Source organism: Chanodichthys erythropterus, chromosome 11, assembly GCF_024489055.1.
Source record: "Chanodichthys erythropterus isolate Z2021 chromosome 11, ASM2448905v1, whole genome shotgun sequence".
NCBI classification, from domain to species: Eukaryota; Metazoa; Chordata; class Actinopteri; order Cypriniformes; family Xenocyprididae; genus Chanodichthys; species Chanodichthys erythropterus.
In genome coordinates this window covers 37,387,224-37,531,402 of record NC_090231.1, presented here as the reverse complement: position 1 = coordinate 37,531,402, position 144,179 = coordinate 37,387,224, and the positions used below count along the sequence as shown (strand labels likewise).

At 36.3% G+C, this 144,179-nt stretch overlaps 6 protein-coding genes, 1 non-coding gene and 1 pseudogene across 7 annotated transcripts; 3 read left to right on the top strand and 5 right to left on the bottom strand.

Moving 5' to 3' along the window:
* Nucleotides 1-17,495: 17,495 nt before the first annotated feature.
* Nucleotides 17,496-18,266, top strand: LOC137030731 (lymphocyte antigen 75-like). The gene has a single exon (XM_067401168.1). It carries the CDS (start codon nt 17,496-17,498, stop codon nt 18,264-18,266), a length of 771 nt encoding a protein of 256 aa, XP_067257269.1.
* A 14,451-nt stretch (nt 18,267-32,717) lies between these two features.
* Nucleotides 32,718-38,943, top strand: LOC137030730 (G2/M phase-specific E3 ubiquitin-protein ligase-like; annotated as a pseudogene).
* Nucleotides 38,944-49,151: 10,208 nt separating this feature from the next.
* On the top strand, nt 49,152-49,934 carry LOC137030729 (lymphocyte antigen 75-like). Its single transcript, XM_067401167.1, has one exon. The coding sequence runs from the start codon at nt 49,152-49,154 to the stop codon at nt 49,932-49,934; it is 783 nt and encodes a 260-aa protein (XP_067257268.1).
* A 1,910-nt stretch (nt 49,935-51,844) lies between these two features.
* fcer1g (Fc epsilon receptor IgFc epsilon receptor Ig) lies at nt 51,845-57,224 on the bottom strand. Its single transcript, XM_067399687.1, has 5 exons — nt 57,041-57,224; nt 55,142-55,239; nt 54,897-54,935; nt 54,191-54,220; nt 51,845-52,765 (listed from the first exon to the last, which is right to left on the bottom strand). Exons 1-5 carry the CDS (start codon nt 57,105-57,107, stop codon nt 52,703-52,705), a joined length of 297 nt encoding a protein of 98 aa, XP_067255788.1. The 5' UTR covers nt 57,108-57,224; the 3' UTR covers nt 51,845-52,702.
* Nucleotides 57,225-57,533: 309 nt separating this feature from the next.
* ndufs2 (NADH:ubiquinone oxidoreductase core subunit S2) lies at nt 57,534-71,999 on the bottom strand. Its single transcript, XM_067399686.1, has 14 exons — nt 71,872-71,999; nt 70,152-70,255; nt 69,874-70,064; nt 67,456-67,576; nt 67,131-67,243; nt 65,547-65,621; nt 64,776-64,853; nt 64,519-64,604; nt 63,506-63,625; nt 62,990-63,119; nt 62,253-62,348; nt 60,811-60,894; nt 60,133-60,190; nt 57,534-57,704 (listed from the first exon to the last, which is right to left on the bottom strand). The coding sequence occupies exons 1-14, from the start codon at nt 71,970-71,972 to the stop codon at nt 57,667-57,669; spliced, it is 1,395 nt and encodes a 464-aa protein (XP_067255787.1). The 5' UTR covers nt 71,973-71,999; the 3' UTR covers nt 57,534-57,666.
* Nucleotides 72,000-73,087: 1,088 nt separating this feature from the next.
* Nucleotides 73,088-118,975, bottom strand: kirrel1a (kirre like nephrin family adhesion molecule 1a). The gene is made up of 15 exons (XM_067400922.1): nt 118,851-118,975; nt 97,890-98,039; nt 94,449-94,598; nt 94,107-94,264; nt 93,356-93,506; nt 91,873-91,978; nt 91,477-91,625; nt 91,015-91,142; nt 90,519-90,645; nt 83,737-83,837; nt 81,926-82,142; nt 80,920-81,027; nt 80,468-80,595; nt 78,241-78,318; nt 73,088-77,293 (listed from the first exon to the last, which is right to left on the bottom strand). The coding sequence occupies exons 1-15, from the start codon at nt 118,897-118,899 to the stop codon at nt 76,673-76,675; spliced, it is 2,421 nt and encodes an 806-aa protein (XP_067257023.1). The 5' UTR covers nt 118,900-118,975; the 3' UTR covers nt 73,088-76,672.
* A 4,648-nt stretch (nt 118,976-123,623) lies between these two features.
* Nucleotides 123,624-123,697, bottom strand: trnar-ucu (transfer RNA arginine (anticodon UCU)). The gene has a single exon. It is a non-coding gene; the product is annotated as a tRNA-Arg (tRNA).
* A 1,435-nt stretch (nt 123,698-125,132) lies between these two features.
* On the bottom strand, nt 125,133-138,031 carry il13ra1 (interleukin 13 receptor, alpha 1). The gene is made up of 10 exons (XM_067399685.1): nt 137,762-138,031; nt 137,395-137,525; nt 132,244-132,406; nt 131,047-131,146; nt 130,764-130,942; nt 129,558-129,691; nt 129,216-129,354; nt 126,879-126,978; nt 126,631-126,724; nt 125,133-126,313 (listed from the first exon to the last, which is right to left on the bottom strand). Exons 1-10 carry the CDS (start codon nt 137,838-137,840, stop codon nt 126,203-126,205), a joined length of 1,230 nt encoding a protein of 409 aa, XP_067255786.1. The 5' UTR covers nt 137,841-138,031; the 3' UTR covers nt 125,133-126,202.
* Nucleotides 138,032-144,179: the final 6,148 nt, after the last annotated feature.

Genomic DNA, 144,179 nt, shown 5'->3' with positions numbered 1-144,179 from the left:
GGCAGTCATTTTTGCTGAGGCGCTCAGGGAGAGATTGGGGGTTAGGTGCCTTGCTCAAGGACACCTCAGTTGTTGGTAATAAGAGTGGAAGAGAACGCTGTTCATTCACTCCCCCCACCTATCCTGCCGGTAAAGAGACTGTTTACTAGTCCGACTCTCTAACCGTTAAAGGGTTAGTTCACCCAAAAATTCTGTCATTAATTACCCACCCTCATGCCGTTCCACACCCGTAAGACCTTCGTTAATCTTCGGAACACAAATTAAGATATTTTTGTTGAAATCTGATGGCTCCGTGAGGCCTTTATATGGAGCAATGACATTTCCTTTCTCAAGATCTAGTAATGTACTAAAAACATATTTAAATCAGTTCATGTGAGTACAGTGGTTCAATATTAATATTATAAAGCAACGAGAATATTTTTGGTGCGCCAAAAATAAAAAATTCAAAACACTGCTTCAGGAAGCTTCAGAGCACAAATGAATCAGCGTGTCGAATCATGATTCAGATCGCGTGTCAAACTGCCAAACGGCTGAAATCACGTGACTTTGGCGCTCTGAACAGCTGATTCAACACACTGATTCATTTATGCTCCGATGCTTCCTGAAGCAGTGTTTTGAAATCGGCCATCACTATATAAGTCGTTATTTTTTTTTTTTTTTTGGGAGCACCAAAAATATTCTCGTCACTTTATAATATTAATATTGAACCACTGTACTCACATGAACCGATTTAAATATGTTTTTAGTACATTAATGGATCTTGAGAGAGGAAATGTCATTACTCCCTATGAAGGCCTCACGGAGCCATCGGATTTCAACTAAAATATCCTAATTTGTGTTCCGAAGATTAACAAAGGTCTTATGGGTGTGGAACGACATGAGGGTGATTTTGATTTTCATTTTTGGGTGAACTAACCCTTTAAGCCACAACAAACATTCTTAAAAGGGGGAACCGAAATTATATCTTATATCCAAAGTGACTTACGAATTAGGAAAAATAATTTATCAAAGGAGTCAACAATATTACCAATGGCGCAATCATTTTAATAGCAAACCATGCTAAAGGAAGTAAATCATAATGGGGTGATAAATGGAGAGATAAAGAAATGAAGAAAGCAGATCACTGTTTTTACATATTTGGAGGAATTTGTATTTCAGATGCAACCTTCAGTCCTATCTGAATTTATCTGAATTGCTTGTTAAAGGTGCTAAAGAGGATCTTTTCGTCGAATGAGAAACCAAAGACTGTTACTGAGTTTTTGAAATGAGCGCATGGGAAAGAACAACCCCCCCTCCTTCGAAGGAACACCTCCCAAAACTCGTGCACGAGTATTGGAACACGAGTGTTTACCACCGGCATTGCATTGCAAAACATTGCATGCAACATCGCAGCCGCGCTCTTCTCTCACAAGGAACGTCACGGCAGTGATTGACAAGCCAGAGGGCCAATCATCGCATAAACGGTTGGCTGATGTTTTTAAGGCCCTACCTCGTGCACAGATCATGTATATTAATATTATTACTTTCAGTGCACCTAATAAATAGTCTTTTATCAGTTAGTAAAGACAGTTTCAAGTAATATTGCAAAAATGTATAAAACAAAACATCCTCTTTAGCACCTTTAAATCATGTTTTTTTTAAAGATTTTACCATTATCTAATACTTAAAAGTGGAGAGTCTTACGTGTTCACACAAATAGGTACATTTTAGGCAAATCTACACAAAGACAAAAGTCTAACAACATGCTTGTTAAAAGATTAGTTCACTTTAAGATGAAAGCTTTACTCACCCTCAAGTCATAGGTGTATATGACTTTCTTCTTTCTGATGAACACAATCGGAGTTATATTGATAAATATCCTGACGCATCCAAGCTTTATAATGGCAGTGAACGGGAAACAATGAGTAAGAAGCTTAAGAAAGTGCATCCATCCACATCAATCCATCATAAAGGTGTACTCCACATGGCTCCGGGGGTAAATAAAGGCCTTCTAAAGCAAAGTGATGCGTTTGTGTAATTAAAATATCCATATTTAATAAATTATAAAGTAGCTTCCACCAGACCACCTTCTGTATTCAACTTATGTTTTTTTTCATAAGTTGAATACGGAAGGAGTAGGAAGGAATAGGATGAGAGGCATTACGCTTTCTTCGTAAGTTGAATATGGAAGTTGAATACGTAGCCATGTGGAGTACATTTATAATGGATGGATGCACTTTCTTGAGCTTCATACTCATTGCCTCCATTCACTGCCATTATAAAGCTCGGATGCTTCGGGATATTTATTAATATAACTCTGATTGTGTTCATCAGAAAGAAGAAAGTCATATACACCTAGGATGGCTTGAGGGTGAGTAAAGCTTGGGCTAATTTTCATTTGAAAGTGGTGATGGTGTAGATGAATAGTAAGCAAGGAAAGCTGAAGAAACAAATAAATACTGAATAAGTCCCATTCATTTGTTTTTTTCCCCCTCAGTTGGTTTTGCGACAAGATTGGAAAAGTTTATTTGCATATCTGATTTGCCTCTCAAATTTAAATCTCTTCCAGTTCTTCAATGTGGACAACCTTAAAGGGATAGTTCACCAAAAAAAAAAACTTTAGTCACCCACAAATCTCTACGAATTTCTTCTGTGAAACATAAAAGAAGATTATTTGAAAAATGTCTCTCTTTTTTATGACTAAACAATATCATATAGTCCATACAATGACAGTCCATTTTCTTAAATGTTTTTCAAACATAACTTTATTTATGCTCCACAAAAAAAGTAATACAGTTTTGAAATGACATGAAGGTAAGTAAAAAGGAAATCGATCCATCCTTAACAAAACATCAAAGACTTTTGAAAAAAAATTAAAAATTGGGGCTCTTTTCTGGACCGTTCACCTTCTCTTACTGCAAATTTCATAAATGTCAACATGTTGTTGTTGTTTTTGTTTTCTGGTTTTGTAAAAGAAAAAAGAAAAACAACAGTTGTAATGCTTTCTCATAGGGCTGTCAAACGATTAATCGCGATTAATCGCATACAAAATAAAAGTTTGAGTTTGCCTAATATATGTGTGAGTACCGTGTGTAATTATTATGTATATATAAATACACACAAATTTATGTATATATTTAAGAGAATTTTGTTATTTATGTACAAAATATTTGTATTTATATATAATACAAATTCTATAAAAATATAAATAAATACATGTACTTGTAAGTATTTCTCAAATATATACATGAATGTGTTTGTATTTATATATACATAATAATTACACACAGTACTTGCACATATATTAGGCAAACTCAAACTTTTATTTTGTATGCGATTAATCGCATTTAATCATTTGACAGCCCTAAAAATAAAACTATTTTTTGTCATGACAACTCCCTGAGTGTTTGGCATGATAATGACAATGCTAATGTCATATCCCACAGCTGGAGCTGGGGAAAGTGGAGGGTTTCTGAAAGCAAGCTGCAAACTGCTACAGCAAATGCTGACCAAGTATTTGAAGGTTTATATTGAGTTAAAGACTTATCAACCCACACCTTCTAGAGAGAACCTTGCATTAAAAAGTAATCAAGTAACTTATTGCACATTTCATATCATGCCATGTTATTAGTTTCTCTCACATTTATTTTATATTGGTTTTAAATAATATCTTATCTATTTTATGTTTACTGCTGTAATGCTTCAATGTCCCCCAGAGGATCAGTTCTGTCCTGCCTTGTCCGAAAAGTAGTTTGCTACTTTTGGTCTATAATATTTTTGAGAAATATTTGCATTAAGTTTGCATTTTCTTTTTCTTTTTTTCTAAATTTGCTTGGGGGAATGGCCTTTTCCTTTGCTGGTAGAAAGATTTGTTTATGCAATTTATTTAGGTATTTCATTGGTCTGCACCATAAAGGTGAAGTATCATTCCTATCATCTACTAAGTCTGGATTGGGAGATCATCTACGGATATGGAGACGTTTGTCACAGTACTCCTTTTTTTGAATCTCTTTGGACTGAACTCCAGTTACAGAAAACACATTTATGTGAAAGATAAAATGAATGGGAATGATGCACAAGAGTACTGCAGAAAAAACTATGATTACCTGTCCACTTTCACCAGTCAGGACCTACAAACCTTCTGTCAAAACTCAGAAATCAAAGAGGACTTTTTCTACTGTGGGCTTCAGAGAGATGTTCAAAACTCACAGTGGAAGTGGTCTGATGGTACACCAGCAACAATTAACGAATGGGATGTTAATCAAGAAATCAAAACGGGTGAAAACTGTGTTGCTGTAAGAAAATCCAATGCTAAACTGCATGATTTTGATTGCAATGAAAAATTGCCATTTTATTGTATGCTGGACTTGGAGCTGGTCCTGGAGAACAAGACATGGGAAGAGGCTCTGGATCACTGCACACAAAACAACACTGGCCTGGCTAGTCTAAGCGCAAGTACAATTATGGAACTGGCCGTGAATATGGCTACAGAAGCCCAGACAGTTAACATCTGGACTGGTCTACGCTTTCTGGTCGGCCACTGGTTCTGGGTAAATGGAGGTGATTTTGGATACAAGGCCTGGTCTGAGGAGGGGGAGCTTCAGTGCCCGGCCATGAATCAGCGCTGTGGATCTCTGGATAGAGACAGGAAGGTCTGGAACCCCCAAAACTGTCAGGAGAGACTCAATTTTTTCTGTTCTCATAGACGCAAGTAGATCAGTTGTGTCATTGTTGATGGTTAGGAGGCTAACATAATATTAGGAGGTTAATGTTAGGCATGACCACGCAACTGTGTAAAGACAATTAGCATAAGCATTGAGAGGGAAATGAAAAACTAAAACAATTATAATGAACCTTTCTACAGCATAAAATCATGTCCCCAAAAGAAAAAAAAATCCTTAAAACATGGCAAAACAATACAAATGTATTTTACTTTGAATAAAAAAAATGATTTGAATGATAAATGCTTCAAGAAACTCTGACGTCAGTCGAACCCGGGTGCGCACCAAAAGTGCTAATGTGAAAGCACCCTTACAATCACACACCCACCACAAGTGTAGCTTGCAAACTCAAAATACATCAGTGATATACCTCAGTTTAAATAGATTTGTGTGTGGTGGTGGTGGTGTGGGTTTCAGGGATGTTTAGATAACTATAAAAGAGTCAACGTTCACTTTTCTTAAAAATATTTAGCTATCAGATCTGTTTAAATGCTTTAGTTTGTTTTCACTATATAATATATTAAAACAAATGGAAGCATTTAAACTGATATAATACTGTATATCAGTTTAATTGCTTAAATATTATATTATAATGTAAGCCTAATAAAAAAATTGATCTCACAAGGGGATTGTTTGGGGCTCCTTGCCACGAAAAATCTTAACCTCCCTAAAATCTGGGAAATTCATAAGCAATAAACATGTAATTTTGATGGTTTAACACTGTCTGTTGCTAATAATTGACTGTACAAAAACACATTATGGATGTCCCAATCCATCATTGTAACTGCTCAATAATTATATTATTATAAAGAATTGAACTGTCCTGCAGGAGGACAGAAATTATTTTTTAATAGAATTTCTTGGTAAAGACTGGTACAGTTAATACAGCAATGTGAAAAATCTCAAGTAACCTAAAATGTGCTTAATTTAGTGACTGAACTGCTTGTTTTCAAACATATTATTTAATAAATCACTAAGTTACATCAAGGGTCGAATAAAATAGAAACGGCACATTAAAGTTAAATGTTAACTTTAATTTAGATTGCATGATAAAACCATTTTTTTGTGTGTGCGTTTACGTTCATTGTACAGGTCTGATATAAAGTATGTTTTTGCTCAGGTGGCTAAAATGTGCGCTCAACAGAGAAAAGTTTTGCTCAGTGAGAAAAAAAATTAGAGGGAACATTGATGTCGGTTTAACATGTTAAATTAGTTATGAAAAAATAACACGTTACAATTATTCAAAGGGTTAGTTTACCCAAAAATGAAAATAATGTCATTTATAGGAGATCCGAATCACTAATTTGAAACAAAAGATTCATAAAGCTCAGAAGCTTCATGAAGCAGTGTTCTGAGCCTTCGGATTTCATCAGCAATATCTTAATTTGTGTTCCGAAGATGAACGAAGGTCTTACGGGTGTAGAATGACATTATTTTCATTTTTGGGTGAACTAACCCTTTAATGCACCCGCCCTAGACTTGGCGTAGTTCATCTTACATTTCACATGAATAGCGCGAGTGCTAAGTTAAGAAGTTAATATCATGTTGTATTTTAGACATTTTTGCTCAATTATGCAAACTAAAATATTACCTGTAAAGCCACAGCAGGACTGTTGTGCATCGCCGAGCAGCACCCAGCAGAGTTTCGTTTCAGGTTTTGATCGAATCAGTGAACTAATGATTCAATGGCCATTCATAAAGAGCCATTTACTGGATTCTTCTCAATCCTCAATACTTCCTATGTACACCACCCCAACATACCATTGAAACTAGTCAAAAATAAGTTCTCTTATCTTGGGGTCTGTATCACTCGCCATCATAAACACCTTTTTAAACATAATTTTGGCATACTTCTTGAAAGATCTTTCTAAATGGTCCCCTTTAAAGATTTCTCTCATTGGGTGCATTAATTCCATTAAGATGGTGGTGCTCCTTCTGTTGTTTACCTTTATTTATTCCCCTGTCATTTTTAAATCCTTAGACTCTGTTATTTCTGCATTTATTTGGAATGGTAAGCACCCCCGCCTGCATAAAGCATACCTTCAGAGGTCTAGAAGCAATGGTGGTATGTCCTTACCTAACTTTAAGTTTTATGGTCCCACTTTATATTAAGTGGCCTTAACTACTATGTACTTATATTTAAATTAATCATTTGATACAATGCACTTAATGTGTACATACATGTTTTAACATTGTACTTATAATTTAAAAACACCTGCATGTAATTACATCTGTAATTAATTTCTGTAATTAAATTTATAATTACACTGTTGACCCATCCCTTACACCTTACCCCTACCCTTAAACCTACCCATACCACCAAAGCTTTCCCTAACCTTACCCGTATCCCACCTCAAAAGCAGCAAAAGTGTTTTGCAATTCAATATGAACCCAATAAGTACACTGTACTTATTTTTTTGATGTAAGTACATAGTAGTTAAGGCCACTTAATATAAAGTGGGACCAGTTTTACTACTGGGCAGCGAACATACGAAACATACTGTATTGGTTGGATTATCACCTATTGCCCAATAGACCATCCTGGGTGGACATGGAAATAAATGCCCACAAGCAAATTTCCCTTCCAGCACTTCTTGCAAATAAATTACAGTCCATCTCTTGTACTCCGGCTGATTGCCCAGTTGTAAAACACTCGTTGAGAATCTGGACTCAATTCAGGAAATCATTTGGTTTTCTGGATCCTTCTCTTCCTTAGCCCTGTTGCCAGTAATCACTTTTTTTCACCTTCAATGCTAGACGGATCATTTAAGAATTGGTCTGACAAGGGGATAAAATGTTTCAAGGATTTATTTATTGATAACTTATTTGCTTCCTTTGAACAGTTAGCATTACGTTTTGGTCTTACTAAGTCAGATTTCTTTAGAGTCTTGCAAATAAGGCATTATGTTAAGTCACTTGTATCAGACTTTCCAGTGATGCCTTCTGAAAATCCTTTGGATAATTTCCTCTCATGTAACATAGTAGCCAAGGGCTCAATTTCCATTATTTATAATTTAATGACCAATTTGGCATCTTCCTTTCTAAATAACATAAAGAGACCTTGGGAGGAAGACCTTGACAGACCACTTTCTGAAGAAACATGGAACTGTATTCTCAAACAGGTCCAGTCATCGTCAATGTGTGCTCGCCATTCACTTATACAGTTCAAAGTAGTACACAGGTTAAACTAGCTAAAATGTTTCCTGGTACTAGCCCCATATGCAAATGATGTAAATGTGATGAGGGATCATTAATTCACATGTTCTGGACATGCCCCAAATTAGAGCGTTTCTGGCAATCAATATTTCACACCCTTTCTGCGGTTCTTAAACACAGTTTTGAGCCAGAACCTCTGGTGGCATTATTTGGAGTAGCTCCAGAGGAGTTGTGGCTGTCAGGGTCTATGTGTAAAGTCCTTGCTTTCTCTTCCTTGTTAGCATGTAGAGCGATACTATTAAAGTGGAAAGATCCCTTCCCACCCACACATACTCAATGGATTAGTGATATGATGTCTTGTCTCTCCCTTGAAAAAATTAGGTATTCATTATACAATTTTTCAAGTTGTGGCACCCTTTTATTGACTATGTTGATAAGTCTGTTTAAATAATGCCCTGTTATTGCCTCCCCCTTTTTTTTTTTCTCCGAGTGTATGTGCATGTATCTCTTTTTATATATGGCTGGAGGTTGATGTATGTTGACTTATACATGTATGCTTGATTCTTCTATTTACAATTCCTATCTGAATTAATGGGCAGTATGGACGCTATGTTAGTTATTCGATGGTGAGGGTTGGGGGATTGTTATATGTGATTTATAATGTAAATATCAATAAAAAAAAACTTTGAAAGAGATAAGAGTACACACCAACCCTGACTGTTGATGTTTGGACTGGTCAGCGCTTTATCGCTGGTCACTGGTTCTAGTTAAAAAATGGAAAAGATCTCGGGGGTCTGCAGATGGACAGCTCCAGTGTGCTGCTTTGGAATAGAAAAAAACAAGGCATGTTTCTAGTTTTGAGCGAATCATTCAGGTGAATCAGTGATTCAATGGCCCATTTATAAAGAGAGCCATTTACTGGGTTTTTCTCAATTCTCCAATTGCACCACGAGGAAGCTTCCTGAGGAGTCATGAGTGAAGACACATCCTTCCCTTGCATGGGGTGGAGTGGAGCTAAGACATGAGGAAAGGAAATGAGGATGCAAAAATTACAAATGAGATGCACCCTCTTTTTACTTCAATGATTCAGCCATTTGAATGAACCAAATGAATTAATGACTCAACTTACTCATTTAGACATTTACTGCCACCTAGCAGTTTTAGTTTCTTATTTAGAGCATTGTTGGGGATAGTTTGGCCAAAAGTGAAAATTCTTTTTACATGTTTATTCACTCACTCTTATGTTATTTCAAACATGTATGACTTTCTTTATTTTGTGGAACATAAAAGAAGATATTTTGAAGATTTTTATTTTTTATTTATTTATTTATTTTTTTTTTTGATGTTTTGCTCCGCAAGTATGGGCTATCTAAATACCAATTCAGATGCAGCTTCTGAAAAAAAATGGCCATTGTAGCCTAAAAGTTTACGTGTAATACAGTGTATGTTGAATCCAATAAAACATTTCTAAATTCTAATTCTACTTTGTGATTTATGAGGATGCAAATTTGTATAATGACATGGGTATTACACTGGTAGGACATTTCATGAGTCCTCATATTTAAAATAGCTTTAAAAACATACATAACCAATGTTTTAATAAAAATGTAAAAATGTTTTCTGTGATGGATAGGTTTAGGGGTAGGGGCAGGGCCGCGTTATCCTAATGGGCAACATGGGCTGCAGCCCAGGGCCCCGAACACTTGGGGGGCCCGCGAGACAATCCTCTTTTGCGTTTTAAAACGCATCGTTGTCACACCCGAATCAAGAGTCACAGGCGCGCAGCGGACACGCACGCAGGAATACAACCAGGACAGTGTGCATAGCGTCTGGGTATGCACGTGCATATGGGTGGATTGGTGGCCCGCTATTACATGCTTAACACCAAGGTATACTTCGGGCGTTCGCATCGCGTAATTTTCGTCATCAGGAGGGTTCGCAGACGTCCGCGCTCCCCGTCCGCGTGCAGCCCAATTTTTGTGATGGCACGGACCGTGTGTGTACTGTACAACAGCCCATGCGAAAGTGAATTGAGTGCTTGAAAACAAAAGTCCACTAGATAGTGCGCAGTGCACACGCCGAACGCATCTTTCCGCAGCCAAATACTTTTAGCACGCGCGTCTGTGCGCGACACAGAAGCCGTGTGCATGTTCATAAAAATGAAGCATAATAGAAATAATGTTGTCAATAACTTGCTAAAGCTTATCTATGTTGTTACTACTAAAATCATTAGTAAATGGACAAAGAAAGGGTCCATACAATGTCTTAACGATGATCTATTGCATTTGACCGTCATTTTTAAGGTGGGTTTCTGAAACTTATGCATGCAGTAATGTTGGTACAGAATTTTAAACGAGTTGTATTGGTTTTCTGAAAAAAAAAAAAAAAAAACGGCCACATCTGCACATTTTAAGATATTGAACAAGTGAATAAATGTAACTCGTACACTCGTTGGGGTGGATACTTTTTATTCAACGAAATAAAATGCACATAAAACGTGATGAAAACATATTTAGAGAATAAACTAATAGTACATTTATTAGGTATAAAACGTGCATTAAAAAAGTCTGTGACAGAATAATTAACTAGAATAATCTTCGGACACATCGCATCTGAAATGATGCTATGACCATTCTGAAATTCCAAAGCCAGAGTCGAATCGGTCGAATTTAAACTTGGACTTGGTAAAAAGCCGTTTTTAAATTTAAATTTTATTTTTTACATTTTTAGATCAGCAATGCAAAGTCATAATGATGGAGGAGCGCATATGAGCCTGTTGTTTTTGTCAATCCATCCTAGAAATGTTTTTACCATTTTTGTCCGCATGTTTTAAATTGATATCTTATTCATATTAAAATCTTCATTCGCATAAGACGCGCGATTATGGATGTCGAGGGGGAGGGGGGCCCCCTTTGCGTTCGTTAGCCCAGGGCCCCGCGAAGGCTTAACGCGGCACTGGGTAGGGGTAGTGCAGGGGGGTAGAATGTACAGTATAAAAACCATTATGTCTATGGAATGTCCTCACTTTGATACCAAAACAAACCTGTGTGTGTGTGTAGAGGGAGCAGATGTTAACCTATGATTGATCATTTTGGGGAGGCTTTATATGGACTAATGCGGACTGTTTTTATACGCACCATAAAAGCAAGATGACAATATAAGTTATAACCGTAATTAAACTAAACTATACCTGTTCTATCTTCATGCAGCATATATTCTCTGGATCAAGCTAGCATTTATAGATTATCATCACAGAATATGCTAGTCAATGACTTTAAGATAGTTCACTCCACATCAGCTACATAAATTCATCAACTAAACATTCAGAAACATCCTGTTGCATTCTACATGTTGTCATCATTGTCCGACTCCGGTTTGAACATAAAAGACTGAACAGTTTCTGACATTTTCAGTGAGTCTGCATGAGGCACTGCTAACAAGAGCTCTTGAAACTCAGCCCTCTTCTTCAGAGCAGCTGCACATTTGCATTTAAAGGGACACACACAAAAATGGAGCGTTTTTGCTCACCCTCAGTGACAAATTTAACATGCTATAAAAAATTATCTGTGGGGTATTTTGAGATAAAACTCTGGAGACATCAGAGACTTATTAAAGCATTCTGTCAGTGTATATATAATGTTTGAAAGAACTAACACTGAACATTGTCACATTCTCAATGTCATTTAGAATAAACAAATCCAGTTTCTGCATGTGCAGAGGTAAAAGTGAATTTGTTTATTAATGGTGCTTGCCAAAGGCAAAGCTCCATTCTTATTCTTCTGCATACTTATTCTTCTTCTTCTTCTTCTTCTGGACACAATTTCTGCGCGCTACTCCTCCCGCAGTTTTTGTCATAGACCCATGAATGAGGTGTCAAATCGACCGGCTCATTGAGGACAGGTGTGCTATGACTTTTATAAGCGATCGAGTGTACGATGTTCATCCGGCGGGCGAAAAAGTAGCGAAAAAAATCCCATAGACTTTGCATTGGGACAAACTTTGATGAGTAATAGCTCCTAACGAGAATTTCATAGAAACATGTGGGTTACCACGTTTGAAGAGCCTGATAGGCTCTCTCAGACCATACCTCAAAATGGGGTGTAAGTTGTACTCCTGGGGCGCAAGAGCTGCCCAAAGTTGCCCCATAGACATACTATGGTGAAGCCGTGCCCATGAACCAGGAAGTACTGTGTTTTTCCTACTATGGGAAATTACATAGGGATTTTGTATTGAACATAACTCTGGATCACAATGTCTTAAAGACAAGGGGGTGGGCTCATTTTACTCAGGCAACCAATCAGTGTCTCAGGTTCATTGTGAAGCTATCAAGCCACGCCCTAGCAACCATATAGAGCACCATAGCAACAAGTTCCATAGACTTCCATTGAAAAAGATCAAATGAATATCTTTGGATAGGAGTGTCATAGAAACATGAGGGTGGGCTCATTTGACTCGGGGCAGCAAACGGCCAATCACGAATCACCTGAAACACTTCATAGCCACGCCCTAGCAACCATTTAGAGCACCCTAGCAACCCAAAGCAAAGAGGGATATCTTCAAATCTGAATATCATAGAGGCATGGGGGTTGGTTTATATCATTCATACTGGCAAGCAGCCTTTGGTTTATCATTACTGGCAGCTGCCAAGCCACTGCCTAGCAACCAAACAGAATACCCTAGCAACCGTTTTGCAAGATCTATATCTCTGCATCAGAGCATCATAGAGACATGGCGGTTGGCTCTTTTGACTCATGCTAATAACTGGACTTCCAACATGCTACACATGCTATCAGTGAATAGCTACATGCTAATAGTGATTAGCTTAGGGTTTAAACATGACACAAACTAGTAAAAATGTGTTAGCATAATGCTGGTAACATGCTAATTGTGTTAGCATCATGCTAGTAGCATGCTAATCATGTTAGCATCATGCTAGCAAACATGCTAATTATGTTAGCATCTTGTTAAAAACATGCTAACAACATGGTAATCATGCTAGCATCATGCTAGCATTATGCTAATCATGTTAGCATGTTGCTAGCATTATGCTAACATGATTAGCATCTTTCTAAAAACATGCTAGCAGCATGCTAAGGGTGTTAGCATTATGCTAGCAACATGCTAATCATGTTAGCATGTTGCTAGCATTATATTAACATGATTAGCATCTTTCTAAAAACATGTTAGCAGGATGCTAAGGGTGTTAGCATAATGCTTGCAACATGCTAATCATGTTAGCATCTTGCTAAAAACATCCTAGCAGTACGGTAATTATGTTAGCATAATGCTAATCAAGAGTGCCGAGTTTTGCCACTGCAAGCACCATTCACATTTTCTTCAGGAAATGTACATTCTAGTTTATTTTGTCCTTGTTAGTCTTTTTTGTTAGTTTGAAGGTTAACAAAATTTATTTGCATCATCTGATTTGCATCTGAGGCCCTTGTTTACCTGGACTCCATTTCCCATGATCCTCCTGTTTCATCACCTGCACTCACTTCCCTCGTCATCTCCCCATCATCACTCATCACCTGCACCTGGACTCTATTGTCAGCACTCCCTTTATATTGCACTCACTCCATTCACTCCTCGTCCGTTCTCTGTTTAGCGTAACCTGCCTGTGTTATTTGAAGTAAAGTGTCTATTATTGTGGAAATCCGTATCTGCCTCATCTCTCTACCAATACACGTAACAGAAGAACGGACCTTAAAACCGACTGGATTTCCACAAGAAAGATGGAGTTTTCTTTCACCTCCCGGGCTCCAGCTTCTCCCATGCCTCCATTTCCCAGCACGGCCGGCGAACGCCTCATCGGGCTTCTACAGGTTGGTCATTCGCTGGAGAGGTATGTGGAGGAGTTTGTTGAGCTGGCTTATCTGACTGACTGGCCCGAAGCTAATTTAATCTCCCTGTTTTTGGACGGTCTGGATGACAACACTCTCTGTTTCCATGAACCAGATTATCGTTTCTCCTTAAGCGAAACTATCAATCTTATTTTGTTTTTGAATAATTCCAATTTCTATGTGGATAAGGTTCAGGATGAGTGTTGGTCTCCAGTCCGTCCAGAAACACGGTCGGCCGGGCCTGTTAGTCAGCCTCCGTATTCCTCCGCATGCCCCTCCAGCGAACTTCCTGCCTGTTCAATGCTGGACCCACACTCCTCCACTGGGTCCCGCAAGCGGAGGAGGAGGAAGCAAACCGCTCAAGTCTCCATGGAGCCCTCTCCAGCCAGAGAATCAACCCCAGAGCCCTCTCTAGCCCTCTCCGAGCATGCCACTACAACCCTGTGCGAGTCGCCAGATGCAGTGTGGCTTATTGACTTTGTTACTGAGCCTTATTCTCCAGTCTCAGCCGCCAAGCCCGTATCTCCAGTCTCCGCCGCCTAGCAATCCGCTCCAGCCGCCGCCGCCGAGCCAGCTGCTCCTGCCGCCACCGAACACTTTATTATGATGAACTTTGCTTTAAAGGTCTCTAATTCAAGAACTGTTTACCCTCCCTGCCTCCCTCTCCCGCCTCCTCCCATGTGTCCCATTCTGGCTGTGCTTCGGTCGGCGGAGCCTTGGGTTTCGCCATCTCCCGCCAGTCCTTCACCGCCGCCTGGGCTCAACGGCTCTAAGCCTTCGGCCCCGGACCCGCCATGGCTGCCTTCGGCCCCGGACCCGCCATGGCTGCCTTCGGCCCCGGACCCGCCATGGCTGCCTTCGGCCCCGGACCCGCCATGGCTGCCTTCGGCCGCCAGATGCAGTGTGGCTTATTGACTTTGTTACTGAGCCTAATTCTCCAGTCTCAGCCGCCGAGCCCGTATCTCCAGTCTCCGCCGCCTAGCAATCCGCTCCAGCCGCCGCCGCCGAGCCAGCCGCTCCTGCCGAGCCAGCCGCTCCTGCCGCCACCGAACACTTTATTATGATGAACTTTGCTTTAAAGGTCTCTAATTCAAGAACTGTTTACCCTCCCTGCCTCCCTCTCCCGCCTCCTCGCCATGGCTGCCTTCAGCCCCTGACCCGCCATGGCTTTTGAGCCCGCCCTGGAGACCTCCACTCCAGTCTGCTCTTCCCCCTGCTCCGGCTTGAGGTCTCCAGGGCGCCCACCCCCCTCTGGTACTGTTACAGATCCCTTGTTCCCCTGGACTCCATTTCCCATGATCCTCCTGTTTCATCACCTGCACTCACTTCCCTCGTCATCTCCCCATCATCACTCATCACCTGCACCTGGACTCTATTGTCAGCACTCCCTTTATATTGCACTCACTCCCTTCACTCCTCGTCCGTTCTCTGTTTAGCTTTGTGTATGTTTGGTGTAACCTGACTGTGTTATTTGAAGTAAAGTGTCTATCATTGTGGAAATCCGTATCTGCCTCATCTCTCTACCAATACAAGTAACAATTAATAGACATGGTACTTCCTTTAAAATAAATCCCATCACAGCTACAATAACCACAATGAAATGAGCCTTCACAATAGATAATGCTTTACAATAAACTCTGTTAGAGAGCTACATATGGAAATTTATCTGTTCAGTAAAGTACTTTACTCACACCATCTCCATGTCGCTTTTTCAACATTTCAAATAAATAAAATCTAAGTTAGTTTTGATTCTTGTTTTGTTAGCTCTGTCACATTCTTTTTTTGCAAAAAACTATCCTCTGTTCAGCATTAAAAAAAAAAGAGTGATTCCCAAGAGGTTCGAGATTTGTCAAAGTAGCCGGAGCAACTTTTCTCTATTTACGGATGATGAGACACGCACAGTGACTTATGTATGCAACTTCCTGCAAAAAATCATCCTGACAGGTCTAAAAAATAAACATTTATAATAGGCTTAAATCATGGTAAGACAAAAACATGCTTTGTAAGAAGGATTGAAGTATTGGCTCATTATTTAAATTGTATCAGTTTTGAACAAATAAGTTAGTGTACCTTTAATTAAAACTATTTTTTCATGAATTGAAAAAAAGTCACTTGTTATTCTATGATTGAAATAAAGCTGAAATAAAATTATTCAAATAATAAAATCAATTCAATAATAATTAAAAAATAAATAAAAATACATTAAAGCTATCTAAAATAAGAAAAATAAAAGCAAACAAAATAACTTAAACTGAAAATATAAATATAAAAGCTTACACTGTAAAAAAGAATTGTTGGTTTAACTTAAAAAAGTAAGTTTCCTGGTTGCTTAAAATTTTGAGTTCATTGAGATTAGAAATTTAAGTTAATACAGTGAAGGCAATTGGTTTAATCAACAGAAACTCAAAATATTATGTAATCTGAACCACATGAATTATCTAAGTTGATTTGACAAAAGAAAAAAATGTTCTAATAACAAATCATGAAAATAACTTGTAACGTGTATTCATAATATTAATAGATGCTATAATAGTATTTAAAATGACACCGTTAATTAATATCTAACAGTGTCTTTTGAGAGAGATGATCACATGATGAATGCACGATGTACAGTACTGTACTGGTTATTGGCTGATAGAGATTTTTAATTTATCAGCATTGACAGATAATGCATATTCAATCCCTTTTTTATACATTTACTGTAAATTACACTAAACGGTCTTAAAGCTTTAGAAGCATTAATAATTTAATAACACTGTTAAAAGTAACATTTCGCAAACCTCAACATAAAAATCAATTTTTCATACTGTACATTATATATTTTAATGCACGTTATACTTAAAATATTGTACAAATCTCTACATTTGCTCATTGGGATGCATTTTACCTGTTTCTGAGGTCATTCTGAATTTGTTTACTTATTTACTCTTTCAGTTACTGTGAAAGTTAAACAATATTTATTTGCATCCTCTGATTTGCATCGCAGGTCATTTAAAAAAAAAAAAAAAAAAAAAACACTTTCAAAGGACACCACTTTAAAAGTGTCCTTGAAATATTACACAAAAGGTGAATCTGTATTTTTAAAAATCAAAAATAAAAAAAAAGTTACAAAAAAAATTTTAATTGAGGTAATCCAAAATCCAAAACTGAGATAAATCATGATGACGAGCCACCCCATCCACAGTCTCTTTAAAACATATATAAAAAAGACATTTTTAAAAAGACTATCAAAATTTTAAGCAAATTGATTATTATATTGTCACGATCAGGAACTACAGTGAGCCAGCACAGATAACAGGCTGTGGCAATTTAGAAGAAAAATTAATAAATTAATCCAACATAATGAGAAACTAAACTAGACCTGAAAAGCTTGGAGATTTTTTTGAGCATACAAAAACATTTCCATATTAGTTTAATATGTTATTTTGGATTGAGAAAAAGGTCATTTCCACATTTTCCACACATTTTAAGACATATTAAATTTGGGTTTGGAAGAATGGTCTTCATCAGATTTGTGATTAATTTCACATCAATTCACTTTATTTTCATTCAGAGCTTAAAAAATAAATAAATAAATAAATAAATAAATAAATATACTGTCTCCAGGGTTGGGGTGTCCAATACAAAGCAACTCAAAGGAATAAGGAGGAGTCTTACAAGTAGAGCTTAGCCTTTGATTGGTTAAGGTTGTCCTTGTCTTACTGGACTATATAAGAAATCTTCATAAATTCAGACCTGCAATCGTCTTTTTGGGCATTTCTGCTGATAGTAAAACACTGGATATATTGACAATATGGCAATGAAGGCTACATTCACTGTGTTTTTGTTTTTGAGTCTCTTTGGATTGAACACCAGCCTCTACAGAAAACACTACATTGTGAATGTGAATATGGAGTGGTCACATGCAAGGGAATACTGCAAAACAAACCATGATGACCTGTCCACGGTGAGCAATGAAGAACTGCAATCACTCTCTGATAATCCACAGATCTCCTATGATTATTACCTCATTGGTCTTAGTAGAGATCCCAACGACCCAGACCAGTGGATATGGACTGGAGGTGAGGATGCAACTAATGTCATGTGGGACACGGACGAACCAGAAACTGTGTATGAGAAATGTGGTGCTGTCAAAAAATCCACTGCTAAAGTTCATGATGCTAGTTGCTTTTGGCCTATACCATTTTATTGTATGGAGGTCTTTGAGCTGATCCTAGTGCAGCAAGAAAGCACATGGGAAGAGGCCCTGCAATACTGCAGACAAAACTACATTGATCTTGCCGGTCTAAGCTCAGGTGTGATTATGACAGAGGCGAAAAATAAGAGCACACCAGCCCTGACAGATGATGTTTGGATTAGTCTGCGCTTTATCGCTGGTCACTGGTTCTGGGTAAATGGAGAAGATCTCGACTATAAGGTCTGGTCTGGGGATGAAGAGCTCCAGTGTCCTGCCATGAATCAGCGCTGTGGAGTTTATGATGTAAAGCAGAAGAACTGGAAACCTGCAGACTGTGAGCAGAGACTCGACTTTCTCTGTGTCAAGAAACCATCAAATTATTTATTCGAATAATGATGACAACAAGCCTGGTGACTAAAGAGCCAAACAGTAAAGCCTATTTTAATAGTTGCCAGTTAACTGCAGTGCATTGTGGTGATAATAATGATAATGTCTAGTCTCTTTTGGGTGAAATGTCGTTAGCTGCATCCTACACTTGTTTTGTGCTTTTAAACTTTATATTTGTAATAATAAAATATGTCAACACATAGTTTTTTTGTTATACATACATTCAGACCTGCTGTAAGCTACTTTAAAAGACTTTGAAAGCACCATGATGATTCTGTCTTAATACTCGTTTTCACTTAAAGGTGCCGTATGTGACAATTTTGTCCGCTAGAGGCCTATTTAAAACAAAGGCGTAGCTTGATGATGGCAAGTTTGAGTGTGGAATCTTGGGACATGTGGTCTCCACCTCAACGGACTTGGGAAGAAAATATGTTAATGGATGCAATTATTAACGTTACTAAAGTATGAAGCAGAGCAGGACCGAGTGTTGTGGGAGCTGACCAAGGCCGCTGGAGCGATTGCACAATTTTTATTGTGAGGTTATGATGTAAAATTATGATAACTACACTGTAGCTGCTACAGTAACTAACACAATCTATCCAATACTGGATTTCGTAAGTGTCTGAAAAAGACAATTTTCACATGCCACCATTACATATTGCGTCATGCTATATTGCAATACAATACAGCAAATATAGTTTGACAGTAAATTATCAAATTAATTGATTATTGTTTAGTCAGATGATATGAAAACGATTACCATTTGTTCAACAAATATATACACTCGTGTACATTCAAACACAATAATTGGGCATACATAGCAAACGCGAGTTCAACGATTTGCGCGAGTAGATTACATACAAAGTCAATGCAAAGACGCGATCAGACGCGATGCCCCGTGTTTGGTGTGTATGCCCCATAATACTAATCGTGTTGATCGTTATAATGGCATACGTTTTCTGTAAAGATACGAATCAAAACAACTCACCTGTTGAGTAAAACACAAGCGAGATCGGCATCTCTTTCTAGGTGAAGTTTGTCACAAAGCTCTCTCCATCTAGAAAATGCAACACCGATATTGATCCTCGCTCTTTCTCTCCTCTTGTCCCAAACTCTTCTTGGGTCGTTTGGTTGGCCCGTACACTTACGTTTACAGAAGCTGTCCTTGTCGACAGAACCAGCGGCAGATGGTAAACAGTAATTATAGTTCCATAAATAAGTAACACAATCCACCATAAAACGTGCAAGAAGTAAATAAGGAACTGCTTGAAGCAAGCTAGTGGTTTGCTGGATGCTAGACACTACTTCCGCATTTGTCCACGGCACTGTTGTCATGTGGTTTCTACGTCAGTAAAGGCGGTAACAAAGGTAACTGACGTCATTGACAGGCGACTGCACTGCCCCGTGTCACCGTTTAAAATGGGAATTTTCTCACGATTTACAAGTAACGTTAGTTGAAAACATTAGAGATATTGTTAGTAATCAGCTGGACAAAATATATAACACTAGCCTAGTGGTTTTTGGATATTTTATTGAGAATATCTTACAAATTGTACCTTTAAAATCGAAAACTTTCAAACTAAAAACTTTCAAAATGAAAACTTTTAAAACTACTTTAAACTTTCTGGACCGGCTTTTTCAAGCCAACTTAAAGTTTGTCTCGATTAACTTTTTTATCTAGTTTATTTTGCTGTCATAAACCATTACGCAAGACTATTAAAGATGTTGTAATCTATATTTTATTCCACACAAACCTACTGAGTCAGTCAGTGTCTGTAAAAACCAAAGCTTAGCATCTGAACGTCATTTTGATCGCTTGAAAATGTCTGAAGGACTACGATGAAAGGGGTGTTGTAGTTCTAAGCCCGACAGAAAATTATAGACTAACCAAGATATGAGTAAATTAAACGCTTTACATATGCACTTGAAAGTTTTTCAGCAATCAAATTGTGCATCCATTATTCTCTGTAGTCATCCGATTTGTGATGTAATTACTCTTGTGTTTAAGAAAGTGGTTAGCAAAATGATCTGAATCAGTTCACTCGCATTGAATCAATTTGTTTCTGAATTAAAGGGATGTTCACTTAAAAATGAAAACTATCATCATTTATTCAACCTTATGTCATTTTCAGACGCATAACTTTCTTCTGTACACACTGAGCTGGGTAGTAACGGATTACATGTAATGTGGATTATGTAATCAGATTCCAAAAATCAAGTACTTGTAATAAGAGTAAACTACTTTTTAAAATACTCGTAATCAGACTACAGTTACTTTATGGATTACGTATTATTTACACAATCGCAGTGAGTTGTTCACAATTCATTGATTCTTATAATTTTTTTATTGTTTTAACGTTTATATTTTTTCATAATAAACTTGCCACTTAAATACGTTCGTGATTCTTTGATTTTATTCCACGATGAGATGAATATGTATGAAATATAGATGAAAGTTCAAGAAAGAAGTTCAAGAGAAGATAATCACAGGACAACCCTCTGCAGAAGAGGATATTCATGTTGAAAAGGATAACAACAAACAACAAAAACAACAACAAATAAGAAGAAAACTTACAAGAAATTAGAGTTTTGAACAGACTGTACTTCATATCTCTCTTAGATTTTTTGCTTAGAAGAACAGCACAAAGAATACAATTTGGACAAAAATGGAACTTTAAAGACTTTTTTTTCCACTTAAAATCAATGAAAGTCATATTTTTCCACTTTTTGGCTTATTTTTTCATTTTTATCTCTTTATATCCTCACTGAGAGAAATTAAACAAAAAATTGGCAGTTAATTGACCCTTCGCCGTAAGTTTGATTGACAAGTGATCTAACCAATCATAATGCCGAATCTGTCATTTGGTCCAACAAAGCAGTCAGGAGTTGGAAGATTAACCTCGGTGGACTTGAACTTGAAAAATGGTGTGTACTGACGTCTTTCCGCGTTTGAAACAACATTCCTTCTCATGTTCATTCATGTTTATTTGATGCTATAAATGAACTAGTAGTAAGAGATGATCGGTTCACGAGCTGCTTGAGCTGAGGCACTACAGAGATCTGTCACGACACATTAAAGAGCCACAAAACGTTTTTTATCGTTCAAATTTCTTTAAAAAAAATACACAATTTGAAAGCTGGGTCTTTGTTTAATATCATAAGTAGTTATCATCAGGGCTCTTCAAATTGGTAAAAATTATTTATTAGGCTTAAATGAAAATATCATCACAAAGAGACTTGGTTCCCACAGGTAAAACCATACATGGCTACTTTATACCACTGTCTTATTATTACATTATTTTACTTATATTATGATATGTTATATAGGTCTATAAATAACACCTAAACACAGGTAAAAACTATACACACCTTCACAAAGAAATTAATTATATATTCTCTTACCCACCTAATAAATATATTGCAATATAAATGGCTATAACATAGTTTAATTATAATATTCCACATTTCCACAAACCATGGTAATTAACTACAGTTCATTCATGGTAAATTGTTGTGTGTTAGCATGGTGATTTGGGGATTTAAAAGTCTTCTATCTTAATTAATGGCACATTTCTCCTGTTTTCCTCATCAGTCTTGTTGGGAATGTTGTTGCCCTGTATGGCTGTATATAAACACTTATGCCTCCCCTGGAAAATCAGTCCAAAAGATGACAATGACTTCAGCAACTGTGATTCCATCTCCAATGTCAAGAATGAAAGACAATTTTTCACTTCTGGAGGTAGAAGTAGTGGAGCTAAAAGAATTGATACTGTCCCACCTGAAAGACAACAACAAAGGGTTAGAATTTAAGACAAGAGGTTGAATATCTGCAGAGAGACAGAGAAGAAATATCAAAAGAACTTCAGCAAACCAAAGAGGAACAGACTGAAGTAAAATCAACTTTAGGAAGACAACTAACAGAAGTTAGAAAAGAAATGCAGGAAGAGCCATGAAGTCAGTACTCCGCACCAAAGATGAACTCATCAACAATCTGAAAGAAGAACTCAATTCTGTTTCATCACCTAAAGAGTCTTCTGCTAAACCCTTGATGTGTTCAGAGATGCTCACAGAAAATCCTCAACCTGAACTGCTTCCAGTGGAGGAAGAGTCTCACTGCTCAACTGATCCAGCATCCCAGATCCATTGCAGAGGACCCTAGAGAAATGCTATGCATTTTTGTAGCTTTTTATTTCTTACAATTTATACATTTGTGAATTTCTGTCATGATGGTTATTTTACATAACACTGAATGTGGTAATAACGAGTTGGTTACTTTAAACTTTGGGGGAAAATCACTCTTATAAAGCAATACCTACATAACAACAACATAATAATGTAATTTGTTGTAATGACTCAAACCCGAAGACTCAAGAGGTGAACTAATCAATTCTCTATCTGGTAGAGACTGCATTAAAGCATATGGGGCTGTCACGGGATGACCGAATGACTTGAACCCGAAGACTTCAGAGGTGAACTAATCAATTCTGTTTTCCGGTACAGACTGCAGCTTCAGTTTAAGGAGACAAGACATGACAAAAGAACGAACAACAAATGTATGGCAAGCCGTTTTGACTTTTATTCATTCTCAGGATATGAACTCTTGATATCAACAATTCAGTTTTCACTAGTTAAAATGCTAATTCTTGATATCAGAAATTACATTTCTACTAGTAACAATGACAATTGTTGATATCAAGAATTAACATTTCCACTAGTAAAAATGTTAATCCTTGATATCAACAATGATGTCATCACTCACAGAAATATGTATTCTTGATATCAACAATTCAGTTTTCACTAGTTAAAATGCTAATTCTTGATATCTGTAATTGTATTTTCACTAGTGAAATGTCACCATAGGCTGCCATTCAAATTCAATTGTTGATATCAAGAATTGATTTCTTACTAGTTGAAATTACAATTTCACATATCAGAAATACAATTCTTACTAGTAAAATTCATAATTTTTGATATCAATAATTTGGTTGTCACTAATTGAAATGTCAGTTCTTGATATCAACCATTGAATTGCTATTAGTAACAATGTTAATTTTTGATATCAATAATTTGATTGTCACTAGTGACAATGTTAGTTTCTGATATCACGAATGTGATTGTTACTAGTAAGAAAGCCATTTTAGATATCTGAAATTATATTGAACTGAACTGACATTTCAACTAGTGACAACTGAATTATTGATATCAAAAATTACGAATCTTACTAGTAAGAATTGTATTTCTCATATGTGAAATTGGAATTTCAACTAGTAAGAAATCAATTATATCAATAGTTGAATTTGAATGGCAGCCTATGGTGACGTTTCACTAGTGAAAATACAAATACAGATGTCAAGAATTAGAAAAATAGTTTTTACTAGTGGAAATTCAAATGTTGATATCAAGAAGCAACATTGTAACTAGTGGAAATGTAATTCCTGATATCAATTGTTGATATCAAGAATTCATATCCTGAGATGTGAATAAAAGTCAAAATGGCTTGCCATACAAATGGGGATGTGAGGTAATCTGACAGACTGCATAGCCTGAAGCAGTAATCGTTTGACCTTGGTTGCTTTAATAGTTTTTTTCTTATTCGAAATATGATCAGTGTCGCACAAGAAGATGTGTTGGGGAATTTGGCTATTAACATGTAACATTTTAATTATATTATGCTGAAATAAATGAAATGACTCAAAAAAAAGATTCATTAATTTTGATAAACAAGATTCAAGGATCTGAGTAATTAAAATGATCCGAACTTCCCATCACTAACTGTTTTCTTCTCATCAGCTCCATCTGTTGCTCTGGCTGAAAGGATAACAGTATACTGTCATAAGACGGGAGAGATTGCTCAAACCTCAGATCGCAATCATCGCATAATTTCAAAGAAAATTAAAGGTGCTCTAAGTGATGTCACACATTTTTAGGCCAAAACATTTTTTGTCACATACAGCAAACATTTCCTCACTATCCGCTAGCTGCCTGTCCCCTGAACACACGGTAGTCGCCACAAGCTCCGAGAACGGCAATAAAAACTACCTGGTGCAGCCTGGACCCCGAAACATAATAAACATGCTCCAGCCAATAACCAACAAGAATGATTTTAAATGCGCGTTCGTGACTGTTTCAGGAAGCACGGAGGGGAGGGGGAAGAGGAGGAGGAGGGAGGGTCTAGCTAGCCTCTGTTTTGTTTGACAACACTCGAACGTCAACAGGAAGTTACTCCGCCCAGGATCGCTTAGAGCACCTTTAATATAAATGCTCAGAAATGTGATGTAGACATGATATTTTATTAATATTTTTTTAAATGAGTAAGCCTTTGGACTTAACAGCCTTAATGTAGTTGTTTTGTGCATTCTTGTGATTGTAAATAAACTGAAGCCTTGATGTGCACTCTTGCTTCAAATTAATACATTTTACTGTAACATTTTTTTATTGTAAAACATTGGTCAGATATTGATGTTGGAATTGTAAGTCTTTAAGTAAAAAACAAAAGGTTCGCTTTGGTCAGGCTCATTTTGTGATCTAGTTTTCAGTCAGCTGGTGAAATGGTAAGGTCATGTGATGTTGTTCTGTGGAGGCGTGTTAAGGGCGGGTTTTAGGGAAGTGTTGCCTGCAGGGCTACTGGCCGACAGAGGAAATGCAACTTGAATTTGGCCTCGGTGCTTGAGGTCAGAGGCTGTTGGCCCCACCTGGATTGGTCTGCGCTTTATCGCTGGTCACTGAACAGAGTATCAGGATCGTGGACAGAATCATGGAGGACACTAGGTTTAGTCTTGCCTATTTATTGGGAAAATCTTATTAAAGCCAAAATGATATTTAGCACCTCATTCATTTAAAGGTGCCCAGGAACATGTTTTCAAAAGATGTAATATAAGTCTAAGGTGTCCCCTGAATGTGTCTTTGAAGTTTCAGCACAAAATACCCCTTTTTTTTATTTTAATTTTTTTTTTATTAATTTTTTTAACTGGCTATTTTGGAGCATCATTATAAACACGCCGATTTATGCAGCGCGGCCCCTTTAAATCTCGTGCTCTCCACCCACGGAGCTTGTGCTTGCCTTAAACAGCAAAAACAAAGTTCACACAGCTAATATAACCCTCAAAATGGATCTTTACAAAGTGTTCGTCATGCAACATGTCTAATCGCGTAAATACAGTGTTTATTTTGATGTTTACATTGATTCTGAATGAGTTTGAGGCTGTGCTCCATGGCTAACGGCTAATTCTACACTGTTGGAGAGATTTATAAAGAATGAAGTTGTGTTTATGAATTATACAGACTGCATGCTTTTAAATAATGGAAATAACGACAGTCTTGTATCTGTGAAAACAGTAATAAACGATGGTAACTTTAACCACATTTAACAGTACATTAGCAACATGCTAACGAAACATTTAGAAAGACAATTTACAAATATCACTAAAAATATCATGTTATCATGAATCATGTCAGTTATTATTGCTCCATCTGCCATTTTTCGCTATTGTCCTTGCTTGCTTACCTAGTCTGATGATTCAGCTGTGCAGATCCAGACGTTAATACTGGCTGCCCTTGTGTAATGCCTTTCATAATGTTGGGAACATGGGCTGGCATATGCAAATATTGGGGGCATACACCCCGACTGTTATGTAAAAGTTGATTTTTATTAAAAAAATGAGATTTATATAAGAAGGAGGAAACAATTGAGTTTGAGACTCACTGTATGTCATTTCCATGTACTGAACTCTTGTTATTTAACTATGCCGAGGTAAATTCAGTTTTTGAATCTAGGGCACCTTTAAACCATATAAACATTCTCTGCACTGTGTAGTTCGTCAGCTTGCTGACATCTCTGGAATTTCAATGAAATACAGACTATTTTTTGCAGTGTACAAAACATACAATATGCTTTAAATGATTATTCATATAATGAATGTTGTGCTACATCGCCTTGTCTTGTATAGAACTAGGTAAATGCTGCACATATTTGTATATAACATAAATGTAAATTGATTTTTCTAATTACATTACAAATGCATGTATTATTCAAAAACACAAGTTTAAATATGTACAATATGTAACTTTGGCCTTCTAGAAAAACAAAAACAAGTGCTTCCCCGGAGGTTCAAGATTTTCGCCCACACCATAAACGCGTCAAAGTAGCTGGAAAAACTTTTCTCTATTTACGGATGATGAAACACGCACAGGCAAGTGACTTATGTACACAATTTCCCATGAAAATCATCCCGACAGGTCTAAAATATAAACATTTATAATAGACTTAGTAAGTATTGGCTCATTATTTAAATGTTATTAATTTTGAACAAAAAAGTTACAGTGTACCTTTAATTAAAACATTTTTTTCATGAATTGAAATAAAGCTGAAAGAAAATGACTCAAACTATAAACTAAATACAATAATAATAAACAAATAAACAAAAACTTAAAGCTATATAAAAATATTTTTTAAGAAAGCACAAAATTATGTAAATTGAAAATAAATATATAATATTATAATAAACAAAGTAAACTTTTTTTTTCAAACCTCAACATGAATATCAATTTTTTATACTGTACATAATATACACTATATTTTCAAAACTTTTGGGACACCTGCCTTTACATGCACATGAACGTTAATGACATACCATTCTTAATCCGTAGGGTTTAATATGAAGTTGGCTCACCCTTTGCAGCTAAAACAACTTCAACTCTTCTGGGAAGGCTTTCCACAAGGTTTAGGAGTGCGTTTATAGGAATTTTTGACCATTCTTCTAGAAGCGCATTTGTGAGGTTAACTCGCTCATCCATGTCTTTATGGACCTTGCTTTGTGCACTGGTGCATACTAGTTATGTTAGAACAGGAAGGGGCCATCCCCAAACTGTTCCCACAAAGTTGGGAGCATGAAATTGTCCAAAATGTCTTGGTATGCAGGTGCATTAAGAGTTCCTTTCACTGGAACAAAGGGTTCAAACCCAACCCCTGAAAAACAACCCCACACCATAATCCCCCCTCCACCAAACTTTACAGGCAAGTACCATTCCCCTGAAAACCACCAAACCCAGCCTCATCCATTGGATTGCCACACAGAGAAGCGTGATTCGTCACTCCAGAGAACACGTCTGCACTGCTCTAGAGTCCAGTGGCGGCGTGCTTTACTCCACTGCATCCGACACTTTGCATTATACTTGGTGATGTAAGGCTTGGATGCAGCTGCTCGGCCACGGAAACCCATTCCATGAAGCTCTCTATGCACTGTTCTTGAGCTAATCTGAAGGCCACACAAAATTTGGACTCTGCAGAAAGTTGTCGACTTCTGTGCACTGTTCACCTGATGCGCTGACCCGGCTCTGTGTTTTTACGTGTTCTACCACTTCATGGCTGAGTTGCTGTTGTTCCCAGTTGCTTCCGCTTTGTTATAATACCACTAACAGTTTACCATGGAATATTTAGTAGTGAGGAAATTTCACGAATGGACTTATTGCACAGATGGCAACCTATCACAGTACCACTCTTGAATTCACTGAGCTCCTGAGAGCGAACCATTCTTTTACAAATGTTTGTAGAAGCAGTCTGCATGCCTAGTGCTTGATTTTATACACCTGTGGTCATGGAAGTGATTGGAACACCTGGATTCAATGATCTGGAGGGGTGTCCCAATACTTGGCAATGCACATTATACTGTAAATATTGTACAAATCTCTACGTTTGCTCATTCGGATGCATTTTACCTGTTTCTGGGGTCAGTCGGAATTTGTTTATGTATTTTCTCTTTCAGTTAGTTTGAAAGTTAAACAATATTTATTTGCATCCTCTGATTTGCATCGCAGGTCGCTTTCAAAGGTCACCACTTTAAAAGTGTCCTTAACCCTTTCATGCATGATTTTATTGCTCTTAGGGCATGAAAAACAAGGTTGGAAATTACTTTTTTTTACACATTTTTTAAAGAGATTTTCAGATGTCCAATTGTCTTTTCTTTTCTTTTCTTTTCTTTTCTTTTCTTTTCTTTTCTTTTCTTTTCTTACTCCACTTGAGTGGACAGTATGCATTTATGGTTTTAACTGAAGATACTGTAACATTTTGAATTTTCTAAAGCTTAACATGGACAAAACTGAGATTATTTTTATTGGAACAATATGCCGACCAGTTTCACCTGTGAGATTGCTGGTTCTCACACCAAATCATCTAGTACTGTTAAAAAAATGTAGTTGTAATCTTCGACTCAACCCTCTCCTTTCAGTTTCATATTAACTCTATCACAAAATCAACATTCTTTCATCTTCGTCATATTGCCCAACTCCATCCCTTCATCAGTATCGGAGATGCTGAGACTGTCATCCATGCATTTGTCTCATAATGCCCTTTTCATTGGTCTACCTGCCAGCTCCATTTCCAGATTACAACATTCAAAACTCTGCTGCTAGAATACTCACCCATACCAAGCGTTCTGCTCATATCACCCCAATTTTGTATGATCCACTGGCTTCCAGTTGCTTACCGTATTAAATTCAAAAGTCTCCTGCTCACTTTTAAATCTTTGCATGGCTTGGCTCCCCCTTATCTTTGTAACATGCTCGTCCCCTACACCCCGACTCGCTCACTACGTTCCTCCGACTCTGGCCTTCTCATTGTCCCTCGGCATTGCCTCTCTTCAATGGGGGGGCAGATCATTCAGTGTTGTTGCTCCAAAACTCAGGAATTCTCTCCCCCGCTCACTCAGTTGTGCTAATAATATTTCTGAATTTAAATCATTACACACTTATTCTCTGAATGTTATGTTTCTGAATTGTTGGATTGATTTATTGATTAACTCTCTGAATGTTATGTTACGTCTCTTAAGTTCTGTTTTGTATTTTGTTGTGCTTGATTCTATTCTTCTGTGTGCTGCCCTGTCCATATAATATTCCTTTACTGTATCTTCTAACTATTGTTTGTCATCATTGTCTATTCTACTTGTATTATCTCTTCCTTGTTAAATGTACATTGTAAAGCATCCTTGAGACCTGGAAAGGCATTATATAACTAAAACTTATTATTATTAAACATAATACAGTCTCCAAGGATAGAAGGAATGGATGGATATTCCAGAGCAACTTGGCATTTCTGACTGGCCACTGGCCATCTTGATTTGGAGGGGAAAAAAATCGACATACAACGGCTTGCCACTAGGTGGCAACAGGATGATGCACTGGGGTCCACTGTAGAGGTTGATGAACTATGCCATCAAAACCCATGCATATGCAAGAAAATGCTTATCACAAGATGGGGACACAGACAAACATGTTTTCTCTGCATTTAAAGGATTAGTTCACCCAAAAATGAAAATTAAAGCTCAAAAGTAAAGCTCAGAAGCTTAATGAAGCAGTGTTTTGAAATTGGCCATCACAAGATATTGTTGAATAAAGTCATTATTTTGCAAACAAAAAGTATTCTCGTCGCCTTATAATATTAAGGTAGAACCACTGAATTCACGTGAACTGTTTCAAATATGTTTTTAGCACCTTTATGGATCTTGAGAGGTTCAGTGGCTTTGCTCTCAATAGAGGCCTCACTGAGCCATTGGATTTCATCAAAAATATCTTAATTTGTGTTCCGAAGATGAACGAAGGTCTTAAGGGTGTACAACGACATGAGGGTGAGTAATAAATGACATTTTCATTTTTGAGTGAACTAACCCTTTAAGCATTTCTTAACCATTTCCTATGTGATGGGGGGGATTGAGGTAAATCATGATGATCTTTAAAAAGATATAAAAAGACACAGCCTGCCTTGATCAAAATTTTAAGCACATTGATTATTATATTGTCAAGATCAGGAACTACAGTGAGCCAGCACAGATAAATAGTTGATCAAAACAGTCTGGGCCGATTAAAAAAAAATCCAACAGATTGAGTAACTATAGACCTGAAATGCTTTGAGATTTTTTTAAGCTTACAAAACATTTCTACATTATTTCAATATGTTACTTTGGAATGATGGAAAGGTCATTTCCACATTTTCCGCACATTTTAAGACATTTTATACTTAATTTTACTCCTAAATTTGTGTTGTGAAGAATGTATTGGGTGTCCAATACAAAGCAACTCAAAGGAATAAGGAGGAGTCTTACAAGTAGAGCTTAGCCTTTGATTGGTTAAGGTTGTCCTTGTCTTACTGGACTATATAAGAAATCTTCATAAATTCAGACCTGCAATCGTCTCTTTGGGCTTTTTTGCTGATAGTAAAACACTGGATATATTGACAATATGGCAATGAAGGCTACACCCTAGTGAAAAAAAAAATAGTATACTTAAGCACAATTTATTTTTATGTACTTAGTATAACTAAATGTATTTGTGTCACGCTATAAATTGGTATACTTAAAGTCTGCTAAATTGGAACAACTAATTTTGTACTAAATGCATTTTAGTTGACCAAAAGCATTGCTGAAGTTCCGCTTAAGTTGCATTAAATATACTTGTTAGTACGGTGGCCGAGAGAGCTCAACGCGCTGCAAATGAAGAAAACACATGCAAATAGAAAAAACACCAGCAAATAAAGAAAACACCTTCATCAGTTTGACAACACATGCGCTGCAAACTCCACAACACTTACAAATAGTGAAACGCGCGGCAAATTCCACAACACTTACAAATAGACACACGCGCTGCAAACTCCACAACACTTACAAATAGACACACGCGCTGCAAACTCCACAACACTTACAAAAAGACAAACGCGCTGCAAACTCCACAACACTTACAAAAAGACAAACGCGCTGCAAACTCCACAACACTTACAAAAAGACAAACGCGCTGCAAACTCCACAACACTTACAAATAGTGAAACGCGCTGCAAACTCCACAACACTTACAAAAAGACAAACGCGCTGCAAACTCCACAACACTTACAAATAGTGAAACGCGCTGCAAACTCCACAACACTTACAAAAAGACAAACGCGCTGCAAACTCCACAACACTTACAAATAGTGAAACGCGCTGCAAACTCCACAACACTTACAAAAAGACAAACGCGCTGCAAACTCCACAACACTTACAAAAAGACAAACGCGCTGCAAACTCCACAACACTTACAAATAGTGAAACGCGCTGCAAACTCCACAACACTTACAAAAAGACAAACGCGCTGCAAACTCCACAACACTTACAAATAGTGAAACGCGCTGCAAACTCCACAACACTTACAAAAAGACAAACGCGCTGCAAATAGCACAGACCACAACGGAAATGTTTCAAGGGGACCCAAATAAGTGACGAACCCTACTGGGACCTGCTTATTGTTTAATTGTGTACTCGCCAGAGGTGTTGTCAATGACCTGAAAGGTGAGTTTTTTTTGTTTATTTAAACATCCTGATCGTATAATTGCCTAGTCGTTTAGACATTATTGGCCTAAATAATCTGACACGGTACACAATGTTGAACGTTATATTGTTGCATATATTAGCTGGCTTAATTAAGCATCTAAATATACCCCCGTTTCACAGGCAAGGCTTAAGTTAGTTCTAGAATAAAATGTAGGTTTGAGCTGTTCTAACTGAAAGCAACATATACTGACATATCTTAAAATGTCACTGCCATTGTTTTGTCTCAATATGCACACCAGTGTTTTTTTTTTTTTTTTTTTTTAAAAGCCACTTAAATGCCCTTATTGAACTTATGTAAGGTTTAATTGGCTAAGCCCTGTCTGTGAAACTGGGCCATAATGTTCAAGGTTCAAAAAAAAGAAAGGTTAAACCAGGTTAAATTAAATTGCAGATTGATGGTATAATTAAAATATTACAATTTATTCAAATCCTTTTAGTAATGAAAGAAAGGTCAATGGAATGCAACGTGCTAATTTCAGTCATATTGTCTTTTTCAGATCAATGTATTGTCCTTTCTGTGGTGTCCAGTGGCCGACTTTGCCCAGGTTTTGCAGTTCATGTGGGCGAGATGTAAGCTTTGTTAAAGAGAACACCGCTAGAACTGCAGGTGATGACCATGTGTCATGTCCGACAGTGCCCAGAGGTAATATTCTCTTACTGAGCTCCATCCATCAAATTATAGAAACTTATAATCTTTTCAGTCTCGTCAATCCTTTTCTATGTTTTTGATTGTGTGTGTGTTTTTCAGTGACTGATGCATGTGCCATTCCAGCGAAGTCAGCTTCAGCTGTTCTCCAGTTCATGAAATACAGAGAACTAAAAGAAACTGAAAGGAGATCATTCTCAAAAAGTAAAAAGAAATCAAGTAAAACAGTAAAGGTAAGCTAATCTTTTATTAAGTTAATGAAGTTGTCAGACAGAACAGTATTATTATTTGTATTCTGCCTTTTCTTTCCGATGGTCTAGATTTCTATTGGTATCATGAGCAAGACCAAGAATGGCTTCAAGCCCATGAGAGGAAAAACCTACCTCTACATGTTGATCCCCAGTGGTCATCTGAGCAACTTTTACAAGCTGCTGTGAAAAAACAAAAGATTTCAACCAAGACATGGAAGCTGGAGAATATGTCATGCTTTATCCAGATGGCTCTCAGATAAAAAATATCCCTGGGACTGACACACCTTTTACCATTGGACAATACAAAGAGGCCATTGGAAAGGCATATCAAAGGATTACTCTGTACATCAGTACTCTTGAGGATTTGTTGTCAAAGGGTAAGTATTAAAATACTATGCTTTATATATATTTTATGTGGATTTAAACTAAAAACAAAATAGTTTCTGTTACAAGTACTTTAAGTACTGAACATGTAATTTGAAATAGAGATTTAACACAATTTTTTGTGAGGTCATGAAGATGACTCCATTTCAGAAGATGAGGATGATGATGTTGTTGTTAGAGCGCAACCCAATATGTCACCTCTTTCTGACACAGTGGTAGGTACATCTGAGGAATTTAGGTGTTCAGCATGTCGGTGCTTACAGTACAGCTATAATGCATTAAAATCTACTGGACTTGTCAATCATTAGAAATAGCAAAGAATATACAGTGTTAAGGCTGTGAATGAGTTTAGATTATAATGTTTACACCTCACAGCTTTGGTCAAGTCCCGAAAGAAGTACACCAGAGCATAGACAGTGGTAAGTGAAATTTCTGCTGACACTTTTTTTGAGTGGGGGTTCAATCTTCAACTGGCTGGCGGCAGCAGCCACTGACAGGTCACATGACCTGGTGGCAGCTGCCAGTCTGATTCTGGCAGGTCACGTGACCTGCCAGTGGCGCTGGTGGCAGCTGCCAGTCTTGATTCTGGCAGGTCTGTCAGCGGTGGCTGGCAGAGTGTAACGCGTTCCTTATTTCTATCGTTGCATGAAAATACATAATTGTATTATTATTAATATAATCTTATGACTCTATTCTTTTGTATAATTCACGTTTTAGATGGGTTTAACTCAATTAAAGCAGTAAAATGACCGTGATCTCAACTGGTGGAAAATGACGCATAGCCCAGCCAGCCACTGCTGAGACGCGAGTATAACACGCTCTCTAATCACTCTCACTGCATCGAAATACATAATTTTATTATTATTAATATAATATTATGACTCTATTCTTTTGTATAATTTACGTTTTAGATGGGTTTATCTCAATTAAAGCAGTAAAATGACCGTGATCTCAACTGGTGGAAAATGACGCTCAGCCCAGCCAGCCACGAGACGCGAGTATAACGCGCTCTCTAATCACTTTCGCTGCATGGAAATACATAATTTTATTATTATTAATATAATATTATGTCTATATTGTTTTGTATGATTGACGTTTTAGATGGGTTTATCTCAATTAAAGCAGTAAAATGACCGTGATCTCAACTGGTGGAAAATGACGCTCAGCCCAGCCAGCCACTGCTGAGACGCGAGTATAACGCGCTCTCTAATCACTCTCCCTAATTTGTATGCATACTGCTAATAGTTGTGACGATTTTATGTTTTGTAATAACACGAGTTATGCAATAATATATAGCATAAAAATGGCAATTAAAACGTGAATTATTCTAATAATACGACCCTTTCTCAACATTAATCCTAAATCTGGATACAATAATTTTAGCGGCTGTGGGGAAGTTTAGGTCTCATTTCTTGATTTCATTTTAAAAAGGTGTGTTTGATGTAAACATTTAGATACATTGACTTTGTTCATTTCTTTTAAGGTCACGGGCAGCATAAGCAACATGACCACCTGTAAATCTGCTCATATTCTGAGAAAACTTGTTTCACAAATATGTTTCACATATTTACAATATTTGGAGGGGACTTGCATGTTTAAAAAGTTGTTGTTGAGTGTTAGCTTGTAAGTGTAAGATAAAAATTTTGTGGAATGCAGCAACTTTGATTTACCTAATTATTCATGCCTCTTTTTTTAATGTTAAAAATAATAAAATACATGTTTACATTTTTTAATGTTAATGTAAACAACAGGCGTTTGGGTAACATTTATTTGTCCATTTCTCATTAATTATATATATATATATATATATATATATATATATATATATATATATATATATATATATATATATATGGGAGGATGTACAGTTTGTACAGTATAAATAAAAATCATGAGTCCCAGTGCATGTGTGTATGAAATATGATACTCAAAAGTATGTGCATGTTTTTTGTTGTTGAGCATCATATTTATACATCAGGCTTTTATAGCTCAATTTTTTGAAAATCAATCATAATAGAATGTTCCCCGAAAGCATGCTGTGTTATAGTTGACACTTACATTAACACGAAAAAAGTAGTTTATTAGTAATAGTAATTTTTAGCATTAAACATTGTGTATAAATATGAATAATCAAGTTGCTTCAGTACAGTACATTTTTGCCTTACACTTCATATGTAGGCTATGAACTGTCAATCAGAGGACAGAAAGCATTAAGTAGATTGTATATATATTTGAGGTAAACCCATCTGAAACGCCAACCATACAACAGAATATAGTCATAAGATTAGCTGTATTAATAATAATAAAATTATGTATTTCCATGCAGCGAGAGTGATTAGAGAGCGCGTTATAATCGCGTCTCAGCAGTGGCTGGCTGGGCTGAGCGTCATTTTCCACCAGTTGAGATCACGGTCATTTTACTGCTTTAATTGAGATAAACCCATCTAAAACGTGAATTATACAAAAGAATAGAGTCATAATATTATATTAATAAAAATAAAATTATGTATTTCGATGCAGTGAGAGTGATTAGAGAGCGTGTTATACTCGCGTCTCAGCAGTGGCTGGCTGGGCTATGCGTCATTTTCCACCAGTTGAGATCACGGTCATTTTACTGCTTTAATTGAGATAAACCCATCTAAAACGTGAATTATACAAAAGAATAAAGTCATAATTTTATATTATTAATAATACAATTATGTATTTTCATGCAGCGACAGAGATATAGGGAACGTGTTATACTCTGCCAGCCACCAGAACCTCTGACAGACCTGCCATAATCAGACTGGCAGCTGCCACCAGCGCCAATGGCAGGTCACGTGACCAGCCAGAACCAGACTGGCAGCTGCCACCAGGTCACGTGACCTGTCAGTGGCTGCTACCGCCAGCCAGCTGAAGATTGAACCCCTACTGCTTTTTTTTGGTCCCTGTGCCAGCTATATGAATGTATAACATTTTATGTTATTTACAACACAATGATAATCTACTAATTTAATAATTTGTTATAGGTCAGCCACAACATCTGTGGCATCAACATCCCAGTCATCTAATAAGCATGTATGTCATATTCTGTAATGTAAATTCACCAGAATGTGTTCATTTTTCTGGTTAATTCTGTGATTATTATTCTAAGTTCTTATTGTGCTGTGTGGTTTTGTCTGTGTTACAGGCCAAGAGTGCAGCAAGACCTAAACATACAACTACCTCAGTGGGTGAACCTAAGTCATGTGACTTCTACAGGTAAGTCACAAGGCATAATTTTACATAATATTTCACTGGATTTGAAATAAAACTATTAAACCTACAAGATTAAACTATTAAAAAGATCTGGAATACAGATACAACAACAAAACATCTGTTTCAGAATACTTTCTGGATCAACTGTTATTGTTCTCCCTTCCACAGTGCATATACCCATATCTATGCACCCATCACCATTGACAGCAGTTCCTCAGATCTTGAGGAAGTAGAGAAACTGTCAGAGAAAGACAGGTAATATGAGCACTTGTTCTAATTTACAAAAATCTGCCAAGCTGTTTCTCCTGTTATCTAGAAGAATGATTTTATGATTTTTTTATTTTTTATTTTTTTTATTCCTAAAGTTGTGAGGTCCAAATTGTGTTTATTATTTCTGAGAAGTGTGGAATGGCTTACTCATTTTTTGTTTTGTTTTTTTCCAGTGATGGACATGATGGGCTGACAGCTGCAGACATAGTGTCAAATCTGGCACAAAGTCTTAAAAAAACATCCTGTTGCAGATTTAACATTAACCGGGCAAATGTCTGGGATGGTGCCTTAAGAGGTTTCAGGCGATCCTCATTTGATCCCACCTACAGCTTGATGGTGAAATTCACAGACGATGCCGGTATGACTGAAGAGGCCTTGGACAGCGGGGGGCCAACTCGAGAATTTCTGACTCTTTTGATGAACACCATCAAAACGAGGAGGATATTTGAAGGCAAAGACAATGCCAAATATCTCTCCTTTGATAGCAAAGGTAATACTTTTATGACGTTTTTACAGTGTTGTAAATCATTGTGTCCTAACTTTTAAATATTGTCATTTTTAGCTGCAGAAGAAAATGAATACTTCAATATTGGACGGATGATTGCTGTGTCCATTGTTCATGGCGGTCCAGGGCCTCGATGTCTTTCGCCGAACTTTTTTCTTTACTTAATTGGTAAAGTAAAGACAATTGAAGCCCCAGTTGAGGACATTCATGACGAAGAGGTCAGAAAGGCCCTCGTTGAGGTAATTTGTTAAACTGGGATTACAAACAACTTCAAAAAATTTACTTTTATCAATTGACACAAAACTACCCACATTAATGTTATCTTAATTGCTGTACAAACCATATGTTTGACAAACTGTTTGACATGTTGTCTTAAATGTTATGATTGGTTATTTTTAGCCTGATATATTAATATCTGGTATCAAAAGGGTTAAAATTTCAGTTTGAGTTTAATTTAAAATCTCTCAAAATGTACATTTATTCAACAACAAAATCAGATTTTTTGGTGGCCATTACCAACCAAGGTCAATGAAATATAATTAGGCATGTTTAATATTCTTATCAGATCCTTTGATAATGATGTGCTACACCCAAACAAACCTTTGTGCACACAGGTACTGGAAGGTAGACCATAAATGATAATTATGTAACGTATGCCTAAATATGTACAATATAGAAATTAGTTACACAACCTGTCATTAGTATCTGTTTTAAATACCAGCCATTAAACAATTAATTAAAACAGCCATACTAATTTCTTTAAAAGTAACGGACTGTTAACTGTTACAATAATATTAATAATGATAATGATAATAATAAAAACATTTATTGTTTTTATTTTCCTCTAGATAGAGAATGCCGCATCACTGAGTGAACTCCAGGAGCTCACAGCAAAGTACTCAAGCATGCTACAGACAGCTGGCTGCTACAGATTCATGAGGACTCTGGAGGAAAAGAAAAAAGTGATCGATGATTACATTCAATGGTATTTCATCTATCGAAACCATGTTTCCATCCAGAGGTACAATATTATTCTTACTCTGTGGACTTTTAAAACAATGTTAAATAGTTTTATATTTTAACTTGAGTACTTTAATACTTTCAACACATTTTTCAAAGGCTAAATATTGTGGCTGAAGTAGTGTCACCTAATTTCTTGCTGTTAAAATGGAAAATCTGTGTCCCCGGTTTCACAGACAAGGCTTAAACTAGTCCCAGACTAAAATGCATATTTGAGCTGTTTTAACTGAAAGTAACTTGTACTGGCATATCTTAAAATATGTCAGTGCCATTGTTTTGTCTCAAGATGTGCACCAGTGATGTTTTTGTCTAGGGTGTTTATAAAAACTGCTTAAATGTCCTAATTAAACTAAGGCCTAATCCTGGCTTAATCTAAGCCCTGACGGTGAAACTGGCCCTATATCTTTCAGTAGTTGTTCACATAACCCCATTGTAGTAGTCACTTTTTGACATGGCACTTTTTTAGGTTCAAAGAGGGATTAGCAACACTTGATTTTGTCAATGCCTTGGAACAACATCCTTCACTCTTCTTCTCGACCATGTGCTACACTGAGACTAAGCTGACAGCTGATGCTACATCTTCCACGTGCAGTTCAGTCAGTCTGGTAGCACCAACCGTCAGGAGGAGGCCAGGGTGCTGAGCTACTGGCGAGATTATCTGCTCTACCTGGAAGGTATTATATATGTTAGAATAAGAAATGTGCAGAATTATCACTACAGCAAATGTATAAAGTACCAAAAAATAAAAAAAAACATGTCTAACATTCTTCTTTTGCTCCCCCTAGAAAAAGAGGCTAGTCCTTCCTTGGAAGACGTGCTTATGTTTGGGACTGGACTGAAAGAAGTTCCTCCTGCAGCAATACAGCCTCAGCCAAAGCTAGTTTTTCAAAAGAGCTCACGCTTTCCCATGGCAAATGTATGTACAAATACAATCAAAATTCCAATCTTACCCAGTTATGAAGAGTTTCAAGAAGCCATGGATTACGGCATGCAAAATTCCCCTGGGTTTGGTCTTCCTTGAAGCTAAACATCTTTCTCTGATATACTGTGGTTTATGTAAGAGTTTTATTGAAATGTTGCACATGTGCCAATTTGTTCTTTCCTATTTTAAGATGCAGGCATGTTTGTACAAGTAATGTTTTAAGCTACACTTATGTTATAGTTGAACATTTCAAGCCACTAAGTAAAAAAAAAAAAAAAGGAACACTCAGGTTAATATTTTTGATTGTACTGATATACTGGAGTTTTAAGGAAAAATAGCTTTTATTTTGAGAGACATTTTTGATCAAGGATCAGTATCCTTGACATGTTCTTTGCACACAACTTTAGATTTTATATACTGTTTCAATCATTGATGTACAGTAAAACATTGATTTATGCAGTGAGCAAATAAAAGTTGTTCTTTGGACTTTTAAAGTCCTGACATATTTTTGAGTGCTATGTAATTCTCAACAGCTGTTATCCAGTTGACTGGTGGATAAAGCCCATTCTGTCTTTGTAAGTCCTCAAAATGAACTTGGAGATTACCATCACCACAGAGACTGCGCTGCAGTGGCAGAGTGTCCTCAAACTCTTGAATAACTTCCTGTGACACTGGGAATCCACAGTCCCTTGCATCAAACCTAAGGCCAGTCAGAAATCAAATCACTGAGTAAACTTATTGCAAATATTAATAAAACCTACAAATGCTAAGGTGAAAAATGATAACCCAACACTTCAATTTTTAAATAGTTTTAAATTTGGTGACAAACATGACAATGTTTGACCCTCAATGTTGACAAGATCTTTTCAAATATGGTCATTACATTTGCTTGTACTAAGACACTGTTGTACACTTTGCAAATCAGAAAAATCCACCTTTTAACTTTGTGGATTGTACATTGGTGTTTTTTTTTTTTTTTGGTCTAAGAGTATCTTACTTTTTTTAAATTGTCTAGTTTTCTGATTTAAAATAATAGGATAATCGTCAAGTGAAGGACATTCCACTATACACTTCTATGTCAGCTATAGGCAATCAATCACATTTTCTTCGATAATTAAGTTTAATCATTAAGTAAAAATGAAATCTGATATTTACAGAACATGGTCACATATTGCATGGATTAAATACGAACCTGTGAGGCAGGTGATACATGGCTTCTGGGTTTACCAGAATGACAACAAGACTGACGAACAGGGCGGATGGTGTGGTTATTCCAAAGTTCTCTGTACTCATCAAGGTCTTTCTGCAAGATGCTCAAGAAGACATACCGTAGAAGGCACTTATGCTCATGGCTGCCATTGAAAAGGTGCCTCTCTCTCAGGTCACTGAAGAGCTCAATCCAGAACTGAGTCCTAATGATGGAATGACAGAATACATGTTTTACTTCAGTGCTTAATAAATTTTATATGGAAATTATTTCTAAAATAAATGTTTCAAACAAAAAGGTATTATTTAAACTCTATTCCTATATTATATATATATATATATATATATATATATATATATATATATATATATATATATATATATATATATAGATAGAATAGAGACAGACAGCTTGAGAGTGACTCCAGATGGACCAGCACCACATCCTGGAAGATCAATTAGTCCATCTCTGCAAGATGGACATTTCAGGATAAGAGATGGACTAAAAGTGAACTCCCACACCTTACTGCCAGATTCTGGAAGATAAATTCTTCAAACAGTGGTACAAGAGGATGTGGTGCTGGTCCTTCAGGAGTCACCCTCAAGCTGTCTGTCTATAAGGCCTATAAAAACCCAGTCTTCATGTACTTTATAACACGTCAGCTTGTGATTCTTATTAAGAGCAGGTCGCTTTTTAGGATTCTTCACCTAACCTAAGTCTCTGAGATCCTGACACCTCACACTTCTGAAGACTCCAGGTAGGTTTCAGTACTGGGAAATGGTGGCGCTGGAGACTAAAGGGTTCCTGATGGTTTCACACTTAATTCTTCACCTTAATTCTTAATTATTTTGCAGTTAACATGTCTTTTCTTCTCCAGCTGTTTTTTTATGACCCCGGTGACCCAATGAGCATTTCACTGTCCAATGGTCATGCTTTAACTTTGCAATTTCTAGTATTACATTAGTATTGCGTCCTTCTCATGAGTATTTAATAATTTTTGACTTTTCAGTCTGAGTTAAATCTCTTTTTTGGCTCATTTTATCTGTAAAAGAAAACCTGCCTAATAATTCTGCACACCTGAATATAGGGCATTTTTCATTTCCAGCCTTCATGAACAATTATATATCACTTATAAATGATTAAAAACAATATTAATAGTAGTTATTAAGATTGACGTGGATTGGAATTGGTAAAATGTGCTTGGAAAAAAAATATGATCAGAAAATCAACTTGCCTAATAATTCTGCACTCCCTGTATATATATATATATATATATATATATATATATATATATATATATATATATATATATATATATAAATATAATCAATGCAAAGAAAACTATAGCATCAGGAAAAAGATTTGCATTACATTTTAATCATGTTATTCTCATATAATACATGTTTAACTGTAATCCTCTGACGTGACAAAATTATTTTTTGTACTATTGTACTATATTTTGTACTATAAAAATAGTACATTTCATCACATTTTTAAATATATCTTAAAAGGCCTATACCTTTGCTTTCTGAAAAAGGACCACCAACTTTCGATACGTTGATTTGCAGTTGATGTGCCATACATGTGACTGTGTGCTCCTGCAAAGTTATCTGTATGATGTGCTCTTAATGCACAATGAATGGCTACCATAGTGCCATTTTCTGTCCCACAGTCTGTGCGAAGGCGTGCTGGAAGTCCGAAGTCTGATACACACTGCAGGTAATAGTATGCAATTATCACTGGGTCGTTATTAGAGCTGCCACTTCGGAGCCACATCACTTTCCTAGAAAACCCATCAATGCAGCCACTGATGGCAACACCAAATGGTTTGAGCTTGTCATACCCATCGACATGCCATACTTGGTTTGGTCCTGCTGTAAAGTACCCTCTTCGGACAAACCTGTGTCTATGGCGAAGTTGAACTCCTGATGGATCCAGTCTGCGAATTGCATGCATTACATCGTCCCTTTTAACTGTCATGAAATACTTCTGACGCAATGTCTGCCACAGAGCTCTGTAGCCTAAAAGCTGACCGGAGCCTGTCAGTTCATGTGTAATAACTGCATCCACAGTGCCACTGGGAGTATAGTCTGTTCTTCTTGTTAGGCCTGCATTCCTTAGCCTTCTCTTTAAGGTGCTCAGACTCAGGAAAATGTTATGTTTTGTTCCAAGAAAGTCAAGGATCACTTCATATGTGTGGCCCTCTGAGAAATATTTCTGGATTAGGCCTGCCTCTGTGAGTTCATCTGACACAGTTCCTGGGCCTGAAGGGAAAAGAGAACAGTGTTATTAGGAATGTAGAAATCCACAAATATAATCTTAAACATAAAAATGTATCAGCAGCAGTAACAAAGAAATAAAGAGGCTAACTGATTGATACACTTCAAAGTGTATGAAAAATACGTTTTATTTACATAGAGCCTTTGTATTTAACCTGCTCAATTTGTGGACAAATCCAGGTAGTAAAAGGCACAAACAATTGGCATTGGACTGGCAATTAAGCTTACCACTTTTAACAGTTAGGTCATATTTGAAGGTTTATTTTGACGTTGAAAAAACAAAACAAAAAAACATGCAATGTATTTGTGTTTAGTTCTGTATGTCACACTAGTTCTGCATGTCATACTATAACCTGGTTCAACATCTTAATAAATTAACATGTGATTGTGTGTGTGACAAAGACTGTTGCAGCACTGAGAAGAAATGTGGGAAAGCTCCCTTTCACCTTCACAGTGCAGCAAGGACAAGACATAACAACAATGTACATTAAGGAAATGTTTTTATTTAGGGTATATTTAAGTACCTATGAATTTGAAAGTGTTAGGATTAGAAACAAAACTAAAAATTGTTGCACACAAAGACTTTTCATAACACATTGTGTCCATAACTTGCATACAAGTTAAAGACCCTAAATAATGTTAAAGAATTTCAAGGAGAAAAAAAAAAATATTTCAGAAAGTGAACTTAAAAGTGGAAATGAGTCATATTTACCCATGGCATTATAGGAGGGTTAAACAGCCAAAATAATCACAATCAACTGTGTGGGTTTATCAGGTTGTCTTTTTGTTGACATTTACAGCAGAGCTTACCATTCTGTAGAAAAGGTGCCAAAAATTGAATGTTGCTACCACAGGAACCACAAAAGCATCCAATAGGTGCAGCCAATTCGAGTCCACAATATGGACAATACATAACCTAGGAAAGGAACAAAGTGACTGCTTAGTGGTAAAAGTTATTGACATATAACTAAGCAAATGCATGTTAGACCTTCTCACAGCAGATGTAAGAGAAGCCCAGTTACCCAAACATGTTTTGAGTTTATGCACAAAAGTTACACACTGCAAAAGAAATATAGCTCAAGACTCATAAGAAAAAGTTAATGGGATGGAGAAATAGGCTATTTTTATATGCCTACTGTAGTATCCTCCATTCAAGGTTTAATTACTTTAATCGCCATTAAGGTTATTTATTTGTTAACTGATAAAACAAACAAGAAAAAATGGCATTTTATTACTCATGTTGGAAAAACATACTGGTAATTTTACTTGCGTGTTCCCTACAGTTTTTACACTTCAAAATAATAATGTTTCACAGTTAAACCGTGTCAGATTATTTAGGCTAATAATATAAAAAGAGACTAAGCAATTATACAATCAGGATTTTTAAATAAACAAAAAAACTCACCTTTCAGGTCATTGACAACACCTCGGGCGAGTACACAATTAAACAATAAGCAGGTCCCAGTAGGGTTCGTCACTTATTTGGGTCCCCTTGAAACATTTCCGTTGTGGTCTGTGCTATTTGCAGCGCGTTTGTCTTTTTGTAAGTGTTGTGGAGTTTGCAGCGCGTTTCACTATTTGTAAGTGTTGTGGAGTTTGCAGCGCGTTTGTCTTTTTTGTAAGTGTTGTGGAGTTTGCAGCGCGTTTGTCTTTTTTGTAAGTGTTGTGGAGTTTTCAGCGCGTTTGTCTTTTTGTAAGTGTTGTGGAGTTTGCAGCGCGTTTGTCTTTTTGTAAGTGTTGTGGAGTTTGCAGCGCGTTTGTCTTTTTGTAAGTGTTGTGGAGTTTGCAGCGCGTTTCACTATTTGTAAGTGTTGTGGAGTTTGCAGCGCGTTTGTCTTTTTGTAAGTGTTGTGGAGTTTGCAGCGCGTTTGTCTTTTTGTAAGTGTTGTGGAGTTTGCAGCGCGTTTGTCTTTTTGTAAGTGTTGTGGAGTTTGCAGCGCGTTTGTCTTTTTGTAAGTGTTGTGGAGTTTGCAGCGCGTTTGTCTTTTTGTAAGTGTTGTGGAGTTTGCAGCGCGTTTGTCTTTTTGTAAGTGTTGTGGAGTTTGCAGCGCGTTTGTCTTTTTGTAAGTGTTGTGGAGTTTGCAGCGCGTTTGTCTTTTTGTAAGTGTTGTGGAGTTTGCAGCGCGTTTGTCTTTTTGTAAGTGTTGTGGAGTTTGCAGCGCGTTTGTCTTTTTGTAAGTGTTGTGGAGTTTGCAGCGCGTTTCACTATTTGTAAGTGTTGTGGAGTTTGCAGCGCGTTTGTCTTTTTGTAAGTGTTGTGGAGTTTGCAGCGCGTTTCACTATTTGTAAGTGTTGTGGAGTTTGCAGCGCGTTTGTCTTTTTGTAAGTGTTGTGGAGTTTGCAGCGCGTTTCACTATTTGTAAGTGTTGTGGAGTTTGCAGCGCGTTTGTCTTTTTGTAAGTGTTGTGGAGTTTGCAGCGCGTTTGTCTTTTTGTAAGTGTTGTGGAGTTTGCAGCGCGTTTGTCTTTTTGTAAGTGTTGTGGAGTTTGCAGCGCGTTTGTCTTTTTGTAAGTGTTGTGGAGTTTGCAGCGCGTTTCACTATTTGTAAGTGTTGTGGAGTTTGCAGCGCGTTTGTCTTTTTGTAAGTGTTGTGGAGTTTGCAGCGCATGTGGTGTCAAACTGATGAAGGTGTTTTCTTTATTTGCTGGTGTTTTCTTCATTTGCAGCGCGTTGAGCTCTCTCGGCCACCGTATATGTTTGTGCTAAAGTGGAACTATTCCAAGTATACATAAGTACACTTTAAATATACTCTTGTATTTAAGATATGAAATGCAGAATTCACTTAGCATAAACTTCAAATGTATTTTGGTGACATTAGAATTGCTATTGAATTACATTGTAAGAGTGTTGAACATACATTAATATTATACTGATAACAAACTTTTAGTGATTTTAAAACACATTCCAAGTGCTAATGGCATCGTGTGCTTCAAATAGGCTACAATAAAGTAATAAAATAAAATCACAGCTTTAGAACATGCCTTTTACAGACAGCCCCATAACAGTAACTTATGTCACAATCATCTTTGTACCTTTCTTACCCCTATATGGTGCATATTTGTACCTTAAAGGTACATATTAGTACTGTAAATGTATATATTATTACCTTTTTACCTTTGTAGCTTAGGGTACTGCCCCAGTGACAAGCACCGTACCTTTTTTTCTGACAGTGTACGTGCATTGAAGTGCATTAGGAATACACTAATGTAATAAAACTTCTGATCAGGTACGTGCATTTCTTTCACCATTTCAAACTGACTATATGTTGTTTTCTTTATTTGTCATAATTACAAATATTTACTTATATAACTTTGTATATGTATGTATATCTGTTTGCAACCATGCAAAACTGTGAAAAGTGATATAGAAATAAATTTGAATTGAATTAAACACTAGCCTACCTGATATTCAAAGTGTGAGCAAATTATTTAAAAAAGGCAAAGGTCATAATTATAAAACTTACTTCATGATTATTTTTTGCAACTCAAAACACATTTCCTGTAAACTTGTATCTAGGCCAATACTATTTTTTATACTAAACAAGCAGAACTCAAATACAGTTCATTGAAAGTGCATCCATCCACATCCATCCATCATAAACATAATCCACACGGCTCCGGAGGTAAATAAAGGCCTTCTAAAGCGAAGTGATGCGTTTGTGTAAGAAAAATATCCATATTTAACACGTTATAAAGTAAAATAACTGGCTTCCGGCAGACCACCTTCCATATTCAACTTACGAAAACTTTTTTGTAATTTACGGAAGGCGTAGGACGTAGCGTAAGCGTTTTGAACTGCAAGAGTTTTATACTTACTTCATAAGTTGAATATGGAAGGCGATCTGGTGGAAGCTATATTTACTTTACCTTTTTAAATATGGATATTTTTCTTACACAAAGGCATCGCTTCACTTCAGAAGGCCTTTATTAACCCCCCGGAGCCGTGTGGAGTATGTTTATAATGGATGGATGCACTTTCTTGAACTTCATAATCGTTGCCCCTATTCACTGCCATTATCAAGCTTGGATAACTCCGACTGCCTTTATCAGAAAGAATCAAGTCATATGCATCTAGGATGGCTTGAGGATAAGTAAAGCTTGGGCTAATTTTCATTTGAAAGTGAACTAATCCTTTAAACCCACATCTGTCAGTATACCCACACTGCTGTAACATGTGTACAAGATAATATACATACAATTTATGCTTGAATATAGACAAAGTCAAATGTTGCAACTAACCCCATAATAAACGGCATGATAAAACTTGCTATACCAGTATGACAAAAGTGTGCCTTTTAGAAGCTAAGAAAACACTAATGAAAATGATATGACTATACAATGTTTCACAAAAACAGTTTAGACAGTTTTTTTTCAGAAGGAATGGTTATGTGCCTGCTTTCTCCCAGGTAGGAGGGGCTAACTGAGCATGTGCAGTATAAATATCATAACTTACTCCTGATTTGGAGGAATAAGCCATGTTGCAACCATACCCTTTCTCCCTTACATAAAGAGATACATAATAAACAAAGACGTTGAGAAATACAAGCAATGATTTAATGCGGGACTGCTTAATCATGTCACAGGAAATTGATTCATCAGTGTCCCAATCTGCTTAATGCATCAAGGCTCTTGCTGCTGCCTGAATTCATGTTCATGACATTGCTTCATGAAAGAGCAGAATGTTTTTCTACATATTGAACACTCCCCTAATGTCAACAGGGAAGTCTAATTTCCCAATTCTCAGTATTATTACTACATTGCTTTTATAATAGATATTTTCATTTAAATAAATATAATTCGTATAATTCGATCAGTATTTGTGCATGCATTTGTTACCATTTTGTTACCTATAGGCTATCAACCTGCTATGTTAGCTACATGTTAACACAAGAATTAGGCTGGGAACTGCTTTGAAAGAGCTTACACAATTTGCTGAATCATGTTTCTGCTGGAGAGTTGTGTGTTGAATGCACATTAAACAAATCCTGTTTTTACATATGTGGAAGCATTTTGGTGTAAAACTTGTTTCTGAGGGAAATCTGAATTTGTCTAATTGTGTTGTCCTGCAAATTAAAGGTTAAATGATATTTCTTTGCATCCTCTGATTTGCCTCTCATGTCATGTTTAAAATGGCCAGAGTTTTAATGTCACCTTTACTTACAGTGTCACTTAAAGTATTTATCTTTTAACAAGGTATACATTTTTTTGTTGTTGTATTTATTTATTTATTTTTAGCAAAATTGTTTTAATTGATGATATGATCCAGTATGCTAATCTAAGTTTAGGTTTTTGTCACTTTTGAAATTGTTTTATTCCTTATGTTAGATGTATGTGAAATGTAACTGTAAATGGGAGGCTCTATATGTTAATAATTGTGTGTATGTACAGTGATAAAGTTAATCCATACATCCTCAAATACTTGATGTATATATTAAGATTATGAAGGATAGACTTTAATAGTAACATCTAAACTCAAAGCAAACAAGACAAAAAAAGTTGATGTAAAATATATGTGTATGTATGCAAATATGCTTTAAAGGGCTAGTTCACCCAAAATAAAAATTCAGTCATTCTTTTCTCACTTCAAGTTGTCTGAATGAGTTTCTTTCTTCTGTTGAACACATAAGATATTTTGAAGAATAACCAAAATCCATTGATCTCCATTGACTTTCAGAGTATTTATTTCCATACCATGGAAGTCAACGGGGACCTGCAAGTAGCCCACATTCTTCAAAATATCAATAAGAAAGAAACTCATACAGGTTTAGAACAACTTTCGTTATTGAAAGAATTTTCATTTTTGGGTAAGCTTTGCCTTTAATAAAGATCTAAAATGCTTGAGAATATCAGTTTAATACAACATTTTTATATTAACAGACATGGCAAATGGATGTGGGGTTTCCCTGCGCACATACTTCATGCACTGGATCCTCATTTCCACTCATCTAGAGGAAGCTGACATTCATACATTCATACAGGAAACCACAAAGAGATTTTGTAATGTTCAAATGGGTTAAATCAGGACCAAACACAACACATGTAAGATTTTAAAGACACACAAATTTCAAAATGGATAATTCTTATTTTGTTTTTATGGAATTTTGCGATGTTTTTTTATACATGATTTATCTGTGCACATTATTATATTTTAATTCATGTTCCCTTTTAATCTTCAATTCAAAACATTAATTTCCCTTTCTTTGTCTTCTCTAATGATGCGGGATAATAATCCCACCCCTCCAGCAACCTGTCACTCACATGAGATCACAGCAATTAGCAAACAACAACAATCCAATCAATTCCTGATGGACAAAATCAAGTCCCGTCCACCATTTTTTCTTGTTTGAGAAGCCAACTGCATTGCAACTTCTTGAATAGGAATTTCCGCATTGAACTTTCTTAGATAACAATATGAAACTACAGAGTTCATTTCCACTATCTCCCACATTTGTATGCAAATCACACATTGCTTTTGTCCTGTGAAAAATATATTTTCCAGTGGTGGGTGTGCAATACATTTACTTATTCAGTAGATTCTTAACCAAAGCGACTTACAAATAAGGAATATATTAAGGGATTCATAGAGAAGTGCTAGTAATACAGTTTCAGTCACTGTTCAGAATGTTAAAAGCTACAGGGAAGGATTAAAGAAGAGTGAATGGACAAAACGGGAGGGGCCTTTCCTTTAATTGGTCAGGCCTGCTTTTTATTGGTTTATGTAATCTATGGGAAGGTGTGGTAGCAAATTATTCACAAATAAATGTGGAATTGACAACTTCACTGCATTTCTGCTGACATTACAATACAGGACACACTGACGATATGGCAATGAAGGCTAAAGCGACTGTGTTTCTGTTTTTGTGTTTCCTTAGATTGAACACAAGCCTCTTCAGAAAGCACTACTATGTGAAAGAGAATATGACGTGGCCGAATGCACAGCAGTACTGCAGAAAGAACGATGACCTGTCCACCACCAGCAGTGTAGAACTGGACCGACTTTCTGCTAATCCAAAAGTCGTTTCTGATTTTTACTGGATTGGACTTCAGAGAGATGCCCAAAGCCCAACACTGTGGAGATGGAGCGGAGGTGAGAATGCAACTCATATTATGTGGGACGCTGGACAACCTGATTCTTTGCATGAAAAATGTGCTGCTGTTTTGAAATCAGATAGTAAAGTGCATGAGAGTCCTTGCTTTTTGTCTAAACCATTTTATTGTTTGGAGGACTTTGAACTGATCCTGGTGCAGCAGGACAACACGTGGGAAGAGGCTCTGGAATACTGCAGACAAAAGTACGTTGATTTGGCTGGTTTAACTTCAGGTGTGATTATGGCAGAAGCGAAAGATAAGAGCACACCAGCCCTGACAGATGATGTTTGGATTGGTCTGCGGTTCATAGCAAGTTACTGGTTTTGGGTAAATGGACAAAATGTTGTATATAAGGCCTGGTCTGAGGAGGATGAGCCCCAGTGTCCTGCCATGGATCAGCGCTGTGGAGTTTATGATAGAAAAAAGGCGCTTTGGAAACCTGCAGACTGTGAGCGGAGACTCAACTTTCTCTGCATCAAGAAAAGTAAATCGACATCTAATGAAAGCAATAACTGAATACATGCGTCATGTGTGATGATTACAGCAAGTATAGTCACTTTAAACAAACTAAAATTATTTCTGTTGTTAGTTGCTAAATGTAGGTGTAGATGTCAGATATGTACTCAAAACATGTCTTGTTTTCAGTCTTTAATGTTTTATTTATATAAATGAGTGATATTTGTAGTGATAAAAGTATCAATTTTAATTCTAGGGCACCTTTAAGAACGTTTGCCTTTATTGTTTTGTGTGTTTTGTGTTTATGAATTATACAGACTGCAAGTGTTTAATAATGAAAATAATGACGGCTCTTGTCTCCGTGAATACAATAAGAAACAATGGTAACTTTAACCACATTTAACAGTACATTAGCAACATGCTAACGAAACATTTAGAAAGATACATTTAAAAATATCATGTAATCATGGATCATGTAAATTATTATCGCTCCATCTGCCATTTTTCTCTATTGTTCTTGCTTGCTTACCTAGTCTGATGATTCAGCTGTGCACAGATCCAGACGTTAATACTGGCTGACCTTGTGTAATGCCTTGAACATGGGCTGGCATATGCAAATATTGGGGGCGTACATATTAATGATCCGTAATGTTGCGTAACAGTCGGTGTTATGTTGAGATTCGCCTGTTCTTCTGAGGTGTTTTAAACAAATGAGATTTATATAAGAAGGAGGAAACAATGGTGTTTGAGACTCACTGCATGTCATTTCCATGTACTGAACTCTTGTTATTTAACTATGCCAATATAAATTAAATTTTTAATTCTAGGGCACCTTTAAGAACGTTTGCCTTTATTGTTTTCATGGCGACGCGTCATGCTGTCACGTTACACACCGTAGCCACAATAACACTGTATGAATGTGCTATGTTCTTTTTCTTTTTTAATTTAAAATATTCACAAACTTGCTTGCCATGTCATCATCAACTATCTGATATTCCAATTCTAAAATATGTGTGAGTGTGTTTTGTCGTTTAAAAACCTTTATAGACTATTTTTATCTTGATCTATATCGTGAGATGGGCGCCGCCATCTTAGTTTGCCCCGCAGTCCTTTCATTGGGATTTACAGCACGCGAATTCATCAGTTTCTTTCTGCCGAAATACATGCAAGTAAGTGGCTGGTGAACTGGAAGAATAAAAGAGTAAATTTTATAGTTACTTAGGTCCACTATCTGTGTCTGATATGAAAAAAACGCCGGCGAATTATATTTTAATGGATTGTTATTGCTGTTTCCACTGATGTCTGACATCAGTGTGTATTTTACAAACTCTACATTGTTTTACTGGTGCTTATGTGTATTTATTAAATGTCTGAAACCTTAAAAAAAAAAAAGATGTGGCTGAAAACACTGCATAGCTGTGATATATGACAAGCGCTGAACGCGTCCGTTTCACAGCCAAAGAGCGAAAGCACAGTTTGAATCTGGCAGTTATGTGACGTCGCTGAAGGAGGCCGTGCCGCTCAAAAGCTTAATCAAATAATAAAGAAAAAGGCAAAACTATTTCATTAGTCCATTTCAGACCTTATACTATAAGTAACTTTGCAACTACATGTCAACTAGCAGTCACTTGAGCAATATAGTCTGTTTAATATCTGCTAACACTTTAATTTGATGAACCACCAACAGACTTGCGACTACAAATAACTTTTCAAGTAACGTTACTTAAACTTATCCTAACAGTCTAGTTTGTTGACATCTAGTTGCAAAGTTACTTCTAGTTAGTACAATGTCTAAAGTAGACTATATCGAAATAAAGTGTTACTTTTTCTTTATTATTTGATTACTTTATGTAAGCACACTTTCAGTAGACAAGCTGGAAAATTCAAAGACAATAAATTAATAAAATAGAAATGTTATTCTTTTTAATTAATAAAACCATGTAAAAAAAAATAAAAAAATAATAGGCAATGTTTTGACAGTTGTATTTATTTTAAGGATAGTAGAAATGTGTTTACAAATCTATTGATGTAAGACTGAAAAACTATTCTGTGGACAGGAAATGAAACAATTTCAATATAACCTTATTAGATATTGATAATAAAAAATTGTAAGCATTAATTACAACTGCAAACAATTACAACTTTTGGAAGTATTTAATGCATTTAAACTCTTATAATAAATTCTTACAAACTCCAGTCTATATTGTAACTCTTAAAGTAAATACTGACATCAGTGGTATAATTTTTGTATCATACACATACAGTTGTTCTCTTAGATGCCACATGTAGCAGAAAAAAAAAATAGTCTCAGAGCAAAACAATACGAACGCTCAGTCTTGAACCAATGGAAAAAAAAGGCCTACACATATACAATCAAACATAGCTCTGTTTCCATCTCTCACACATGTGGTCAAAGACAGATGCACTTTTTGTCAGACCACTCATTTATTCTTTAAAACAGGAAATGACTCGGACTCTGTGGGGTTGGTGGCATGTTGCTACAGAAGCTTGAGCAGGAAGTTAGCCTTGAAAATAGTGACACGCAGTGTGGTATACATGTTAGAAGCTAAACATGTAGTTTAAAGGCGAACAGAAAAATACATTCATTAAACATGAAAACAAGTAACTATTTAAATTATTAAACAAGTAGATGTTTGATTATTTGATTACATCTATGCTAGTGATTACCAAAAGTTATAAACACGACATTTTGTTCTTGTGATCGAAAGCTTATTTACAGGTGCAACATGCTTAAGATGACAATGGTACAAGGTCCAGAAACTTCTTTCCCTCCTTTTGCTTTGAGTCTTATTCTTGACCTTTGAGTCTTATGCTTTTCCTTGTTTCATTTTGATGGTCTCGTACGTGTCCTGATCATGAGGCTTGAGACCCTGCGGTGTGGAGGAGAGAGAGGGACAAAACGGATGTGGCAGAGAGTGAGCGCCATTTCAATAGAAGCTTACCAGATCAACCACAGGCTTCAGAAATTCAATATGCATCAGTTAAATGGTATGAAAATCCTGCTTGCTATCATTATTCCCAATATAACAGCCTCTAAGACTGGATTTAAATGTCTTTATGCTTTAAAAGTGTTGCATATGGATTTAATACTGCCTTTATTTGATATCGGAATTATCATAAATACGAGTTTCCTAGGTCAAAACTGGATATTTACCACTGGGAAGTTCGGGGATCATTTTGATACCCAAGTTCCCCAAGTTGGGCAAGCCATAAACAAACTTTAAAATGATTGCTGCTGTGACCAATAGTCTTTATTCGTTTTATTTTTTCCACAACAGCTACATTGCCTTGTCTTCTCATTAGTAGTACTGCAAATTTAGGTTACATATATGAAAAGTCATTTGAAGCGTATTGTATGTTTTATACATAGCAAAAATAGCCTCAATTTGACCAACATTTTTAGAATTGTTAGCAAGCTGTCTAGATAGATGGCGGGATGAATGTTTATATGGCCGTGAATAATTGGGGCGCTAAATATCATTTTAGCTAAAATTAAATGAAACTTAACACTTGGCGGATAACAACCCAACAGATGTGTGATTAAAGTAGAGATTGAGTCATTTCTCACCCCTTCATTTGCTTAATAACAGCCTAGTTTAAAATACAGCATTTTCAGCTTGTTTATTTTTAGTGAAAAAAAATATACTAAAATGTATTTGAAATACATTTATTTTATGCTAAGTATATTACAAATTTACATGTTTATGTGCTAAATAAAAATACCCTGCAATTGTACTTTTGGTATACTAAACTGCTATACTTTAAAAGTCTGCTAAATTTGATCAACTCATTTTGTACTTAATGCACTTTAATTGTTTGGAAGTAGTGCTGAGATCCAACTAAATATATACTGAAGTATATTTGATGGTGCTGAAGTGGAACTATTGCAAGTATACTTTAGATACACTTTAAATGTCTTGCATTTAAAGACTGATATTATACAAAGATCATACAATCCTTATTAGTAGTGATATTAAAACACTTTTTAGGCATAATGTGCATTGTGCAATAAAGAAATACTCCAAATAAAGTTTAATTGTAATTCTTAAAAGTCTTAAATAATCTGTCAATAAATATGTTAATGGATTTGAAGTTTTAAATAGATCTTGGTATAGGTTTTTTGTTTACTAGGGTAACGCTTGCTGCTCTCTGTAGTTATAGTTCAGTATAATAGTAGGCTTTTCAAATAATATGACTTCTATATAGTATTTGATATGCAGAATATAGACACACACAAGAAAGGTAAATTCTACCGCTACACTGAGTATTAAACAACCACAACACAACAAGAATACCTCATAAACCCCTTCGCCGGCATCTTTCTTCTGTAAACAAACGGAAGGAATAAAAACATTAGAAAGGCTGTAACAAAGATGAAACGTATACACAGGGCTAATTTTTTTTGCAGTGAAAGTCCCGTATGGTCAAATTAAGTTCGAACAACGTTCTTCTGTTGTAATACATTGATAGTGTAACTCTAAAAAACCTTCTAAAAAGGATGCATGATTGATCTGTACAGGCAAGAGGACCTGTATCGTGTGAAAGGTTGCATGCTGAAAAGCAGCAATTTTTAGAAAGGACTTCACTCACACACAATGATCATGACAGGATGCAAAAGTGTGAAGGGGGAGGATACGGACAGTAAGCAAAAGCAGATCATTTTAGAGATTGAAACATAAGAGAGTTTTCTGAGAAAAAAAAATTGTGCTCCTGAAGTCAGTCTAGGGTTAATTTTAAGGATATTAAAAGTTAACCCGCATAAATGTAATTTGTTGGTCTCACAATGTACTAACCATTTGTGTTCGATTTACATTACAGCACATTGTTTAATTCAAGCATAGAAATGTTTTCTATATCTATATCTTTTCAATATATCTATACATTTATTTAAAAAAAAAATATATATATATTATTGATATATATATTATTTTTTGAATAAATGTATAGATATATTGAACATAATGGTGACTAATTAAGCATGGATAGGATGGATAGTCTTACCCCTGAATATGACTGTCTTCCGGCTTGTTTACTTCGCATCTGCAAATAGATATATAGATAGAGAGAGAGAGAGATCATCTATCTATCTATATGTATAAACTTTGACAGTCTTATCTAGTACTTAAAGGATTGAACACAACACACACGTACACTTGATGATGCCATGATTATATGAAAACGATTACCTTTTAGACTAGTTTGAAGTGTTAAAAAGAAGTTAAACAGAGTTTAATCACATACAGTACCTTCATTCTGCAGTACAGGACAGTGAGAACAATCCCATAGACGAACAGAACTGCGTCCAAGATGTAGCATATCTGCGGCTCTTTTAAGCTCACTGCATCTAAAAAAAAATAAGGAAATAAGGAAAAGAAAAAACTAAATACATTGCGCTTCAGTTAAAGTATTTTATGACAATTATTAACAGTGATATGATTTTTGTTATTACATGAAATGGTATGGGAGTCAGTTTTATAGGTCATTGCTACATATAAAAACCCAGTTACGCTTTATTTTAAGGTGTCCTTGTTACAGTGTAATTATACATGAGTAAGTATAACTACATGTACTTACTATAGGGTTAGGTTTAGTTACATGTAATTATGCATGATCTATAGTTATTACTATAGTTACTACATATGTAACAAGGACACAAAGTGTTTCACAATGTTTCTCTGCTGTATTTGAATACATTATTAAATTCTCTTTAACTTTGTGGTCATTAGTAAATTACAAAAACTGTACTGATGACGCATCACATCATTAGAATTGTGTGAAAGCATTGGAGTGCTATTCTATTGTTTATATGGAAGACGCCACTTGTGTTTGCAATACGAATTCTAATGATCAGACACTAATACACACCAACAAACTGATTTATGTGTATCGTGACATTCAAGTTAAAATCAGAAATCTATACCTGCTCTAACAGTTTTGATAATATACACAGAAAACATAGCAAAAAGCCATGAATTTGCGAGAAACTAACGCCTTTACAAAGTGCTGAAGTCTTTGAAAAAACTATAGGAGGCCATGTGTGATGTGTGTCATAGTATCATATCCTACAAAATAGCGTTACTTCTCATTTCGCGGAAATGTACAAAAAGTGAATCCGCTGACCACACGCTTACAATTAATCAAGATGCATGATTTTTTCTCTCATAGCTGAATGCCACTTTTCACTTGTCAACCACAGTTTTATCCATGAGAATTAAAGTATTGCATTGAAAATAAATTAATAATAGAAAGTACTACAAAGGTCAAGTCTTCAAAACTTTGTTTAGTTCAGGGTAGCAGAGAGGCAGAAGGGAAGTTAACCAGCGACAAGTAGAAGTAACATAGCCAGAACCTAAAATTAAACACTAGCACTGTTTTCACATGTACTAGTTGATGCATTTTTTGAAAAAAAAAAAAAAAAAGAAATAAAAACCCTGTGTATTTATTCTGTTATTGAGAGCTTTGGCTTAGCAGTTGGCATTGAAATATAGGGTCATATTTGTGTGGCTCAAGCCTTGTTTACAAAATAAGAAGAGGCTACTTCCTGGCATCAAAGTTTCATTTCAGTGTTCTGATGTAAGCAAGGCTACACCAAAAGATGTGAAAAGTGATCTTGACTAACCAACCAAGGCTCTCACTTCACTCAACTTCTTTTTTTTTTCTTTTTTTAACTCAAATGCTGGATTGAAAGAGTGACAAATGCACTTTTAAGCTTCACTTGCTTCTTAAACACACTGCCAAAAAAAAAAACAGAAGAAAACCCTTGTATGAAATTCCGGCATACTTCCATATTTAAGACATGATCAGAGCGCACTATTCTTAGTGGTTTTATTTCATAATGTGTGAACAAATTAGGAACAAAACTGGTTTAAAAAAAACCACAATGACGCGAGGAAGCACAGTGATCAAAATGTATTAAGCTTCACAAGTTTAATGGACAAATTGACTATATGAAAAAAATGAAAGCCAATATTCACACCAGATTTTAGTTTGTTATACACCATCAAATTTTGGAATACCCCTTAGGCCTTCCCTAAAAAAGGAAAGTTGTTAGCGTATAGTCACGAGCACGCAAAACACAACCAAGCCAATTCCTTGCGATTTGCGTCGATCGTATGAGAGAAAAAGCGTTGATATTTAACACTTACCAGCAATGCCGAAGCTGAGCCAAAGAGAAAGAAGAGAGAATGGCAACCCCACCTTCATCATCATCATCCAAATTCAAAACTTGGGCTTTGCTCGAATACAACCTCACTGGACACACACCTCCAAAGACGACTTTCAGTGAACAGATGTGAAAAGCACATCAGAGGCAGACAAGAGGGAAGTTGTGGTAAAAATATGTCAGTTTTGAAGTTTAAACCACCCCCACCCATGAGTGACGAAGAGGAAAAAGGCCCGTAAGTCAGCTGCTCTACTTCAGACTGCGGATCTTTGGAAATGCTGAATCAGTATTTGACCCTGTGGATGGATGCTCTAAAAACTGCTCAATTGGAGTTACTTCATATATATTATGCGTATAGTTTATGACCAGAACGTTGCATTGCAGCACTTGTAATGTGAACTTCCTTGTTTGCAAGTCACATTAGATAAAAGGCACCTGCTGAATTTAAAGAAAAAGAAATTGCGTTTTTTTTCTCCCAAGTTTTAAAATATTTATTAGGTTTCATAAGCATTTACATAGAGAAATAAGAGAAACTTCTGCCGTAACATCACTAGAGTGGACTGCAAAGACAGAATCATAATCAGACACTCGGAGCAGCCATCGGCGTCCTCAACGGTCCACTTCACCAAACACGATGTCCTGAGTGCCTATGGGAAGAGACAACAGGTTGTTACAGGTCATCATCTTAATGGTTATGAAACACTGAAGATATTGTAGCAAAAATTGCCATTTTATACGTTCTCCTATCCCAGTTTATTTTTCAGAAACACATTGCAAAGCAAAAGAAAAATGCTAAAAGTTCAATACTTTATTACAGGAACTGGCAGGCTGAAACCACTGACTGCAATATCTCTTATACTTCCTCTGTTGAATTACTTCAGTCCAACTTCTTTCTCATGTAAGAGCTGGTGCGCCCATTTGTAAACAATGTGTCTGGCTTCCAGTGTCAGTTCTCTTCCAGTTACGTTTAGCTGTACAAACTGCTCGTTTTGCCGTTTGATATCGCAAACTGGTACTTTTTTTTTACAATATTATATTATTTGAATGTATTGTCTTAATTACAAACACACTGGCTAGTAGTGCAAATAGTTTTACCGTTTACTGCACTTTGTTATTCTCCTAAAGCGGCTAATACATCGGAAGTCGCATTTTCACCGAAAATATCCTACTTCTGCATTGCAAAATAAAGTGGATACATTTATAATGAAAACTGTTCTTAGCTGCAGATAGACTGTAGATTCATTGGAAATGCACACATTATGTTTAAAATCAGCAATATCACTGCACTGACCAACATTTATGAGTTTGCTATAACTAATATGCCAATAACAAGCAATAAATGCATATAAAATTAAAATTGGATGAAAGTTTCATGACATTAACTATATAAATGTTCATTAATGATCCGCTAAGCATTATATAATTATATAAGCAGCATATATGTAAGTGTCAGTGGTTTTGTGTACACATAAATAAGTAGGAAGATCAAAGTGTGGAAGCTCAATAGATCACTGAAGTCTTTGAAGAATAACAGAAAATGTCAGTGAATAAAATATTGGTAAGCAGAGTGTAAACTGTGGAGCATTGTGCCTGTTTATTTGAGAAATGTGATATAGCTAGACTTGGCTAGACTCTGATCACACCAAGAATGGTAACAATAATGATAACTATGTTAGCGTCCACACCAGTGGTTGATATCGTTGTGTTTATTCTGAAGTTTTATTGTCTGCAGCTTTAAATGCTCAAGCTCTTTAAAGCAGGATGGATTCTTATTGGCTGTCAATGTTTTTATCATTCATCAATTGCAAAAAAAAAAAAATCATTCTGAAAGTGATTCCAATGATATTGTTTCTCTGTGTCATTCTCGTTGAACTCGTGCTTAGGGCCCTTTGAAATCAGTTTTATTTTTTTTCCCCCAAATTCCATTTTAATTTTTATGGATTCTGTTTTTTGTTTTTTTTTCTCAGTTTAAATTTTTTGGACTCTATTTGAATGGTTCATTTTATTTTAGTAATCAAAAAGCATGTGTAATTAATTGAAATCATGAAACTTATACAATTTAATAAAAGGTTTAACAAAAATTTGATTTTTAGGGCCCTATGAAATATGTTTTTTTTTTCTCCTTTTCTAAAATTCCATTTTACTTTTACCAAATTTTGTGTTTTCTGTTTTAAGTTTTCTGGATTCCATTTCAATGGTTTAATTAAATTTTAATAATCAAAAAGCATCTCTAATTAACTGAATTAATAAAAACAACAATTAATAAAACATTTTTAGGGCCCTATGAAATGTTTTTTCATTAGAAATTCTGTGTTGTGTATTTTAATTTTTCTGGCAATCAAATAAAGGCATAAAACATTAATTTATCTTTTGATCAAATTAAATTAAACTTTTTTTGTCAAACAAAAAGCTGCACAACAGAGCTTTACTGTTAAAATTAAAACATGGAAGACAAAATTGTGTTCCATGTTTTCATTGTAACAGTAACACTAATAATTAATTAGTATTAATTTAATATTTATTTATTATTATTACATCGAGACATAGCTACATTCTGCTGTACAATAGTAATATATTTGTCACAATTTCAAGTTAAACCAAACTTTTATTTTGACGGGTTGCCGTAAAGACCTTTGAGTTTCTGTGTGTTTCTGCGTGTATATGTATATGTAAATATTAAGATTTATGATAAGTTTTTCTTCTAATTTCTCAAATGAAATGGTAAAATGTCATGAAGTGACTCTCAAAGCGGCTCTGGAGATGAAGTTCATGCATTCATGTCCTCATATAAGCGAGGCGGCAGAGGTTGAAAAACAAAGTGAGCGTCACGCATGCTTTAGTGTGTGTGGTAAATGAAACCACGCGTCTACGCCATTAATTCACAAAGCGACACGCAGAACATGCAGGATACATATTTAAAGTGATCAAGTGTCAGAGGCCTTTTTATTTAATTTTATTACTTCAAACTAATGTGAAACAAACTGATGTGACAAGCAAATCTCAAATTGTATGTTTATATAAAAAAACAGACAGAACTGAGATGTTGAACTATAATAGTGAAAAACTAGTTCTTACCAATGATTGCCACCACATCTGCAAGCATGTGTCCTTTAGACATTTTATCTAAACCAGCCTGTGAAAAACAGAAAAAAAAAAAGGAAAAAAAAAAAGATCAAACCTGCAGTATTTGCAGCCTTTTTACATACACTACTATTCAAAAGGTTGGGGACACTATGACTGTATTAAATTTGACTATGACTTTTTTTTTTTTTTTTTTTGGGAAGAAAAAGGAATCAATACCTTTATTTAACAACAGTGCATTAAAATCATACACAAATGCTGACAATCCTGAAAAAGTGAATCATGGCTTCTACAAAATGTAAGCAGAACAACTGTTTTCAACATTGATAATCAATATTTCTTAAACTCTGAAGACTTGAGTTTTGCACAAAAAATGAAGATAACATTTTAAAATATATTATAAATATAAATATTTATTTTTATATATAAACAATTAAATTATAATATTTCACAATATTATTGTTTTTACTGTATTTTTGATCAAATAAATGCAGCCTTGGTGAGCATAAGAGACTTCTTTCAAAAAGATAAAAGATCTTTCTTACCCCACACTTTTGAATTGCAGTGTATGTACTTTTTATTATTTACAAAGATTATATTATAATATGTATTTTTTTTTTGGTGAGTGCATTAACAATAACTAAAATCATAATAGTAAACTGATTTAATTACCAAGTGAGCAAAGCCAGGTGCCTTGATCTTGCAGCGGTAAGGCCTGCTTGACCCGTCAGACACCAGATACACACCAAACTCACCCTGTAGCAAAAAGGGAATTGTGGGAATATATAACAATTCTGGATCTGATTCCTCTTAAGTCCAGTATAATAGTCATATACTTATATTAAAAAGTTAAAAAAAAAAAAAAAAAAAAACGTGGATTAATCGGCAGTCGGTTGCCAAATTACGAGATCAGTTCAGATTTCAGCAGAAGTACAACATATCAAAAGTAAAATACACTGGTTGCATTGTATTTATCTGATTGACTGAAAATAACCAGATCATAAGAGATGGGAATCAGACTGGTCGTGCTGTGTTGCGGCATTGCTGAATAAAAACAGCACCACAAAAAAGTACCTTTACGCAGCACCACAGACCCAACAACTTTAAAACCCACATTCCCCACATGTGCATGCTTTGTTACAAATTTGCCAGAAACCTGACCATGTTGGATGAAAAGACCAAAAACCACTGAACACCGCTCCCGTGGCGAATGCAAAAATTTCTCTTGAGAACAGTGATGGTCTGCAGGTCAAGGCGTGCTCATACGTAGGGCTGGGCAAAAAAAATTTGATTTTTCGCTTAATCGTATTTTAAAATGTGGTCGATACGATATCGATTTTCAAAAGCCATGTAACGATTTTTTCTGTATTTATTTCCGCAAACACTGAACATAATATCTGATTGACGTTAAACTTATTACTAGTCTTCTCCACTAGACATCATCCTCTTATTTACCTTGCGTAATGTTACAGCGGGCCGGTGTCATTCATTTAGTGCTGAACGGATGCAGCTGCGCCTTTCAGCGTGAAAGACGTTCCAGACAGTTGAAGGAACTGTCAGTTTCCCGATCTGGCCAGCGCTGCATGGTCATTAAAGTTTATCATTTGCACGCGTTTTCAAGCTTTCCCAATATAAGCATTGAAGTGAAAGAGAACTCAGGCGCGGTGTGAGAAGTTTTGTGTGCGCGTCACACCCCCCCGGAGAGCTCAGAGCTGCGTGCCTCAGACAGCGTCCAAATAAGAAAATTAATTCTCTTTCACCTCTCCTTGCATCGAAACGGACAAATTCACACAAATTTATCTAAAAATCTCCACCTTTGCGAGTATCTCGGTAAACATATTCTGTTACGGTTATGGTAAGCAGTAGAGAAAGAATTTTAATGTTAAATTTCACTGTATCTAAAGTATTGGGTGTCATAACCTTATTTATCACAATATAGGCAGGCTATTCATGGGTCAAAAACAATAACTATTTTATTCATTCATTATTTTTTTGTGTCGGGCAAAATAAATAAATTGAGAATCAAATCTGAAAATCTAAATCGAATTGAGACCTTGAAAATCAAATTGAATTGGGACTTCTGAATCGATACCACTCATACGTGTCACACTCACCTTTGGTGCCTCTACAGCGGTGTACGTGGCTCCTGGAGGAACTTGGTAGCCCTCGGTGTACAGCTTAAAGTGATGAATGAGAGATTCCATTGACATCTGCATGAAAACAAAACACATCACAGGACGAGAGGGGCGCTAGTTTACATTATAGGACACAAACATGAAAACATTTGAACATGCTTATGATATATAATATACATTTTTTCTCATATCATAATGGACCCTTTTCACATTTATGTGGTTTTCAGAAGCAGAAGTCGTCATTTTTGGGTAAACTTCTATAGTAGTGAACAGGAGACGACAGGAGAGAGAGAGAGAGGGAGAGAGAGTGAGGGAATAATGACAAATTTGCCATCACTCCCTTTTTTGTGTATGTATTAATTTATGCATTTATTATGTATTAATTTTTTTAAATGAATATATGAAAAACTTTACTAGATTTGCAATGTCATTAACTGAAAACGCATCACAGTGTGTGAAACGGGTCCATGTAATATGAAGAGAAAATTAAAATTAAGCCATTGAATGTTGTTTAACACTGTGGTGCTTCAAAACATTGAGCATCTTAACAAAGAAAAATGGCTCAAGGGGGCAAGACTATATGACTGACCAAAGGAAAATGAAGTGTGTTCAGAAAAAAGTCATTTGGTGACATTATTGGTGCAGAAATGGCATGCTGCACCTTTAAATCACATTTCTTGCCATTTGAACAAGATACATATGAAAACACATCTTACCTTCATTTCAGATCTTTTGGGTGGGGCTATTTTAGCGTCATCTACCTTAATCTCTCCAGCAGGCATTTTGTTGAGACACTGATGCATGATACGCAGAGACTGTCTCATTTCCTCCATTCGGCACAGATATCTGAAAGTTCATGACTGTCACTAATAAAATCTAATATTAAAAAAGCATAGGAATATTGGCATCTCGTTCTATATTTGAAGGCAATGCTTTTTCCTGGTAATAAAAAAAAACAATGTGTGATATAATGATATTTAGTGGTATAAATTCTTAATGTGAAATGTCATATTTGGTCGGATGAACTCAAGTTTTCACAACACATTTTATCTTTTTTATGCTGCACTCATCGCCACATTTCACATGTGATATGATCAGCTCATGTGGTGAAAACGCCAAGCGAAGCATAAGACCAATTTATAGCCTGTGGTCGCATTTAGATTTCCTGTCATTCAGAGCTTCCTGAAACTCTTAAACCCAGTCTAAAACAAAACATTGACATGAGTGGTCACCTGTCATAGCAGTCGCCATTACTTCCAATGGCCACGTCAAACTCCACCTCGTCGTATTTGTCGTATGGTTGACTCTTCCTCAGATCCCATTTAATACCAGAACCTCTGAGCATCACTCCGCTGAAAGAGATCGAGAACAATTCAAAAATCCGTTCAATAAAGTTCAGTTACTGGATAAAATGTACATCCTCAGTGAACATCAATCAGGTGGCTGTATATAATTAACAACTTCAGATACACAAATTTTAAAGGGATAGTTCAACCAAAAAATTAATATTCTGTCATTATCATGCCCTCAAAACCAATGAGTTGCTAAAACACCAGATATAGTAACTGCTGTGGTGTTTAACTTGAATGAATGATGTTATTATGTAGTCAGGGACTGTATTTTATTGTATTATAGCTGAAGAAGGAAGACCTTTAATTGATTTAGATGAAAATATAAAGGGCTATCAATCTATTAAAATATTTAATTGCAAAAAACTAAACTAAATAATATGACTAATTTGAGTGGATGACAATGTAAATTATGCAATGATGCTCTTGATATGTCTCACACACACAAAAAAACCCATATTATTCTCTGTATAAACTTGAATACTGAGAAGTATTAACTGTAAACGTTTCTATTTATTAATTTATTATTAAAATTCTAATTATAAATTATAATTAACAAGTTATTATTTTCATCATCGTTATCATTATTAATAATAATTTTCCTCACACACTGACAATTGTAAAGATACTCTGTGTTAAAATCTCACACATACAACGTTGCAGGTGACTTGTGGGTGATTTTTCACATCACTTACAAATATTTACATCTAAATGTCTTAACGCAAATGACTTCGCTTTTGTTCCTGTTTGGGTTTGATTTATAAATAAATTGGGTCTTTCTCAGCTTACTGATCATCTACTATAGCAATGTCTGTGCATGTGGGTGAAAGAGAGCGAGACACTTGAGCTGCAGCTCTGACCAATCAGATTCACTTCATAATATTACATTGTTTTACCTGAAGCCATAATTGAGTGCATCCTCTGCACTAATAACACCAATGCCAACAGTTCGGTTCTTCCAGATACGATTATTAGTCAGCATCTGAAACCATATCGGCAGATGTATTCATTTAGAAACTCCACATATTACTGCCGATTAAATGAAAATGTGCATTTTGAAAAAAAAAAAACCACTAATCTACATGCTCAGTAAGACAAATATCACATATTAGATATATTTAATAATAAACCGGTTGCATTTCGGTGCACATACTTCCTCAACTTCATCAATGCGAATAGAGAAATTCTTGCACCATTCATAGATGTCGTCCATGAGACCAAGAGGCAAGTCCTGCGAAAAAAAAAAAAAAAATTGATCAGCAAGTTGAGGCAGACTAAGTTATAACATTTCAGAATAAACAGACATGATACAGTTTTTTCAGTTAGAATGACAGTAGCCATCCATCCAAAGATGCAAAATTGGAATATCTCATAAAACATTTGGAATAAAGAGAACACAATCGCCACTTACTGGGAAAGTGGGGCAAAATATCCGTAATAAAAAAATTGAAGTTGCTGCAAACGGGGAAGAAACTGTGGCTCTTTTTTTCCTACATTATAAATGACTAGTGTCTCAGAGCGCACAGACGAAACACAATAAACGCTGTCATGTTATCTTGTGTTCGGATGCTGGTGTTGGTGAACGCAATCAGGTGAGATGCTTCTGGAAGGTATTTATACTCAAAGATTTTGATGACAGACTTTTCAAACCAACATTTCAGATGCTGTGCAATGTGATTGGTTCGCTGGCTAGTCCAGTTATCCAATCACATCTACTGTTGAGACAAAGTCACTTGAGGTTTTTTTTTTTTCCACATCAAGGGATTTCTTCTGTCAATATGTCCCCATTGTAATTTATGTTTTTATGCTCATTTTTAGAATTCATGTGCATCTTGGCATTTTCATCCAACGTTTTGTATGTGATATCCCAAAATTCGCATTAAAAATAAGTGTATGGAAACAGCTAATGTTCATCAAATCATACCTGATGAACTCCACCGGGTCTGACGTATGCAGCATGCATCCTGGCTCCAGACACTCTCTCATAGAACTCAAACATCTGCAAGATACCAACAAACAGCCAATTGAATGATAACTAGGTTCCACACAAACAACCAACAGTTTAGTATAATCTTGTACTAGGCTGCAACTAAAGATTATTTGTTGTTTAATCAGATTAAAAAAAGCCAGATTTTTTTTTTTTTTTTAGTATTTTATTTTAAAACAAATTATTACATCCTCCCTAATGTGCAAACTGAAGAATCTATATATGCAAAAAAGGGTTAAAATAAACACAGATGCGCCAAAACATTATATCCACCTGCCTAATTATGCTGTTGGTCTTCCGCATGCAACCAAAACAGTGCTGACCTGCTGAGGCATGGACTCTAGAAGACCCCTAAAGTTGTCCTGTGGTATCTGACACCAAGACTTTAGCAGCAGATCCTTCATGTCCTGTAGGTAGAGATGGATCCGCCATGGATCGAACTTGCTGGTCCAACACATCCCACAGATGCTCAATTGGATTGAGTTCTGGGGAATTTGGAGGCCAGGGAAACACCTTGAAATCTTCATCATGTGTGCAGTGTGTCAGGGTGCATTATTCTGCTGAAAGAGGCCACTTCCACCAGGGATCACCATTGTCATAAGGGGGTGTAACTGGTCACCAACATATTAGGTAAGTGGCATGTGTCAAATCTGCATCCACATGAATGGCCGGACCCATGGTTTTCCAGCAGAACATTGCCAGAGCTTCACAGTACCTCCACCGGCTTGTCCTATAGTGCATCCTGGTGCCATCACTACCCCAGTGTAAATGGCAGACACGTACACAGCCGTCCATGTGATGTAAAAAAAAACAAAAAAAACAGGACTCGTCGGACCAGGTGACCTTTTACTGCTCCAAGGTCAAGTTTCGACACTCACGTGCCCATTATAGATGCTTTCACTGGTGGACAGGGGTCATCATAGGCACTCTGATTGGTCTGCAGCTTCCACCCATAACCATTGTTAAACTTCTGTATGACTTCTGCCACAGTAGACCATCTTTTGGCTTGGACCAGACGGGATAGCCTTCGTTGCCCTCATGCATCATTGAGCCTTGGATGCCCGTCACCTTGTTGCCGGTTTGTGGTTTGTCCCTCCTCTGACCACTGTTGTAAGTACTCACCACTGCTGACTGGGAGCAACCCACAAGCCTTGCCGTTTCAGAGATACTCTGACCCGGTCACCTTGCCATAACAATTTGGCCATTGTCAAAGTTGCTTAGATCTTTATTCCTGCCCATTTCTCCTGAATCCAATTATCCAACACACTGATTACAAGAACTGATTGTTTGCTTACATCTAATCTATACTGACCTTAATATGTGGCCTTGTGGAAACATTCACGTCACCTGTGCCTTGTCATAATGTTTTGGCTCATCAGTGTAAACATTACATTCTAAACCAATAAAGTGGAAAACAAAAACAGACTAAACATGAACTTATATTTCTAAAGTAATTATTTAAAATTTTACCCCATTACAACATTCCCTTTAAATTTTCTTTCTGTAAAAATCAAACGTTACCTTCTCTCTCTCCTCAAACATCCAAAAGAAGGGAGTCATGGCTCCGATGTCAAGTGCATGGGTGGTGATGCCCATGATGTGGTTCAGGATACGGGTCATTTCTCCATACAGCACTGCAGAGGCCATATAACACATTATGCAGCATTAATACAGCCAATCAAACACATTCATAAACAATCAATGCAAACTCAATTCATTGTGGAACTATTACAGTTATCTGTTATTTATGGGGATTTGTTTTAGCAAAATGGACTTTAAATTTGGGTTTAAATCTAATTTTGTGAGTGCAAATCAGATTGAAAGTGTTTTAGTTTTTGTTCCTCACCTCTGATCCACTGTGCACGGGGCGGAGCCTGAATGTTAAGAAGCTTTTCTACAGCTAGAGAATATGCCTGCTCATTACACATCATGGACACGTAGTCAAGCCTGTCGAAGTATGGAAGTGCCTGCAACAACACAAACACACAAGACAACATTAGAGCCAATAATATTAAATCACAGACAACCGAATAAATCATATAGCATCATATACCAGCACAGATTTGACAGCTTAAATGACTAAAAATAGAGCTAAAAGTTTGCATTATATTTCTATAATTTAAGTTCAACTTCATAAATTGGGCAGACAGTTTTATCCTAAGTGACTTATATTGCATTAAAGAGATAATTTTATCAATAGAGTACAACAATCTACTGTTTGAGCTACAGGAACTGAAATTATTAAGCCAGATATTTTTGCATTACTAGGCAACCATTCCAGCAAACAAACACCAATCTAACAGCACACAAACCCTCAAAGCCCAGCAAAACAAAATAGATGCGATGTAAAAAGGATATTTTAGCTTCTCAACCTTTCAGCTGTACATTCATTCACAGTACCACAGTATTATACACTTCTTAACCAGTTATTGTGCCCTATTAGCCCTATCAAGGACTATATTTTCTAGTAAAAGAACAGCATTTAATGAATTTGATTTGAATATTTTTTTTATAAAGATGTGTGTTCCTAAATATTTTTATTTAATAAGTAGTAATTGTTTCATTATAGCATTAAAGGTTGCGCTATATTGTGTATATAGCTCAGCCCTTAATACTCAAATTTTCAGACTATGCAGAAACACTGGATTTTAAGTCAAGTCAAATTAATTTGTATAGTGTTTTCAATATTTTCATGCATTACACCGCGTCCTAACCAGATTCAATAAGATTCCAGCGATAATAGTGTTGTCACGATACCAAAATTTGACTTCGATACGATACCTAACTTAAATATCACGATACCGATACTTAAACGATACTACAGCAAAAACCTAAAACAGCAGGAAAAGTAAATAAATAACATATGACAGAACTTCTTTCTTCACCAGTGTGCAGGCTGATAATGCTGGATTTGAGCTTCATTGCCATGAAGTTAGAGTTAGATTTAATATAATTTTTTATGTTTTTTATTTTCATGCTCAAAAAATTATTTGCTGTTATGCTTTTGTGCTGTTTTTTTATATATGTAGGTGTTTTTGACAGTAAGATTACTGTAAAAATTAGATTACTGTAAATACTTAGAGCAGTGTTATTAAAGCATAAATTGGTTTAAAATAACTGTATATACCCTTCACATATTTATGTATTTTTAAATTAATTTTATTTTTACAACCAGATATCACTTATCCTAAGATACCGAAGACTCAGTAATACACCTGTTTTACTCTGCTTGCACGAGTAAAATAAATAAAAAACACTCATGCATACTGAGTGACTGAAACAATCTTTGTCATAGAATACACTTGCTTGTCCGCACTAAGTTGACATTATGAATGTCATTGTTTCCTTTAATTTGTTTTCAAGATTTGTGAATTGAATTATTTGTGAAGTGAATTATCCATTGTCACTTTCAGCACGGCTGTAACGTGCACACAAAATTATATTCAAAATCGCATTTGATGCTTTTAACAGTAAATAAAGCACATAGTCAGTAACTGAGATAATCGTTGTCATATTTTGTATGTTATTTGAGCCGTTGCGTCGTAAAAACAGAAACCATTTTTAAAATAGAAACAGAATGGGTATCGCCGTTGTGGGTCTTTAGGACAAAAACTCTGATTAACATGCAAAAAGATACCTTTTATCATGTCGCTGAGTCACATCGCATCGGGTTAGGAGGAAACGGTGTTATAGTGGCATTTAGCATATTAGAGCAAAGCTATAACATAAGCTTAAATTTTGCGATGACAGATGCAATCAAGCCATTGAGATGCTATATATAGTATGTATCACTTTCTGTTAGAATACTATATGTATGTGGATAAAGTCGGACATACTTATCGGGGAATCCCACTTTATTAAAAGGGCTGGCCGATAATATATCTACATTTATAAATCTTTCCATCAATTATGTGGCTGTTTATTCATGTTACCCAGGAAGCAGTAGGGATCCCACGATATGATATTAACATGGTTCTTATTTCACAGTGCAATATTATTGCGATTTTAAACACTATGTATGCTGAGTATTGCAAAAAAAATATATTGTGATATTGAAAATGTCCCAAAAGGAAAACTTTGTCCACATAACTTTTATCTAATATGATAAAGTTCTCAGTCTGTTCATTTTACATCTTCATATCAACCTCCTTCATTGCTTCCTTGTTCAATTTTTACTTCCTCGTATTTTAGAATAGAAACTACATATTTGCACACTCAGTTGATATTACAGTGTCATGCTTCAGGGTTTGCAATTCTTAAGTACCTGTAAATAAGTCTTGTACTCAATTAGTTTCTCCGTGCCGCGGTGGAGGAGGCCGATGTGAGGGTCGCATTTCTTGACCGACTCTCCGCTGAGCTCCATCACCAGACGCAGCACTCCATGAGCCGCTGGGTGCTGAGGTCCGAAGTTGATGGTGAGGTTGGACACCTCCTTCTCTGCTGGTGGGTCCTTATCTGAAAGAGGTGAAGATCTTTTCGATATTGTGGTTGGATCTGCATGCTGATTGTGTACATATTTAAGTCACATAAAATCAAACCAACCGTTCCAAGGTGGAGGTGCCCACTTCTCAGTGATGACACTGGGGTACATCACAGCTCCAGCGTACTGCTCTGTCCACTCCACATCTGGCTGCCATTGCTTCAGCCTGAGCAGGCAGAAAAGAAACGCATTGTTTTTTATTGACAGAGATGTATGCTCAAACTTCAAGAACAAGATGTGCGAGTTCACAAATTACAAGGCGTCAGCTTTTACACAGTGGCCTCATTATATATTTGTAAGCTACACTTAAAGGGTTAATTCACCCAAAAATTAAATTCTGTCATTAATTACTCACCCTCATGTCATTCCACACCTGTAAGACTTTCGTTCTTCTTCGGAACACAGATGAAGACCTTTTTAAAGGTGCCATCGAACGTTTTTTTTTTTACAAGATGTAATAGAAGTCTAAGGTGTCCCCTGAATGTGTCTGAAGTTTCAGCTCAAAATACCTCATAGATTTTTTTTTATTATTTTTTTTAACTGCCTATTTTGGGGCATCATTAAATATGAGCCGATTTATGCCTACGTTGACAGCTACACAACTGAAACTTTGATACTTCAAAAAGCTCATAAAGAGATCGTAAAACTAATCCATATGAATTGAGTGGTTTAGCCCAAAATTTCCGAAGAGATTCGACCGTTTTTTATGATGAACAGATTGAATTCAGGCTTTCATTCACATGTAAACATTGATCAGTGAACATAAACAGAAGCTGAGATCAAACCTCTTGTGGAAGCTCAAACGTACTGCTTAACACACGAGAATGAACACGTGTCAAGCAAACATGCTTGAGCTTCTGTTTACCATAACTGTGTGAGTTGATGGATGTTTATAAGTGAATAAAAGCCTAAATTCAATCACATAAAGCGATCAAGTTTCTTCAGAAAAATTGGACTAGACCGCTCATTTCATAGTTTTACGATCTATTTATGAACCTTTTGAAGCATCAAAGTGTCAGTTGCGTAGCTCTCAATGGAGGAACAGAATGTAAAAACTTTAATTTATATTCTGAAATCGAACGAAAGTCTTACGGGTTTGTAACGACATGAGGGTGAGTAATTAATGACAGAATTTTCATTTTTGGGAGAACTATCCCTTTAAGCATGTCTCTTTAAAAAGTGCCCAAAACTTTGTCTTAAATTTTGAAATATACTGTTTGAAAATTAAAACACATTTGAATGGAATGTTTTGCTGGAAAACGGTGCTTGTGCTCTTTTTCTTAAAAATAAACGCCATTTGGTTTGATATGTTGTTATCTAATGCAATGACATTCAAACATTTTAATGTATGGCTTCAATACATTTTGGACCACTTTATCTACAGATATTAAGATGTTTGCGTTGGTAGACATTTCAAAACATACAAAGCAAAGCAGATGTACACGTAATTGAAAGAAAAGAAGACAAAAATAAATCCATAACTTAAGAGTTGTTTCTTTACTGTTCATGTTTCACCTCCACCGGCTAACTTACATGCTCATTTTCAGCAATTGATCAAAACATTGGTGGAGGAGGGAAATTATTAACAAATAATGTCATGCAATAATAAGTATTATTATAAGAGGGACAGTTTTGTAATATTGTACATGTCAAATGTCAAAAAAACTCCAAGTTGCATAAATACTGATTATCTAATCCTGATAACATTGCCAGAAGCAAGCCGCGCTATCAAACTAAACCAACGCTTAAATTAGACTGTATTGGTGACTGTAATGTGTGTACCTCTTCTGAAGCAGAGCACAAGCTGGGGTGCTGATATTATTGTTTAATATGACTGAAGGACGTCCGAGTCTGGAGAGCGACCTCAGCATTGTCGCCGCCATCTTCCCTTCTGTCAGCCTGCTGTTTCTACGGTGATTTCTTTACGGAGGATTGTTTTACTGCGGCTCTGGCGCCATCTGCCTGTAGGAGGTTTAAGCTGTAGGTTCAGTGCGCTTTACTACACGCACAAAAAACCACTAGGTGTCAGTCGACTCTGTAGTTATAGTTTTATGGATAGATGCAGCTGCTGATGTGGAATTTAAAGGTGTTTGTTGTGAAATTTTAGCCACTAATAATATTTCTGGAGAATCGTTGCAAACGAATCATTGGAGTCAGTTGTGACACGGATCAATTCGATTCTTGAGCGAATCGTTCTTTTGAGTCGGGTGCTTTAAAAGAATTTGACCAGTAGTGTCCAATACTGCTCCTGCAGAGTTCAGCTCCCCCAACCCCAATTAAACACACTTGAACCCGCTAATCAAGGTCTTACTAGGCATACTAGAAACTGTGTTGAGGCAAGTTGGAGCTGAAATACAGGACAGTAGCCGTCCCTGAATTAGACAAATCGAACTGATTCGTTCACGAATCGACTCCTACGGACTAAATGATCCGGTCGCTGCCTGCTATGCTGTTACAGTACAGGTCATGTGTTATAGTATTAGCATGATAACATGGTACATTTTATAACTTTATGTTATTGATAGGTCTATTTGTAGTTAATTGTTGACATGTTGCGAACAACCGTTCAAAGGTTTGGGGTCAGTAAAATATTTTTTAAATAAATGAATACTTTAATATTAATACTGACAGTAAATACATTTATACTGTTTATATATATATATATATATATATATATATATATATATATATATATATATATATATATATATATATATATTTCAAATAACTTCAGTTCGTTTGAACTTTCTGTTTCTGTTCATGTTTCTTAAGCGTGGATCACGTGACACTGAAGACTGGCGTAATGATGCTGAAAATTCAGCTTTACCTCAGGAATAAATTACATTTTAAAGTTATCTTAAATTGTAATAATATGCCACAACATTAATAAACGTTAAAAAAAATCTTACCGACCCCCAAACTTTTGGGTATATAGTATCAAGAAGGCTGTACAAAGTGCAGTGGACAGATATTTCTTTAAAAACTATTGGGTGTTAAACTTGGGCCTAACTCTATTCATGAAAACTGTATGTGATACAATGTGATAATGTTCTCATATTTTTCATATTTTGTAGCTGACACCAGTTTGTGATTAAACTAATGCTAGAGATCACATTCTCCAACACAAGAATGAACAGTAGCCTAAATGTATTTGTATGTGTGTAGGATATATATAAACCACGCATTCAACATGTCATTGATTCTTAGAAAAACAGTGCTTTTATTTCTGATATACTGTGAAAAAATAATTACGTAACATTTTTAAAAAATATTGGAAAAAATCAAAGGGAAATAAAAAAAAAAAATCAATAACTTTTGTTGTACATCTGTCAAACATTTTTCAGCTACCAAGAACAGTACAGTAAGGTCAACGTTTATTTTCTAAGACACAATTATACAGGATACACTCCTACCAGCAGAAGAAAAGTATTGGAGCAGAAACGTGAGAGAAGTAAATGAACGGATTACATAAAGATTTTCATATACTCGCACTCAGTCGCACACACAAAAACACGCATACCTTCATCTGCACACACTCCTCTGGCCTTAAGCCGGTTTATAAAGTGAGGGAATATAAAAGTCATGTTTTCCTAAGGCCACTCTTTATTTTGTTCACTCCTTCATATATTCCTTCTTTCTCATCTTCATGGAGCTTCAAGTTCTTGGATGGGGCGGGGAATGCAAATACTGTCCAGTGGGTCACATGTCCCACAAAATTTTCCCCAGGCCATCAGTATAAAGGATGAGTGATTGGCACCGGATCCTCCTGAACATCCACTGGTATCGTACTGGCTCCAACCAAGCTACTCATCGTCCGCTTCGTACCGTATCAGAAAGTACCATCGCTATGGTGTTTGTCAACCTTCTTCACACAATTAAAAACATGACAATACTGCATTTAAAGAGTGCATCACATTGGATGATGTAAAATAATACTTGAAGTCGGAATTACACATGGGAAGTATTTACAGGGCTCGTTTGAAATGCGGACGAAGACGAAAACTAGTCGCAGAGAATATCTCACTGTTCCGAGGGATTGTCTTCATCCTCATGTCCTCATCCATCGTTGCTCTGACAACGGCATCCTTCAAAACCCGTTGAAGACAGTTCAAAGCCAAAGACCATCTCTGGTCCCCGTAAGGTAGTTTTTCGAAATTGGCGGAAAATACTTCAAGTTACTTGTCTGTGTTTGGCACAAATATCAGGTGTGTGTCTGTGTGAATAAGTGAGTGAAAGACTCTCCGAACTCAAGCTTCACATCAAAGTCTGGGGCGCGAGACATTTAAAAAAAAACACTCCCGACTTCTGACCTTAAATTACTTCCAAATTGATCTTTGTCATTTTTAAGACGAATGTGATAGCAGCCTGATCTTAGATCAGTAAGGGTGAGATTGAATACCTAAGGCTGGATCAGTTTAAGACCTTCTCTGCCGTTCCCAACCCTCAAAAAAAAAAAAAAAACTCTGGGTCACTAGCGACCGAATAAATTCGCAAACAACGATAACAAACAAATCTGCATATTTTCTTGTTCGTTGAGGTGAATATCACCCAAATAAAGACTGATACTCTAACGTTGAACCTTTGGTCCAGAATCACTTACAGAAATATGACAAAAAAAGATTTTCGGTAATATTCAAAATATAGAGGAAAAAAACGCTCTAGCCTAGTGTGCAAATGAGAGATTACATATCGATTATGAGGGTAATCTAAGCTAGAATACTGGAATGCAGTGCAAACAATGACCCCACTACATAAGCACCATGGAAAAGAGTGGGGCATTCCTGTATATGAATATGTATATAGATTTATATATATTCCATGGTTCTGAACTATTTGTACGATAGTGAAATAAATGGCTGTCGCCATGTCTGAAAACGGTTCAATGGCTTCCTCAACTGGTCCCCGTCACAATGTTGAAATTTAAAGGGTAATGTGTTTTATTGCAAATGCTCAAAAGTGCTTTTTAAATGAAGATGGACCTTAATGCGAGTTGGTCGCTGCACTGGAAGGCTCCTAACCTGTTTATCGAGGTAGCTCAGCAAGCTGGATAGCCAGAGTAATAGTCATCTAGACTCAAAAAACGTTGCTTTGGTGATTAAGAGTATTGGATGAGTGTCGTGTGCTCTTCATCTCATTTGTCAAACGCAGGTTTCATTTGAGAATAAATGGAAAAATAATATTAAAGATGTTTGGATATTTTGTGACACTGGCATTTGTGTACAGTGGGGTCTAAAAGTCTTCTCTAATATCCATAGATGTATCATTTTTTCATAATTTTGAGTAAAAAATAGTTCTACACATCTCTCGCCCATTATGTGTTTGATTATTAAATATAATGGTGAATTTGATTCGTGCTTTCAGCTACCATTAAGAATGTAGTATTACTTTAATGCAGCCTTTTGGACTATAACCACCCTCATTATCCACAACAATATGCAAAGGCCCTATGATTTTTTTTTAATGAATTACTGGAGAAGGATTTAAAAAAATATAGATTTTAGAGCTTGGCATAACTAGAAAAATTGTATATTCATTATAAAAATGGCCATGGAGTTATAAGATTTTATTAATTCACATGATTTTTTCAGGTCTAGAAATCACAATTTTAAAAATGACTATGTATGTCCATGTTTTTCAAGGCAGTAGAATCTTCAAAGAAAAAAAAGATGTTGAGGGGGTTTTTAAAATAAGAAATATCTTTATTCTTAAGAGTTTTAACTTAAGTATTATTTTATTTTAATGCTTGATCAGTCTAATTTTAAATCAATTTAAGTCATATCGAGATCTCCTGCTTTAATGGCTTTAAATATGGTAAACACATTATTACCATAGTTAAATCAATTATACAGATTTATTTCCAAAGCACCTCCAGACTCTTTATGGGTCTACAGATGATCCAAGAGCATATCTTGGCCATTAATGGAAGAAATAAAATAGTTTTCATATGATTAAAATGGACTTGTATTTGATTAGTGACCTAGAAATAGTGTAGAACCTTAAATATTTCAGCTGCTTTAGCTTTTCCTGGTTTAAATTTATTGTGTCATTTAAATTTTTATATATTCTGAAAAATCTCAGACTTTTGGACCTTATTGTACATTGTGCATTTTGCCATTAAATGTCATTTTAAACTATACTAAGCTTAAAGAGAGAAGCTGAAGAAGCCATTGAAGAGAATTCATTCATGTGTCTCATATATGACCATCTCTGTGAGAGACCACTGTTAAAAGACTATAAGCCTATAAGAGGCACCCTTCATTTCTCAGGAATCACCTTTGTGATCATGCTCATTAAAACCATTCACAATTTATTGATCTTTTATTAGATCTTTTCTAAAGATCAGTCTTTCTTGATTGTGACTTTCGCTTTCAGCTCCTGCAGCTGAGAAATAAACATTAAGACTCTCCTGCCCTGCATCTCGTTCTCTTTTCTCGGCCTCTGTTTACTTTGAGCTTCTCTTTGTTCGTTCACCCTCCGTGTTTATCTGTGGTTCATGTGTATCTGTGTGAGTGTGTGTATTTAAATGGCCGATATCGGCATAACATCAGCGTAACCTGTGTTACGTACATGAAATGCTTATCTCTTACACATGTGTCTGCATCCTCTGTGTGTGTCGGTGGGAATAATCGGAATGCTGGGAGGTGTATGAGAATCGTGTGGAACTGCCATATTTTCCAAGTCCAGTCTCTGGAGTTCCGGTACCGCCTCCTGCGCCGACACTCGGCCCGACCCCGTACATCTCATAGGCCGGGCCTCCTTCTAACGGGGCGAGGCTAGGCGGAGCAAAACCCATCCGAAATGCCGGATAGTGCGACGGGTAGCCATAATTTTCGTATCCGAGCTGAGCGGTAGAGTCCAAGAGGCTGCATTCAGCAGGGAAGTCGCTAGTCTGTGGGCCAGAACTGGGTGGAGGCTGCTGGGACTGCCCAGCGCGGGTGAACGTGTTGAATTGGGCGTAGCTGTTGTGCGAGAGTCTAGAGGGAGGACGAGGGTCGTAGCAGCCCGCTCGTGACCCCGGAGCCAAGCTGCTCGGCGTTCCCGGACCTGCCGTAGCTCCAGGAGCTCCTGAGCTACTGCTGACTACGGCTGCAGCGCCCCCTGGCTGGCCGGAGGTGCGATAGTCTGAGTAGTGCATGGATCGGGAGGCTGGACGTCCCTCATCATGGGTGGAAGCTCGCACGTTGTAGTAGCCGTTTGTTGGGTCCTGCACAAAACATAATAGACATCTTCAGTGAAGTTTTTTGGACAAAAACTAAAACTGCTAAATGTTTCTTGGGCACCAAATCACTATGTAAGAATGATTTCTGAAGGATCATGTGACACTGAAGACTGGACTAATGGCTAATTTCACAATAGTACTACGGTGAGCATAAGAGATTTTAAAAAACATTTACATCTTACAGGACCCACTGTAGAAACTATGGTATAAAAAAAATCTATTAGAACCACAGTCTTGGTTCTGGAAATATTTTTCCCATTTATTTTCTCCATAGAGATTAATAAAGAGAAAAATTTTAAGCCATGAACTCAACTCTGAACCAAACAAAACAACTGAATGAATAACATTACAAGCGATTTAAAACAAAAAAGTACTTGAAAATCAGAGGGAAAAAAACGAACCCAAATTCGACCAATCAGCACGTTTAAAAAAAAAAAAAAAAAAAAGTTAAAAATCACACGTATAGCTTCTACACTAGCATTTTCAAAACAACAAAAACAATCTTGGACCTAATGGTTTTTCTTTTTAGTAAGGGTAATACTAGTGGTCGACCGATATCTCAAAGGAATTTTTTTAAATATCGGCATTGGCCGATAAGTTTTTCTGTTTGGCTGATGTGTTGGAAGCAGGACTTTTATTTTGACGGCGCTGGTGCCTGAACACACAGCGCTCCCGTTTTCCGTCTTCATTAGTTTACGGTCTCTGCTTAACAGTCCAAACAGTCTGTTATAGTAAATGATATAAGAAAAAGTATTATAGCATTTGCTAAATCAGTGTCGGTTGACCACTAGATAATACGATGTTGCTGATTTCTCTATGGAGAAATGAATGGGATTTTTGCTTGTGGAACCTGACTGTTGAGGTCTACTGAAGCTGCATACAGGTCATATATCACTTGTATTAGTGTGTGAAGTATCGGTGTGTCTATTCACCTTGAGCTCGTAGTCCTGGCGCGTGTCCAGCGTGTCACTGCGTAACTCCTGTTTGAGGTCAATGTCATCTTTAAAAGGCTGGGAGGAGGGAGAGAGGGTCACAGAAGGTAAAAACTAAACCATAAACGACAAGAGAGCAACCAAGAGGGGGAGAGAGATGCAACGTAAGAGGGGAGGAAAACCAACAGGAGATAAGAAGAGGAAAAGAGAGGAAGGATATAAAGGAAGAGAGGGAGGTTGAGAGAGAAAAAGGATTAATTTCAGCTTTGGAAATGTTATTTAAGAGGAAATACATTGGAGCAAGTAAAGGTGATTATCAATTAATTTTGAAATGTAAAATGTTATAGCAGTGTCTTTCTGTCATGACAACTCGGAGTGTTTGGCATGGTAATGGATATGACAATGTTGATATGTTGGTTCTTGGTGGAATAAATCTGCTACGCTGCTGCTGCAGAGCAAGTACGGGACTTGCCAATGCATACAGAGACATGCTGTTATGAGCAATTAAGATGCTGCAGCTGTACAATATAGCATACATTTATTAACCACAGCAGATATATACAGGTGGAGCTGGGGAAGGTGGAGGGTTTCTGAAAGTGTGCTGCAAACTGCTACAGCAAATGCTGTATTTGAAAGTCGAGCAGCAAAGCTCATTGGCTACTGATATAGCAGGAACCAATCAACTGTGCCCTATAGAGAATGATGTGATTTCAAGCAGATTAAGGGTGTACTCACACTAGGCACGGTTGCCTTGAACCGAGCGCGATTGTCCCCCTCCTCCCTCCCCTTCTCCCTCCCCTTCCCCCTCCCCTTCCCCCGCTGGCCTGCACTCACACTGCACTTAACATTCCAGGCCGAAGCACGCTTATGTCATATACGATGCAACTTTAAGAACCGAAGAAAACAGGAAGAAATGCACTTTTGCTAAGATACTGCCTAATATATAGACTATTTATCATTTATGCCACGCAGTGATTTTCAATAGCACGTATCAGAGGATTATTAGGAAGGCAGCTGATGTTAATAGAGGAATTTGCAACTTTACCCGAAAACTACAATTCCTGTTCATCAATAAGGTGAGAATCAGACCGTTATAAACCCAAATACATTTGAATTAATTACATGATTTGGTAAGAGTACTATCAAAGCAGCAATAAAAATGTTTGCCATCAAAATTATGACAGTAGCACACACAAAAGCAGTAACTGTTCCGTGCTCTGGCACGGTTAGCGCTCACACTGCATGCAAACCGCGCTCGAGCCCAACCGAACCGCACTCTGGGCCACCTCTTCCAAGCAGGCCAGGGCCGGCTAAACGAACCACTTGTCAAACGAACCGGGCTTTGGGGGTCAAACGCACTCGGGCACGGTTCAGAGCGTTTTGTGTGAGTAGTACACCCCAAGTTAAAAATCAGCCAGCGCCAATCTAGAGTTTCATGACAGAACTTTGATTTGATGGGTGGCAGTTAAATAATGCTTAATGATTTTAGGGACAATTTATTCATGCAGATCAAATCTTGTGGTGAAAAGTAATAACGGTGTGTATATTTCAGCTTTATCAATTAATTAGTGTCAGTGTTGTTCACAAGACAAGGCACAATCACCACTGGCAAAAGACACAACATTGAATCAAGAGAAAATTTTACTCAGTATTACCATAGTAATATTAATAATTAATATTATACAAATTATCCTTCATACATTTTACAAAAAAAGTCCATATCTTGTCAGAATGATAAATTATAGTATTATTGACTAAATTTAGCAGTTGTGAGCTACTGTACTGTTCATGAGTTTTAACTCATCTCATCTCAACACTTTAATTCTATAGTCCTCTTTAGACATTCTACTGATTATAAATGTCTAACTCTCATTAGAGTATTAGTTGACTGTTAGGTTAGGGTTAGTGTTAGTAGAATAAGTTACTAAGTCAGTAAAATGTCTGTTGGTGGAGCATCAATTAGCAGATATTAAGCAGACAGTCTACTAATACTCTAATGACTGCTAGTTGACAATTAGTTGCAAACTTGCTTATAGTTAGTAGTATGTCTAAAGTGGACTATCGAAATAAAGTGTTACCCAGTACAGAATATTTAAAAAAAAAATGTTTGTTTCAGGATAAGTAGTATCTTATTTTAAATAATTAAACTATTATACAGTACTTCACAATCTCAAAGTCCCTCAACATCCTTTGGTTTTTGCTGTTGTGTGTTGTCCAAAGTACTCACAGAGTACATGGCCTTAACCATGCGTGTTGCCGTGGAGACGCTACCAGAGTCTTCCTCCAGGCTGTGGGTCTCTTTGTTTATGGTCTCTACCTTGATATCTGGCTTGCCGAGCGTGACCCCTCGACGACCTGGAAAGTAAACATCCCAGTAAACCTCAGATTCATTGCCTCTACAAACATGCTTTTTTGACATCTTTGTAGCTATTATTGATGTTCTTAAATATGGCTGATTGCCCTTGGGATTTGTGAGTATTTAGAGGCACTTTTGCTTCTACATTCTCAAAGACAAACTTGCATGTTGCTGTTTTCGAGATTTACTATTTCAGATTATTGTTGGATTAGAATAGATTTCTGAAGGATCATGTGACAATGAAGACTGGAGTAATGATGCTGAAAATTCAGCTTTGCCATCACAGGAATAAATTACATTTTAAAATATATTTGATAACTTACTTCCTTTGCGTTGCCGGTACAAAAACAGCACTAACACTAGTAAACACAGGAGAAGCAGAATCGAACAGCCGACGGTGCCACCAGCAATGATCCCGACTGGAACCATTTCTGTGGCAAAGAAAAAGACAAAGATAAAAATTAAGCACCACTATTTACTTTTAATTTTTAGCTTTTATTGATGATCTTTTTGCCTTTAATCGTCAGGACACAAAAGGACAGATAGAAAAACAGAAGGAAAGAGGGAATAGTATCGTGATATGATGCAGACCAGACTCATGCATCACAGGTCCTGTGTGTCATGAATGTGTGTTCACTGCTGCACCGTCTCTTTTTTGTACCTGTATAACTGTACTTACAAACTGTATATTGAATAGAGAGAACTCTTAACCTGAGTTGACATGACCTGAAGTAAATTTGGGAGATTCCATTCAAGCTATCTATTATTGAAGGCTGTGGTCTTTTACTTCAGTAGAGTAGTCTACTGTACTCTGGAGATGACGCAGCAGCACAGTGAAATTTTAAAGACACGAACTGTACAAATCTTTGTCTTGAAGTTTCATGACAAATTTGTAGACTAAACTGTACATATATAAATGCACACTGTATACTACTTTTGACCTTACTTTTAGCTTTAGCTTATTGCATAGATTTAAATAGGATAATCTTGTACTATAGACATATAAATGTTATTATCTCTTTGTAAATTTATGTTGAAAATTTGTCATCAACAAAATAAAGTGCATTAAACATTATGTCAGGGTTTCCCAAACTGGGTTTTGCTAAGGAACTGCACAGGGTTCATAAGATGATGAAAAGGTAATAATTATTTAAACCATAAAAATGTAACCGTTTAAAATAAAAAAAAACAAACAAACAAAATAAAACACATTATGCAGTGTGGCCACTGACCTGTGTAATTCCACAAAACTGGAAGTCTTTCTGAACATTAATAAGCAATAGGCTTATACACACACACACACACACACACACACACACATGTCCTCACCGGTCTCTTTCAGTATGATGATCATAGTCCCCGGTCCGAATGAATTCCACGCAGTGCAGTTGTAAGTAGACTGGAAGTCTGACTCCATAACATTGTTGATGGTGAGGGTGGACAGCACTGCACCACCCTGTGAGGTCAGTTTGCTCTGTTCTACCGTGTATCGTTCTGATAGGGTCCCCTTCTCTTTTTCCCATACATTCTCCTTCCATGCCCACACCTGGGAAAAACACACAGAGTTCAGTCACATGCACTTAACATTTAAATCTCCAAAATATGTGTCAGTGAAATGCTGAATTTAACCAATGTAAAGTATTAAAAAGAGCTTGTGACTAAACCCTGTAACTCCAATGGATCCTCAAACTGTCTTAAAAACCTCTATCGTGAATGACGTGCCACATTTTGGACCATCTCTGCTTGTTATATAATGACTAATGTTTTATGTATTTGAGGAGCAGAGAAGTGTGTCATAGTCTAGTAATTGTCGTAGAGTCAAAGCCAATACTGCCTAATAAATAGCCTGTGCGTGGCACTACAATAACATGAGCTTTTGGCCAAATGGCAGAAAAAACTGAGCACCCATATAGCTACAGTAAACTTTACAACCTGTAAGTTGATGAAAAAGTAATGCAATATATATATATAGCTACAATATCAACTTACGCAGTATTTAATTTAGAAATACAGTGTCCATTTTCTGACAAGAAGCAGTTTTGGGAATTATGTGAATAGTTACGATATGTGAATAGTTGCAACAACGATATATGTGAAAATAATAATTATTTGGATCCACAAAATGAAAATACAAAACTACATATGAGCAATTTATTAAATGAATAAATTAAAAATAAATAAATAAATCAAACTACAGCAGCCAATATACCAAAAATAGCAACACTTTAATTTCAATAGCCCTACAGTGAACATATAAAGATACATATAAAATAATAAAATTTCCAAAGACATGTCATTTAAATACCATCAAGTAATGCCTGAAAAATAAATAGTATAAAAAGATATACAATAATATCAGCACCATCTGCAGTGGTCCTGCAAGAAGCAAGTGAACCAAAAATAATACATAATCTGTACCTTTCAAACAGGAGTGAAAAAAGGAATCCTTTATAAATATTTAGGATTTAAAAAGCATATTCAAGTGCATAAAATGTACCTGAACTGTATCTGCTTCACATTGCCCGCATGAACACATATTTCACACTGGCAATGGGATAAATGGCCTTTCTGTGCTGAAACATGGGGCTGGATAATGGTGAGAAAGCACCAGTTCTCCTTTCAAAACCACTAAAACTGTTGTATTATTCATGCTGAGCTGTGAGAATATTTAAAAATGCATACCCCCACATGTTCATGGTAAGCTTCCATTTACCTCACAAACCAAGACATTTGAAAAAGCTACAGCATTAAAAGAAGCGACTGCTCTGCTCCCATATTTCATATTTCATAAGTCTCATCCTGGAGATGCATTGGGGCCTGAGCTGCGAGTCATTTTAAATTAGAATCACTTGTAGTTTCAGAGAAAGGATGCGTTTGAAAGCCTACAAGAGAGAGTGTTACTTTGGCATCAAGTCTAGTTTGAGTTAGTCATAAAATAAAAACTGTTAAAACTAGTGAGCTCATTTGGTATCTTAGGTGTCTAAAATGAAATTTTGAAACCAGCTTTCCCATGAGATTCCATGTAGTGAATAACAGCAACACATTGAAATATCAGTTATCACAATGGTTTAGGAATGTTTTTGTACATTTCTCAAGAAAACAGCATAAATGTAAATCTATGTCAATGTAATGTGACTTACAATCTTGTCAGGGGGAGGGGTGCTGGCAATATAACACTTGACTTCCCCTCTCTCCCCTCGAACTGCATACTGCTCCGGTTCACTTGAGATGATGGGTGGACCTGTTCAAAAACAAAATGCATAAATATCAGAAACCATACTGTCAGAAAAACTACTTAAAACATATATACTTTTACATAGCTGATATAAGTGGCTCATAATTGTTTTTTTATTTATTAATTATTGATTTTTTTTTTTTAGTTATTTTAGTACATCAAGTTAAACTAAATTGAAATGAGAAAAGTGACTAGCTGATACAAATTTACATTTAGTTAACTACAATAACCCCTGCTTTAAGACCCAGAACCAAATTTGTTCATATAAAAATAAGAAAAATAATACACTGAACGTATTAAATGTGCCCTAGAATTAAATATTTAATTTATATTGGCATAGTTAAATAACAAGAGTTCAGTACATGGAAATGACATACAGTGAGTCTCAAACTCAATTGTTTCCTCCTTCTTATATAAATCTCATTCGTTTAAAAGACCTCCGAAGAACAGGCGAATCTCAACATAACACCGACTGTTACACAACAGTCGGGGTGTACGCCCCCAATATTTGCATATGCCAGCCCATGTTCCCAACATTATTAAAGGCATTAGACGAGGTCAGCCAGTATTAACGTCTGGATGTTCACAGCCGAATCATCAGACTAGGTAAGCAAGCAAGAACAATAGCGAAAAATGGCAGATGGAGCAATAATAACTGACATGATCCATGATATCATGATATTTTTAGTGATATTTGTAAATTGTCTTTCTAAATGTTTCGTTAGCATGTTGCTAATGTAGGCTACTGTTGGTTAAAGTTACCATCGTTTCTTACTGTATTCATGGAGACAAGAGCCGTTGCTATTTTCATTTTGCAGTCTGTATAATGCATAAACAAATCTCTCCAACAGTGTGTAATGTTAGCTTTAGCCATGAAGCACAGCCTCAAACTCATTCAGAATCAAATATAAACACCCAAATAAATACTATCTCACATGACCCGAAGCATGCATGCAGCATACATGACGAACATCTTGTAAAGATCCATTTGAGGGTTATATTAGCTGTGTGAACTTTTTAAATGCACTGTATTATAGAGTCATGAGTAGTGTTAATTTCGTCACCTATTTTTAATTTAGTCTTAGTCTTGTGCCAAATGTCCTTGTTAGTTTTAGTCATATTTAGTCATTTACATATCTTTTTTTGTTAGTCAAGTTTTAGTCGACTAAAGGTCTCGTCATTTTAGTCTAGTTTTAGTCAAAAGAAAACTCAAGGTATCTTAGTCAAGTTTTAGTTGACTAAAAGTCTTTTAATTTTAGTCTAGTTTTAGTCAAAAAATTGTAGTCTTTTTTAAAAAATAACACATTATTACTGAGATCATTACTGATAAACATTTCAGTAAATAAGTGTTTCACATATCTCAAACATTGGTTAAATGTCATAATTACCTGACAAAATACACTTGTTGAAAGATTTTTGTTGAATGCAAATGTTAAACGTGTCTGGTTTTCAATTTCTGATTTAGGAGACACATTCACAAATGATTAACCTGTTCTGAAGACTATTTTATTTTAACCAACACAATTCAAAAGCTAGTATGTCGTCGTCGCTCGTCACTCGTGTTCGCTTTGGGTGTTGTGTGTTCAGCAGTTTCGTGTTGCAGCCACAGGCGTATAAAACCTGTAAAGCCTCGTTTACAGTGCACGCTTGTGCGGCTCGTTACGGCTGCGACGCAGCTACCGGAGCTGATACACGGTCATATGGCGTTCGGACGAGCTCATTAATATGACGTTGCAACATGCACTCGTCTCACTGAACGTCACGTCTGCGTCTGCCGAACGTGACGTCTGCGTCTGCCGAACGTGACGTCTGCGTCTGCCACATTACAGTTCGACTGCCTGGACGTGACGTCTACGTGACGTCTGCTTTGCTGCAAGGGTTTCCAGCACATTCCATACACTAATTATTTTATAATTTATTTATTTATTTATTTTTCTGTGATACTAATTAATCATTCATAAATACATAAGATCGCTGTGGAAATACAAGCCGGAAGTCAAAAGACAAACGAGCGCAGCGCTGAAAAGGGGCGGGGCTACATAAGGTCTATTCAATGTCAAAATGAAAGGAGGATTTAAAAAGTTATCACCGAAGAGCTTGCTAAATGGTAATTTTACAGTGACTAAAGCATTATAAGAGTAACTAAAGCAATCTAGTTTAATTAGAACAGAATAGATGTCTTTTTTGTACTTGTATTAACTCCTGCTCGTTGTTGTTTTTCCCTCATTGTTGCTGTTATTGTTGTGAGTATAATTATTATGTTGATTATTTGTATTAGTTATATTGGATGTGCCTTATGTTCCTTGTCTTGTTGCGTACAATTTCCAATAAAAAAGTATCCTATTTTAATTTGGACATTTTCCTCCTCTTCCCCCTGTGTGTTTTTTTTAAAAGTTGCATTCTGTGTGCATATCGCCACCTAATGTGTTGTTATCACAGAAAAACATGCATGCATTTTCTTTTTTTTTAAATTCTTCTTTTTTGGCTTTAACACTAGAACCGCCAGAGGTCGCTGTATTCCTAAAACTGCCAGCGGGTAAATTTTACATTACAACTGTATTTATATGGACAAAGAACATATTATTTCACTGTATTATGCCACTGTCTTCACAAAGAAGTTTATTTATGGTATAAATGCTTGGAAATAATATTTAACGTTTTCAAGTCCATTCATTATTTTTAGCATGCAAGCCACCCATGCAGCTTTGTTACTACAAAGTGCCTACTTTCAATTTGATGATAAAATATATAGGCCTAGAATAAAAGTGTTTTTACGCTCTTTAATTTGAGACAATTCGCCAGGATGAATCAATGACGTTTTCTTCTAATACTTGCAGCAAAAAATAAACATGAATATCTGAATGCATGTTTAAAATATCAGAACAATTTAATACGAACCACTGTCTCATGCAATTGAATTGATCAGTCAGTTTCAAAAAACGTGGCACTAATGCTGCTGTGTGATATTTGTACTGAATGAAAACAAGGGGATATTTGAATTATTTGTTAATAAACTAGTGTTTTCTGATTGTCACAAAGATGAATGTGACGATCTTGACTCATCTCCTCAACTGGACGTCCTTTAGATAAAAATGCTTCTTTACGGATTACATAGGCTAGGCTAATAAGAGTTTGTTTTCGAGTAGTAATTTAGAGCATTTATTTTTATCATCTATGAGGCAACTATTCGCTTAGTCTCGGTTCATTTTTGTGAAGACTTCCTTCTTAAGCCAGAGACGCGAAATGCGCATTCTGTTTGTTTGTTTTTTATATTTATTTATTTATTTATTTTAATCAGTAGTGCACATTTATCTAGGGTAATTTTTTTTTTAATTAGTATGGTAAAATGCATGACATGTTTTTTTTTTTCTTTTTTCTTTTTTCTCATCCATAAATATTATTTTATGCAAGTCGTGTTGATTTGTGAAGAAGGCTAAATTGATCAAACATATGCTCATTGCGCTTCCTGCGGCTGGCCGCTCGGTTGTTCCTTAAAAAAAAAAACTTGATTTTAACAAACATAGAATGTTCCCAAAATATTTCTAAATTAACTAAAGAAACGAAAAGAAATTGACCACCTTGCCATTAAAAACAAAAGTGAAATATTGTAATGGCTGCACATCAGCTGTGTTTGGGAAAGAGAGAGAGAGAAAGACAGACTCAGCTAAAATATAGTCTGATTATGGTTATGGCTAAAAATCCCAGAAAATATCGAGATATCATTTTTGTCTCTATCGCACACCTTTATATAGCCTATTCAATTAATCTTTTCTTGTTTGGTACACAATCCACTGATCATAAAGCTTAAAAAAACTTATCTTTTCTCAACGATATCTGGTTGTCCTGCATCTTCAATAAACAAGTTAAAGTTAGTCCATAATGCAGCTGCTAGAATTCTTTCCAGTAGTTTTTACTTCTATTCATGACTTCTTTGTTAACTTATCTGTTTTCTTTTCTTCTTGTGGCTACTGAAACTATTTATTTATTTACATACTTGTATGAGCACCCAATCATTTATTTCTGTTGTCGGATAAAATGAATTAAACATGGGCCAACGACGCCATCTATTGGTGAGCGAGTGCCAGCGTCGTTGTTTAGCTCTATTTTCATTTCACGCAACGATAAGGATCGAGGACACGACAAATAAATAAATAAACAAACAAATAAAATTGGTGAATCATTTATATAAGGTTTTATTTATTTATATATTGAAGAGGCGGGGTCTGGTTTATAGTGTTATTATAATATTGTTACAATTTAAAATAATGGTTTTCTATTTTAATATACTTTATATTTATTTCTGAGATGCAAAGCTGAGTTCTCAGCATCATACTCCAGTCGTCTTTGACGCATGATCCTTCAATGTCAACGTCGGAAAAAATCGTGCTGCTTAATATTTTTCTGTGATATTTTTACAGGATTGATTGATGAATACTGGCAGATTATTATTCAAAATATAGAAATCTTATCAATTTAACATTATTGCTGAATAAAAGCTAACATTTTCTTTTTAAAAAAGAAAGGAAAACATGATAAAATAATATTAGAATCCTAATTTATATTTTAAATGTAAAATATAAGAAGAGAGGTGCTTGAAAAACTGAACATTAATCAGGCATAATGCATTTTTCCATGTATTTTATTATTATTTACAGCAACAGTCTCAGATCTAGCAGCTGATTGCGATCGATGGGTTGGCCATCAAGCATGTAGGCTATATTAAAAATGTAAAAAGATAAAAAAAAACAATAACCCCCAAATGTAAAAAATTTCAAAAACGGATTTCATTAAACTAAACGACATGAGTATACCTAAGAGCAACACAAACTTCGCTTTTAGGCTTTATACTTTTTATGTTATCTTTATACTTTTACAATTTAAAAAAGTAAAAAAAAAAAAAAAAGTCTAAATTGTTATATATTAATATATGTATATTTAATATGCACGTAATTAATGTATATTGAGTTTGCCGGGGAAAAGTTGCACTAAAAACTGACAAAAAAAAATTAAAAAAAGTCAGACGCAGACGTCACGTTACAATTCAGACTGAGATGTCACGTCCATTGAGAGCAGTGAATGAAGTGCAGGTAAATACTGCATTGGCTCACACACTGCACTGAGCCGTGTGAGGACCGTGTTCTGATACGTGTTAGCGAAAAAATAAATAAATAACTTCACTGCTACACGTGAATCACGCGTGAACGTCTGACTCGACACTTCACTGCCACACGTGATTTACGTGACGTCTGCGTGACGTCTACGCCTCGTCTGCGTCTTAAAATGAATGGATTTAATAGCAAAAAATTAAGACGTCAGTGAGACGTTCAGTGAGACGAGTGCAAGTTGCAACGTCATATTTTTGACCTCGTACGAACGCCATACGGTCACTCTAGTCAATGCTTGTGTTTACACCAGCCGCGCCGCGGTGCGTTTGAGAAGCGGCTCGACGCGCCGATTCGCTAAAGATAGGCGCCCAAGACGCGCAGCTCAAATACAAAACAAAGTCAAAATAATCACCCTGTAAGAGGTTCGACAAGAGATTCGAAGTTGAGGGAACAACACCTTCCCGGAGCCGTAACGAGCCGCACACGCATGCAGTGTAAACAAGGCTTCAACGAGGCTTAACTTGAGCAACAGCGCGAAGCCGCGAACTCGTTCTGAATATTTTAAAGGCGTAACAGCTGATGAAAAAGCAGAGACGATTGTAGACGAAAGTGAAGAGAGATTTTATCTTAGTTTTTATTTTATACAAAACATTTTCGTCTCGTCTTTTTTCGTCAACAATAATGCATGTTAATTTAGTCTTAGTCAGCGTTTTTGGACAGTGGTGCAGTCTTGTCATCGTCTCGTCTTAGTCATGAAAAAAAAAGGTCGTTGACAAACATATTTCGTCTCGTCTCGTCTGACGAAATTAACAATAGTCACGAGCTCGATGGGCAGGGAGCATGAGATTTAAAGGGCCAGCAGCCTGAATCGGTGCATAGTTAATGATGCCCCAAAATAGGCAGTTAAAAAAATTAATTAAAAAAAATCTATGGGGTATTTTGAGCTGAAAATTCAAAGACACATTCAGGAGACACCTTAGACTTATATTACATCTTGTAAAAAAACATTCAATGGCACCTTTAATATCACACTTTTCAAGAATGACCTGTAATGCAATATCTCTATGCTGGCATCTGCCGTATTTGGCTAGTTTAGATGAATCTCAGCCAAAATACTGTTTAAATGGATGCATGAACTTGACATCAACAACAAATGTTTTAAGCATTTTTAGTATTTTAGCAGATCTATACAGGTGGAGCTGGGGAAGGTGGAGGGTTTCTGAAAGCTACAGCAAATCTGACCAAGTATTTGAAGGTTGAGCAGCAAGCTAATTGGCTGTAGATATAGCAGGAACCAATCAGCTGTGCCCTATAGAGAATGATTGATTGCAAGAAGACTGAGTTAAAGACCTATCAGCCTGTGCCATCTAGACTTTCATGACAGAACTTTGTATTCATTTTGCTATCCTAACTACGTACACCATTTTTTGTATTTTGACCCAACTGTTGTGCAGTGTAATTAAAGCTTGACTCATCATTGAATGCAGAACTCACAATGATCTGACAATTAATTAAAAAATCTTGAAAGCTGCCTGGTTTTATTATTTCTGTAGGTCCAACAAGATAAAAGAGCTGTACTGACCGTTGACGGTGAGTGTGACCTCCGTCTCGCCCACTCCAATCCTAGGCACAATGGCCTTACACACATATTGACCAGCATCATCCTGGCTTACTGACTTCAGATAGAGCTGGTTATTATTACTCAAAACCTGTGTATTAGAGAGATAGAGGGAAGGAAGGAAAGAGATGGAGGGGGGAAAAGGACAAAAAAGCTGTTAAGTAACTTCAACGTACACATTATCTAAAAGGAAACAAATGGAACGAAGGACTGCAGCTTCAACATCAAAACACAGTTGCAAGATAAATATGGAACAGAAGCAGAGCCAGAAAAAGAGGGACACATATGGAGAACACTCACTGAAGAGAGATAAAGTCAGAGGAAAATATCACAGTCAGACAAAAAAGTACACTGTAGAGAAAAAAGGGTAACCTATATCTCAGAAAGAGAGAACAAAGAAGAAACTGCACATGTAACAGAAAAGGGGTTTGACTAAACAGATCTACAGGCAGATGCTCACCATGCTGGAACCCTTTTTTGTCCAGGTTAGTGTGAGAGGAGGATTTCCTGCCCACTTGCAATTTAAAGTGACGTCCGAGTCTACGTCAACCGTTACTGGTTTAGGCTCTACAACCAGGATAGGGCCAACTGCATGAAAAAGGGATTAATAGCAGGTCATTTTTTTGCATTTAATATGATTATTTATATGACATTTGAGATACTTTCTTTAAACAAACAGATAGACAGATAGATAGATAGATAGATAGATAGATAGATAGATAGATAGATAGATAGATAGATAGATAGATAGATAGATAGATAGATAGATAGATAGATAGATAGATAGATAGATAGATAGATAGATAGATAGATAGATAGATAGATAGATAGATAGATAGATAGATAGATAGATAGATAGATAGATAGATTTTCTAGGCTAGGTTGCACACTCTATATGATGAATTTCCAAGCTGATACTCACAGTGGACATCGACGAGTATACTGACGTTTGTGCTGCCCACAGCATTGAATACCTGGCAGGACACAGGCTCGGTGAAGAAAGAGTGATCAGCCTTGGTGACAAAAACACTCTCTCTCGCCCCCTGTATGACCACACCTCCTTTTGCCCACCTAAAAAAGCCAAAAGGGTCGATCAGTGATGCCTAAGCAGATACAGTATATGAAGAAACACACATAAAGCACGTACAGAAAGGAACTCAAGGGTACGACTGCCGTAACAGAAAATAATTGAAGATATATGGGGCTTAATATTACATAAAGGACGTCTTTACCTCCCTGATAAAACAAGTCATTAATTTTTCATCTCACAGAATGTAAAAGGAGCCACTTTGAGCATCACATTTAGTTAGAGACATACTTATAACCCATAATAGGTGGGTTGGCAGTAGCTTGGCAGGTGAAGGTCACTCTTTCTCCTTCCAATACAGAGCGAGGCTCAATGGATAACGTCACCACTGGTGGGTCTGCAGAGAGCATTCAAAATACATAATAAAGCCATATCATTCATTAGACCAAAGGCACGTTGAAGGACTGCCGGTAAGGAGCTAATTATATAGTGTCAGAATGTAGATGAATGTCATAGTTCATCCTCATGGTTCTTGCTATCATCTTAAATGGGTTTTAACCTCTTAGAAGGTTTTAATGTGCTATATTTTGTAAAGCTGCTTTAGAACAGCTTGTACTGTCTTGTGGGTTGAGACGACGGCCAATGAATACAGGACCGACTGGCCAGATGTGGGAGGTCCTTCTCTCTCACATTTCTTTTCCTACACTGTAAAATATGTTTGGTCAGGTAGTCTAAAAAAGTGTTTCAAAAAGTCTTTCATCTAAATGAATTGGTTTTATTCAAGCCAAAAATAATATTTAATATGACTGAATCCACCTGACTAAATTAGGTTACACTAACAAAATCATTTTTAAGGGTTAGATCAAGAAGGAATAGATATTTAAGATAAACAAGGGCACCAGGAATGGATTTATATTGACCCATCACAGCCCACAATGGACAATTCCCTACTATATTGTACTTTCATTAAAGTTCAACAGTTTGGGGTCAATAAGAAGTCTCTTATGCTCACCAAGGCTGCATTTATTTAATCAAAAATACAGTAAAAACAGTAATGTGAAATATTACAACTTAAAATAACTGTTATAATACATTTTAATATTTTAAAATGTAATTTATTCCTGTGATGGTAAAGGCTCAATTTTCAGCATCATTACTCCAGTCTTAAGTGTCACATGATCCTTCAGAAATCATTCTCATATGCTGATTTGCTGCTCAAGAAACATTTATTATTATTATCAATGTTGAAAACTGTTGTGCTGCTTAATATTTTTGTGGAAACCATGATACAATTTTTTTCAGGATTCTTAATTGGAAGAATAGAAAGTTCAAAATAACAGCATTATTTTACTGTCACTTTTAATCAATTTAATGCATCCTTGCTGAATAAAATCTTATTGACCCCAAAGTTTTGAACGGCAGTGTATGCATGATACGAACTATTGCCTGATGTATTATTTACTTCATTTATATAGATTTTCAATGTATTTTTGTCCACCTTATTTTTAATGTAAGAGCGGGTGCAGCCATTTGTAAATTGAATGTGTCTGACTTCTGCTTCCAGTTAGTTTTAGCTATACAAAACAACTCATTATGCTGCTTATTTTATATATATATATATATATATATATATATATATATAGTTTACTTAAGTGTTGCAAAATAAGGTGGAAATGTCTGAAATAGCTATTTTAACATTGCACAACAGAAAATAATTTAATAAAATAACTTTCTTCATATATTTTACTAAAGCTGGAAAGGGTTCTAGACTCACGGTGTACGTTGAGGGTGATAGTGGCCCGTTTGCCCATCGGCACGGCCAGGTTAGTAGCCACACAGGTGAAGTTCTTCCCGGTGTCTGTATCTACTGGTAGAACAGGCAGGTAGCTGCGTGTGGTCACACGTTTCCTATCTAGAAGCACCTCCTGCACAACAAAATGATACTGTTGATACCAAGTGTGCCACACAAGTCCTGAAAAGTGAAGCCAAACCATTTCGATCGCCCCCTGGTGGCTTGCTGCAGTATAGGTCTTAAACCCTTAAACCCACCCTCTGCATGTAATCAAATGGGACGTGAGCAAACTAAAAAAATCCAATAACACTTCACATAATTTTTTCCCAAAGATGGTTTCTGTCATTTTATGTAGTTCTTATCATTCCAACGTATGTTCAAGTGTTCCAAGTGTTCGTTTTCCAATAAGTTTGGTTTTAGTTAGTTAGTTGATATTATAAAAATGGGGTGTACCATCATGATTGACAGCCGTGTTTGCGATTGAGTCTGAGGGAATGGGAGTGTGGACGGGACCTTGATACCGCGGCTCTACTCAGGCTTCCAATGATGTAATCGCAATGGCCGTTACTGGGATATTCTGGCTTATTTTTTATTCAGTGAAGGAAGTGGAGACGCGCTGTCCATCTTTTTTGTTTTTTACAGTCTATGGTTGATACCTTCATTCTTGAGCAACATAAGCTATTATATTGGCTTTACTCAGATGAGTCAAATGTTTGGCATGTGTGTGTCTCACCGTGGTGCTGACAGCCCCTTCTATCGGCAGACCGTCTTTCTGCCACTCTATGACGGAGGCAGGTTTGGCTCCACGGGACACGCAGCTCATGTTGTAGGGAACCCCTGCTGTGAGGAGGATCTCCGGGGACCCCTCAATCACCGGGTCATCGGGAGGAACTACAGACATAAACACATACGGAGTTCAATTATTAATGGAAGCAACTCATAAATCTAATAATTTCATAACACATTAACCCCTTCACTCATCATATTCTGGATAACAGGCAGAACTATCATATCTAACATTTTAAACAATAAGCTTTAGAATGCATTGACCATTCAGATTCTTTTCAAGACTCACTGAGGACGGTGAGTTTGGCCCGTCGGGAGCGCAGAGCAGCCTCCGTTGCCTGGCACTCATAGAGAGAGTCATCTGAGAGTTCAGCAGCCGAGATCTCCAGATTATACTGCCCAACATCCACCAGCCTTAGCACACGATACCGGGGCCAGGCTGCAAAAGATCAAAATTTGTCAGGTTTTGGAGGTAGACAGTCTTCATTTGAACACAAAAACACACTGACTGAGCTATTTTGCATTTTCTGAAGTAAAAGTGAGTGGTCTGATCAGTGATTTACGTAAACTGTTGTGCTGCTTAATATTTTTGTGGAAACCATGATACAATTTTTTTCAGGATTCTTAATAGGAAGAATAGAAAGTTCAAAATAACAGCATTATTTTACTGTCACTTTTAATCAATTTAATGCATCCTTGCTGAATAAAATCTTATTGACCCCAAAGTTTTGAACGGCAGTGTATGCATGATACGAACTATTGCCTGATGTATTATTTACTACATTTATATAGATTTTCAATGTATTTTTGTCCACCTTATTTTTAATGTAAGAGCAGGTGCAGCCATTTGTAAATTGAATGTGTCTGACTGTGGTCTGATCAGTGATTTACGTAATCAGATTACTTTTTCAAGTAACTAGTAAAGTAACGCATTACTTTTTCAATTTACAACAAAATATCTGAGTTACTTTTTATACAAGTTACTTTTTCCTATTTATTGATGGACAGCTCTCCTGTCCCCATGTTGAGAGAAATAAAGTGCAGAGGTGTTGTGTGCGCTTTGTAATCATGATGCTTATTGTAGTTCTAGACTAAATGTGAACATGCATTTACTCATCTCACTAGCACAAAAACATTCAGTATTTCTCAAATTCCTCAATAAAAACAGTGAAATGCAATCTCAGAATTTTATGCAAACCTGTAATAATTGTATTTAATCTCACTTCATTAACCAGTGTCTTTATGGAAGATGTGAGCGCAGTGGTCATAGATGCTTGACTAGTGCACTTTTACATAAAAAACAAAAAAAAAGCTTGTGTGAATGGTTTCTAAGTGTGTTGCTATCTTTGTTTCTAATGTGCACTTGTTAGGTTGTTTTGGATGGTTGTCTACTGGCTCAAGTGCAAATAAAATCCACCCTTAAATCTGATATTCTTGTTCTGAGATATCTATGGAATTTTTTCCTCCATTTCGCTTAGAAAAGAAACAGCACATGATTCCACATGATTTGCGTTCTCATTCATTTCTGTACCAAAACTGGTTTTAATACTTAGGGTTAGAGGTTTGTTCAAATCTCAGATCTCTAAGCAATAATAAGTGACATTTGCCTACTAACAAGGAAAAAAAATAAAAATAAGCATGCAGTGCAGTGATGTTATCCACCACTGGATGGCAGTAGAGTTTGCATGATATATGCTAGCGCTATGACATGGACATTTCCAGCTTCTGCTGCAAGAGAAATGACAAAAATTCTGCTGTGAATTACATCACGCATCCCCAACCCACTCGGCCCTCTCTCTCTACTGTGGGATTGAGTTATCAGTGTGTGCTGTGCGCCGCTGAGTACGTGCGGATGTATTTCTGCGTGTGCACATTTGTGTATGTGTGTGAGTGTGAGTGCAGGATTTGTTCACATGCTTTTATATGAAAGCCACGGGGACAAACCAGTGAAGCATCACAGTGTAAATACAACTACACTGACTCAAAGTGAGAGAGCAAGCGAGAGAGAGAGCAAGAAAGAGAAATCTCCCTCATGCCTCATGTCTTTTAACAAATCTGGCAAATGCAGCAAATGTAGTTTATCAGGTCCACATTTATCTATTTATAATGGCAGAGGTTAAAAATACCACATCCTGCCCTCACTGTTCTCATGACAGTCCACAAGTGTGAGAAAAGATGAGCTAGTGGAGCAGAAAGCAAAAGAGCAAAGGGGAAGAGAGGAAAAAAAAAGTTAAACAAACCAAGCAAACAGGGAAACAGAAAAAACTGCGAGAAGGATGAGAGATGAAACTGAAAGAGTGTACACAGGGAAAACTAAAAAGTACAGAGAAAGAAATATACACATTCTTACATTTTATGAAGAAAAGCGTTGCCAGTCTATTGCTAAGGTGTCCTGGTTGTTGTTATTTTTTGTGTGTGTGTTTGTATCTGTAAGTGTTTGCTAGGGTGATTGGTTTTTAGGATTGCCCCCTAATAGTCGACTAAACAACTATTTTTATTAGTCGGTTAGTCGCAAACATTGACTCAGAAAACAGTAGTTTATGTAAAGAATAATTGACGCCGAGCCGTTGAATTATTAGAAAATAATGCACACCCGAGGTGGTAATGCGGCCACGACGCGAAGCAGAATCAATGTTCTGGAGTCAATTATACTACGGTTACCACACCTCAAGACACTGTTCAGATGTTGTATTTCAAGACATTTGTCAAGTTTTTGTCCTTTAAACACTTTGTGTGTGGGACTAATTTCTTACGCATCACATCCCAAGCCTCCATTGCTAATTCCAAAACATCATTTCAGAACTTGTAATGGAGGCTTGAGCAGAATAATACAGTTGATACAGTTATTATCGGAGATGAGAGAGAGAGAATAAGCATATGTGAATTAGCCTACGACTGTCTCTACTAATAGCGAAACTATTTCGTTTATCTTCCTCAAGAACCTCACAGTTATTACCTTGCTGGTAGAAATGTAAACTATTTTACTGATCAATTCATCAGAGCAGTGTGGACAATACGTTTCTGTGTGAGTGTGTGTCCGTACTATATAGTATGTGTGTACGTTTGAAAAAGAGAGAGAGAGAGAGAGAGAGAGAGAGAGAGACACAATAAAACGTATTTTGTGGCAAAAACCATGACAATAATTTGTCGTTTTCATCCTATTGTTTACTATATTTATTTGCTTGGTTGGTGTCGTTGTACGTTTAGTTTCTTCTGCAGTTGTAAGTGATATGGAAATGCAATGAGGTCAAGACCTGCCTAGTTTAACTACTTTAGCTGTGCATTTCCCTGAAAATAATTGCACACCTTAGAACGTTGGTCAACCAATCAGATTCAACAGCCCCGTAGTATAATAGTAAATAATTAAAATGTCTCCTTGCTATTTTTTTGGAGACTTTCATAATCACTACTTTTGCGTGGTGCTTTGAGGCAAGCTTTATGTGTGCGCTTAAGCGCGGAATAGGCTATAGGAATAGGCTATATATTACGCCCCCCAACCCCCAGTATATATTTAAGTCATTAAATTAATATAAACGTGCAATTAGTCGACTAATGGCTTAAATAAACGACTACTAGTCGGCTAGAGAAACCTTTAGTCGGGGGCAGCCCTAGTTTCTTTTTCAAGCCAAAATGAAAAAGAAAGAAAGAAAGAAAGAAAGAAAGAAAGAAAGAAAGAAAGAAAGAAAGAAAGAAAGAAAGAAAGAAAGAACAAGCGCTATGTATCACTGACCCCGGAGGTCTTCTCCGATGCCTAAGGCCAGTCCATCCTTGGTCCACTGCACAATGCCTGAATAGTTGAAGACTACGCAGGACAGGACCACCCTCTGGCCCAAAACCACTGACTGGTCTGCAGGCTCCTGAGAGAACCGCGCCGTCCGCACTGAAACACAACAGACACAATTATTATTAAAAATATTAACATATCATGAGTGAGTATAACAATAACAGTACAATTACTGAAAGAACTGAAGCTCTAGTTCAGTTTACTTCATGTGTTTGATGCAGCGAAAGTTAAAATGCAACAATATGTAAAAAAAATATTAGATTATGTTAATAAAACTGGAAGAGATTATAGCACTTGGTAAATATAAAGTTGATCTATAACTGGGTGGTTGCCAGGGAGTTGCTAAACAGTTGTTCCGAGTGGTTTTGGAGGATGTATTAAAGGAAAAGTTCACCAAAAAAAAAAGAAAAAAGAAAATTCTCAATCATATTTTTTGAATATTCAATTGTTTTGCATTGCGATCAGTCATGTGACACGAAAACCAAAAAGTGGCGTTGAACCTGGTGTAACGAATCTTTAGCAATTTTCTAAACTTCTCCTTATATGTTCCTTAGAAGAAAGAAAGTCTGAGGGGTTTGTAATGATATTAGGATAAGTAAATGATGACTATTATATATATTATTTTATTTTTAAATGATTTTTTATTAAAAAAACAGACATTAAGAAAAGTTAATATGTGACTGACTAAACGTAAGCAACAATCGTAAGAGTCAGTGACTGAAGTGCAGCATTACGCCTATATCTACTGAGCAGCTTCACTCTTACAATCAATCTTCTGAGTAAGTCAATGTGGTTTTTTGGAAGAAGGAACGTGTCCCTTGATACCAAATTCCAGACACATTTCTTCACCCGCAAAACATGGTATCCACCAGAGTCGCTCTCTTTCTCTGACACACAGGAGGATATTTGATACTCCAGACAAGCCCGAGTCTCCAGCTTGAAGAACTGACTTACAATGAAAGCTTTCATTCAGAGCCTGAGTTGTGGATCTTTAATTGGACAGAAATCAAGAATGCTGTAAATTAAGTAAGGGCAACTCATATTTTCCCCGCATTCTTCTTTTCTTCACTCAGTGCTTCTCTTTCTTTCTTTCTTTCTTTCTTTCTTTCTTTCTTTCTTTCTTTCTTTCTTTCTTTCTTTCTTTCTTTCTTTCTTTCTTTCTTTCTTTCCTTTTTCCAAGTTTACCAGGAGGCAGTTTGCAACCTTCCTTGTTTTTTTTTGTTCTTCCTTTCAAAAATGAAAGTCCTGTCATCGTTTTATCCACCCTCACAATGTCGCAAACCCGTATGACATTCTTTCTTCTGTAGAATACAAAAAGAGAAATTGTGAAGAGTTTCTCTTTCCCATGTACTACAGTATAAGGAATGAATAAATGATGAAAGAATTTCATTTTTGGGTGAACCATCCTTTCAGTGTAAGTTTTTAGACTGAAAATGACACTAAAGCACCAAAGTTAATCAGAAAAGTATCAGAAAAGTGGTCCATACACCTTTGAACTTTCGAAGCCATATGTGTGAAACAGACCAAAGTTTATGTTGTTACTGATCTTCCTCTCCACTGAATTCTGTGAACTTTAGAACCAGATGAGTCTGATTCATGAACAAATCATTCCGACTGTTTTGAATCAACTGATTCAGGACTCAAAAACTCAGTATTATTAATGAATCACTAGGGGCGGGTCATCAGCATGAGTTGTCAGCAATTCCAATCTCTTTCCTGTTATACACCACCTATGTAACAAATTTGCATAATGCCAGCCTATGGTCTTCATTGGCTACCAGCGAACCACGTCTACTTTGACCCTCAAACACTGTAGTTGTAGCTGAGGCCTGGAAGAGTTTCGTTCGTGTTATTGACATGTCAAGAAGATGCTTAAAACTATTAAAATTGACAAAAAGACAGAAAATTAAAAGTGAAAACAAAAATAAAAGTTAAAAATATTAATAAACACCATAATAGTATTTAAATGATGGCTAAAATAACCCTGCTTCAAACATCATGGGCCCTATTTTAAAGGTCTAAGTGCATGGTCCATAAGTGCACTTAGGGCATGTTCGAATCCACTTTTGCTAGTAAACCTGGCGCATGGTCTAAAAGGGTTGTCCTGGTCACGGGTGTGTTTTGAGCGTAACATGCAATAAAAAAATCAGACTCTCATTCTCTTTAAAAACAAGTTGCACTCACGACATTACAGATTCACTATTTACATGGCGGATTTTGCAAGCGGAAAAACTGAACGCTTCCCCAGCGTGATGTTAAAGCACACGAGCAGACCACACAATAATAATCTTTTACATTGTAATTCTTTTATTTTTAATATTTGGCATGTTTATGTGCTGCTGCGCGTCCCTGTGTGTGTAATAAGCAGAGTTTATGCGCGTTAGGCATTAGGCGCATATTACTAAAGTGCTTTTTAAATAACATAAAATATTGCGGCATTGACTTTAGACCAGGTTTCAGTTGGTCAATGGGGCAGTCGTTTTCAGTTGCCTCAAAATAGCAACGCGCCAACAATGTGCCTGAACACACCTAGTTTTCAGTCCAGCACGCCCATGAGCACACAAATGGGTGCAAATACATTTGCTGTTTAAACAACATGGCGTAGGATGTGAAAATGATAACTGCATCGGGCTGAAACGAGCAAAAAACACGTCGCGCCTGGCCTGGCGCAGCATTGAGCCGGGTGTATGATAGGGCCCCATGTCACATGGACCACTTTTATGATACTTTTATTTCCTTTAGGATGCTTGAAAGCTTCAGACCCCATTCACTAACATTCACTTCATGGAAAAGATCAACCAGCAGAGCCTTCAGAATTTCTCCTTTTGTGTTTCACTAAAGAAAGAAAGTCATACAGGTTTGAAATGACAGAATTTCATTTCCCTTTAACTTCACATTTCTATGGGATTTCCTAGGCATCATCTAGTTTGGGGTACAATTAGCAAGAAAAGCCCCTACTTTTGATCCGTTTTGTCATTTTTGCACAATAACTTGCAGTTTTCTATCCTTCTTGTTTAAATCCATTTTTCTCTCCCCAGCCCTGCCTTCTATTTCTGTGGTCTTCCTCTCTGGTTGGAGGGGGTTTGGAGACACGCTGTCACAATCCATTTATCACATTAAATATCAGCCCTCTAGCCCTCTCTTGTTCTCTCGCTCCCTCTCTCTCGTCTCTCATCCCTCCAGCATTCCTCTGTAGGTCCCCATCTCTCTCAGTTTCTTAACAACTGGCATATGCCCACTCATCCCCCCCTGACCCCATCCCTCTCTCTTTCTCTCCATGTCTGATTCCTCTCCTTCTCGTGCAACATCCATGATCACTTTGGGTGAAATTTAATAAAGTCAACAAGAGGAAGCAATTCTCTAATGACCATGAAAACATCATATTCTGTAGGATAATGCAGTTAATATGTTACTCTGGCATACCAAACCTCTTTTTTTTTCTGCTTGCATGTCATGCACTTTGAATATCATCAAATAAATCTCATACCTAGGGATAGTTGACCAAAAACTGAAAATTTCATAATCTTTTACTCACCCTCATGCCATTCCAAACCTTTTTGACTTTCTGGTTACACTTTATTTTACAGTGCCATAGTTACATTGTAATTACTCAAATAAGTACTGAGTACTATTAATTAACTACATGTACTTACTACTTACTATAGAGTTACAGTTAGGGTTAGGGTTTGTTTTAGGGTTATTTACTGTAATTATGCATAATTTACTGTTATTACTATAGTAAGTACATGTAGTAACATGTAACTACAGCACTGTAAAATAAAGTGTTATCGACTTTCTTTTTTCCGTAGAACCAGTGTTGTTATCATTAACTAAAACAAAACTATTAAACTAAAACGATATAAAAAATCTATCTATCTATCTATCTATCTATCTATCTATCTATCTATCTATCTATCTATCTATCTATCTATCTATCTATCTATCTATCTATCTATCTATCTATCTATCTATCTATATCCTTTTATATATTAACAAACTTTTTTGTTAGATACGATTAATCGTGACTAACCGATTAGACAGCACTATTTTTTATATATAGTTTTAGTTTAATAGTTTTGTTTTAGTTAACGATAACATTTTTTATAAATCACTGGTTAACAATCACTTTTGTTAACTGAAATAAAGCTGAAATAAAATATAAATAACTTAAACTTAAAAACTTGAACTAAATATAAATGGAATAAAAATAAAATAAAATCAGACTAAAAAACATAAAATATACCTAAAATTAAAATGAAAACTGAAAATATAAAATTAAAAGCTAATTCAAAATATTAATAAATGCTATAATAGTATATAAATATACTAAAATAGTACTAAAATAACACTGTGCTGGACACAAATCATGATATTTTGAAGAATATTTCTACTGTTTTTGTCCATTTAATGAAAGTCAATGGGGTCCAAACAACAAAACAACAATGCTACCGGTGACTTTCACTGTACCAACAAATAAAAACACAAATATTTTTCAAAATATCCTCTTTTGTTTTCCACAAAAGACAACACAAGGGTGAGTAAATGATGAAAGTTTCACACACAAAAGTGACTAGATTTACGATTTACAAAAGATGATAAAAACATGCAGAGAAAGAGGGACTCGAGCCATCTCAAGGGTCCTGAATTTCATAATAGAGTTTTAGGGGTGGACTCTTATGATATGAGCCAGTAAGCAACCACCTGGCAACCGCATAAACACAAACTTGAAAAAACGTAGCAACTGCACAATCATTCTGTGGTAACCACCCACTACATGCATTGTTTTTCATCACATGTTCTACAGAAAATACAGCATCAAGTTACTAAAGTTGATGTTATTATACAACGGGGCAGTATTTGGCCTTCACTAAAATCCATATCTATCCATTAACAGTATTACATCACAGGGAGGTCATGCATCCCAATGTGACAATGCGCTCTATGGCTGCCCATCTTGTAAAGCAGAAATGCATTCATCTATAGAAGATTACTCAGCTGCAATCGTCCTCCACATAAAGGGCTTTGTGCACATATAAATATACGTTCATGGAATACATGCATAAAATGGGAGACCTGTGTACAGTATGCAAAAAGCTGTATGTCAAATGAGTAGTATTCATGAAACAGAAGGTGAACAATATGCGGATTCAATATCCGCTGAGACTCTGAGGTGTGCAGCCACAGGATACTTTGCCATCCCATGAGGCCACTGGGGCCTGGGAGCTGTCAGATTCAAAAGGAGATCAGATTGGTGAAGCTTTTTTCAAGTGCTCTAGGTACCGACACAGATGTTCCTCATGGTTAATTTGTACTTGTGTAATGTTGTTCAAAATGTCTTTCATTCAACAGCAAAATTGTTAACTTGACTAGAGTAGTTAATACCTCATACACAATAATGACTTATGCCATTACCATTTGTACAGTAAAATTAATTATGGTGTGCTATACATTACATTACAGTGTGCTTACAGTACTATACAGCAATGGCTCATCTTTAAGGGCAGGTGGAGCAGTTAACCACCAAAATATTCATCCAAAACATAGACCTTTATATAAACTGGATCAATAATAAATTGCAAATGTGTTTAGATTTCTGCAACAAATATTTTTCTGATTTTCTAGACTGTTTGTAAATTGTAAAGTGAGCAGGCATGTATTATGATACTATGCAGGGCAGTGGCAGAGCCCTACTCAGCTCTACAGCGCCCCACAGTTTTCTAATGCAAATCTGTGGTGGAAAATGGAACTGCAGATAGCCATTGGGGCAGATTTCAGACTGACCAAGATGATATTTCAATCCGCTATCAATATCAATTCAGCTCTGTGTGTATTGGTCTGCAACTTGTAGGATTGCTGCCACAGTCGGTGTTACCGGTGTTTAGCCTCTACACCAGTTACATCACTTGCCCACCGTGGCACAGCCCCAACAGTCATTTTGATTTTTTTATAGTAATAATTTTTTTTTCATTAAGAATAATAATGAACCCACCATTGAAGCAACTGTCGAATTGGCACTAATTCGAAAGCAAAAGCAAAATGCGCACAGCCGCACAGACATTCATACATTTTTAAGTTTTCAAAAATAATTAAAAACGCTCGCTCTGCACCGCACCATTATGAATTAGTGATTTAAAAGTGAGGTGCAAAATAGGGAAACACTCCAATGTCCCCACCCCCTGGTGATATAGGTATTACCGGTGTTGTCACACGTCGATTAACCAGTGGGAAAACGTCCTCACCTTCACATCCATAGTAACTAGTTGGCATGTCTGTTCTTCCTATGTTGACTAGAGTATCAATTAATTGAAAGTATAAAGTCTTTAATTTAATTGTGCTTGTATTTGCTATATGTCTTTATATAGTTCTTTTGTGTTTGTTTTATGTTCGTTCTGAGAATAGACTTGACTTTCTTTTCCTCACCGGAATTCATCAACAACTTCAAACATCCTAAAACAACATTCGGAGACAATAAATGCTAAATTAAGGCATTTCTAAGATAGCATTATATGCGTGTGTCATGTACTTAAAGGGATAGTTCGCCCAAAAATGAAAATTTGATGTTTATCTGCTTACCCCCAGGGCATCCAAGATGTAGGTGACTTTGTTTCTTTAGTAGAACACAAATGATGATTTTTAACTCCAACCGTTGCGGTCTGTCAGCCATATAATGCAAGTGAATGGGAACTCCATCTATAAGAGTCAAAAAAACATGCACAGACTAATCCAAATTAAACCCTGCGGCTCGTGACGACACACAGTTGGGCATAGTGGTGTTTTAGAGGTAAAAATGATATAAATACTATTTGGTTTCTCGCACAAACCAATAGTTTCGTGTTTTAGGACATCAATGTGTCGTCACGAGCCGCAGAGTTTAATTTGGATTTGTCTGTGCATGTTTTTTTGACTCTTATAGATGGAGTTCCATTTGACGCATTATTTGACTGACAGACGGCGACGGTTGGAGTTAAAAATCATCATTTGTGTTCTACTGAAGAAACAAAGTCACCTACATCTTTGATGCCCTGGGGGTAAGCAGATAAACATCAAATTTTCATTTTTGGGTGAACTATCCCTTTAAATCTTGTCAATTAACATGAGAGCGCCACCCTCAGACTGAATAAAGCAAGGACATTAGAGCTCTGCCAAAAGTGTGTCTGCATGTGTGTTCAGTGATTAGAATATAAAGCTTATAAAATGTTTATCACAAACTAGTGCTAAGACCCAGAATCTGACCTATCTAATTATCTAATATTTATAGTCAGGACCCACTGGTACTGTAGAGCTCTGCATTGAGCAGTTTAGGGTGTCCAGTATAATGCAGGGTAAGATACTTCACCCAAAAAAACAACAACATTAGACCCCATTGACATTCATTGTATGGACAAAAAAAAAAAAAAAAACAGACCTTTTTCTATATTTGTATATGGGTGAGTAAATGATGACTGAATTTTTGGGTGAACTATTCCTTTACAATTTAATAAAATCTATTTGAAATTGAATTTCTGTACCTCAACAATGATTCAAAACATTATGTAAAAGTAATGTGAAATCTTCTGAATATGACATTTTTGTCTGTCTTTTATATATAAAAGGAGACCGGGGCAAGTTGCCACACTTTTTACCCAGAGAAAATTTCTCAGAATGGCATCTCATATTAACTTGTTTGAATGCATGTCAGTGTTGTTTGATTGTGTTCACTTGTTTACCCAACAGCTAATGCAAAAATATGATATTGTAATTTTAGTTTGGAGGCCAGAATTGACTACATTACAACCCTTGACCTATAACTTCTCATGTGACAGTTAGACCCGCTCTCTCCTGTAACGTCTCACTACGAACTTGATATTTATGAATCAACCAGAAGCAAACAAAAAAGGAGAAAGAGGAAAAGAGAAAGAGGAAAATGGGAAAAGAGAAAAAGGGAAAAGGGAAGAGAGAAAGACACAGGGGAAATGAGGACAGAAAAACAAATACAGAGATGGAGAGAGAGACATGGCTGGAGAGGGAGTAAAAGACAACTAATGAGAGAGGACCTGAGAGAGAGAGTCAGAGAGGGCTTGTATAGTTTTCATTATGTGGGTTATGCTGCAGCGACAAATTTAGAGTGTCCTGATTTTCTTGAGTCACTGATCCCTGGGTACCAGCAGTAGTCCGTGCCACACTGCCAACATCCTGACCGCACAAAGACGTGGTCACACACACACTCCGACCACACTTACACACCACACTCGTGTCAGGAACCACTTGACCAACCTGAGAGAACAGCCTCTCATCAAGGGATCGCCGTATCACAAACCCAGCACACCAGAAAATTCACTTCTGTCAACAAACATAAATCCTGAAGATTATCAGTTTTCACTCCAAGACTAACCGGATCCTTCAACCGTCGAAACGCCTTCAGATGCGTGCGTTATAGGATGAAAATATTCAAATGCGCAACAAAGACTGAGATGATGTCATTTAAATATAAACCCCTTCATGAATAGAGATAAAAATGGATAAGCCCCGCCCCTTTCCCATTAACCAGAGAGAACTCTGCAGATTACATATTGAAAAGATTTTCTTAATGATTAGTATTTTTGTCTTTCAAATACAAATATCTAATCCTAAATCAAGATAGAGCAACTTAAGAAGCAAAATTATATAAGATATTAAGTCTTGATGTCTGAAAAAAAAATTAAAATTAAATGAGTTTATGCTTAAAACAAGAGCAAATATCTGCTAATGGGGAAAAAATAATTAAAATAGTTTTCCCTTTATCTGCCTTTAACCAACTGGCAGATATTTGTTCTTGTTTTAAGTTTAAACTCACTTAATTTGATTATTATTATCATTTTAAATTATTTTGCTTGTATCTTAATTAAAGAATGTTTAGATATTTGTAGTGGGAAAAAAACACTGAAACTTTTTTTTGCAGCATTATTTATGATATTGTACTGACAAAAGTACAAAAAAAAGGCAAACATTTTTTTAATTTGTACTTATTACACAAAAACAGAAGCACCGGAAACATCTGGAAACAGCATTTTCAACATCCCATCACATTTTATTGGTTTATTTCCTGTGTTTCATTCCTTTTGTACCATTTAAACAATTACGCAATGTTTTTTGAGATTACATATGAGAATCGAAGACAAAAAAAGACTGTCCCCATTACCTTCCTCGGCATACTTTAATCAAAACGGACCCTTCGAGGTAAAAATCCTAGATACTACTAGTAAAAGCAGCATTGACACAATGTCAGACAAAAAAGCAGAGCTGTTCAAACACCTCTGTGCGCATGCAGCGCAACGGACCAGACACTTCTGTGACTTCATGCGCTAGCCACTCTCAGACAACAAAGGAGTATGTCTGGACAAGGAATACGTCACCTGCTGCGGTCAAGGTGCCTATGCTGGAGCAACGGGAAAAAAAACAATGGCTCCAAGTGCATTTGACACCTTTACAAAGAACAGACAGCCACATCTAATGCTTTCGATGCTCAAATCATTTTATTCTCCATTACTGATTTCATACATCGCTGGCTCGTCAAACCGCTCTGTGTGTTGCTGTCATTGATAAATTAGCATCATCATATTATTTATTAGTATACATAAAGCTGTCATAATCCTTACGTCTGTCCAATTTTTAATGTATCCTCTATCGTAACCCCCTCTCCATGCTTTTTTTCATCCCCTGCTCTCCAACCAATCAGGCACTTTCACTGGCTCATAGTGTTGCGTCACCATAGCAACAGCTGACGTATGCAAAAAACTACCTTAAAAGTTTTTTCCTTGTTTGCAGGAATGTGCATGTGTGTGTATGCATGAATGTTTGTGGTTCACTTATGTGTTTGTTTGTGCCTCCTTGTGCTTTTTTAACATTTAAACAGTTAAATAAATATCTAGTTAAACAATTACTAGAGATGCACCAATGTATCTGCCGATTTTTGATTAATTTATAACCATTAGATTATCGGATATAGGATGAAAAAGGTAGGATGAACAGATACCGATGGCTTTTTAATTAACTGCATGAAGGCAATGAGATGTATAATGTCTGATGTATAATCCAACGTCTTTCTCTGGTTAAAATAATTAGTACTTGCCAAAATGAAATGAAACCGCAGGGCTTGACAATAAGGACTGCCCGGTGCCAGCATGAACAGCGCTCAGTCACTGTCCCAATCTGGGGTGCGTTTCCCAAAAGCATCGTTAGCTAACTATAGTCGCAAGTTCCGTTGAATTGTATTATGGTCACGACGTGACCATAGTTAGCTTCAGGAAACGCACCCCAGGCCAGTGCTGCATTGTCACGAAAGTTTATAATTTGCATGTGTTTTTAAGCCTTGGGAATTTAAATATTCAAGAGCAAGAAGATGCAAAAGAGAACTCAATTTGGTACTCACTGTGTGAGAAGACACACATCCAGCGCATGCCCAGAAAGACACGTCTCAGACAGCGTGCAAATACTGAATCGAGTTCTCTTTCCTTTCTTCTTGCGCTTGAACAAACAAATTCACACAAAATGATATCAAAATGCCCAACGTAAACACAGTCGGTTATGGCTTAAGTGAATGTAAACAGCTAAGAAATAAAAAGCTTGTGTACTATCAGTATATTGGATCCGTGTAGCTCTTAAAGTGACAGCAGCCTAATATTCCTGCTGCGCTGCTGTCTGTTTAATATTAATCAAACAACAAAAATTGCTCACTGCTCTTGATTAAATAACTTTTGTAACTTTTCACACTTGAAATAGTTAACCCTGGGTCACTCTAAACCCTGGGTAAACAGAATATTGGGTTATCTTGTTTCATGTTTCACAATGCTCATAATTTACCCGGGGTTAAGAATTAATCCTGGGTATTCATAAGCTGACTTTCACATTGTACATTCCTAAACCCTGGGTTAAAGTTCTTATTTGCATATTTGCGGTGTCAGTGTCATTGATTGGATTGGATTACATGACTCCAGCATTGCGCATCCTCATATTATATATTGCCAACTGTACTATCAAGTTTATGCTGTATGGACATTTTGGACTATAAAGGTAAAAATGCAACAATTTTTCTTCACTCAAATTGTCATGTTTTCAGTCAGCATTTGGCATTTTTTCTCTAAAATGTTGAATTTACTGTTTATATGCAATGCACAGTGTTTCCGTTACTGTCCAAAGCAGGAAAATACAGTATGAGTACGCGATTGGTTGTCTGTTGCTAAGCGTCTAGCTGTAACATTATAACACTGCATTGTTCACCGCAAAAGTGAATCTGGAGCAGGGTTTCATAACACCGGGTAAAAAGCGGAGCTAATCCCACTTCTAAATTGTGAAACATTCCTTTATCCAGGGTTAAAAACGGTGTTTAGATAGACGATAACCCGGGGTTAAGTGCAGTGTGAAAAGCTCTTAATAAGGATAATATTTTTATACAGAAGTGTTATCTTATATTTACATTTACACTGTGACAAGAAAGGGGGCAAGCCAAAAGAGAAAGTGTTAAGGTGCATTCATGCCATATCGTAATTACTGTAACTACAAGATACTGGCTCGTAAAAAGCATTCACGTCCTCTTAAAGATCATAATTCAATTTGTAAGTTGGGAGTTTTCTGAAAGCTCTCTCGTTTACCACGTGGCCGCTGTACCACCTGACACTAGATTCATTTAGGCGTTGATCGTGGTGCCATAGAAACAAAGAATTCCCAGTCCGATGATGTGAACAGCTCCGAATATAACGTCACGTGTTGTCATCTCAAGATTACGGTAATTACGCTGTACCGTGAATGCGGCATTATCTTACATTTGATTATTTTATTCAGTTTCTGTACCTGAAAACTACTGTAAAGCACCGCTTATTTCATATGCATATTTGTTCTGTATTATTTATTTATTAATTTTGATGGATCCAATCCATGTTCATTGAAGATAATTTGATGATGCAGCAATAAATTAACTTGTATATGTTAATGCATGTGTTTTTGAACTTTGCTAATTTAAAACATGTAATCTATTTTAATGACAACAATTATATCGGAATCGGCCAATCATTGTTTGTTAAAATCAATATCGTATCGTCCAAAAAAAAATCCTACTGGTGCATCCCTAACAATTACCCACTGTTTTTCGAGATTACAAAGGAGAATGGATGTGTATATATGTGTATGCATGTAAATATGTGTTTTTCTAAGGAGTCCTCTTTGTGCTTTTTTAAACAGTTAATGTTCCTTTCTAACAATTTAACAGTTAATGCATGAACAAGTGCAATGACAAAAAATGGTCAAGAACAACCAAAATCACCCAGGCAGCCTGTTTTTACAGTTACTAGCTAACCGTGTACGAGCTCTTTGCTTTGTTATATACAGGTCTAGTGTCCCTCTCCATCGTCAACATTTCCTCATGTCGTCTCCTATTTGTCTGTAGCCTCATCCGACGCTTTCCCTTCATCATCTTCCCGCTTTGCTTCTCTAGATTCGCCCTTGCCATTCCTGACAGCGAGGAGAAACACCTCTTTCCCCGTGTCACTCTCTCATTCTCATCTTCCTCTTCACACCTCTCTCTCCTCATCCTTTTCTCCCCTCCATCCCTCGTTCCTCTCCTTCTCGTTCTTTGTCCCTCTATCTGTGCAGCCCAGAGTTGCTATAGAAACCGATCTATTTGAAATAGGAGGGAAGGAAAATTATTTCTCGCAGGTTTTTACTCTTCCCCCATTTCGCTCCTTTCTCGGCTGCCGCGTCTTGTCTTCTGCAGCATTTACAGAGCTGATTTTAACATTATTTATTTGCGTGAATGGCTGTTGGGGCTATTGTTGCCATGGCTACTGTGGGAACATTGACATAATATTACATACAGTGACCATGGCAACCTCAAGGGTCATCAGCAGAGTGCTATGCTAATGCTTGGACGGACTGTCCACTTTCAATAGGCAGAGGCTTGAAGTATTACCTAATACCTCACAGACATCCTTTCAGTGCACTAAATATTTGGCTTTCCAAACAAATATCAAGAGGCTGAGAATGCCAGATGTGGTTTGTGTGTGTGTGAACGCATATGAGGAAACACGCACAGACCGTCGTTAAACTCGCTCTCAGAAGACATTCATTGCTGTTTCATCATATGCCTTTTATTTTATGACTTTGACGTACTTTGATGCAAAAGAATGGAAAACACTTGTCATTAAAAAGCAAGCGCTCCACTCAACTGTGGGAATCTCCTTCAATGCCGATCTAAAGATGAGCTATGCTGATGAGTAACTAGCCAAGGGTCATTAATGTCTAAATGATGTTTACACGCTCTTAATGTATTCATCTGTAGCTTCAAGTCAACATAAAATGCCGTTCACGACCCATTTTACTTCAGTGTTATTCCAAAATAAAAAAATTAAATGCATTCACGAGTAGGGTTGCAAAATTCCGGGAATTTTCAAAGTTGAAAATTTTTTTTATGGGAATTAATGGAAATATATAGGAATTAACAGGAATATATGGGAATTCATGTGAATACACAGGTTAGCCTATAACAGGGAACTTAAATGTAGTTGGAAAAAAAAAAACATTTTGCAGCATAATCTTGGATAAAACAAGCAGATTTAATTCAAATTCATTTTACATTTTTAATGGGCCTTTTTGTGTGTGTGTGTGGGGGGGGCTTTCATTTTACATTTTTGAGGGGGACGGGGGATAACAGGGAATATTATTTTATTCAACATTCATGCTTTTTTGTTGTTCAATGAAAGAATTAATTATACTCACAAATAAATCAAAAATGTCATTTTTTAACATTTTTATTAGCTTGCATGCCTGTCTGCTTAAATGTTTATATTTATGTTTGTATATGATACAGTTTGTATAAATTTCCCCAAATTTCCAATTAATACCCTTTAATTCACATTAAGTTTCCAACTTGGAATATTTTCAAAATTCCACAGCTTAATTTCCCATGGAAAGTTTCTTTACCAGAGTTTGTATTTTTTTTATATTCAACAAAAAATTAAGGCAGGACTTTATTTTATCTATCAGCAATAGATCATTACAGTGTCCTTGGTTCTGAAACTATTTTTCAACCAATTTTAAAGACCTTTTGGCACACCCACTACCTTTCAGCATGCATGTTACTTCGACCAGCAAATCCCCACACTTGACTGCTGCACTCTATTGATTGGATTGAGAAAAGTGGAAGTCACATACCAGAACGGAGACAAGCAGTTGTAGGAGAGGGGTAGAAAAGTTGTTTCAGAGGTGGAGCTAGTTACTACAGTTAGATAAAAGATTTTTTTTGTTTTGTTTTTGCTAACACATCACATTCAGGTTCAATTTGTTAACATTAATGCAGTAGGTATCAGACTAACAATGAACAACACTTTTGTAGCATTTAATAATCTAGATTAATATATAATTTATACATTATGGTTTCACAGAAAAAGCTTAAGCTAGTCCTAGACTGAAAGGCATGTTTGAGCTGTTTTAACTGAAAGCAACTTACACTGACATGTCTTAAAATATGTTGGTTTGTCTCAAGATGCACACAACAAGTAATGTTTTTTTCTAGAGTACATTTATAAAAGCTTCTTAAATACCCTAACTGAACTAAGGCCTAATCCTGGCTTAGTCTAAGCCATGTCTGTGAGACCGGGCCTTAGAGTACTAATAACATCTAACATTTTAAGTTCAATTAATAGGCCTATTAATGTTGCATTAATTGAAGGTTACTCTAAAAGTGTTAACTTGCACTAATGAATGCTCCTCAATAAGCCCAGGAACATACATTAGTAAAGTCAAAAGGTCTGTTTTGGTTTCACATTGACTTTACAATGCATCTTTGTATTGAGTCAGCACCGGAACAGCTAGCATTTTTAACAGCTCTACATTTTTGTCCACAACCTCACCGGGTGACCGGTAATAATGCTTTTTGAAGCAGAACGCCTCGCTGTCTCCCCAACTGTGAACGGCTTTTATTGCAGGTCGGCTGATTGGCCGAATTCGTCGATCAGCCCTCCCTGATTTAAAAACTTCAGAGAACGAGAAATGACATCACCATCATCATCAGCCACATTCCATTGCAGTGGGGGAGGGGAAGCGGTGGGAGGGGATGTCTGAAAAACTCCCCACACACACACACACACACACAACAGAGGAGAATCTCATCAGTGTCTACAGTACAGAGTGGCCTCTTCATCATGCGCTCTCTTTTAATTCATGTGCTTCTCCATCTCTCTCTCTCTCTCTCTTTTTTTCCTCTGTCCCTGTTTCCCTCTCCCATTCCGCGACCCCTCCCCCTCTCCTCTGACTACAGGAATGTAAGAAACACATCTGGAACTTATTAGAAAGAGGGAAGGGGGAAAACGAACTGGGGGATGGAAAGAGGGAGAAGGGAAAAATGAGAAGACTGAGGGAGTGAGGAACGACAAAAGAATGAAAAGCAGAGCGAGGGCCAGAACAAGGGGCCACTCAACAAAACCATTTCTGGAAAGAAAGAGATGTGCAATGCAGGAGCGAAGGCGAATTTTAAAGGGATAGTTCCTCGGAAAAATTAAAATTCGGACATTATTTGCAACATGTCGCTGCAAACACGTATGACTTCTTCTGTGAAACTCAGAAGGTGACATTTTGAAGAATGTTAGGGTTGTTTTTTGTCCATACAGTGACAAAGAGTGGGAACTGGAGCTTTCAAACTTTATTAAGAAAGCAGAAACACTGTAAAAGTATCATAAAAGTAGACTTCATGGCATATATTGTAAGGTTTCAATGCATGACACTTTTGTCTAACATCGACAAAAAAAAAAACCAACTCGTATGACTCCAGTCAGACTAAGGGTTTACATGAAATTTTAAAAAGACAAATTATTGATTTAGTCTGACTGAAATTGAATGAGTTGAACTCGAGATTGGAATCATTCCAATTTGTGAGCTGAGATTTGTGAACCAGATTAACTGATTAATTGAAAAGAAGTTACTAGATATGTACACGTTTATGGTATTTTATGGTGGTTTTTGAAGCTTGAAAGCTCCAGTTGCAATTCATTGTAGTTGTATGGGGGAAAAATGGCTGGTGCGTTCTTCAAAATATCTCCTTCAGTGCTCTACAGAAGAAATAAATGCAAGTTCAGATTATGACACGAGTACATGATGAAGGAATTTTCATTTTTGGACAAACTATTCTTTTAAACAAAGTAAAAGCTGAGCTAACAATGACAAAACACAATGTGAATGAATGGAAGGCTGTTCATCTGAAGGGAAACATCGCATGTTCAAAATCATTTCAATGAGATGGGATGTGGGAGCCCCTAAAAGAGGCGAGGGGGGTTCAAAGATCCTCGTCTAAGCCGGGCCTTTGAACTTTTCCCCCCTCACATTCATTGGAAGCAAGAAAAAGAGAGAGATTGGAGAAGAGAGGGTGTGAGCAGCCTCTTCTATGAGAGCAGTCAGGCATGAGTAATAATGCTTTTCTCTCCCTCTGGCCTAAAGCACACCCCCCTCTAGTTCCCCTTCACCCATCCACCCCCCAACAACAACAAAAAGAAAACTCAAATCTTTGTCAATTCAGTCCCTCAACTTCACCCACCTGTCCCTAGTGTCGTCTTTTCTTACATACTCAACTCACCTCCAGTCACAACGATACTAAAAGGTTTCCTGAACGATTAATTGACTAATCGGTCTCAAAGTCATGATGAAACAGAAGTAGTGACAGATGTTTTCCTCTGTAATGTGACGCACATTCAAGAAAAACAGATTATCTGGGGGGGAAAGTAGGGTGGGGACTTGGTTCTATCTATCATCGGTTGTTGACTGTATGGAGGCAGATCTGAATGTGATCTTGCAGTCGATTGTGGAGTTGCAGGGTTTTAAGTCCAGCATACGTCATAGAATGCAGGGGCCTTAATGCCCATTTTTAAAGGTGCAAAGGTAAAAATGGCTTTTATTTATTTTAAAAACCATAAAACGATCATGCATTGCTCATGCCAGGATGCTCAAAATAGCCAAACACAGCAATATCCATTATTACTTCATATGCTCTATATAAATATCCTTCTATAACAAGCTGATACAGACCACAAACCAATTCCTCCATTAGATTTTATCTTTAAGGGGTAGTTCATCCAAAAGAGAGAAGAAAGAAAGTCATACAGATTTGCAACGATTCACACAATTTTTTTGGTTTGTTTAGTATTTACATTATCTCATGAGGAACTGGCTAAAAGTTATTCGCTGATACTCTGCAGAAGAAATGTCATTATCAAATCGTGTTCAGAAACAAATATGGTGAATCAATACATCACATCACTGACACAAAGAGACACTGGTTGAATATGTGAGAATGAAACTAAATTTTCACTCTCCAATTTCGGTTTCTTACACAAAACTATCATAAAATTAGGCTCTAAAATTAGGGGGAAAAGTTCACAAGTCACACAAACTGCTTTATGGTGTTTTTGGAGCTTGATAGATTTTGTTGCATTAAGATCCTTTAAAAATCGCTGATACTGAGCCAGTGTTTAGATGTAAACCTGCACTGCATTCACTACATCAACTGCGTATGACAACAGTTCAAATTGTTCAATAAAGTTGTTATTTTTGTTATTTTCTTGTCTCTTCATAATATTAAGGTTGAACCACTGTAGTCACGTTGACTATTTAAACGATGTCTTTCTGGACCTCAAATGTGCAATGACGGTTCTGTCTATGTGTGCTTCAGAAACTCTCTGATTTCATCAAAAAATATCTTAATTTGTGTTCTGAAGATGAACAAAGGTCTTACAGGTTTGAGATGACATGAGAATGAGTACCTAATGACAGAAATTTCATTTTTGGGTGAACTAACCCTTTAAGTGTTCAATGGAAAGAAACAGCAAATGGAACAACACGGGGGTACAGTAAATGAAATGCTTTGTGAGCTATTATTACAAACAGAGCAGGTGTGCTCAATACTGTTCTAACCCTGCTTATACACACACCTGCCTGTAATTTACATGTGAACCTGAAGACCGTAATTAGCTGGTTCAGATGAGTTTGATTAGATATGGAACTCAGCAGGAACACAGATATCCATGAACAGGAATTGAATATCCATTTCTACCAATCATTCCACAGAGGTAAAAAAGGAAAAAAGTAGCTATATTTCTTTTTTCTTCACAAAAACCCTTTAGATTGTGTTGTAAATGCAATTTATCAATTTATATGTCTAAAAGTACCCCATTATGCTATTTTAAAAGTTCCTAATTTTGTTTTGGATTTCTCCTACAATAGGTTTACATATATCCAAGTTCAAAAAACTGTATTTTTCTTTAATAATATTCATTTCAAATCACATAATTTCTCAAAGAGTCTGAAAATAGTTTGTTTGAAGAATCAGTCTTTCTAAACCCCTCCTTTGTGAGAGCCTGCTCTGCTCTGATAGGTCAGACAGCTCAATCTGTTGTGATTGGTCGATCGCTTACAGCGTGTGTCGGAAGCGAAACTCCCATTACCATATCTCAATTTCAGCTCCGGAGGATTCCACTTGATACACAGTGATATGAACAGTAACGATGGTGTCGGCTTTACCGTATCAATTCCTTTGAACTGTGTGCAAAAACAGCATCTTCTCGACATGTCGAAAACACGAACCAAACTCTTCCAGGCCTCAACTACAACTACAGTTATTAAGGGGTCAAAGTAGACATTGTTTGTCATAGGCTGGGATTATGCAAATGTGTTACATTGTTACGTAGGTTGTAACATGAAGTGAGACTGGAATTACTGATGACTCGTTTCAGCAGTTCAGAACCAATTCTTTCTTTTAGGAAACAATAACATTATTATCTTTAAAATTTTGCATTCACAAGCAGCTACTGTATATTACACAGTGCATGACCGGTAATATTCGAAAATGCATAACAGGGGCACTTTAACCATAAGAAATACTGATACAACAGGAAATCATGCTGACACCGCACACGATCACCTCATTGATATGATGCTGTGTTGCACTGCATATGGATTTTTAAAGACAAAATTAGTAATAATCTAGAGAAAAATATTGTACTGCACAATAAAAATACATTATCAATGTCCGGCAATGTTGTATGATTAAACAAAGTTCTTTGTAAAAGGTTAAATTACAGGACATGCCACAGAGTGATTCATGGGACTACTGCAGGTTTTATTAGAGGTATTGCTTCTGAATGACTCCTGGCTGCTATGATGGAGTGCGCCTTATGCTTAAACTCACATTACAACGTCTTTTCACTGTACAAATTATAGACCTCTTCGTTATAATGCACAAGTAAAACAACACCTGACATGTTTAAGAACGCCTGACAAACTCATAATGAACATCACAGGGGGGGAAATTCACTGCTTGGGTAACAAAAAAAGGAAAAGTTATTATCTCTACTCATTATCAGGACAGAACACGGCAACAAGGAACATTCGTTACAGTATGTGCAGATGGAGTCACATACACTCACTGCCGTCTCCTGAGCAGGTTACTAGCTTCACAATGTGTGCTTAATGTTGACCTATATTACTACACTGCATACAGCACTATTGAACAGTTATTAGAGGAACAATGGCTGCATTGTTGTGGGGTCATCACAATTGTCTCTGCTAACCTTTTAAAAGTCATTACAGTTTATTTGAAGGGCCAATTTACATGCCAAGTCATGTTGCTTTATGAGCTGAGGCGTCTGACCCGAGTATATCATTTTCTCAGCACCGATGCCTTTATACGTTCACAATAAATCATTACAAATGACATCAGTGCATGTGCTTTACTGTACAATTGCTCCAACAAAACTAATGCAGTCAACTTTCAGCTATCATTTATTCATTTTAAATGCACAAATGTCTAAAATTCTGTCTTTTGCTTTTTCACAGACAAAACAAAGTTAAACAGATTCCGAAAAAAAAACAAAAACAAAAAAAAACACTGAGGTTGATGAGAAAATGACCACATATTCATTTGAGTGTGAACTATCCCTTTAATGTGCTCTTGCTACCTGTACCTTTCACAGGGTACTTTCATTCATTCTAGTGAGTCATTCTGTATTCTGCTTCATTTTATAATAGCTTTAAACATTGTGTGATGCTGAACAAAGCCGTGTCTGTATCCCTGGAAGACGAATCTCCCAAGATCTTGTCGCATACTGACGTTCAAAGCACCTGAACCTGTTTTCAAAAGGTATTTCTCGATGAATATGCATGTTTCTGCTTTGATTCTGGACCTTGTGAGAACGGGTTACATCATTCGTTACCTTCCTGAGACAAAAACACGCCCCTCACCTATGATGGAGTGGTCTGTACCTGCTCTCTGCCTCACATACGCACACATGCACAGTGTGTGACAGTAGACAATAGGGAGGGTGTCCGCATAGGCGCGATCACGGGAAAAGATGCTGTAATCTAACAGGTAGAGCACTGTGCTGTCGCCTAGCAACTCGCTGGATACATTAATACAGACGCACCTGGATTTGCACAATGCAAAACATTAATTGGCCGTGCTATGTCCACTGAAAATCCTGTGATGAAACGTACTTGACTGTGAGTGTCAGACATGCGCAGGTGCTGAAAATACCTACATGACCCCGAGAAAAGCAAACGAAGTGGTGCGTTTCTTTATGCGGGAGTCTGTCAGAGAACCCCTGCATGCGTGTGCATGTGCGCGTGTCCTTCCCCCCCTTCAAACCTCTAATCTAATTTGTATTCTCATGACGAGAGCATGTTTGACGGGAGGGACCGCCGTTCTTCAGTCTTCCGCACTGCCAGAGTTGTTTCCCGTCATTGAGGGATCGAACGACATCACTGGTAACTTTGCGCGTGGAACGCAAAGGTCACGTTGCACCTTTATGACCGGACAGATATGAACGCTATGAGGTCCACAGTACATCTCCCCCCGTTCTCCTATTTCTCTCTCATATACAACTTTCAGCTCGCGGTTCATTAAGCTGAGTCTCTTACCTCTGTGGAAACTCAACGCCAAACTCAGAAGCAGCAGCAGTCCCTGCATGGTTCAAATCTCCTCATGGGGAGCGTCAAAATCCCTCCAACGGTGGATTATAATCCTTCCATTCACGTGTTTGCTGTGTATTGCCCCTTTTCTCCCCCCTTCGCTACTTTTTAACGCATTTCTGGTCGTTTTTCTTCAACCGTTCCCTCTTTTGCCCTCCTCTCTTGCGTCCTCAACGACGCTCCGGTTTCTTATTAGTGGCACATTCCTTGTTCATCTCTCTCTCTCTCTCTCTCTCTCTCTCTCTCTCTCTCTCTCTCTCTCTCTCTCGTGTCAGCAGCTGCTCCCTCCCTTTCTGTTTCTTTTCAGTGATGTCCAATTCATGAACGAATCGTTCTCTTGAACTGAATCTTTTCAGTGATTCTGATTAACCGGTTTGTTTACGAATCGGACTGAATCTGTCCTAACGGCTTTCGAACCAAATTACTCGCTGACTCATGAATAGATATCGAATCAGAAAATCGTTCCAAATCGCGTAAAAAGTTGCGTTCATTTGCTTTTTTCCCCCACTTAACTTTTAGACCGTTATACGTACTTTGGTTATGTAGGTGTTTTTTAATGCAGGTGTAGCCTAGTTCGACCCGTCATGTTGGTATTGTCCCGGTCTCGACCCTTAAAGGATTAGATCACTTTCAAATTAAAATTTCCTGATAATTTATTCATCCCATGTCATCCAGGATGTCCATGTCCTTCTTTCTTCAGTCGAAAAGAAATGAAGGTTTTTGATGAAAACATTCCAGGATTTTTCTCCATATAGTGGACTTCAATGGAGCTCAAACGGTTGAAGGTCAAAATTAGTTTCAGTGCAGCTTCAAAACGTTCTACATAATCCCAGATGAGAAATAAGGGTCTTTTTTAAATAAAAATAAAAAATTATATATGTTTTAACCAGAAATGCTCATTTTGAACTAGCTCTCTTCTTCTTCTCTATTTGAATTCCAGCAGTGTAGATGCTGCTAAGTGTATTACTGCCCTCCTCAGGTCAAAGTTTGAACTGCATTGTCATATACAATATGCTGGTGCTTTTAAAGTATATAACAAATAGTTCAAACTTTGACCTGTGGAGGGCAGTAATACACTTAGCAGTGTCTACACTGCCGGAATTCAAATAGAGAAGAAGAGGAAGAAGAAGAAGAAGAGAGCTAATGCAAGATAAGCATTTCTGGTTAAAACCAAGCGGCAACCTCCCCCTTTCTCTCTTGAAGCCAATACGGAAGTAACTTAAACTGCGATTCATCGACTGGCTGCTAGAGACAGGCTCCAAAAGAGAGCAGAATCTCATTGAGTCCCATGTTAAATTGGCCAAGTTTATAGCAGAAAAAAACATGTTTACAAGTTGGTTCAAATTGTGGTTTTGGTCTATACTGCTATTTTTGCCCTTCATGACAACTCTGAGGGGGGTGAATTTTTTTATAACTTATCCGTTTAAATTATATTAAGCCTTAAAGTTCTGCATAATTAAGGGCGTGGTCACTTGAGTGACAGGTAGATTGCGCTGCTGTCTGTGAGCCGTCATGTTACCTCAGCTGCCGCTGAATTTGGCATCTCAGCCGTTTTTGTGCTTTTTTTTCTCGATTATTTTATACAATTATAAAATATGGCTTGCTGCATAATATTCGAGACTGATGTGTGTATGCATGCATGCATGCGGAAGAGACACAGAACACACGTTGTTGGATCGTGGCATTGGCTGAAAGTTTTGATTGCGAGATTTACTACAATGACAAAACCAGGAGGATATATAACTCTGACAGCACTGCTTGGATATTATAACTAAAACTGCTGCACTATTTTGAAAAAAATATACTTTGGACACGGGCTCATTTGTTTGTTAGATACGATCGTATACAGTTTTACAACATAAAGGCTGCTCAGATTGCATCCTTCCTTGAAGAACGATGACAGAGAGCAGATCATTCAGAAGAAATGTGAAATGTTTTTTTTTTTTTTTTGCAATGGACATTTATATTTTACCCAAGTGCCACAGATTGGATTCATCTCGCGATCTCTATTATAAAGGTATGAAGTCCCATTTTGATTTTCCATGTTGTTATTTGCACAGCCAACACTACTGGTGTTGGAGCATCTATATCTTAAAGAAACACCGTAGATTGACAGTAAGCCTTTAGAACGTACTGATGATAAAACTTATCTTCATTAATAATTTAGATCGTATCTAGATAGATGGCTCTTTTGCCTGCTAACATGGTCACGTCGAGCTAGGCGGGCGTAGTTTCAGCAACCAATCACATCAGCTCAAACCACCTCCCCGCCTCTTTGCCCATTTTCAGTTATCCGGGAGTGACGTGCGGTGACGCGCAGCTAAGATGGCCGCGGCCTCATTTAGGCGTCAAAACTGCTGTTCAGAACTCTATGGGTGACGTCACGGACACTACGTCCATATTTTTTACAGTCTATGATTTTTTTTTTTTTAAATGAGTGATGGTTTCTCTAGATAAGACCCTTATTTCTCATCTGGGATTGTGTAGAATGTTTTGAAGCTGCAATGAAACTGTAATTTTGACCTTCAACCGTTTGGGCTCCATTGAAGTCCACTATATGGAGAAAAATCCTAAAATGTTTTCATCAAAAACCTTAATTTCTTTTTGACTGAAGAACGAAAGACATGAACATCTTGGATGACATGGGGGGTGAGTAAATTATCAGGAAATTTTAATTTGAAAGTGAACTAATCCTTTAAAGGGTTAGTTAACACTTTCAAATGCCCAGAAAGGTACATACATATTTAAAACAGTTCGTGTGACTACAGTTGTTCATGTTTAATGTTATGAAGCGACGAGAATACTTTTTATGCGCCCAAAAAAAAAACGACTTTATTCTACAATATCAAGTGATGGCCGATCTCAAAACACTGCTTCATGAAGGTTCGAAGCTTTTATCTCGTTTCGAATCAGTGGTTCGGAGTGTGTCAAACTGCCAAAGACACGTTAACCATTGAAATTTCAGAAAGTTTCGAAACACTAATGACGTAACGAAGCCTCGTTTACTGAAATCACGTGACTTTGGCAGTAAAGGGTGAAATAAACTTTTAAGTTTTTATTTTGTCTGATCAGTTTAATAACTCTATCCAGGGATGTAGCTTTGGGTAAATTTTTTTTTTTTGCACATACGTAGCTCTGGTGCTGCAGAGGTTTAAAGTTTTGTAGCACAGGCCACGCAATTGTAGCACAAGTAGGCTATAAAAAGAGCATTTCCCCCTTGATACTTTGAAGAGCTTAAACTATTCGCTGAACCGACCGAATCGGTTCTTTGAAACGAACGTTCGAAAGAACCGATTCTCTGAACTGAGTCGAAGTCTCCATCACTATTTCCCTTTTACCCATCCCAGTTCAGTTGCCCTCCCTCTTCAGAACTCCACAGCGACAAAGAGAATAGACCCCGCGGGTGCGAAGAAATAACCACCTCCTTCGTCGTATCGTAGAGACTGGACTCGCATTTTTCAGTGTACGTTCATCCTGCTGGAAGGAAAAGGACGTTGAGGAGCAAAATATTGGCAGCATTAGCTTACTGGATGTAGGCTACTGTCATATGCCAGTGAATATAGAAAATATAGAAACGCAGTTATTAATTTAAACTTGTCTATGGATGCATTTGCAGTTTGGCAGCACGAGGATATTAAGATCACTGGACTGTCAAATAGACTATGTAATCCTGTGTTTCTATCGTGATCACTTTCAGAATTAACGTTTTCTGAACGTAAGTAGGCTACATATCTTTGTGTGCTCTGCCATCTGCTGGACAGAATCAGAACTAGTGGACAGAACTAGTGACTAAATAACTGGAGATATTAGATCGGACTGTACGGTAATGTTCTCATTATAAATTTCTGATAGGCTATTTTCTGCCCAGAATCAATCGAAAAGAATTGTTTTGGCCATAAAATAACCCTGATTTGTAATTGCGTTTTCTCTTTTATACATAAGATAAGAAAAGTAGGTAAATATGTTAGGGTGCTTGAACTATTTAATGTAAATTGGACAATGCTTTTTTTTTTAAAAAAAATGCTCAATAGGCCTAAATAATTCAATATAAATGTCGTATTTACCTCATTTATCTCAACATGTTAAGCCAAAATGGGCTGTGAAAAAAAAAAAAAAAACACCTGCTTTTTTAATGTATTACAATTCTTTCTAATAAAATGAATGACATGGCATTACAAGAAATGTGTTATGGCATTAAAATAAAGGCATTAAATGTGCATATTGTGATTGAGTGAAGAAATATTGAGTGTTAGAATAGTAATACAATATTATCATGGCCATAATATTAAAAAGCAATTTAACTTAAACTCATTTTAAATCGCTGTAACCAAAGAGAAATATATATATATATATATATATATATATATATATATATATATATATATATATATATATATATATATATTATATATATATATATATATTATATATATATTAGCAAATATTAGTTGTTTTTTTCAAACTCACACCAATCAAAACAGTTGATGCATGTAGTTTGTGATTGGATAGTTAATATATTTTCAATTAATCAGTCAGTCCATGCAGAATTCTTCAACATCATCTCGATGTTCAGGATTTAGGCTACATTTCTTACATTATTCTGCATGCTTTTGGTCAAAGCACAAAGATACAAATATGCCTGAAGCTATTACATTTAAATCGTTGATGTACACAAAAGGCACTATAAAAGCTATTAACATGCTCCATCCGAGAGCTGCACTGCATCTCTGCCGGGACTCGAACCCGGAGCCTCTGGATTAGAAGTCCAGCGCGCTATTCCATTGCGCCACAGAGACCGAGCCAATAAAAATCGATCAGACCCGCTTTAGAGACACACTGCACGGCGTATGCCTTCATCAGCATCCAGCAGCATCAGGACCACACTGCCGCCATTTTGGATCTCTGCGTACTGCCAGTAGAGGGCGCTCTAAGCGCAATTAAACAGCAGCTCTGAGCCAACATGGCGGCTCCTGCGCAGATGATTGAATTGCTGTTTATGCAACTTGAAAAACTTTTACTTTTTAAGATTTTAGATTCAAATATACAAATATTTATCACGGTTACCATATTTTCGTTATTATAGTACTTATTATTAGACTTTAAGACTGTAAGAACAATAGTAGCCTACATTTGTAAAATGTATTTCTCTTTCTTTTTATCCTATTTTTTTTTCCTTTGCTCGACAACCAACACTTTTTTGACTTCGTCGAATAATTAAATGAGTTGTAAAGATGTGTCCAACTCTAAACAGGATACCCAACAAACAACGGGATTACAACAAAATACCGCAGCAGAAGAGAAATATGTTCACTCAACCTTGATATCCTCCTGAGACCCAGAAAAGTTTTTTTTAATTTAGTATTTTTTTTCACGTCATTACATTGTTTAGAGCATAAGAAACAAAAAACTTTTTTTTGTTTTTTTTTTTGAAAAAATAAATTTTATTCATATGGTATGCTATGTCCTCTGTAGTGGACACCAGGACTAAGTTGTTTTAAAAATAAAATGACATGAAATGACATGTATAGGCAAAAACATATTTAAATTTTTTAATCACTAATCAATTTTTAGGCTTCGGGATTTTTTAACCAAACTTTGTATAAAGATGATTCTCAACTAGAACGGAATTGATATACCATTTTACTTTATGCAATATGTGGGAAAATTGTCATACATGTGTTTTCCCATCTATACACTGTATCTAATTTGCATATTGATGTGTTCTTGGAGCAACATGCAATGAAAAAAGAAGTGTAATAACTGGAGTAATAATTGGCAACATTTTCATACTAATATCTAATAATATTGATATATAATTTATTTTGCTATTCACTTGATGTGTCTCCTAAATACCGGTGTCCTCTACAGAGGTCATGTATAAAATCAATGTCCTGTTTCGTAACAGAAAGTAATATTTTGATTAGAAACCCCATAACATTTTCCTGAGATGTTGATTCATAACAATTTGAAAATGATAATTACAAAATATCGTATTTCCATAAGAATGCTTATTTTGATTTTCAGACCAAGGACTTTGTTGTCATAGGGAAACCTCAAAAAATTTGGCATCTCTGCAAAGCCCTGAATGTGCTCTTTACAGGACATCCAGACTTAAAACTGTGACATATATGATGTCAGAGAAAATCACTAAAATATAATGTACACTACAGAGGACAAAGTTCTATTGCTGGGTCCCAGGAGGATATGAGACATAAAATAAAATAAAAATGCTTAAATATTAACTTGTATTTATTTGAATATCTGAATGTTTGCGTGACTTTCTATATCCATTATTTTGTTTATTCACCAGCCAAAGTTGTCAATGTACAGTATATACACATTAGAGTCAAGAACAATTAGCTTTCTGGTATACAGTAAACCACACTTTAAAAATACATGTAACAATTCACAGTGTATAGAAAAGCAAATTTCTTTTATATATACAGTAAATATAGGCTATATATATATATATATATATATATATATATATATATATATATATATATATATATATATATATATATATATATAATAAAAAATTGTAGCAGTATGTTTAGATTGTAAACTGTGCAAAAACACCCATGAGCCCATAAATGCAGCTATAGAAACAAGCATGTAAAAGGTGTGCAAAAGACAAAGATTCCACATTCCATGAATCTTTTTGGAGTGTATTTCTATCAAGCTATATTGAGGGTGCTGATACTTATGTTGTCCACTGGCCTTTGGATACACCGCTGGCTCCATATACCACATCAGGGATAGGCAATGTTGGTCCTGGAGTGCCGCTGTCCTGCAGAGTTCAGCTCCAACCCTAATCAAACACACCTGAACAAGCTAATCCATGTCTTCAGGATTATTCAGGCTGAAGCCACTAATACGACCATTTCTACTAAGGCTACAGGCAGGTGAGGTTTTTTTAATCAGAGTTGTCTCTGCAGGACAGCAGCACTCCAGGACCGATGTTGCCCGATCCCTGTACCAGATAACCAGATCCAACCAACCTGCCATAGGAAAGTCCATTGATTGCTTTTCTTATCTTCACAATACATTCAATGGAAACAAACCTCTGTTGTCTCAGGAAGAGCAATTTACTGGCAACGCATAGCAAAATGCGTAATAAGTGAAGTCAAAGTCCATTCAAAAAAGGTAGGTGGAGCCTGGATTCATTATTCATTAACAGATGAAACAGACAACGGGAGTTTGGTTCTCCTCATTGCGTAGACATTGTCCAGACAGTGTAAGTTTTGAGTGCACCCTGAGTCCATCCTGATTTACTGGATATTTCCAGTCATCAGAAATGTTTATTTCGCCTCGTTTTTCATCGTTGGTACAAACGGTGTGTCAGGTTCAAGACTTATCTTGCTTTCTACGACTTCTTCAAGGGGAATATACAGTCTGCCAGCTGCAGGACTCTGGTGGTGAAGAGATTAAATCAAGAATTTTAATATAATAATAATATTTTGGTAGCATTTCATTTTACAGTCCTGTTCCACATGTACATATAATGTGCTAATGATAGTTGGATAATAATTAGGTACTAACCCTAAACCTACCCCTAAACTTAACCTTAACCCATGTAATTACTTTATATTACCCAGTACTTTCTTTAGCAAATGCACTGCAAGTACACATGCGTGCATGTACTTTAAAATAAAGTTGTTTTTTACAAGCAAATGTGTAAATTTGAGAGGTTTTAAACTGATGAATGATGACTGGCTGCACAATTTACCTGGAGTTCCTCTGGGGTTCTGATGTTGTTGATGAGCATGTCCTTAAAGAGAAGCGATGGCTCTGGGATTTTTGGGAATATGATGTCTTTATGTCTGAAGTAAGAGAAGCAAGTTTCAGTTTATTCTAGGCCTCAGTAATCATGTATACATTCGGTTCTTAGAACGTGATAATATGCAATAATATTGCTTAATATTTGACATTTTTAAATCAAAGAGCAGAACAATGAATATCTAAATCATTCATCACCTTCTGAGCAGCACAAGAGAGACTAACAGGCAAAAGGAAACTATGAGCGGGATTATAATGACAGCCAGCAATGCAGGCAATTTCGGATCGTTGTCCGCTCCTGCAAGAGCACAAAGAAAAACATTCAAGTTAATCTGTCAAAGAAAAGAGGAAAGCACATTACGCTACCGTTCAAAGGTTCAAAGTCGATGCGATTTTTTTTTTTTTTTGTAAAGAATTTCTATTTTATACAAATGCTATGATTCTGAATGTTCTATTCATCAAAGAATCCAGAATAAAAATGTATCACGGTTTCAACAAAAATATAAATCAGCAAAACTGTAAAGTATGTATGAAAAGTATAATTTCACTGAAGACTGGAGATGTTGCTGAAAATTCAGCTTTGCCATCACTGAAATAAATCACATATTCAACATATTCAAACAGTTATTTTAAATTGTAATAATATTTCGAGATGTTTATAGTATTTTTGATTAAATGCAGCCTTGGTGAACATAAGAGACTAAAGGTTGTTTCATTAAGACAACCACTGAATAAACTAATAACATACTGATATAAACATTTTTCTTTTTGTTATACTGTATAAAGGTCACGTTAAAATTGTCTTGGAAACTTGCCATGCATTCATCATTTAAAGGGATAATTCACCCTAAAATGAAAAATGAGTCATCATTTACTCACCCTGGTGTTGTTCTAATGTAGTTTACTGTTCTTTCTTTTTCAGACCACAAAAAAAGAATGTTTAAAAAATGTCCCACTTGCGTTTATCCATATAAATGGCAATGAATAATGACAAGCATTATGCTTTTAAACAAAGATGCGTCCCATTCAACACGTGTCGTATATTCCAAGTGGGACCATTCTTTTAATTCACTGCCATTATATGGACAAGCGTGAGCGGGACATTTTTTTTTTTAAAATTCTCCTTTTGTGGTCCGATAAAGAAAAAAGGGTTTACGGTATTAGAACAACACCAGGGTGAGTAAATGACGATTTAACTGTCATTTTAGGTGAACTTTCCCTTTAAATTTTCTACATTATAAAATGCCATTTTTATTGTTTTTCCCTTTGTAACGACTGTTCCAAGACTCGAATGGTTGAGGATCCAAACTCAGTATTTATTAAGGGGTAATCCACAAGCATAATCCAAAATACAGGCAACAGGTCAAACACAGGTGAGCAGTCTAAACAAGGATAACACCCAGGGCTAAGACAAAAAACAAGGCAATCCAGGGAACATGAAAAAACAACAAAGATTCAGGAAACAGGAAACAAGGCTCAGAAATGCAGTACAACAGACTTACAAGAACTAACGAGTGACTGAAGGAACCAGTTTTATATAGAGGGTTTGCAACAACGTCACTTTCCCGCCGAAAACGCGCTCCCTCAGCTGGACTGAGTGGCAAAAGAAGTTGCTGCATGACTGGATTTAATAGGGGAAACTGCGAAAACGCGACTAAAACTAACGAATTACACAAAAGGTTGGACTCGAAAGTGTTCCTTATAACATGTCAAATAAACCTAATCCATGGATATTGACATGCAGCCAGGAATCGTGTTTCCTGACATTTATATGTGCCTGATTTCGACGGTGGAGAAATACATAAAGCAAATCATATTGTCCAGCCTTAAAACATATATCGTTTTATAGTATAATTTTTGTCAGTGTTGTTTATTTAAAAACACCAAATTATGCAGAATATAAGATGGCAAATATTTAATTGATGAGTTGTCAACATAATATATAACAATACAATATATACGGTATGATTTTACCTCAAAATCCAACAATCTGACACAAAATGATAACTGCAAATGCATGTTTCTCTGCTGGAGTCCAGCTGTTTCTGTGAATTTCAGTGATCCATTTGCTTATTTTTCTGTTGCTTTCTGCAGTTTTTAAATATATACCTCAAGTTTTGTGTCAAAGCTATTTGTACAGTCAATCAAAAAGCTCTTTCCCGTTTTGGACAATCGTTGCCTTTTGCCACTCAGTGGACGTGACCGCAGCCGTAATGGTCGACGGTGACGTCACGTGCATACCCTCTATAGGCAGAAACTAACAAGGTAATGAACAACAGCTGAATGTAATCAAGGCTGATAAGTCTGGGCAGTGAATTATGGGAAATTGAGTCTATGATAGTGAGGCAGTAGTCCTGGGTGGAGTGCCCTCTGGTGGCTATCAAGGACACTCCCACTGGTAATCATGACACCCTTGAGGCAGGCTTCCTTATACTATGAGAATTTAGCATGAAATATGACTTAAAACTTTGACAAACTAAACAAAGAGTGATTATCGTAGTTGATTATGATGCAGGTTACTAGGTTCAGACGTACCATATTCCACCTCGTCACTCGGATCACTTCTCCCGTTACCACAATTACTTGAGAAGATGAGCTGCACTCTGGCTCTGTACTTGCAGGCTGGGTCATACTGCACATCGTGCTGACTTTTTTTGAGCTGTGTAGTTTCATTCTGTAAACACAACAACAGAAAAGTATAGGATCAAAAAAATAAAAACTTTTCTTTGGATCTTGTTTAACATGACATTATGTGCTCCACTACATGGTGCAATAATAGTTCTGCTGAGGTCATGCTTGAACTGTGACTTTTAGTGACAATGGAGAGGACCCGATCCTGTACTATGAAATAATAATAATGTAAAAGACATGATTTACCTTATTGCACTTGCTGATTGTATAGTTGTACATGTAGCATTCCTTTGTAAACTCATCTAAATCTGATCCATTTGCTTGAAAAAAGAGTTTTTGCCCATCTCTATGGATTGTAAGTTGAGGTTTGTTTAGTTTCACTGCAAAATAAGTCCAAAAAAGAAAAAGAGACTTTTTGTTAGCGTATGTGTCTGTCTATTTAAGGAAACAGAGAAGAAACTTACATTATAAAAACGTACAATAATAATACAGTTATTGCAGTATTATTAAAGGTTTTACTCAATGTAGGCCCACACATTAACGTGATCAACTTTTCTTTTTGTTTTAAAAAACTGACAACTCTCGATATTCATAGTTTTCAGTCACATGACTGGAGATAATAAGATGAGATAATAATGTCGTCATGGAATTGTTTTAAAAAATAAAACGTTGTTAAATGCTCGACATAGTTTAAAAAAACTTGGGTGTTCTCAGGTCCACTCAGAAAAAGCACATTTATTTTAAATTACCCGAGGCCACTAATACTGAACCCGACCTGTGGCACTCGTCTAAGTATTGGACCCGAACCCGCTAAAGACGGACCTCGGGTGTTTGCATCCAAGTGGACCCGTGGAGACCTCTACTTCCAGGTGGGTGTTCCTATACGGGTGTGACGTCAGTTGAAAACTGAGTACCACCAGGAATCGGGTCTCCTTAAGGACGCAGAGTGATCCTAATGATTCAACGGGCTTTTAATAGGTAGTATTTTTAGTGCCTGATTATAATTTCTGCAAAATCACGTTATGATTTATATAGTTTAAAATGCGTTATAATGAGTATTAATGTCTTTCAAATTACATGGTTCATAGTATATTACTGAAGCTATAGGTTGTGAAATTAAGCATTTCTCATGTTTTTTTAGTTAACTTATGTACCAGCATAACATACATCTACCCAATTAGCCTGCTAGATTAGCTTATATTATATTATATTAGGTGTTTTTTGCTTCCAATATCTGTTTCCAGTTTGTTTTATTATGCAATAGGCATAATAGGTTGATTGTGCACTTAATGTAATAAACATCATACAATAGTAAAATAGGTTATAATTAGACAAGACATCACATTAACAAATTTTGATCAGCCTGGGTCCTAAAGGAGACCTGATTCCTGGTAGGGGAGTCAGTTTCTCATGACACTGTAATTGGGGAAAAGTGAAAAGGTGCATGTTTACCGTAATCTACTGGACGTTCATCCTTGAACGTGTTGATTATGGAAGTACCATTGTAAGTGCCCTTGAACAGATAGAATATGTTCATCGCTTCCTTGAGAAATTCATCATGTATGATACATCCTCTGGTCTTCATCGTCTCGTCAGGTTTACATTCTTTTATTGATTCATCCCGAGGTAGCCTGAAACACAAGTTTACAACCAGTTCATGTATGCAAGGAACTTAAATGACAAATAAAAAGGGAAATATACAAAGCAATGGTGAGACAAACAGAAAATGACAAACCAGTAATATAAACTGAGGTCTTGGACATCAACAACAGGAACCCAAGTGCATTTCATCTTGCTGTGGGAATATTCATTGCTTCTGTTTTTCACCAGCCTCACTGAAATAAATGTGCAGATTTCAAATCAGTGCTCGAGATTAGATTGCAAAAGTGAAACATTTGGAATAAGAGATTCCTCTGTGGATTATGGAAGAGGTGAATCTTAATGGTTGAGTTCCCTGATGTATAATAGATGCTATTATTCCTAAAAAAAAACAAAAAACAGAAGAACTAACAATAAAAGTAAAATGTGCTGCTATTCACCTGATATTCTGCCTATTTGTTGTCAGCCTATATGGGGATTTTTTTTACCTAGCAAAATGGTCAAAATATATGATATCACATAATTTAATTTATAGATAGTAAACAACACATGCTGCAATAAAATTAACATTTGACATATTTACTGAAATAATTGGAATTTTTTCATTTTAAAATGTAGTCTTTTTTATTTAATTTTTAAAAAATTTAACAGTTGCTAAAATAGATGAAGTAAATATTCTCAAGATTCTCAATTCTCAAGTAAAGATGAGGCAATGCTAATTTTTCATACAGCTTGGAATGATTATGACTGATGTATTAGACGTAATGACCAGTTGAAGAGGGTTTGACATCTTGCTGGATTTGCAAAAATGTGCAGTGTTCATGGAAGTAAGTCTGACATTTAATTAGACGTCTAAAGACTTGTTTAACTGCATATTTGACAAACGCCACTTTTAAAAAATACAAGCTACCACTGCAGAGGGAGAAAGCAGAGATTCAGTGTGATCTAAAGCATTTGTTTATCACATGCAGACTTCAATTTCAGCTTTTATTGTAGGATGGATTAAAAACTATATTGGACTCAATATTTAACCTGCAGCTCGCAATAATAACTTTTCATCTTGAGACTTTCTTATTTGGTAAAACGAATCAAAGGATTCTGCAATCCGTATCCAATACCAAAACACAATCAAATACTATACATTCAAAAACAGGATACCATAAATACAGCGAGGTAAAATAAAACAATTAACCAAATTAATGACCTCAACCACTGAATAAACTAATAACATACTGCTCTTGATCATAATTGAGTTCGCTGCTACTGGATCAGTATAGAATGATAAAAAAATGGACACAATTTACATTAGATAGTTGGCTATAGTGTTGAGTACCTGAAGGTGGAGCTATGCTAATGTTCGTCGCTTGACTGTTGACTCGTTGTTCACAGTTTTCAGGGTTTGTTATGACACTGATGCACAGTCCATTCTCATTGGAGATTTCGAATTTACAGCCCTGGGTTTGGACTCTCTTGGATTCTTTTTTTTCTGAACAGTTCTGTTGGTGAAAGAGGATTTTTGTGTTAATTACTGCTGTAAGATATAGAATGTTTGTAATTGTGTTCATTTTGTGTTGCTGTGTTTTTGCATTACTCCATACTGAGTAAAGATGAGTCACTTTCTCATGAAAGCCTCCCCACCCTCCTGTTATTCCTTTCCAAACAATACATTTTTTTTTTTTACAAACATTTCCTCAATAACACTTTACAATAAGGTTCATTTGGTAACATTATTAACTAACATAAACTAACCATGAGCAATACATTTGTTACTGTATTTGTTAATCTTTGTTAACGTTAATTAACAAACTATAATTTAGTTCATAGTTTGTTCATGTTACTTCACAGTGAATTAACTAATATTAATGAAACTCTTGATTTTAATAATGTATTAGTTATTGTTGAAATTACCATTAACAAAGACTAATAAATGCTGTAGAAGTGCAGTTCATTATAAGTTCATGTTAACTAATGAACCTTATTGTAAAGAGCTACCAGATGGTTTAAATGTGTGTAATATATTTCAGGAACCTTTGTGCTTTCATTGAATTACAGCGCATAGCAACTGGTTTCATTTTGAACAAGCAGTGGCTGACCACCTAAAACTACACAAGAGCAGAACCAAAGTATTGCATAATGTAGTTGGACAAACCACACAAACTAATTTGCATTTATTCCCTTTTCTCATATACGTACATACATATAAAACACAGAAACAAAAACAATCACCAAAATGTTCCTCTTCTTCTCACTTCACCTAACCGTGTTATTGTTGATGAGGGTCTTAGACTTGGAGGCTGGTCTAATCTAATGGTCAAAGTAACATAATAATAATTTTCGAATTAAATGAAGTCTTTGTCAAGCTTTACAGTGTCAGTAAAACTGGTCGCACTCTTTGCTAACCTGATTGGCTCTCCTAGAAGGAAGTGACTTTTCAGAAGGATGTTTAACTCTGAAAGTCCCTAAAATGCCACAGGCTAGAGATGCACCGGTCGACTGGCTATAAATCAGAACAGGGCGGTTTTTGCTCTATTTTTTTAGCTTTATTTTGGCCAAACTCTATTCCGGACTTCTGACGAACACAAAAGACGTTTTTTAAAAAAAGTTGTTAAGCAAACAGACCCATTGACTTCCACAGTGTTTTTTCCCTCATATTATGGAAGTCAAAGGGGGCCCTGAGCCTGTTTAGTTACCGACATTCATCAAAATATCTTCTTCTGAAGATAGTTCAGCTGAAGAAAAAAAATAATACAGGTTTGGAACAATTTGATGCTTAGTTAATGATGACAGAATTTCCATTTTTGGGTAAACTATAACGCTGTCTAATGCCTGCTTGTGTACAGCGATACCCAAAGAAACTGCTACTATTCCATATGCGCCATCTACTGTCAGAGTAGAGAGTCTTTCTGCTGCAGGTGTTTCTTATGTTGCATACTTTCATAAATCTAAAGTCAGTCAAGTCTGTTTTTGCCTTAAATCTTGAAATTATACAATCTAGTTCAAAAACAACAGCTCATGCTACGTGTGTAGCATCTTTGTTTGTATCGTGATTAAATTCAGTGGTTGCCTCTAATTTCAAATGGTTACAGATATTTTAGTTTCATGTGTGCTGGAGAGAAGTCAAAACACATCTCATAAAAGCTTAGGGCTGGGCGATATATCGCATGAGATTGTCACGCGCATTTCGTCAGTAAAGCCGGTTCCCTGATTGCCGCTAACTCGCCATCACCTGCTTTCAAGTGGAGCGACATTTAATAGACAGAGCCATAGTTCACTGACAAGCCACGCAATATCGCGTTCAATATCGAAGGCGATTCATCTGCGATAATGAACACGATATTGTGTAGCTTGTCAGTGAACTATGGCTCTGTCTATTAAATGTCGCTCCATTTGAAAGCAGGTGATGGCGATTTAGCGGTAATCAGGGAACCGGCTTTACTGACGAAATGCGCGTGACAATCTCATGCGATATATCGCCCAGCCCTAATGCAGAGCTGTAAAACGTACCTGAAAACCATACTTGAGTAAAAGTACAACAGATACCTTACATCAAAAATGGCTCCAGAGTACTGCGTAGTCAAAAAAAACAAAAAAAAAAAACACAAGATGTAGTACCTTCAATGCCCTAAGATGGCGATATAACTTCTTTATAGCAGAAACCAATGGCTGCAGAAAAAGTTAGGTGCCATGCAAAGTGTAATATGTAATTGAATTTCTCATCACAAATGTATGAGTAAAAAGCAAATTTACTTGTTCAAAAATGTCTGTGTTTATGTATTATATATGTGTGTTCTGTGTATAATAATTATGTATATATAAATACACACACATACATGTATAAATTTAAGAAATATATGCATGCTTATATTAAATATATTTGATATTACATATAAATATAAATATTTTATATATAAATCTAAAATTTTTCTTAAATATATACATGCATGTGTCTGTATTTATATATACATAATTATACACAGAACACACACATATAATACGTAAACACAGACTTTTATTTTGCAAACGATTAATCGCGATTGCACATCCCTAATTTAGTCAGTAAAAGTTACTAATTTGATACTCAGAACAACTACAAAGTAGGCAAAAAGATACTTAATTAATGGAAATTTGTACCAACATGTACAAATCTCCATTAGTTAACATTTTCTTTGTGTGAACATCAGAGTACTTGGCCGAATTAATATACTAAGTAGATTAAGAAGGTCTTTATGTCCATTACATTTCCTGTACCATAACACTCAATGGGGAATACATGAAATGAACGGGCTTTAAGTCAAAGGACAAAGAGCTGCCAGCTTTACAGGGCTCATAAATGAAAAATGAAACATAGGGTTTAAAGGCAGGGTTTTATAAACGCTTTTTGTTATACTGGTTCAAACTTATATCCTGATAGCAATCAAGTGGTGCAAATATTAAAACATGTCCTCTGTGAAAGTCTCAGGACCAAAAAATGCTCATCCAACCGAATAATATGATGTCCTACCTGCCTGTCAACATATGTATTTCCATACCTCCGCACACCCTCACATCACGTCATCAGCGTGTTTCATAAGGCTATGCAGAGTTGTACACAGACAGTCACTGAGTGCCACAAACAAACAGCAGCCGCCTTTTACAGTTCCTCCTGAACCAAAATAACAAGCTTATGCTGCGTTCACGCCATGTGGAAACCAAGAAGGCATCCCATGACGTTCTACCAGAAGCTGTATTTATGCGTTTTTATGTAAACACTGTCAACACCAAAATGAATCTGCAGCAGTCAGGTGGTAAAACTAGAGCTCTTTAAGTTGTTCATGTTCAGTATTATCGTAATGTTATGTGCTTTGAGACAAGAGGTCATTTAACACCGTCTCTCGTCTCTTGTTGCTTTGCGGAATCTGCCTGCATTCATGTGTTTAGAAGGAGGTGTGGCTTTGAAGTGCGCTCTAAGGGAGGGTGCCTTTAACACATGTAATATATGAGAAAATGACACAAACTCAATGTAGACTTTGAGTTTAGATTAGATCAGATCTGATTTTGTTTTATTGACTTAAATTCTAGTTCAGTGTTTGTTCAGTGCTTCTCAGGTTTGGTTAATAGCATGTTTCCAGAGAAATACTTTCCTGCATATAAGCATGTCAAGGTAATGTACTAAGATCCGCCATGTTTTGACTCAAGTATGCTCATAAAACTGAGTGAAATGTGGGACAACGAAGGCATTTTCTTTATAACTGTTTCATCATTATATGATATCAATCAACATAGAAAACATTCAATTAAACAGCATTTATTTTAAGTATGCATAGTTTAATGGCATACTTTTAAGTGGGAGCTCACATGGAATATAGGTAGACTACTTTTTTTGGTCCCACTTTATATTAAGTGGCCTTAACTACTATGTACTTACATCAAAAAATAAGTACAATGTACTTATTGGGTTCATATTGAATTGCAAAACACTTTTACTGCTTTTGAGGTGGGATATGGGTAAGGTTAAGGAAAGCTTTGGTGGTATGGGTAGGTTTAAGGGTAGGGGTAAGGGTTCAGGGATGGGTCAACAGTGTAATTATAAATGTAATTACAGAAATTAATTACAGATGTAATTACATGCAGGTGTTTTTAAAATATAAGTACAATGTTAAAACATGTATGTACACAATAAGTGCATTGTATCAAATGATTAATTTAAATGTAAGTACATAGTAGTTAAGGACACAATATAAAGTGGGACCCTTTTTTTAAAAAATATTTATCTGTAAAACTGCAGGACTATTTAAAAGGCAAAGAATATGATTCAAAATGGTCCTGCCTCAGTTACTTATGTTACATAATATAATAGATAAATATATAAATATAATGCATCATATATACTAAAAAAAGTCTATATGATTTTATTCACCTGAGATCTCCATCTTAAGTGCTATAGCCAGATAAACATAACCCTAAAAACATTTTTGACCAATGAATAGCAAACTCCGTCAAACATGTTTTGTGACGAGGATCAGGCTTAGACTAAAAAGACCCAGGTTTATATTTTGTCCCACATAAAAAAATACTATAGTAATTTATAGTAAATACAATAGTGTTTTTGAACCATACTATAGTAAAGTACTCGAATTAATTTGTTGTGGTAATTCTATAGTTGCTGTGGTATCATAACAACTATAGTAATATAAGCAATCCATTAACAAAGTGTTGTAAATACTTTGGTTCAAAAACTTTTATAGTATTTACTATAAATTACTAAAGTATTTTTTCATGTGGGTACTGCATGTTAATTTTAACCACTTTCTCCAACAATAAATAGCTTAAATAATATTTTAAAAAATAATAAAATATAATCACGATCACTAGAAATGGATAAGATCTGAACAAATAGCTATTTCAAGAAAAGTATGTCGTATTTTACATTCTTAAGAGTTGACTTTCTATTGCGACTGCATCCACCCAGACAGAATTCTTTGAACAGTGAGCGACGGTGACTCACCTGCGAATTGTACACAAGTACCGTGTAGTTCACTCTACAGCTATGATCCAAATCCTCAGGTTTTTCCCATGTCAAACTGAGCCGAAAAGGTGTTTCCCATATAAAGGTCAGATTCTTCGGAGGAGGGAGTTCTAAGGTTTTTCGAAGAGGGAAACAAGAGAAGACCAAGAGGGAAAAAACGAGAAAAATATAAAATAAGAACAGCGTTCAACAACAAATTAAAGGGAGCAAGTTCAGACATGAGAAGGTCTCTGACGTCACTGTTTCGGGAATTATACAGGATGCCCCGCAAGCGTTGTCAGTCATAAGGAAACTCAAGGGGAAAAGCGTTCCTAACAAACAGGCAACAGAACAACAGTAAACCTACCTGCCATGTTATCACCTCCGACGAACATGACGGAGACCGAGAAGCATATCATCAAGGTTAAATCCCAAAATCGACACATTTCGACGGTTTTGTCGGATAATCCGTGTAAAATTCAAAGTGAAATCACGTAATCCCGTTGTTGACATACGCTAAACGCGATATTTTGACTTTACTCTCAAGTGGTCGTACCCGTGCTTGGCATAACTCAACCAGAGTAAAGTACGTCTGTCAGCCTCGCGCTCGAAACAGAAGTGTGGCTGGAGCTTCTTTGGACTGTCAGACTAAAGTGGGTGGAGTGTGTGAGTCAGTCAACTCGTTTCAGGACTTTTCCAGGAATCACGTACACTACTTCAGTGGCGTATTGTCTTTTTTCTAATTTTTCGAGTTAAATTGCGAATACAGTCCCAGTCGAGCTAGTATTAGGAAATTATACAATTACAGAATGTTTATAGCCACGTATGTTTACACACATACAAGGAATGTGCCTTGGTGCAAACGAAGCTTCCAGTGCAACAGGATACAGATAGAAAAATAAATAAAGATGAGTAAATTGCGCACGCGCACACACACACACACACACACACACACACACAGTTTTGTTTTGCTATCTTAGTGAGGACATTCCATAGACATAATGGTTTTTATACTGTACAGACTGTACATTGTATCCCTCTACATTACCCTTACCCCTAAACCTACCCATCACAAAAAACATTCTGCATTTTTACATTTTTACTAAAACATCGTTTATAATGATTTTAAAGCCATTTTATATATGAGGACTCATGAAATGTCCTCATATTTCATGTTTATGTCCTAATACCAGTGTAATACCCATGTCATTATACAAATTTGTGTCCTCATAAATCACAAAAACAAGTGCGCGCACACACACACTAAATATATGTAAATACATATAAATATAAATAAATGTAAATAATTTTAAGATTTTCAGGGTAAGGCAAGGAGACTGTCCTCAACAACTGATTTTTTAGGAACTTTTTGTTTTTTGTTGATAAAAAAAAAAAAAAAATCTGTACTCCAGCTTTAAACCATTTAATAAATAAATGTCAGTAAGGGATAATCTTCAACAGTCAACCCTGCTACCATAACCTTACTGAAAACTCAATATTTTTATAAATTTTAAAATTCATATTAAAAAATTAGCTTGAGATTGCACCATGTAATTGCAATTTCTATGCATTTCGGTTAGAATGAAAGAATCCTGATGGAATGCTTAAAATCGTGAAGACATTTATCTTGAAATAGAGTAAAAAGAAAGAATGTATGGAAAAAATTTATTTCATTGATGTCATTCGGAGTAACTAATATAAAGGGACCATTTTGGATTAAGTCATGCGTTCAAAATCATGTGACAGGATGTGACATCATTTAGACACCTGCAAAGGAACACATGGTCATGAAGCAAAGTAACTAAGTCTCTTTTAACTATTTGAAAAAGTTTTCACTCGCTCATACACGTCCCGAAACATCAGGTCATTCGGTACAACCGCTATAAAACATGGAAAATGTTCTAATATTTTAAAAACTTGTACTAAATATAAAATGTTTGATTGCTCTTTTGTTAGCTAGCTAGATATCAGCCTGTTAGCATTGTTTGAAAAATCATCGTTCAGTAAAACCGAAATTTTGGTTAAACCGAATGACTTTTTTGGTGACAAATTTTGTCCATCTTGTAAAAAATGACAAAAGCAGTGTTGATTTAAAAAAATAAAATAAAAACACAATCTCATTGTTAACACTTAATAAAACTTCAAAATTAATTATATCTGCATTATTTTATTTTTTTTACTTTATCTCGAAATAGAGTAAATGAATGAATTGGTTAATACAATTTAAAGTAGGCCTAACCATTATTATTTATACATTTCTGAAACTGGAAACTCTGCATCGATAAGAAGTTAAACCACAACATAAAAGTAACTAATTAACACTTTAATTCTCAAAACATTCATTAAAAATCATTGACAAACATAACAGTTTTCAGCACGACAATAACTCATTGTCATCAGCATCTGTAGTTTCTCTTAGCTGCCTGTACACACAACATTCGTAGGTGTAAAACAATTGTTTTGTACAAATCATTAACACAAGTCTTAATACTGTCATTTTGTCTTCAGATTTAGATTGTTTTATACACAGTTACATCATGATCATGACAGTTAACTGTTTAAGCTGCAAAAACCAGTTTTGTGCCGTCAGATCATATCAGTACTTGAGTATCAGTACACATTTAAGAGTAGGATCAAAGTCATAGTCTTTGGTACTGTATGTCACCTTTGGTATTAATCACCTCCACTGTCCCTCTCAGAAAGCAGGCACCAAAATAAATTGTTACAGTTTTCCTCAATCGATTTGAGACATTTCTCCAAAGTAATGTAACTGCCCTCAAAACAATTAACACAGTGATGTAAACACACTCTTATCTTAGCCAAACAGTTCAACTTAACTGCAAAATAAAGCTCTGCATTTTTTTTTATAGTAATGCATGTTAAAAGCAAATATTAACATCAAAACTACAAGTGTATTCTCTAATGATTTTAGAACACGTTTAGCTGTAGATGTACAAATACACTAACGAAAATACATGTTTATGGGTCAATGACATGACAGGTCAATTTGTTTTTTAATAATAAAAAAACAAAGATATGACATCCAAAGTATGTAAGTTGGTACAACTAGATCTGTTTTATTGAATCCAAAAGGTTTTAATTACATTTTGCTACCTTTAAATGTATTTTAAAGATTTTGAAGTGTCAAAAGGTCATTCGGTTTAACCGTCCAATTGCCAAAACAGCCATTTCATTTGTGATTAAAATATCTTAAAATGTAATAAATGTATATATTTTTTATTCTGGCATGATTTTATAACATCATATATCAACATAGTGCAACATGGTATTAAAATTATGTGCAGAAGTCGTTTTGTTATGAGAAAGAATGTATGGAAAAAAATCATTTCATTGATGTCATTCAGAGTAACCAATATAAAGGGACCATTTTGGATCAAGTCATGCATTCAATATCATGTGACAGGATGTGACATCATTCAGACACCTGCAAAGGACCACATGGTCATGAAGCAAAGTAACTAAGTCTCTTTTAACTATTTGAAAAATTCATGTTTTCACTCGCTCATACACGTCCCGAAACATCAGGTCATTCGGTACAACCGCTATAAAACATGGAAAATGTTCTAATATTTTAAAAACTTGTACTAAATATAAAGTGTTTGATTGCTCTTTTGTTAGCTAGCTAGATATCAGCCTGTTAGCATTGTTTGAAAATATCATCATTCAGTAAAACCAAAATTTTGGTTAAACTGAATGATTTTTTTGGTGACAAATTTTGTCCATCTTGTAAAAAATGACAAAAGCAGTTTTAATTGATTATAAAAACCCCATAATCTCACTGTTAATACTTAATAAAACTTCAAAATTAATTATATCTCCATTATTTTTTTTTACTCTTTTAAAAACCTTATTCGTCAATGACCCAAACGTTGTAACGTTTTTCCAACAGGTTTTGTTATATGGGTCATTGAGCAGCACATAAAGCTTCAAAAAAGGTATTTTTTTTGAAAAATATTTTCAAAACTGATGAAATGCATATTTTTGAGTCATGAACAATGTGTAAACTACGGAAGAGGATTAGGGCCAAGCAATAATAAAAAAATAAACCATCTCAAGATTAAAGTTGTTAAAGTTCGAGAAAAAAGTTGAAATAAAATGTTGAGAATAAAGTCATTAAATTACGAGAAAAAAGTCATTAAATTACAAGAACAAATTCGTTAAATTATGAGAACAAATTTGTAATTTAACGAATTTATTTTCGTAGTTTAATGACTTTTTCCTCATAATTTAATGACTTTATTCTCAACATTTTATCTCGACTTTTTTCTCGAAATTTAACATTTTTCTCATAATTTAACGAATTTGTTCTCGTAATTTAACGAGTTTATTCTCAACATTTTATTTAGACTTTTTTCTCGAAATTTAACAACTTTAATCTCAAGATGGTTTTATTTTTTTATTATTGCTTGGCCCTAATCCTCTTCCGTAGTAAACAAGTTTCAGTTGTTACATAACATTCAAAGTGTTTAAATTCTTTTTTTTGTCAAGTGGAACAACCAAATATTTGTAAATATATATCTACCCATACTTGAAATGAGCTGTTTTTATCAGTGTTTTAGACATAAACCTAAATCTACTGGGGTCCCCTGAATGTTGCATTACAGTATCAGGCTTAATGTTATTCCCTTGTCAGTTGATAATAAAAAATTTCAGTTGTGCCACCCTGACATTTGAGAACATACATTGACATTTGAGAATAATTGCTGGGCAAAAGTTTTTCAATCATCTCAACAGCTTTAAAACTACAGATATTTATAAAATTTGTTTATATGTATAATCAAACATAACATTATGAAAGTATTATCAAAGTATTTTATCTTGAATTTCTTATAAATAAAACCATTATTATTAAAAAAAAGTTCCCAGTTCCCAGACTCAGAACCACTGAATTAGGGTAATTCTGATTTCATTTGAAATCCACCCCTTCTACCCTGCTGTCCACTTTCACCATGTCCATTTCTCCTTTTGCTCTTTCCACTACACCAGTGTCCTCCACTATACTCAGCTCTTCTCCTATCCTCCTTTTTACTTCCTCCTCTCCTCATACATGATCTCCTTCTGTATGTTCCACTCTTTCTTTCCTTCTCATGACACCCCTTCCTCTACTCACAACACCACCTTTACACTTACACCTCTATATTTTCCCCTTCTCCTGCATATTTTCTTGCTCAATTTATACTTTCCCTTTTATATTTTCTCTATTACATAATGCAATTGTGATAAATGTGTAAACATTTGGGGAAACTGCATTTCCTGTGTTGTGTGTATTGAAGCAGATATCTGTTTGGGACTAATTGAAAACATACCATATACATTTGATAATATGACTAATTCTAGAGTTTTGTTTGTTATGTTTGGACAAATGGTACATAAATGTTTGTGATTTGTGTAAAGCCAATAAAAATAGCTGTGTTTTTTTTCCCCTGATATATTAATGTTTTGGTTGAATGTATGAACTATTATGAAAACGTCTGAGAATTGTGTGCACAGTGTTTTGAGAAAATGGTTGACATGATTTGCAGTATGTGTGAAATGAATGAAAACTTACAATCTGTTTAGGACAGTTACAAAGTGTTCAGGTCACGGAGTTAACCGTTTTGAAAACAGTGATCCGAGTTTGGAGAAATGTGACAAATCTGTAAATATTAGACAAAAATTATATGGAAATGGATTTAAAAGAAGCGTATGCCAAAAATTACATGTTTATTTTTTTCAATGCAAAGGTTATTAAGTTCTCTATGGAATTGGGAACCAAAAAGGGTCTGAAACCTCTTATACAGACAAGGGTCACAAATTTGATCTAACATGTATTTTGTGGTTACCCAGTTTGTGTGTGTGTTTGTTTGGAAAATGAAGCAGCACTGTTATGGGAAAACAGAGTTTAAAAGAGCTCAGAATAAACATCATAAAAGACATATTTTAAGAAATATTTATCTTTTGAACTACAGACCACAGAGAAAACAAAAACATTCATACATTATATGCTGACATAAATCTAAGGAAATAATGAAATGGCAGTTTGTCTCACACTATTCTCTTTCTAGCAAATTAATTGTCCACTGTTGATCAGAAGATGGCTTTATTACTAAACTAGTAATTGTAAACATTTTTAAAAAACTGCTTGCAAATACTGCTCAGCCAATACTGTATACGTTTTTCATACACACGCACACACACACACATATATATGCATTTACAACAAATGGACAATTTCCTATATAAATCTACATATCCTCTGATTGCAATTTGCATATTCAGTGCAGCAAGGTCTGAAAAGTATTAACAGCATTTTTGTGAATAAATTAGCCCTAGACAGGCTGTTCTGGCTGTATCAGCAGGCAGGAACTAAGGACCAGCCCAAAAAAACAAAAAATAAAAATAAAAAAAACGTCTACAATGGGAATCAAGTCTGCCTAAACTGGATATCAGTTCTGTTACATACTGCATTATATCATTCCTGCCCATAAAGTCAGTTGTTACCATCTGGGGTGTGCATTCATTTTAAAAAGATTTGCATATATAACATCATTTTAACTCCAGATGGCTTCTATTTCATTTCATGACAGAAATGATGCACAATGATCCTAGTTCATTTTACAAACTCGCAGTCAGTTTGTAGTAATGAAAATAGGGAAGAGGGACGATATGATTTGACCACATACAGTAGTAGTCAGTTTAAATTCTTCTTTTCGACATTTTGGCAACACTGACCTCTTAAACAGCCAACCATGTTTCTCTTAAAATAAACAACATTCCGTTTGCAC

Coding starts and splice junctions, on each gene's coding strand:
- LOC137030731 (XM_067401168.1), top strand. CDS start 17,496: ATGAAGGCTACATTCACTGTGTTTTTGTTTTTGAGTCTCTTTGGATTG.
- LOC137030729 (XM_067401167.1), top strand. CDS start 49,152: ATGGCAATGAAGGCTAAAGCGACTGTGTTTCTGTTTTTGTGTTTCCTT.
- fcer1g (XM_067399687.1), bottom strand. CDS start 57,107: ATGATGATGATGAAGGTGGGGTTGCCATTCTCTCTTCTTTCTCTTTGG. Junction 55,240..57,040: donor GCTCAGCTTCGGCATTGCTG/GTAAGTGTTAAA, acceptor ATTTTTTTTTAG/ATGCAGTGAGCTTAAAAGAG. Junction 54,936..55,141: donor TCCTGTACTGCAGAATGAAG/GTACTGTATGTG, acceptor ATCTATTTGCAG/ATGCGAAGTAAACAAGCCGG.
- ndufs2 (XM_067399686.1), bottom strand. CDS start 71,972: ATGGCGGCGACAATGCTGAGGTCGCTCTCCAGACTCGGACGTCCTTCA. Junction 60,191..60,810: donor CACCTGGCTTTGCTCACTTG/GTAATTAAATCA, acceptor TGTTTTTCACAG/GCTGGTTTAGATAAAATGTC. Junction 57,705..60,132: donor AGATGTGGTGGCAATCATTG/GTAAGAACTAGT, acceptor CTCTTCCCATAG/GCACTCAGGACATCGTGTTT.
- kirrel1a (XM_067400922.1), bottom strand. CDS start 118,899: ATGCAGGGACTGCTGCTGCTTCTGAGTTTGGCGTTGAGTTTCCACAGA. Junction 98,040..118,850: donor GGCGTTGAGTTTCCACAGAG/GTAAGAGACTCA, acceptor GTTGTGTTTCAG/TGCGGACGGCGCGGTTCTCT. Junction 82,143..83,736: donor CCCCTCCCCCTGACAAGATT/GTAAGTCACATT, acceptor TGTTTTTCCCAG/GTGTGGGCATGGAAGGAGAA.
- il13ra1 (XM_067399685.1), bottom strand. CDS start 137,840: ATGTGTCGATTTTGGGATTTAACCTTGATGATATGCTTCTCGGTCTCC. Junction 137,526..137,761: donor CGGAGGTGATAACATGGCAG/GTAGGTTTACTG, acceptor GAAAAACCTTAG/AACTCCCTCCTCCGAAGAAT. Junction 126,725..126,878: donor TCTCTTGTGCTGCTCAGAAG/GTGATGAATGAT, acceptor CTCTTACTTCAG/ACATAAAGACATCATATTCC.